The sequence below is a fragment of the Zophobas morio genome, unplaced genomic scaffold (assembly GCF_036711695.1).
Source record: "Zophobas morio isolate AGI-343-1 ecotype UQ-CSIRO unplaced genomic scaffold, CSIRO_AGI_Zmor_V1 ptg000012l, whole genome shotgun sequence".
In the NCBI taxonomy this organism is placed as follows: Eukaryota; Metazoa; Arthropoda; class Insecta; order Coleoptera; family Tenebrionidae; genus Zophobas; species Zophobas morio.
The window spans coordinates 24171270-24315448 of record NW_026972117.1 but is presented as its reverse complement, the minus strand read 5'-3'; the positions used below and the strand labels follow the sequence as shown (position 1 = coordinate 24315448).

General features: G+C 33.6%; 5 protein-coding genes across 6 annotated transcripts; 2 read left to right on the top strand and 3 right to left on the bottom strand.

The window, feature by feature from the left end:
* The first annotated feature begins 33337 nt into the window (after window positions 1-33337).
* Window positions 33338-88422, top strand: LOC135128056 (protein scabrous). The gene is given in 5 exon segments (XM_064054867.1): window positions 33338-33393; window positions 33395-33703; window positions 50034-50394; window positions 85346-86080; window positions 87155-88422. Coding segments are annotated over 5 exon segments (2163 nt in total). The 3' UTR covers window positions 87857-88422.
* LOC135128441 (ethanolamine-phosphate cytidylyltransferase-like) lies at window positions 59443-64852 on the top strand. Its single transcript, XM_064055349.1, has 2 exons — window positions 59443-60037; window positions 64214-64852. Exons 1-2 carry the CDS (start codon window positions 59474-59476, stop codon window positions 64718-64720), a joined length of 1071 nt encoding a protein of 356 aa, XP_063911419.1. The 5' UTR covers window positions 59443-59473; the 3' UTR covers window positions 64721-64852.
* Window positions 88423-88765: 343 nt separating the features above from the next.
* Window positions 88766-89905, bottom strand: LOC135128058 (RAB6-interacting golgin). The gene is made up of 3 exons (XM_064054869.1): window positions 89732-89905; window positions 89156-89672; window positions 88766-89103 (listed from the first exon to the last, which is right to left on the bottom strand). The coding sequence occupies exons 1-3, from the start codon at window positions 89802-89804 to the stop codon at window positions 88854-88856; spliced, it is 840 nt and encodes a 279-aa protein (XP_063910939.1). The 5' UTR covers window positions 89805-89905; the 3' UTR covers window positions 88766-88853.
* Window positions 89906-89931: 26 nt separating this feature from the next.
* LOC135128059 (ubiquinone biosynthesis protein COQ4 homolog, mitochondrial) lies at window positions 89932-101233 on the bottom strand. Of its 2 annotated transcripts, none has more exons than XM_064054871.1 (6): window positions 101114-101233; window positions 91170-91392; window positions 90950-91119; window positions 90748-90877; window positions 90301-90394; window positions 89932-90242 (listed from the first exon to the last, which is right to left on the bottom strand). In XM_064054871.1, the coding sequence occupies exons 2-6, from the start codon at window positions 91390-91392 to the stop codon at window positions 90080-90082; spliced, it is 780 nt and encodes a 259-aa protein (XP_063910941.1). In that variant the 5' UTR covers window positions 101114-101233; the 3' UTR covers window positions 89932-90079. The 2 variants fall into 2 exon arrangements, with proteins under 2 accessions (XP_063910941.1, XP_063910940.1); XM_064054870.1 differs by lacking the exon at window positions 101114-101233 and adding an exon at window positions 91469-91663.
* Window positions 97086-101026, bottom strand: LOC135128057 (UDP-sugar transporter UST74c). The gene has a single exon (XM_064054868.1). It carries the CDS (start codon window positions 100804-100806, stop codon window positions 99805-99807), a length of 1002 nt encoding a protein of 333 aa, XP_063910938.1. The 5' UTR covers window positions 100807-101026; the 3' UTR covers window positions 97086-99804.
* Window positions 101234-144179: the final 42946 nt, after the last annotated feature.

Below are 144179 nucleotides of genomic sequence, written 5' to 3'. Positions count from 1 at the left end.
CGCGCTAGGGTCTATCTGAGCCGTACTGCTCCCTTATATTGTAATAATAATAATAATATTTACTTGTCCCCTCCAAAAAATTGATGACGTCAGCTCAAAAGTTTGCCAATAAATCCTATCTAAAATGTACAAAATATGATGAATCTGTACTTGTAATTTATCATTCCATTCATATTTTTTGGATTTGCATATACAGGGTGACTCAAAAAAATTAATGAATGCGTGAATATATTTTATTTATTTAATCGGGAACTACAAAACCGAATGCTTTGAAATCTTGGAGATGATTTACATTATCATAGGCATGATACATTTTTAGTCAAAATATATTTCCTCGTCCCCCCCTAAAAAATTGATGACGTCATCTCAAAATTTTGCTGAATAAATCCCATCTTAAATGTGCAAAGTATGATGAGACAACACTTGTGATTTATCATTCCATTCACATTTTTTGGATTTGCATATACAGGGTGACTCAAAAAAATTAATGAATGCGTAAATTTATTTATTGATTTAATCAGGAACTACAAAACCAAATGCTTTGAAATCTTGGAGATGTTTTAAAGTTATCATAGCCATGGTGGATTTTTGATCAAAATATATTTATTCATCCCCCTCTAAAAAATAGATCACGCCACCCCAAAATTATTATTAATTATTAAATTAAGAATTGCAAAACTGAATACTTTGAAATTTTGACGTTTTGAAGTTATTGTAAGCATGGAAACTTTTTAATGAAAATGTATCTGTTTATCAACCCCAAAAAATTGACTACGGCATCTCAAAATTTTGCCGAATAAATTCTTTCGCAAATCTGCAAAATATGAACAGACTTTTAATCATTGCATTCATATTTTTTAGCTTTGCTTAAACCGGTGACTCAAAAAAATTAATGAATCAATCAATTTATTATTGATCAAATTAAGAATGAACTACCCCATTTTCTGGAAAATGTGATAATACGCCCATCTTTATAACAATAAAACAATGATAAGGTAAGAATTATAATAATAACATTCGGAATATTTTGTTCAATGGAGGCTTATGAATAATTTTAGTCATCTGTTTTGAGGCGATATTGAAATCAAACAAATGTCTACGTGATATTCTTCCGATGTAATGTACTCCCGTTTATAATGTGCTGTAAATAAATTTTTGGCACTCATAACCCTTTTTGATGACCTTGACGCATTCAACAACTAACAACATGCGGGACGTCGAAAATTCTTTATACCAGTTTTTTTAAATTTGTTTCTTTTTCATGCTTATTTTTGTCGCTTTAATGTAGCGTTTTTGGTGTCATTTTTTAACCTACTTTTAGTTTCATTTTTTTGGTCAATTTTTGTCGTGGCTTTTTTCCACATTTATTGATGAGCATTGATGAGTCCGTCCGTCCGTCCGTCTGTCTGTCTGGTCTTCTAATTTCTATAATATATCTAAAATCATAATAAAATCATTTATTTCTAGTATGTATTTCAAATTATTCGAATTGTCCAAACTGTCAGAAAAAACAATTTTCTGTGGAACTGTACCTACATACTAATGCAGGCCTGCAATTCAAATCTATCATCAAATTTATTTATATAAATATCATCAAAAATTATTATTACATTTACGATCCTGTCTAAGACCCCACAGCAGCAATATACTTGAACTTTTACACTGATTCTAAATACTATATTACGTAAAGTTAAATGAAATAACATTTGATATAATAAAAAGAGGGTTCGCTGGTATTACCTCGACTCAAGTAAAATGTTGCGCTTTCCTTATTCACCCTTGTTTCCACTATGCGGTTTCTGCGGCTACATTTTTCTAGATATATGTTTCTAATTTTCGTACATAATTTAGTACGTCATCTTGTACGTGCAAATAAAGCTATGTGATATAAATATACATTTTAATATTTACAAAATATAGTGCCGCAACTTTTACAACGATAACGAGAAAATATTTTAAACCGATGAAAAATTGTGTAGACTTTTACACCCTACGCTGCAGAGAAACGGAAGTATTGTAATATCATTATGATTTGTGTCTAATTTCACAGCTCGCGGACTGCGAAAATGTAAGTTTCCCGTTTCTGTCTGTCATTTATATCGAAAGTAAAAATGTATCTGAGATGGAGATCATCATGAATCTGATAGAAAAAACATCCATTAAAATTTGAAAATCGATGTCATTAAAAATTGAAACGGAATGTTAGATATACTGTTCATAAAATTTAAGGTACAAAAATAAAAAATAAAAAATATTTTTCAAAAGTAACTACATTGTTTGGGAACGGTTAATACAGTAAGTGTAAATTCAAGAAAAAATATATTACCCCTGTTTTCTCAGTAACATTATCTCTGCCTTAGAAAGTTGATACAATTTTTCGTTTTGCAAACAGGTGTACCACCAACACGTAATAATTGCAAATAACTCATTAGAAAGTTTTGTACGCAAAGTTTTGAACAAGTTACAAAACATACCTCAAGAGTTTCTCACAAGCATGAAAATTAACGACTCTTTCAACTCACAAAACCACATTAAAATAAGTCTGCAACTACGTGTAAGTGTTAAATTACGATAAATACCCCTTTTAATGCAACACGGTGGAATAAAAGGTTTAGTTAATTTTATGTAATTTTAAGTGACAATAACTTGTTTCACTATGTATTAAAACACATTATTCCAGAAATGTTTAAACAGGTAATTACTTGGAAATTGACTCATTTAACCAATGTTAGTGAATAAATCATCATTAACACAAATAATAAATCCATAATATTCATTGCACTTTTGGTGTTGTCAGGTAATAAGCGTTGTGAATATTCACTTTAATGAACGCAGTATGACACTTTTAGTGTAAATAAAAATTTTAATGAAATGCGAAGAGATAAAAGAAGTCTGGGGTTGTTTAGGGAGAACTGTCCTCGTAGAGACGTGGAAGAACAATCCTTTAAACAAATCCAGATTCTTAGGTAAAATATGAAATCTGTGAAATAGCACACTGTACGTATTAACAATTGCTTCAACTTTTGTATATGATAATAACAAGAAGACTGTGTCCCCAGAATTTTAACTACATTATTATTATTATTACGTAATAAAAACATATGTTATTATATTTAAAAAATATATCTTTGGTGTGTAACGTTTAGCTGGAATATTTTGTATAATATCTGAAAATAATTAAGCCGCTAGCGTGTTTTCTTGCGAATGTCTACTTCAGACAGTTACGTTTCGAAGCAATTTCTGCCTCTATTGTATATTATATGTTTTGCCATCTATTTTTTAGTAAGAACGCTTCATCCCATATACTCAGTAAGCACTTCGTTCTCCCAGACGGAGATTCGTTTTTTTTTGAGGGAAAAACTGGCACTACAAAGGAAAGGGATTTCGTTACGTGCGACAGAGAGATCGCGACTGTCACGTATATTAATTTTATTTTTCCAAGACTTTGTTTATATAACGCACAGATTTAGTCCAGAAATATCATTAAATGTAGCTGATACGAAAGCTGGTATCTGACTTTGACTTTACATCTCTGTAAAAAATAAATATGATGATGTAACGAAATACGAAATTAATTAGCAGCTAACTTTACTTATTAAAAAAAAAATCCTTGGACAGTATACATGTGCTTTCGAGCCGGAGGAAACTAACCCATATTTTCTGTATTTGTTTTACATAATACTGCATACACTGGGGGGGAGGGAGGTATTCGAATATATGTTGTCTAGAAAGAATCATTAAATATTAATTTGTTTAACTTTATTTGATTAAGTAAGAATTAAAATTAATTTGACTTAATTCCGAGTCTAACTGTAAAGTAAAACGAAACGTGACACAATTAATTATAATTAATGAACCATATCATAATTACTTCAGTGGTAACATGAAAGAAACAAATTTTGTAGATAGATATTTAAATTTTGTATGTTTTATGTTTAACTGAGCAGCTTTATGTAATACTAGCTGACCCCGTGAACTTTGTTTCACCTACAATTTAATTTTGAATCTGCAAAATCGAATGCTTTGAAATCTTGCAGATGTTTTAAACATATGATAAGCATAATAAATTTTTATTCAAAATATATTTACTTATCCCCTCCAAAAAATTGATGACGTCAGCCCAAAATTTTGCCAAATGAATCCTATCTAAAATGTCCAAAATAGGATGAGACTATACTTGTGATTTATCATTCCATTCATATTTTTTAGTTTTGCTTATAGGGGGTGTCTCAAAAAAATTAATCACTGAGTCAATTTATTTTATTGATTGAATCAAGAATTGCAAAACTGAATTTTGAAATATTGCAGACGTTTTGAAGTTACTGTTTGACATGGTAGGTTTTCAAATATATCTGTTTATCAAGCCCAAAAACTTGAATACATCATCTCAAGATTTTGCCGAATAAATCCTATCTAAAATGTGGAAAACATCATCAGTATATTTTCGTAATTTATCATTGCATTAATATTTTTTAGATTTGCTTTTACAGTGACTCAAAAAAATATATGGATCAGTCAATTTATTTTAGTGAATAACTCAAGAGTTGCAAAAATTAATACTTTGAGATCTTGCAGACGTTTTAAAGTTATTGTAAGCATGGTAAATTGTTAAGAATATTTATTTATTCCCCCCAAAAAATTGATGAAATGGCTCACTCGATTTTCGCAGATAATTTTGGGAATACAATACAGTTATTTTTAGTATTACAGTGTTGACAGTAAATGTTGATTAGGTCATCACAAAATTGTGTGAAGAACAGACTCAACTCGAAAATGCTGAATAGGTTTCATTATACTTTTGGTGCGAAGGAAGTTCTGTCGAAACAACGTTCGATCAATTTTTTGACAATGGTTGATATCAATAAAACTCAGTAGATGCTCATACTCGAAATACGAAGTATCTACTCGAATATCAAATCAAAATATTTCTAGTTTGTCTAGATGATACTAATACTTCAGTAAGTAACAGTTGATGCTCAAGTAGCATCTCGATACAACAAAAAAGGACAACAGTGACAGTGTTCAACCATCAAGGCAAAAATCGAGTCACCAAAATATAAGTTAGCATGGGGTAGACACCTTGAGATGGGAATCTCTATGGCCAGTGTTAGAAAAAACGCACTGAAAATTTATGCATAAATAAAAGTTAATTACATGAAAAGTTTTCGATATTCCTGCTCCTAATGTGTTTTTCAAACTGAATGCACCTTTTGACGACGTTCCACGTTCATGAAAGTCACTATGTTTAGTTAAAATTCACTCTTACAACGATCCTACTCGTTTTCTAAGCTGCTTTACAGACAGCTCATTATTTGCCAGGCCGATGCTCATTTTTAGATTAAACGCTCACAAAACGCGTAGATGTTCAGTTTTTGTCCGGACAATGTTTCCAAGTACATAGAGTAGATGCTCAGATATATAAGAGTAATAATGAAGTAGGTATTTCGTACTTCGAATATGAGTATCTGCTCAGTTTTATTCATACCATCCAATGTCTCGCTTCAATGTTTGATTATGTTGATTATGAGCACAACGCTGATCAACTTCCATATCCGAATTACCCATGAAATAAATCATTGCGGTTTGCACCTGAGGTAGTTCGTCGCACATTTGATTGACTTCGTGGACCTATATGAGCTTGTCGTCTTCTCGGCACTTTAATGAACTTCATAAAACGACACAGAATCATTTTCACAGTGAATCAAATCTGTAAATTTTGTCTTGAGAATTTTAAAATATTGAAAACTTCAAATTAAATCCTCGAATAACGGTAAAGTTTGAGGTTTTGTCAAAACCAACAAAGTGAATATACTTAAAAAGAATGGCAGATCAAAATGAATAAGAAACTTTCGCAATGTGTAATTAAATTCACTCTAACCAAGACTTTTCTTAAAATAAACGACGTTTTTTTTTACGAAAAAACAAAGAACGATTTGAAATGCAATATACTTTTCACAATCGCACGGAAGAATTAGTTTTGTATGACACGTCAGTTAGACGACAGGTCCGTCAGAAGCGCCAACTATTGAAATTAATTCGAAGTGGCGATTCCCATACAAAATTTTTAGAATTTTTTTATTTTTTAACTGTTCTTTTAAGTTATCCTTATTTTTTTTATTTATAAACCACCCCCGTAATATAAAAAAAAAAATTAAAATCGGTCAAGCCGTTTTTGAGTCTTAGCGAGACTATCAGGAACAGCAATTGATTTTTATTTTATAGACGATTAAAAAATGGGGGTTGGTGGTAGAAAGGTGAAAATTTAGGGTTATGTGTATTTTTTGATGCCAAATCTTAAAAAAATAAAAATAAAAAATTTTGTCCAAAAAATAGACAAACATTTTTTAGGGTGGGCCACCCTTATCACTTAGGGATTTAAAAAATAGTTTACAGCTTATTGTCAGACCTACCGAATATACATAAAAAATTTCATACAAATCGGTCAACCCATTTCGGAGAAGTTCGGTTACAAACACTGTGACGCGAGAATTTTATGCATAATGCATTATTATTTTAGAACAAATTTCATTACCACAAAGAAGGTTATACTGACTCGACCTTAAAAGATAGACATATGCTGTCGCGGACTTTTCTTTAGAACTTTTAGAGGGGAACAATTTCGTCATACATGATTTTTACGTAACTTTAACCGTTTAAGCAGCGTAAGCAACGGAAGCTGTCAAAGGAGGAATAATTTTCCCGTTTTTCCGAATTTTTCATTGCTACTTCGCTCCTAATGATCGTAGCGTGATGTTATACAGGGTGCCGCATCCAAGTCTGGATATAGGGAATTAACATGGGAATTGGTTTTTATTTTATAATATCTCCCCAGATCACTTTAAAGCTATTATTGAGTGATGCCTTTGTGGAGGTCGAAGAGGGCTATCGGCCAGTACTTTTTTCAAATCGTTGCATCGCGCTCATTCACTGTAAAAAGGTTTTAAAAATCGTATTTTGAAATTCGCGCCCGATCCGAATTGTCGCGAAGTGTTCCGTCGTACTGTCGAAGTTCGGCGATCGCGTCTTTCCGTTACCCATGCAAAATTCAAATGTCAAAGTGAAATTAGAAATTATTCTCATCAGAAATCAACGAACAAGTCAAACTGAATTATTTTATCCAGTGTGATGATTATTGTAGGACAAATTAAACGGAATAAATGCACAAATTGATCCATTCATTCGTCATAGTGCGCGACCCCGTCAAACGAGCCATCTCGAACTACAATCAGACCGTATCCAAAAAGCCCAAGATGAAGACTTCAAGACTTCGAGCAGCTGGTCTTCCTCAAAACCCCATCAAAGCCCATCGGCAGCATTGTGACATTTTCTGGGAGCCCTCAAGCTAGGAATGTACTCCAGCTGCCTCACTCAGTAATCACTGAACGACTCAAATTGAATTATTTTATCCAATATGACGATTATTGTAGGTCAATTTAAACGGAATAAATGCACAAACTGCACAAAATATTTTATTAGGTTATGCTATGTTCTACTGCGATTAGATGAAAAAGCGGGGGCCTGCATGTTCTTCAACGGTTAATTTAATTAGTAGGTAATTTGGATAAATTTCACCCTTTTTTTTTCACTAAAGATTGAAAGTCAATTGATTTTACATTCGTTAAGCAGGGATGGATTTTTTGCCTCCAGGAAGCATCTTCATTACAGGAAATTTTTGAGAGAGAAATGTAGAACATTGACTCATCAACATTTTAAAGTATTTTTCTCTATTACAAATGTGTTTTGGGATTCAGAAACTTTTGTATTACTGTTTTATTTGTTTATTGTGTTAACAACAAAAATAAAAATAATATTTCGCAAAATAAAGTTACATTTATTTTCAAAAGTGATAAAAAGTACATAAAATCAGGTGGGCACGACGTCTTCTAGGGATCTTAAACAGATGGGATAGAAGAGTTTCAAAAAGCATCATGACAAAAAATTAAAGCCTGAGGACTACTCACGTATGGAGTTTTACGAAGGAACGCTTGAGAAAATCTAGGCTGATGGAGAGTTTTTGAGGAACATTTGTTTTACTGACGAATGTTCATTTGGTCTTAAGGGAAGTTATAATCGTCAGAACGATCAAATTTGAGCAATACACAATCCTCACGTGGTCGATGACATTGACCATCGTTATCAGTGGCGTGCAACTGTCAGTGTGTGACTGGGGCTTCTAGGACATCATGTCATTGCACCTTTTTTCATCGAATCTGGATTGAATGCTCAGAAGTAGGACAATATGCTAGATCAGCAAATACTTCCTAGGACTCGAAGGATGCGGCATCTCCAGCAGATCTTTTACATGCAGGATCAAATCTCCAGCCATAGAACTCGCATAAATGTTGTTTATTTGAACCAGTATTTTCCCGCAATGTTGGAATGGAAAGTTTGCACCGCCCCATTGGCCTGTGCATTTGCCAGATCTAAACCCCTGTCAATTTGTTCTTTGGAGATTTCTTCACGAGCTTCTGTATTCGAACAATACGAGCTATACAAACAGAGACGCGCTGAAACAAGCAATCCAGCAATATTGTCTTCAGATTTCAACTCAAATGCTAGTCAACACGCGTAGGAGTTTTGAAGATTGGCGTACTTACTGTACGGCTGCTGAGAGCAGTCTTTTTGAGCAATTCTTGAAAATAGTGCAATACTTCTCCAGATTCGTACAATATTTCATTACTTCATTCATCAACAATTTTTAAATTTTGTTATTTGTAGTTATCTAAATGGTTCATTAAAAGGTTCTCTTCAAAAGCGCCAGCTCTTTTGATGGTAAATCTTATCATCACACAATAAGAAAAGCGGGCCCTCGCTTTTTCATCTAATCGCAGTAGAACATGGCATTTTAATGAGATTTTAGTAATAAAGACTCGATCAGCACCAGCAACATAACCTAATAAAATATTTTGTGCAGTTTGTGCATTTATTCCGTTTAAATTGACCTACAATAATAATCGTTATATTGTTTTTTATATTTGTTTACAGGAAGACCAGCTGCTCGAAGTCTTCATCTCGGGCTTTTTGGATACAGCCTGAGTGTAGTTCGAGATGAATCGTTTGACGGGGTCGCGCACTATGACGAATGAATGGATCAATTTGTGCATTTATTCCGTTTAATTTGTCCTACAATAATCATCACACCGGATAAAATAAATCAGTTTGAGTTGTTCGTTGATTTCTGAGAATAATTTCCAATTTCACTTTGACATTTGCATTTTGCATGGCTAATCTGAAGACGCGATCGCCGAACTTCGACAGTGCGACGGAACATTTCGCGACAACTCGGATCGGGCGCGAATTTCAAAATACGATTTTTAAAACCTTTTTACAGTAAATGAACGCGATGCAACGATTTGAAAAAAATACTGGCCGATAGCCCTCTTCGACCTCCACAAAGGCATCACTCAGTAATAGCTTGAAAGTGATCTGGGGAGATATTATAAAATAAAAACCAACTTGCCATGTTAATTCCCTATGTCCAGACTTGGATGCGGCACCCTGTATAGCCTATATGTAGATATGATACATGGACTATCCAACACAAAAAGATTTTTTGAATTTGAACCAGTAGTTTCTGAGATATGCTTGTTCAAATAAACAAAAGCTTCAGCTTTATTATATAAGTATAGATTAACGGATGATTTGTACTATAACAAAATATGTACATATTTGCATTTCTATTTGGTTCATTTTATAACAAAAATAGTTCTCTTGTTTCGGATTTAAAACAATTACATCGTATTAAAATCAATGAAAAACAATAATATAATTAAGGTATTTAATTTTGGTGAATATTGTTATTCAATGTATTATTTTCCTGATTTAATTATCTTTCCCTGTTAATTGGTTTTTTTTTACTGTTGGGAAAGATTTTAATAATTTTAATAATAATAATAATAATAATAATAATAATAAATTTCAATAACGTTTTTTTTTTTATAAAAATAAACTTATAATAATAATAATAAACAAATTCGCGAAATTGTATATTTTTTCGAAGAATCGGTATTTATTCGAATGTACCCAAGCTCTATGTGAATAAACTTGGGCTAATTTTTACAAAAAAAAAAAAAAAACGTTATTATATAGTTTTGATTTTTTTTAATCTGTATGCCTAGGGTAAAAACTCAAGGCTGATTTATGAAGCACAAGTACAGGAGTATGTCAAGCTGACAGATGATAAGTAGGCAGATGGAGGAAGGAACCTATTTTTTCGTATTCTAGAATTACGAAACTCGCCAAAACATGAAAGTAGCCATTCACCGAGTGGACTCCCGTTCTAATATTTCCTTAACCTACGCTTGCGAATTAAAAACAAAAAATAGTACATTATTTTATAAAGAGCAAAGCAGAAACTTTCTGCGGTGAGTATTTTTTCTTTTTTAAATTTAAAAAATTGGAATTATTAGTTTTTAAAAATTAATGAATGAAGTTATATCTGCAGCAGCTACAGAGAATCTTGGGCCAACAAAATCGGGAGCAGTTACGAAGTTGTTTATAAGCGATTTCGTACATGGTGTGAGAAGAATATAGTTCTCAAATAGTCTGAAAGTGCATTATTGGCATATTTTTCTGAATTAGAGAAGACAATGAGGAGTTTTACGTGTGTTTCTTTTAAAGTGATTAACTTCAATGTGTTTTGGATATTGTTGCTATGGTTTCACTTTTTCTGATGTCTGCAGCGGCTGTTGTTAAGGAGCGGCTGAAATGTCAAACTTTAAGGTCATTTGTTGAGTTTCAAAATGTCATGTTTTTTTAACGTTTAAAGAAAATAGTAGATTGTTTTATTAGGATTAAAAGTGCCATTTTTTGCGACGAGCAAATTTTGCATTTGCGAGGCGGAGCGAAGCGAAGCCGAGCGGATGCAAAATTGCGAGTCAAAAACTGACTTTTAATCCGAATGAAACATACTACTTTTTCGCCAGCCAAAAAGTAAATCTCAAAAATACAAAATATTGATAACAATAATATCGAGCAGAAATGAATCAATCTGCAAAGTAGTCTGGTATCCACGTCGTCAAGGCTTTTTTTGTTTGCTTACATACCATTGTTTTGTGAAAACGTTTGCAGTGTTAATAATGAATCCTGAAGAAGAGTTACCTCCCGATGTGCTAGAAGAAGCACAAAACGTGGTACTGAACTTGTTACCAACAAAATCGCGCGAAGTGTATGAGTGCGCGTATACCCGCTTCATCAAATGGTGCGAAGGGAAAAAGATTCAAACTTATTCTGAGAACGTCCTATTGGTATATTTTTCCGAATTGGCTACAAAAATGAAGTCATCCACACTGTGGTCGCAGTATTCCATGGTGAAAGCAACTTTAAATATAAAAAATGGCATAGAAATCGGAAAGTATTCAAAATTAAAAGCGTTTATAAAGAAACAAGGAGAAGGATACGTTCCAAAGAAATCAAGGGTTTTAACTAATGAACAAATAGAAGTTTTCTTAGACACGGCTCCGGATTTCAAATTCCTGATGATGAAAGTATGTTTATAACCTAATGAAGAGCTTATATTTGTTTTACGAATTTTTTTCAGATTGTTGTAATCTTTGGCCTTAGCGGAGCTTGTCGGTGTCACGAACTATTACAAATAAAAACTGAAGATATTGAAAATATTAAAGCAGGTTTATTGGTAAAAATTCCTGATACCAAAACGAAAAAACCCAGATCATTTACGGTTATGGGGGAAAAGTATTTGAAATTTTACGAAAAGTATGTTGCGCTTCGTCCAAAAATGTTTAATGAAGGTCGGTTTTTTATTAAATATGTCGACGGAATGTGCCATCGACAAGTAGTTGGCATTCATAAAATTAGTGGTGTACCCCAAGAAGTAGCCAAATATTTAAAGCTAGAAAACTTTAAAGAATACAGCAGACATTGCCTACGTCGGACTTCTGCCACGCTTTTTGTGGATTCTGGCGGTGATATTACGTCCCTCAAGAGGCACGGTGGGTGGAAATCTGACAGTGTAGCCGAAGGTTACATAGAAGAGTCTCTTAAACACAAAAAAGATGTAGCAAAAAAAATTTTTCGTTTGGAAGAACCAGGTACAAGTAGTGAAACCACAAGTAAAATACATGAAGACGCAACGAATAGGAATGTGAGCGAAGTAAACCTAGAAGAATCAGGTACAAGTAGTGGAACTACGAATAGAATGATCACACGTGAAGACGGAATAAGTAGGAATGTGGGAGCAGTAAACCTGAATTTTGACACTGTGACCAACCAGACAGCAGGAGCGGTAGAAGTGTTAGCGCAAAATATTATTACTGACCGCATGAAAAATGATAATAGTGACGGAAAATCTTTAATCCAAATCAATCGCAGTTGTTCTTATTGTACATTCAATATTAATTTTAAAATTTAAATAATTAATAACAATGTAAGTTAATAATAAAATTGGAAAATATTAATAGCATTTCATTCTCAAAATAAAACAATTGAAAACTTTTTAAGGCTAGGATTAAAAAAAAAAATTAATGCTAGGATTAAAAAGGCAAAAATGACGTTGTTACTTTAGTAACGCAACTTTTTTTTACTCTCACAAAAACGTCAAGTTTTCCGTCCAAAATTGACGTTAAAAGTGACATCTTTTAAGACGGCTGGCGAAAAAAATAATTTATAAATTCGCTGCTATTTATCATCGGTCTTCTCGTATCTTCCAGCAAATAATTTCATTTCAAAATTTTACTAAGTACATACTCAAATCCTGTTTAAAAAGTATACGTACCTCTAATTTTAAATATATACTTCTATTTGTATAAAAGTTCGTTTTAGAAACATGTTCTCTCAAAACTTTCATAATAATTGATTTCTTTAACAATTTAGAAAGACAGCAACACTGATTTAAGGATTACAAAATTTATTATTCATTCCCTTCTGAAAGTTGACGGTATCTCAAACTTGTTAAATAATAAATCGTATCCAAGGCCTTTATTAAGCCGCGTGGGTTGTTTCAATAATTTTATTTTTCTAAAATTGCTTACACATTGCTGTTAAAAAAATAGTGACTTAATTAACATCTTAACAAGGATACATATCTATCAATAAAATTTACCATACCAATAACAATAATATTGAATTTCTAAACTTTTTAGAAAATGGGGTAAGTTATCCTTGATTTGATTAACAAAAGAGATTGTCTCATTTTTACATATTTTGAGTCACCCTGGATGAGAAATTCTAAAAAATATAAATTCATTGATAAACCACAAATATAGATTCATAATTTAATAGGATTTATTCGGCAAAATTTCGAAATGAGGTTATCAATTTTTAGTAGGGATGAACGGATAAATTTTTATTAACGATTTAGTATGATTTCAGAAAATTTGGTTTAACAGTTTCAAAGTTAAATTGTAAAACATTATAAAATTTTGATTTTTTTTACAAAAATCTAGGTAAATGAAGTAAAATATCAATTCGGATTCATAAACCTCAAGTGTAGAAGAGCGCGATTTTATAATTTTAAATAACATTCACTATTTAACACCAGTAGTTTCGGAGATGATTAATATAATAAAAATGGACAGACACAGACGATACACAGATAGGCGGAAATGAGGGACCTATTTTTTCATACTCCAGGGGTTTTGAAACGTCGAGAAAATGTTACAGTAGCTGATGCTCAAGAAGTAAAAATTATTACTTGAGCTGGTTTTGACTATTGCTGAAATTCAAGAAACACAAGGTTATAATCGATGTCGGTGTTACATTGTACCTAATGAAAATAGTATACATCGGCGTTTGATTCAATTCAGGGTTTAGATCACGAAAATTGTGATGTTGAACAGACATTTTTAATTTTTAAAGCATTTTAACGTCTAGGAGAACTCGTACAATTGAGGAAAACTTAGAAAAAGTAGTAATTGTTATTAAGAATTCTCGAAGTTGTAGGCCACGACTGCAATAGCGCTGGTGATCGGACGGCTATGAGCATCACTTCCGCTTTGCCGAAGTCTGATAATAATACATGTGGACCTACATTACATTTAAAACAGTTTTACGTTATTGATTTTCTCTTAATTACAATAATTAATTTGTAATCTCCAATAGGTATGACGGTATTATTTCACAAATATATGTTTTAAAAACACAACATTCGCTACGCCACACTCACTTTGTGTTTGCATTTTACTTTGTTTACTTTTATTTAACACAGTTGTTTATCTAAATAAATTTTTAACACAGAAATTGCCTGCAGTTTTTTCAGTAACAGTATATAGAAAATTAAATAAAAATAATGGAAAAATTCATTCCATATTTTTAGATTGTGTTCCGTTGCGTAAATCCTAATACACCTGGCTAATGGCTTTTGATCACATTTCGTCAACAGTAACACTAGATTTGATATTGAATTTACCCTAGCGCCGTGTTTACACGTTGCTCCCGAAGTGTCCGTCTTCTTAATGAAAAATATTGATTGGCCATCTATCTACAGAGGTAAAGACACCCATATTTACTCTGTAAAGGAAGTAATTCGTAAGCTTGCCCAACATATTTTATCCGGAACGTTCAATTTTTGGGGAGGGTATAGTCAAACCTATGAATTATGTCAGTAATACAGCAAACATATAATCAGACCAAACCATTTGTCCAGTTCCAAGATATCATATAAATAATAAAGTTGATTAACAACTAATTGATTCAGCGTGGGTGTAAACGCAGTTACATTTAATTACAAATTACGAAAATTTTCTAGTGCATCCTGTTCATGATAATCATCAGTCGATAGTGCACCCTAATATCGTGATACTATGTATTATATGCTATGTACAATAAAGCAACAAAAATTCAGTGTCTGAAATTCTGTCACGCAACGTTCCTATTGTGATTTCCGACGTAACAATAACAACCCTTTCTGCATCCTGCTGATAGGTAAATAATTACAAGTTTCTGACAATAAAAACATTCATTTATTCTGAAAAATTATATCCATTGGACGGATGAGTTGCTCGGCTGCCAAATTTCAATGGTTTATTTTTACTCGAAAGACGACTTTTGATCATATCTTTTTTTTGTTTTTTTAGAGTGAATCTGAATTTTAAAACGCTATGAAAATCAACGTACCATCATTTGAACGACAAAAATAAACGTTCATTTAACAAATCGAACGAAGCAAAAATTTTGACTGTGAAATATTGAACGAAGTAAGTTGATATTTACATCGTTAATTAATGCTCATAATTTATTCCAGAATTCACTGTTAAAATGGATTTATACAACTTCTCAAGTTTAACAACTAAACTTGGGTAAATAAAAAGTTACAATAATTACGGTGTCCTAAACATACAATAAATTTCCCGTTGTCGGCTTAAATTTGAAATATAAATATTTTAGTAAGAAAAGTTGTTGGAACTCACGCTATTTGAAATTCGTTTAATATTTCGAAGCGTCTGAAAGGAGTGACCATCTCCTCCATCTAATTAACAGATGCCACCCTTTGTAAATGTATGATGGCTTGCTCTTAACTTCTACCCTAATGCCCATTACCACACCCTTCAATTTAATAAGTAAAACTGAAATTTATATGTATCTATTTAACCTCCAAACGTAGAAATGAGTTTTCCTTTCGTTTTATGATATGCGCGAGGTGAGTTAGTTGCCACATAGCTCTAGATTCGGTGTTAATGCACTAAAGGCAAGCTGATGCATTCAGATAAGATTTTCTCAAGTTCGTAATTGGGCTATAAGTTTTGGGTAATTTGAATTTCATAAGCTGGTTAACTCGAAGTTTGTTCTGTGCTGCGTTAAGTCTTTATTAAAGCAATAGATAACGCTGTCTGATAAACAATAACCCAAAAGTTTCCTGAATACGCTCAAGACTTTTATTTTGGGTTTATATTTTAGTTTTGCGCAACTCTCTTGTGGTAAAGAGCAACATTTATATGTAAATATTCGAGCATTCCATCCCGGGAGACATTTTCACCAGTGGAGTTAAAATAAATCATATTGATATCAGAAAGTAAAATAAAGTTTGATTAAAAAGGTGTTCCTAGGAGGATAAGTAAATGCAATATTAAAACGGAACTCGCCATACACCACTTGTAGAAATTTATATAACAGTGGCGTGTCATGAGGGAATGATCAGTATGTAGGTAATTCTGCTCGACGAATTCTTATGGGAATAAAAAATTTTTTTTAGATTTTACCACAGTTTGTTCGAAACTCACCGAAATACATCAAAAAGAAAAAATATAATAATTATATGATATTTACAAAATTTTCCATTCACATTTTCTGTTTGGTTTTTAATTTTAGATTAAAACATCTTTTTTCTGCTTTTCTAATTTGGTTAGTGTACAGACTAAATAAATTTACCTAAACCTTTTAATTTTTTATACATCACTTCGAAGAGAGATCCGCCCACTTCCCTTGAAACACTTTTTCGTGGAAAGAGTTGTTGTCGAATGTAATATGATACTACATAATATAATTTCAAATAATATAATTTATTTTGTGTGTTCTTGTGGGTTCCGCAAATTTACAAATAGTAATAAATTAACAGAATAAAAAAAAGCCGAGAACACATATCCGTTAATATTAAGCAGAAGTTGTGGTGATGTAAGCTTCCATAAAAACAAAGTTTTATTTTCTGATTTTCGTTCAGATTTACGTCTCCTAATACAGTAGCTGTGCCAGTGTACTTTTGCGGAATGGCCAAGCAGTGTAATATTGAGAAAGGTGCTAAAATATTTTATGGAGCTTTTACTTATCAAATAAATTTGATACAGAAGTGAACAGCTGCAGACTTTTTAAATTAACGGTTGATTGATTATTGCCCAGAGTGTTTATTTTTTTTCACCTCAAAGTTTTTACTGTCCATTATCTGATTGTGCCAAAATTAATGTTATTTTTCTGTTACACTACATTTGTTTAATTTAGGCATGCATTTTTGTTTTTTAAAGAGAAAATTTTATCTGATCTCAATATGTACGATAAAAGAGCGTAAAAATGGTATCTGTTGACAATTATTATTGTGTTATAGCTTACAGAATATGTTCGATAATTCTAAAAGAACACATTTGCATCCAGAGGAGCAAATGGAAACTGTAAATTTTTCTTTACGTATCTTATAGTCTGTAACATATTAATAATATAAAAGTTATAAATTCTACCATGATAGATGTAGGTAGCAGATATGTGGAAGGCAAATAAGCAAAAGTTTTTGGTTTCCATATGGCAGTGTGAAGATGAAGGTGATATTTCCACTATCATCTTTCCAAGCATAATAAAACGTTAGAACTGTATTTGTACCTCCTACCAGCATCACTAATCTTATATACTATTACTAGATGCGTCTCTATACCCAATCCTTATTATAATGTTCTGGAGTTTCTGACACTCTCCTTTTGATTACACTTTTTTGTTTCTTTTTTTCTTTAATATTCGAACTCGAAATAATGAAAACCTATTTAAAAGCTGTTTTTTTTTAATTTTATTGTGTATATTTAACCAGAGATTCGTAAGATCGCGATTTTTCTCTGGTGGTTAAATACCTAAATAACTTGATAAATTTATAAAAAGAATTTCTAGAATAACAAATAGCTGGAAAATATAAATTGTAAGAAAAACTAAGCTGTTTCATTCAAAGTTTTTCAGGCAAATAAATTTTGTATATAATTTTATTTTTACTCCTTATCTGAGATGGATTTGACAACATTTTTAGAAGTTGAAAAGTGTAGGCAATTATTATTACCAACTGCAGAAATTACTTAATGAAGTGTCAGAATTCAAGGTAGAATTGCTTTTTGTTCCAAAAACTTAGTTCGAGATTCTTCTCACTTCATTTTCTGTAGTAACTCTTACATGTTATCAGCCGTTATTCGACAAGGTTAATCTCTTCGACATGCGTCAAATAAGCCCATAATCGCAACCTAAAATTAGGAAACATAAATAGCAACCTAGAAAGTTTTATTTTGTGTCAAATATGAATCTGAAAGATAAAAATATTGATTAAATTGATCATCAGATGCTTTTCTTCCGGAACTTCAAGGATAAAAGTTCCTTGTTTAAAGTTTTGAACTTTTTGGGATTATAACCCTTCCCCTTTCTTTCCAGAAACGCCTATAATTTATGAAATTTACTTATATCTTGATCATTGTTAATATTTAGTGTATGAAATAGTCGTCCAAAGAGTTGAAGATTTCCAAATTTTGGACTTTTTTTTCAAAAACGGAAAACAGGACATTTTCTGAACAGTTTCCTTTGGCTTTCTTGGTTTTACACTACTCCATGAAACGACCATAGGCTGAGCTGTAATGCTGTTTAGATTAACTAGACACCAAGCCAAATTTGCTCTGACGGCACATCCTCAGCTTAACTGCACATTTTTAGTAAACCAAAACTCACAAGTTTTTTGCTAAAATTTTTACAAACTGTTTTTCCCATTTACGGATAATCACATTTTAATAAATTTTAAAACTGTCACTAAAACATAGAAATGAATTTAAATTTTTGTTCCAATTATTGGCTCTTAGAAAAGTTAGTAATACAGGGTTGCTAAAAAGTATGGAAGCAGTTGAAAATTTCGGGAATGGTTTGTTGAATCTTTTTGAAATTTAGGCTGTCCTTAGAAATACTCAAAATAAATTGTTTGCAATTTTTTTAAATTTTATGCTTCATTTGTTTTTGAGGTCCAGGGTTAACTTGATTTTTTTTTTAATAGGACTAGTAGTCAAACGTTCCGTTTTTAAATAATGCATTTTTTCTGAATTAAGAAATGTAACGCATGCATTATTTTATTTTCTCCCAACATAGTAAAATAAATGATCAAAAATAAAAATACTGAAAATCAGAGTCGTCAGATGTATCTTCAAATCCACATTGCATCTGTCACATTTATCAGTCCTTCTGTTCTGACACTTTAATACAGGGTGACTGCGAAATAAGTGCAAATATTTTAACCACGGCATCCCCCACCCTAGTAGAGCCGAAATATAGAAAAAATAAATTAAAAATCTAATGGGGCAAAACCCCCATGAACCACCCTCGATACGAAGGCACTGAGCCACCTTGTAAACAGAGTTGGAAAAACGTTCGAATAAAAACGACCTAAACACTTTCAGTTTCAATTAAAAGTAAAACCGACTTTTTGCTGCTTATCATTCGTTCATTCATTTACTCATTCATCGTTAAAGGTCAGTGTGAAAGTTTTTTAGTAATTTTGATTCTGACGGATGTTTGGTCCTTGTCACAACGATTTTACATTGTTTATTGGAACAGAAATAAGAGCAACTTAGAATGCTACTACCTTTTTACAAGAAATGTTGAAAATGTTGTCCTTGACTAGCAATACAGGCGTCAGAGCGTCGCAAGAGGTTTGTTGATAGGTAAAAAAACACCGGAGTAGCGGCTGCCACTTTCACTTGTTGAAGCTCTTCGATAATTTCTGGACACTGTTGATTTCCACAAACGAATCGTTTCATCCAACCAATACACGTTTCTCGAAAATCGTCTCTTGAAATCGTACTTGTTGACGACTATGTGGAGTTCCATCGGACAAAAAGTGAGTTACAAAACGTGGACAATCAGCGGGCTCCAAACCGTGCACTTTGTCAACATGGTATGGTTGTGACCGTGTACTTTTAATGTAGGATGCACTACAAGCTGCGAAAATCCAATTTCTTCTTTCTGTCCCATCACGACCACGATCGTGAGTTTGAGGTTGAAGGTACCATGATCTCGGAGATGATGTACCACTGATGCAAATTACCATATCGACACACTCTGCATTGGAAAACTGGACCATACACCGATTTCGACGACCGCTCGATAATGACTGGCCCTTTTCGTGTTTTTCACGTTGCGATTAAAAAAGTGCCTGATAAAGTTACTTTTTTGGTTCTTACTCCGAGTCCCCTACCCATTCATCGCAGTAATTATGTAGGTCACGAAACATTACCAGCGGCGCGTATAACAATTTACATTTAATTTCAAATAATTTTTTCTAGACACTGCTACCACTTAGGACCGTGAATTTTTGCCAGTGACATAATCATATTGTGAGCTATTCCCCATTTTTTTTTTGCATGTATTTCGCAGTCAACCTGTATAGTGGTTAAAGCTTCAAAATTTTGATAAATCGAATGTAGGCAAATTTATACTTGTAAACCGTTTTAAGAGTGCAAAAATTAAGCCCCACCCACCCACCCTAATTTCAGTCGAGCCGAGGGCGGAGCTTAAGTGCAAAGTTCATATTTCTGTAGAAGAAATTACTAAAACAAATTTTAACTATTATTATCATATTGTGAGAAAATACATCATTCTAGGAAAAAAAGACTATGTAACTCTTCCTATTTATGACAGCAACACGACATTTAAACATATGTTTCAAATGATAATTTCTTGTACGAAAATCAGGATTTTGCAATTAAGCTCCGCCCCCGCGCTCATGGCAAATGAAAAAAAAAACACAATTAAAATGAAGGCGGGCGGGCGGGCGGAGCTTTTTTCTAATTAATATTTGGCTTTCTTTTTTACTTAATACATACATATAGTTTTCTTTTAACACCACGATTTACTTAAGAACATCTTTCACATAGTAATTTCTTGTAAAAAAATAAAGATTTTGCTATTAAGCTTCTCCCCTCGGCTCACGATGAATAACAAAAAATTATAACAAATGAGATGAGGACGGGTGGGCCGGGTTTATATTTTGCCTTTTTTCCTGAAGGGCTGAAAACATGTTTAAAATAGTACATTTTATCCCCCACACTTCTCTATAAATTTACGAATGACATGTTTTCAGTTTTTTTTTTGTGAAAAGAAAAGTACGTATATTAAGAAAAATAGGCAAATTATCAACCCCGCCCACCCGCCCTCATTTCAATTGTGACGAGTTTTTTATTCGTCGTGGGCCGTGGTCCGGAGCTTAATAGCAAAATCCTTATTTTTCTATAAAAAAATCACCATGGGCAACATCTCTCACGTATCGTGTTGTTGAAAAAAAACTATGTATATTAAGAAAAAGATGGGACACATTTTCACAACTACTAAACAAGCTAAAGTCCAAATTAATGTTTTCAACTGCCAACGTGGGGGAGTTGCTGAGTCTTCGAACCCAAAATTTGGTTAAAAAATGATAATATTTGGGTGTATGACTGTTATGAGGCACTCCAAGAAAAATGTAGATGCAGAATTTCCTCACCACTTAACATACGCATACATGCACAAACGAAAAACGTCTTTTAACATTTTTCTCTGTGTAACATTGACTGAAACTTTATAAACGTCAACATTACTGCTGCCAACCAGACAACCAGCAAACAATCGTCTATGAACTGGCCATGTGTTTAATATAATGCATTTTTTGTTTTAAGAGCCAAAATATGCAAAATAGAAAAAAGATGTTTAAAAAAAAACTCGTTTTGGCAGACTTATCGTACCTGTCTTTTAGAAAATGTGCAGCTGGACAGCTGGTTTTCTAAACATGGACGCGTGCGATAAAATGTTGTATTTTGATATTATGAAACTTGTTTTTTAATATCTTATCGTACACAATACAGGGCATGGTTTTAGAAAAATTACGTTTCTAAATTGATTCAAGTAAGATGTGCACAAAAAATCCTAGCATTTTCAATTCGACGAAAAATTTCCTATTGGCATTTTTTCAGAGCATTTGCTCATAAACAGTTATCTACTGTTTACTTTGCCTTATAATTTGTCAACGTTGTCAAGGGAGGTAAACTTTATGGATCGTGTGCTTTAGAACTCTGCACTTGGAAAATGCCGTGCCGAAGAAAAACTGTGTGATGGAAATGTTTAAAAGTTCTTTTATAATTCTTAAAGGAAATTTCGAAACCATATTAATCTTCTAGTAGTCCAAAAATATTAAACGAAATAGATAAATTTGTTTTGTATAAAGTCCAGTTTCATTAAATTTTCCAGGTTAATATTCACAATATACCTAAGATTAAATCAAACGTAGTCAAAGCAAAGCAAATTCAAATTTTCTAGAACTTCTGAGAAACGTAAAACAAATATCAAAGCAGCATTAAGTGCAACCGAACACATCTTTCGCCGAAAAACAAAGCATATCTTGCTTTTGATGTGTGTGCTTTGTTCGCTTTTACGCAGTTAACCATAATTCGCCCATTAGCCGTCTTACTTCTTGTCCTATTTCCATTTCCCATAAATCTTTCCATTTCCCCGTTACCTAATTGAATTTTAATTAATTTAATGCATTCCGTTTTTTCTGAACAATCGTTTCACCCTTCCAGACCGATTTACAGCATAAATGTGGAATCCTGTAATAAATCCGTCTGCTTTTTATTGGATTTAAAATACCTGCATTATCTCGCCTCACAGTTTTTCGTCGCGTAGTTTTTCAGTTTTTCTGCTCATAACTTTATTATTATTAATGTTACGCGAAAAAGTCATTAATAAAATGTGTAGGTATTGTTTACAAGAAACGTTGCTTATACATATTTGTCAGACTCACGGTTCCACAGATAAAAACAAAAATTGCACCCTTATTTTCAAAATGACGACCGAATCATAACATTCTTAGTCTGTTCCCAAAATTCAATTTTATGTTTACAGCCAACCCCTCTGCGAAACCCAAAAAACTTGCTAAACTTGCTGCATACTCATAATGTCCGAGTCGCAAGCCAGATTGGTAAGGTTGCTCTAATTACTTTGTCCACGAGTGTATAAAGCGGCAAAAATCAAGTTTCTGAGATAAATAACAAAACAAGATGACAGACAAAATTTGCTATGAAGTCGCTGAAAAAACTGAAAAAGAGAAACTCCGTCTTAATCAATCTGTTATATTACATATAACTTTTATTGTTTTTGTCCAGCTAGGTTACTTTTGTGCAAATCTCTCTCACACGTTGTTTCAAGAAATCGGTGTCTCTCCATTCATCAAAATAAACATTATCTTTTATGAAACCCCAAAGGAAATAATCAATGGGGTTCACATCAGACGATCTTTGAGATCATCTTAATGGGTCCATGTTCTCCATTCAACGGTTTTGAAACATTTCTGTTCAAAAAATATCCACGTTTCTCACGCTGTGAGTCGGTGCCCCATCCTGTTGTAAATACAAGCTCTGGACTTGATTTAACCGTAAGTTATATAAATAATCTTCTTCCATTTGCCGCATTGCTCTCTATTCAGGATGATATCAAAAAAATATGGTCCAATTATGGTTTTATTTACTATGTCAACACATGCGTTAAATTTACAAACTCTTCGGTTTCACTTGGTTTGAAGAAATGCAAATTTTTAGTAGACCACTAGTGACTATTGTGTCTATTGAAAATGCCTTTATTGGTGAACGCAGTAAATAAAATAATTATACTTTTTGGCTATTTGCAAAAATAGCCTGTATACACACGTCTGTATACAAAAATTATCTGCTTCAAAATGCTGATGCTTTCCATGTTTAAACGAATGTCGTCCATTGTTCTTCAAAATACGATTACTACTGCACCAAGAAATACCAAAATTTAATTCAAGCTGTCAAATATCTCCGATACAATTTTTTCTTGTTCGAATATAATTCGTTGAAGCTTTGGCAAGTGCGGTTCAAGCTTTCGTCACTTTTCCCATACAACACGATCATACGAAAATAATAGTTTTCGTTAATGAAATTTTCAGAACAACGATACAAAACGCAAAAAACTAACTGCGCCATCAAACTTTCTGCTAGAGATTTCAATAATTTCTTTATAAAAGCATTCGAAACATTAAAATCGAAAATTCCAAAATGTAATGGTATGATACAAAATAGCAGCCAAATCAATAATCTTAGGACAAAATCCTTTAATTTCAGAGAGATTAGTCACATTGAGGTGAGCGATGTCTCAAATAAAAAAAATACTAAAAACATACAAGAACTAAACGTCATGTTAATTTATGTAGGAGACATAATATCACCATTAACAAAATTATTAAACTTAAATATAGAATTAAAGTTATTCCCTGATTAAAATCTCAAAAGTCACGTCTGTATACAAAAAGGGATGCAACAATTAAACAACTATCGGCCTATTTCTATAATTCCAGTTCTTGGTAAAATTTTTGAATATATTTTAAACAAGCAGCTATAGGTATAATAATCTGGAAAATAATACTCCTAATTTTTGTTATACACGCCACTGGTAGTATTTCTTGACTTACCATAACTACTATTCAATGAATGGCACATAACGACTAGGATTAAGAACCAAAAAAGCAGCGCACTGATAAGCAACGTGCAAAAACATGATAAGGGCCACTCGTGTATCAGTTGGTTGCCGTCGTGTGTTCAGTTAATGTCTTTGACAATGGTGAATTTTTCCATCTCAGAGCATGTCGATATAGTAATGCTTTAGGGTGTGGCTGATGGAAACGCCAGATTGGCCCGCGCTTTCCAAATCGCGCGATTCCGTGTGCGCGAACATTTACATCAGTTGAATAGCTTCTCCGAGATCATGATACTTTCAACGCTCAAACTCACGATCGTGAGCATGATAGGGCTGAAAGAATACTGCAACCTGAAGAACAAATTTTGGAACGCGTCGAAGAAAAGCCCGACATCAGCACTGGTCGAGTTGCAGCTGAAGTTGGAATTTTACAGTTTGTAGTGCATTGTACATTAAAAGAACAAGGCCTACATCCATACCACGTTTAAAAAATGCAAGCTTTGGAACCCGTTGATTTACCACAGCGTGTAATTTATTGCAAATGGTTGTTACAGCAATGTCGTGAACGCCTTAACTTTTTTAAATTGCATTCTATTTACGGATGAAGCAGGATTCATTAGCAATGCTGTTTTCAACAGCCACAACACTCTCATTTGGTCCGAGGAAAATCCACACGCTCGTCAAGAAGTACGATTTCAACGACGGATGTGTTGGAACAGCAGCTAGATGTGGAAGTGCCTCTAGGTGCACGTGATACTTGCATGATGGAGCACCACCACAATGGTTATTTAACCATTTTCCTAACCAGTGGGTCGGTAGCAACGGCCAATAGCTTGGCCTCCGCGTTCACCAGTTCTCAATCCGTGTGATTTTTGTTTGTGAGGTTGGACGAAACAATTAGTTTCTGAAAATCAATAGTGCCCAGAAACTATCGAAGAGCATCAACAACGAGTGGCAATGACAGCCGCCGCAGTTCGTGGAGCTCTCCGATTTTTTTTACGTATCCGTTCAAACATGTTGCGACGTGCTGAATTCCAAATTTCGCATGAAACTCGTGATGACATAGTGAACAGTTTTGCCTCATATTTTAGGAGCGTGTGTATATGCCGTGGTAGTACTTGTTAAGATAAAACTGATTTTGACACCCTCTAAGAAAATAGAGGGCGGGCGGGCGGGGCTAGTACTTGCTAAGAAAAAACGAAACAGTATTAAGAGTAGTGACCAGAACGAAGTGAGGGTGGGTGGGCGGGGCTTCTGGTTGCTTAATTTCCTTTCTCTCTCTCTCTCCCTTTTCGTTTAATCTCTTTCACTATCACTTTCGCTCTCTCTCTCTCTCTCTCTCTCTCTCGTTGCCTTTCTTTCTCTCGTTTTTGCTTCTTTTCTCTCTCCCTTCAAAAAAAATCAGCTAAAAAATTACACCTCTTTTTTTTATCCATTTCACTTACCTTCACTCTTTTTCCCCTGTTCCTTTACCATTTCTTTTTCGTTCTCTCTTTCGTTGTTTATCTTGCCCTCTATCTCCCTGGTGTTCTAGCAAGGGCCGTTTACTCTCCTTGACCTTTTTTTCTACTTTCCTCTTTTACTCTTTTTTCTCTTTTTTCTCCCACCCTTTTTCTTACTTAGTTAACCGTCTTATTTAACCTCCGCCTCTATTTTTATTATTATCTCTCATTTTCATCCCTTTGACTTTTATTCTCCCTCTCCCTCTCCCTCTCCCTCTCCCTCTCCCTCTCCCTCTCCCTCTCCCTCTCCCTCTCCCTCTCCCTCTCCCTCTCCCTCTCCCTCTCCCTCTCCCTCTCCCTCTCCCTCTCCCTCTCCCTCTCCCTCTCCCTCTCCCTCTCCCTCTCCCTCTCCCTCTCCCTCTCCCTCTCCCTCTCCCTCTCCCTCTCCCTCTCCCTCTCCCTCTCCCTCTCCCTCTCCCTCTCCCTCTCCCTCTCCCTCTCCCTCTCCCTCTCCCTCTCCCTCTCCCTCTCCCTCTCCCTCTCCCTCTCCCTCTCCCTCTCCCTCTCCCTCTCCCTCTCCCTCTCCCTCTCCCTCTCCCTCTCCCTCTCCCTCTCCCTCTCCCTCTCCCTCTCCCTCTCCCTCTCCCTCTCCCTCTCCCTCTCCCTCTCCCTCTCCCTCTCCCTCTCCCTCTCCCTCTCCCTCTCCCTCTCCCTCTCCCTCTCCCTCTCCCTCTCCCTCTCCCTCTCCCTCTCCCTCTCCCTCTCCCTCTCCCTCTCCCTCTCCCTCTCCCTCTCCCTCTCCCTCTCCCTCTCCCTCTCCCTCTCCCTCTCCCTCTCCCTCTCCCTCTCCCTCTCCCTCTCCCTCTCCCTCTCCCTCTCCCTCTCATCCAGAGTTGCATTGAATTTGTAATTTATGGTTTTGTGGGTCCAACCTTCATGGTTAACTTTGAAATACCAATAAAATTTTATTAGATACTGTTCAAATGATGGAACTGTACAACGGTTACACTTTCTTTAGGCGTACCCCAAGGCTCTAATCTAGCGAAGATAGTAATCTGGTGCGTCAAAAATAAGTTGTCACTCAACATTAAAAAATGTCATATGGTTAGTTACACCCGCAAAACGGCTCAAACAACTTGCAAAATCTAAAAAGCTCTCTTCTGACTATGACATTCGTGATATCAAAACGTTGCGGCCCCGAATTCGAATTGCCGGCATATCTGATTGGGTTGATGAGAGCTGTATTATTCCATATTTAGTTAAACAAAACGAGTACATCTTCAATAATGTGGACGAATACAAGCTTATAAAATTTTCTCCCTTGAAAAAGAAAGATAAGACAGACAGTTTCTTTGCTTTACTTGAAGTTGATATTAAGAAGGCTTTGAACATTGGACACTGCTTAATTGGCTTGGATGCCTGTTCAATTTACTGCGGAATAGACGTCCTCAGATGTTACAAATGTAACGGATACAATCACTCGTCGAAAAACTGTAACAGTGAGTTGTCGTGCCCTCGCTGTGCTGGAAAGCATGTTGTAAAGGAGTGCACTGCCGTGAATCTGTGTTGTACTAATTGCTCAAACTTAAAATCCAATGAGAAATTTGAAAACATCGCTATTGATCATGCTGCATGGGAATGTCAAAATTGTCAGGCATATCAACTGACGATCAATAAACTCAAATTCGACGTTTTCGGTATCTCTATATAGCAGTTAAAAGTTTTGTCCATCGATTCTAGTTCTGTCTCTGATCATTTTGCCTTCACTCTATTTCAGTCTTTTAATAAATGTCAAATTTCTGTCTATTATCAAAATACTCGTGGAATCAACTCAAAGTTATCCGATCTTCATAATTCTATTCTCTGTTGTAATTACGATTTTATATGTCTGTCAGAAACATGGCTTAATAGTTCAGTTACGGATTCTGAATTCTGTCCCCAGAATTTCCATATTGTCAGATCAGATCGTGATTTTCATAAAATGAATGTTAGTAAAGGGGGAGGGGTATTACTAGCCGCGCAGCATCGATTCACTGTTTTTAAAATTGATTTGTCATGTAGAGGATTTGATTCGTTACAGTGTACAGATGTAGTCTGTGCTAAATGTTCATTAGGTCATTTCACTATTTATATATTTGTTGTTTATATTCAACCTATTGCAACTGTTGATGAATATGAATTGCTATTTAATTTACTACGTAATTTTACCAACTTATATAATCAACAGGTTATTATCATCGGTGATTTTAATATTTCAGATTACCAACCTACCTTGTCATCTTCTTCTCTAAGTAGCGGAAAATTATCTTACCTTTTCAACTTCCTTGATTTCTGTGACTGTCAACAGTTTAACAATGTGAGAAATGCTAATGATCGTTTCCTAGATCTGGTTATCTCCAATCGTCACTGCTCTGTTCTGAGATCGATAGATATCTTACTGGATGAGGACATTCACCATCCATCTCTTCTCATCACTGTGGTTTCTCGGGAATCTCAACCAAAAGTGATCAATAGGAACAGTTCGGAAGATAAACTTTGGAATTTTAGGAGGGCTGATTATCCTGGCTTATACAGTTATATATCTCGTATTGATTGGTCATGTATTCTTGATATTACAGATGTTAATCTGGCTTGTACTCTTTTGTATAGTCAGTTGAAGATTGGTTTTGACTTGTACGTTCCTAAAACGGGTCTCGTCCGTAAGTCTGTTTTTCCCCCATGGTTTACATGGCTAAGTGTAAATGGCGCCTACTACGAAAATTAAGGTCCTCTAATTACATTAATGACTCTGAGATGATCAATGACTTCAGAAGACTACGATCTGAATTGAAATGTGACATTAAGCGGGCACAGCGCCACTATTTGCTTGATATGGAATCTAATATAAAATCCGATCCAAAAAAATTTTGGGCATATGTTAACAGTTTGAGGAAGTGTACTGGTATCCCTGCGCAAATGACTTATTCAGGTGAATTGCTTAATAGTCCAGAACAGATTGTCAATGCGTTTAGTGCGTATTTTACCAACAATTACAGTGATTGTGCTGTCACCAACATTGATGATTTTTTTGATACTACACCTAATGTGTCTATTAGCCTGTCAATTATATCTGAGTCTGAAGTGCTAGGTGCTCTAAAGAAGTTGAAATCCAATCTTACTGCTGGTCATGATGGGATTCCTGCGTTCTTGTTATCAGACTGTGCTTCAGTTTTGTGTTATCCTTTGACCATAATATTTAATCTAATTTTAAAAACAAAAACTTTCCCTGACATCTGGAAATTATCTACTATAACACCTGTTTTCAAGAGCGGTGCTAGAAATGATGTGGTTAATTATAGACCAATATCGTTAATATGTAATTTCAGTAAGATCTTTGAGATGGTATTACATAAATTTTTATTATTTAATGTTAGCAGTAGTATTACTGATTCCCAGCGTGGTTTTATCAGTGGTCGATCTACTACTTCGAACTTATGTTCATTTACTCAGTTTGTTTCGGATAGCTTTGATGCCAAGTTTCAGGTTGATGCGGTATATACCGACTTTACTAAAGCATTCGACAAACTAAATCACCACATCTTACTTGCTAAATTGCATAATTTTGGCTTCTCCGATTCCTTGTTGTCTTTAATATCGTCTTATCTATCTAATCGATCCCAATGTGTTAAATATTATGGTCATGTTTCTAATAAGATTTTAGTTCCATCGGGTGTACCGCAAGGTACAGTTCTTGGACCTCTCTTTTTCACTATTTATATCAACGACATTGTGAAAAAAATTAATTCTAGCACACTTATGTACGCAGATGACTTAAAAATTTTCAGAAGGATTTCTTCTTTGGATGACTGTCGTTTATTACAGAATGATCTGGACCGTTTTTGTAAGTGGAGTAATACTAATTTACTTTCTGTGAATTTAAGGAAATGTTTTGTAATGTCATTTACCAATAAGAATTTAGAAATACTGTACAGCTATACCATTGATGACACTATTTCATCCAGGGTTAATTCATTCCGGGACTTGGGAGTCACCTTTGATTCAAGATTAACCTTTGTTAATCATATTAACAACATTTGTGCACGTGCATATAAATCTCTCGGTTTTATTTTGAGATGTGGCGGTAGCTTCCATGATGTTACTTGCTTGCGCATTCTATATTTTTGTTATGTGCGCTCCGTGCTTGAGTATGCGAGCGTGGTTTGGGCTCCGTTCTCTCAAATACATATTAACTCTTTGGAAAAGATTCAGCGGCGATTCCTGAAATTCTTGGTTTTTGAAATTGATGGCGTGTATCCCGCAAGGGGCTCTTCCCATTCCACACTGTTGGCACGTTTTGGTTTTGACGACTTACAGACAAGACGCATTAGGACTTCTTTGAATTTTCTCCATAAACTAATACACTTTCAAATTGATTGTCCTCATCTTCTTAGTAAATTGTCATTTTCTGTTCCGAGACCTGCGTCCCGGTACCATTACTCATTTTACTTACCAACTCCTCGTATTGACATTGAAAAGCACTCTCCAATATTTGAAATGTGTACCCTGTACAATCAATATCAAAATACTTTCGATGTTTTCATGTGATACACTGATAACTACTTTCTCTGGCGTTTCTTCCAACGGTCTAATTGTCCTATTGTCATAATTTAACCTTCCTGGGTCAGGCGGTAATTTATAGCTGTGTGATGAATTTGACAGTAGTTTTTATACATCTATACCTTCTGTATGTATCTGTTGGTCTGTAATTGGGACTAGTGCCTGTTGACCAACTTACTCTAATAATAATAATAATAATAATAAAAAGGATTACTGTTTATATGATTACAGTATCTGCGACACATCTTTAAATAGAAGTAACGTCGTGAGAGACCTAGGGGTTATATACATTTTTGAAATTTCTCCACTTTAAGGCTTTCAGTGTGTGTCCTCTAACAGGCTTTGATCACTCTACTCTTCTGTCGCAATTTGATTTTAAGACTTTGGAGTTTAGACGTAAGATTGCTTGTTTGCAGTAATATTTCTTGTTCCATGGAAAAATCGATTTTGTATATCTCATTTCACAGTTGATTTTCACATAATTGGAGTAACTACTAGATCCAATTTAACGTTCAGTAGTAACAAATAGCTAAAACAAGTTTGTTAATTAAGTCAGCAATCTATGCAATGTCGTACCTATTTATTTAATCAGATTTCTTTGGTATTTGATCTTCACTTTTCATTACTGTCTGACATACTGCATGCAGCTAGTTTATTCTCATTAATCACGAATAATATAACTTGAGTTAAACTCAGTGGCGGCTCGTGAGCTTTTGAAATGGGGGGACACAATTTGGTTGATAAGTTAAATATGAAAATATAAAATAGGCTGTTATTACCAATTAACAGACGAAATTGTGTGTCTATTAAAATATCTATGAAAGTCTCTTGTTTTGTAGCTCTCTCTAAATTTTTCACTCATTTTTTTCCGTCGTAAGACAAAGGACGATTTTTTATTAAATATTCAACTGAATTCATTATTTTTATTTAAAATCAAACAATTTCACTCGCGCAGAATGAAAATATAATCCCTCAACTGAGTTACTGGTGTGGTCACTGTTCGAGCAGGACCCGACTCCAGCTGAATACAGCGACTAGACGCACGATTTCCATCGCAACGGTGTTAACAAAACGTCTAAATAAGGCATGATATGGTCTCCGCTTTTATCAGCACTTCAGCAACGTGTCGTATATCCAAGACACAACATCTTTAGATGTAAGTTTTGATAAATTTAATACAAATGGAGCGTGATAAAAAAATTACTTTTGATAATTATGACACAAATTTCCGGATAATTTTTTAAAAATTGAAAAATAGTTTGCTATGTCCAGTGTGTTTGTAGATCTTGTAGTTTTGGGGTGGGGGGGTGGGGGCACGTGCCCTTAGCCCCCTGGCACCAGCCGCTCCTGGTTAATCTTATCATTATTATTAGTAGTAGCAGTGGTATTATCATTAATTTATTTTAACTTTAATCTTTTTTTTTCTAAATTTGTATGTTTGTATCATTCATTAGGCATATTACAGCCATAGTGACAATTTGCAATACCAGTGGCGGCTCGTCAGATGAGGCAAGTGAGGCGACGCCTCACAGCATATATCTTAAGAACAGATTGACTTAATTTATAATTAAAAAAGAGTTTTCAATACATTTTTAGTTACAAAAATATGTTGAAATGGGAAATCTGTACATGATTTTTTATTTTTTATGCTTTCTGCTGACATTTTCCGTTGAATACCGTACGATTTATGCCCCTAGTTCTTTAACTGAAGCGGCCAGAACGTCGGTTCACTTGAACCAGCGCAGCCCAATCACAGACACGGATTTCCATCGCTCAGCTCCTATACTCCTATACATGCGTTCGCTCGGAACTGAGGCGATATCTTCGGTGCTTCTCGGCCAATTTCGGCGTACTCATTAAACCATTTTTCCACTTATTTTACAGAACGGTAGGGTTGCGGGGTGCGTGGGTAATTAGCATGAACGTGAATAAAAACCCACGTGTTGGTGTTTTGTGTTATTGTCTCTTTCATAGGTACAGGTGAGTGAAAAATAAATCCCGAGCACGATATCGTCATGTTGCTTCTTGAAACGCCGTTTTCACGCCGAACCGAGCTAGAACGTCGACAAATTTTGCTAAATGTCGAGCAGTCAAAACAGTTAATTCATTTAACTTCCATTAATGAGCGACAGAATCGTCAGTACTCCAAGTCTTTTAAATCAACTTGGTACCTACGAAACATATAAATGGCTCTGCCGTAATATTTACACATCCCGGGATATAACGATTTAAAGAATTTCATCCGTGCAAAGTTACATGAAAGTTCCAAAGTACACATTAAAAATTCCATGGGCTTAAAACATTTAGAAAAGAACACAACAACTATTTCCGAATCCCTCCAAGAAAGTGCTACTTTCAACAAAATTTTGACTTGTAAAAACATTGTTGATTCAATGTGTTATGGGTGTTATTACTATTATTATTATTATTATTATTATTATTAGGACCTACCACTGACCCGGGAATGACCGGTATTCAGGCAAGACTTCTATCATTACTAACTAGTAAGACCAAGTAATATTACTATTATTGTCAAACTTCTATCATCGCCTCACCACATCAGACAGTCACGAGCCGCCACTGTGCAATACTAATAATAATAGTAAAACGAGAAAAGACTAAATATAACCACATTCGTAAAAATACCTAAAGAAAAAAACGTCTTAATAAAATCTTTCCTTTTTGTCTTACCGAGTTAGTTTTGACTCATTTTGAAAATTAACAAAATTGGGATTTTGTTGAAAGAAAGACCAAAATATTAATTAAATCAATTAGAATGTCAATTTGTTTCAAAATTTTTCTGACACATGAAAAATGGGTACCTTTAGAAAGACAATGTGTACCATCTGGGTCACGCATACATCTGTTCCCTCTACTGACGGGCGAGAAATAAAACACGAAGTTGCAATGAGCTAAATGTACTTTTACAAAAATACCATAAATTTCTTCTAGGAACCGAGCTCATTTATTGGCGCAACTGGCGAGTGCCCAGGCATAAACACTTTTTAAAAAGTGACCCGTCGCCCCGGCTTGACGGGTTGTTATTTTCTAATGGGCGACTGCATTGCACCATCTGCCAAGCAGGTGAAAAGTGGCTCTCAATATCGAGCTCCTTGCGGCCACCCTCCGTACTCCACAGGTAGGTAACCAAAATAAAAAACTCCATGTATCAAAAGCATACTTACGCTGAAAACGAGCAACAATCGCGTAACACCTGGCGGCCGGCGCTTGCGCCCTCATCCCGCCACCCGTATAAAACCGTTTTCGGTTCTCCGCAACTCAGTTCGTATCCTGGCAAACTGCAAGAAGATGCGACTGTGGGCGGTGGCAGCGTTGGTGGCGGTCGGCGTGTGCTCGGCATGTGGTGAATCTAGTGCCCTGGAGGAACAGTTGCGCGTGCTCAGCAAACAAGTGACTACGCTCTTGGACAGACGGAGAGAGGACCTGGCGAGCATCGCGGACGACCTGCGGAGGAAGGTCCTGTCCAGCGCGGAGCTGGGTGACGTCCGCGACGAGATGCAGAAGCTCAGGTAACGCTTTACGATTCTTCCGGGAATTGGCCGGGAATGCGGACCAGATTCCGGATAAATCGAAGCGACTTCGGCGGTCGACGAAAAATTGTCAGATGCTTGAGCGCCTCCACCAATTTAGCCGAAGGAGACTTGGCAAATTCAATTTGCGGAAGTTTGCGCTATGTTTTACGGCGCCGCAACTTTTCGGCCCTAAACACCAACTTTGGAAAATTTCGTGGACGTGACAGTAATCGCTAGGGTTTTTATCAGGTGTTACATGTCAAATTAACAGGATTTTTAAGATTCGCAGAATTTCAGTTTTTTGTTCATTAAATTTTTATATGCACTTGGTTTATAGTGGATGTATGCAAACTAGTGTTTTATATATGCCACAGTCGTATAATATTTGTTTAAAGCTTCATTTTACACTAATTAGAATATCTATGTCAGTGGCCATTACGCCGATATGACAACGTCAAACTACTGTTTCTTTCCTGAATTTTGCAATATAACGTTTAAAAAGTACCACTTTACGATTTAGTCATAAAAAAGTTTCTTGAGAAAATTACGATTTTTCAAAACTTTTCAAACATCGTATTATAGACGATTTTCCAGATTTTATACTGGTGTCACCTGAAGCGAATAATAGTTCAGTTAAAGACGGGACCAAATTTAACATTTATGGTCCTTGATGCAAAAGACTTTCTAAAGTTATAATTTTACTACAAAACTTTAATTGTGCATATAATGCATGCTTAACGAAAAATGTGCTTTAGTTATCAATATTTTAATAATATAATTTTATCACCACCAATCATTTGCAAAAAAAGAATAGAAAAAGACAAGTTCAATGCCATGAAAACTTATCTATATAATGAAACTTATTTAGTGAGATGCACAAACACTTTATGTTCTAAACATGACCGAACTAAAGACTTAAATAATATAATTATTGCAGTTATTATTATTTTTTTAAATATGAGTTTTATCTCAAAGTGTACGACCAGTGAATGACAGATTTTCCTGCTGAAACGTACTGCAAAATTCTGAATTAAGATTAAATTTGAAATTTGATTGAATAACAGAATCGAAAGCTTTTATAAAGTATGTATATATGGATGCAATAATTTCATAACCAGAAGCAAAAGCTTCGATAATACCATCAGTTGTTATTAACAGATTTGTAAGCGTAGACCGTTCAAAATAGAAACTACGTAGCGATGGACTTACGATATTTTAAGTTTCAATGTTGAAGTTTTTGAAATATTTTAGAAAGCGTTGGGATTATACTAATCGGTCGATAATTATTATCAACATTTTTAAATATTATTCAATCCAGATGTTTGAAAAGTTAGATTTATGTAAAATGGTACAACTGTATACTACGTGTTAGAAGCTTCATTTTCCACTAATTAGAATATCTGCATGGGTAGCATATCTATACGCATTACAAATAATAAACGTTTATTACACAAGCCTTAGATGTGTAAAGAATACATTCTAATCAAAAATTCTCAATAAAAAGTTTTAGTCATTAACACTTAAAACTCAGTGACGTCATTAAAGAAAATGTAAAAAATGGGTGGAAGACAGCGGCACAACTGAAGTACGATCCAACAAATTCCACTTCTTTGAAAAATTATAAAATTTGATTTTGCTAAATTTTGTTTGTGATACATGAAAAAAAATTGGTCGAAGACAGCTTTCGGTTTTGCACTTTCAAAGTTAAATTGCGAAATGTTCTTATACAATTTTCATCGTTTTTCCAAAAGTCTGAAGGTCTAGGATAATAACTCAAGATGGATTCATTATTTTTATTTAAAATCAAACAATTTCACTCGCGCACTGTTTCAAATGTGACTCGATTCCAGCCGATTATAGCGACTAGAGGCGCGGTTTCCATGGCAACGGTGTAAATAAAAAATCTAAATGATGCGATATAACCAAGACACATTATCTTTGAATGTAAGTTTTGATACATTTGATACAAATAGAGCGAGATAAAAAAATTGTTTTGATAATTATAACACTAAATTTCGAATAATTTTTTAAATATTAAAAATTACTTTTTTGCTATATCCAGTGTGTATTTGATAACGTCCTGTCGTCGCAGTGACACCGATATTAGTTAGTAGAGCAAGAAATGTTTACTTCATATAAATTCTTTACTCAGTACGTTGTAAAAATAAGTGAATTACAGAAATTAAAAAAAACTTATTCTTATGAAAAATTCTTACAGACAAAAAATTGACTGAATTGAAAAATTTGAATTTGAATACTTCACAGTTCGCTTATCGTAAGGCCATGGTTATTATTACTTATCACAGGTTTTATTAATGCGGGATCACACGGTGTGTTGAGACGCGCGACCACACAGACGAGATCGCACGTTGTCATTTACGACTTTATGTTCGACCTCTGGAACTCTAATTTCATGAATTTAATAGTATTTTCCTTACTGTGTGAATGCCTAAATAGAGACGTAAAATATGTCAAAAGTAAACAAATTAGAACATTTCAAGAACATAACATTTAATATTAACTCAAAGGTAAACAGCGGATGAATGTACATAATTTGTACATTAAAGTACATACTGTGAAAATATTCATACTGTAAATAAAAACTTCTTTATTTACCTTTCTTATTTTTCGATTTGAAACAGAAAATGGATGTCATAAAATTTCAGCTCAAGCGGGAGAGCACATAATTTCGTTTTTAGACTGCTTTTTTGGTTATGAGATTCCAGATTGTAAACACTTTGCACGAGTCGCGCTGAATAAATTTGACATAAATTGTCAAGTTTGTAACTAATCAAGTCCATCATCAAACGAAGCGCAAAATACAGTCAACATCTGTGAGAAGCAAGTATCAAATATCATCGAAGATATGCGGAGCGGTAGATTGAACATGAAGTGAATAGTTGGAGCTGGCACGTCAAAGTTTACAACTTTTCCGCAATCCCTTGTAAATAATGTCACAACCAGGAAATAATAAAATTTGCTGCCTATTTGTAACCCCAAAAATTATCTAATCTTTCCATTTTTAAAACGTCTAAATTAGAAATGACTGCTCGATTTTGTATGGAATCACCCTTACGTATGCACGTTGCGTGTGCGCTGCCTATTACTTGCTTTTAATAAAATAAAATTAATCTCGTAATTCAGATCTAAATGAAGGCGGTTGGTGGTATGCGTGTAAAGAATGTTATTTCAGTAAACACAAATAGTTTCCATTATCGAATATCACCCAGACGTGGATCATTACTGTCACCTTTATTCTCCCCGTTCGTGCTTTGCCAAAGGTGTTCAAGGTGGGGCTAAAATAAATAAAAGTTTCCGCAGTTTTTGCTGAAATTACAATTTTTCTTTGAAATAAAACCTCAAACTGATTGATGGTGCCATTCTCCGTTTACATCTCTTTTCTTCATTCAAATACTTTTAAACATATCCGAACGTTTCACTCCGTTGCCGCTTCAACCAATACTTTTTTAAATTTTCCCCAGTCCGCCTGGCAGATATAATTTTTCATCAACTCGGTCTGCAGTGGGTTTGAATTTATCTGACGTGTGATTTGTTTTGTTTTAGTCGGTTTTAACAGGTTCTTGAACAGTTTTGCAAACTAAAAGCCAGTGCTGTTGTGTTTACCGACGCCAGTGTTAGTCCATCAATCATTTTTAGTATTTAATGATTATTTTTTTCAAATGTGAATTACTAAATATAAAAGACCACTTGTCAGAGTTTAATTGAACGCGACGTGGACGGTTAGCTCTTTTCCGTAATGAACAGCTTTATGATGTGGGTTGCATGACCGAAGTATAGAAAACGTTAGTCGAGAGAATGGTTATAACTTATGGTTGTGGTTGGTTGTCAATAAAATAATGACGAAAGAACTTGAGTTAAGAACATTTAATTGATTTCAAATAGAGCACTAATCAGTAACCATCATTACTGTAGCAATTTGACAACTTATACAAATAACCACTCCCTTCTTCGTGTCTATATTTAGTCACATACCTTCAATAAAGAAGGATAACACTATTAATTTGTAATCAATACTCCAATTCTCTATAAAAACGCGAATATACACCCAGTTGGTCTGTAATTAAGTACGCGCGATTCCGTGTGCGCGTATATTTACATCAGTGGTACATCATCTCTGAGACCATGGTACCTTCAAACCTCAAACTCAAAATCGTGGCGGTGATAGAACCGAAAGAATACTGCAAACTGAAGAACAAATTTTGGAACGCGGTGAACAAGGCTTAGATCCATACCACGTTCAAAACGTGCAAGCTTTGAAGCCCGATGATTCTTCACGTTGTGTAATTTACCGCGAAAATGTACATTCGACTTTTAATTTGTTTTTTCTATATTTCCAGATTACTACGGTACGGGTTGCCGTGGTGACAATTATTGCATATATTTCGAAATCACCCTGTATAGTTATTTACTATCCTTTAAAAATAAAGTAAAACTTGATTTAATATAACTATGGCATCTAGTTGATCTAATAAGAATAAACACAGATATCTGGTAGGACAAAAGTTAATCAATAAAGTGGGTTATTATTCATCCACAAGTAGGTATACATAAATGAGAATATTAGGCTGCATATTCAACGTAACAAGAGGTGGCGTCATCAATTCTCTGGAGGGAAGGACAAGTTTTAATTAGATTAGTTGTTCAATAAATTTCAAACACAGAGAAAATACAAAGAAAGCAGAAATCAGATCTCATTACACAGCTATTGCTTTTGAAATAGAAATCCTAGATATTTCGACGTAAATAATTAAAAGAAAAATTCTCTGATCCTTGCAGTGTTTTATAGCGAACGTAAGGAAGAAAGAAAAGAATATCTGCATTTGTTATTTCCGTGAGTAACAAACGACTTTGTATCATGAAAACATTCTTTAAAAATATAATAAATACTCCTGAGATCTGACATCTCTAAGATTAAATTGCTACAACCTTTCGTTCAGAGACAGTAGCGTCGAGATTTCCTCTAAACCAATTGAAACAGAAAACACAGCGTCTGTTTGTGACGATTTAGTTATTTAGAGGGTTTTAAGAGTAGCGTTACAAAGCTTTATTGTGGTGTATATTGAAGTCGATTATTTCCGTTATGAACTAGAAAGATCAATAGAAAGCTCTCTAAGCTTCACATTATATTTAGTTTATGAAACTGCTGAAGCAGCACAGCCCCAAAAAACACAACATGAGATAGGGCATTTCACCCGGAAAATGCCTTTATAATAACGTCTTCATATCGCAGGCGAAACAAGTTAAGTATCCGTAAGAACACAGTAGCAGACAGACTTTCCCTGCCAAATACGGTAGTTTGAAGACTTTAAATTCGTATTATTTCTCTACAATTGAACAGAATCCATCCAATTCTGAAGGATTGTTTGAGCATGAAATTATTTCCACGTTCGAGCTTATGAATCAATTATCATAAGATTAAGTGAATTAACAGAAGCAGATTTTAAAAGGGATCAAAGTGTAATAAGGAGCTACCCAGAAACTTTGTCTATATTTACTCGTTATGTACGCCAAAAGTTTATTCACTGAGTGCTTAGGCTCGAAATAGTTAAGTGGGGAAACACTCCGGCTGATTTAACGTTAATTTGATTTCGGTGTGGTGTAGGTATTTATTATTTCGACTGTTGGTATTATTCTCACTCAAGTTGGCCCAAATTCATTGTTCCGTTTCGTGTTTGTTTTAAGGGAAATTGAAACGGAGTGGGAGAAGGGTTCCACTTAATTTTACAATATAGTAATCGATAACGGGGGCAGTTTTGACGGTTCCTTACCAAAATTATTTCGGGGTTGAAGGATTATTACTATTTAATTAAAAATTTGAAGTTGTGCCTTTAAAACTACATGAGAAATATGTTTCATTTATAATCTATTTGCAAAAAAGTGGTTTTACTGAGGGAGGTAATTCTGTTAGAAAATTATGTTTGTTAACCCTCAGTCGGTCAATCGTAATTCTGTTATTTACTCTCTTTAAACTGTGTACGGCACGGATTGGAAACTAGATTATTAACGTTCGATATTGGTTGCATTGAATTGATATTTTTTACACTATTGAAGCGGTCCAGTTTTCAACGACAACTGTACTTTCATATTTTATTTAGTCTTGGGAAAAATGAGTTTACAGTGTCGCAGTGGCTGCATTAATGTTTCAAAAGCAGTTAAAAAATATTCAGATCTCCCTTAAGAATTATTTCAGAGTCAGTTATGACGTCATTTATCCTTCTGTGGTTATATTATATATACTGACCTGCATCATGTCAAGAATATTAGGAATACTATTTCCGACTTAATCAAGATTAATAATGCAGTATATATATTTTAGTTATTGTCGTGGATAGATCATTTAGTAGTAGATAAATGATATCTGCATGTATTGGTGGAAACGTTCATCTCATCAACTTTCTACCTTCTAAATAATGCATTGTTAAAAACAGGGATATGAAGAGAACACCGACAACTTAGTCAAATGTGGACTATGAATTTATAACAGTATTATAATCAATTTTCGGGATTATTTTTTTAAATTTAGATACGTTTTATATCTTGGAAAATTGTTTAAAAACACGAAATGTCTATTCAATTATGGATAAGAAACATTAGAATAAATTTGTACCGTTTCATAGGTTTTATATTCGCTTCTCGTATCGAAAATATAAAACTTTTTACTTACCAAGCGTAAGTTAAGGAAGTATTGTAATCGACCTTCATATTTTCGTGACACGTTTCATGACTTCTAGAGTACGGAAAAATAGGTCTCCCGTTCTCGTCTGTCTGTCTGTCTATCTGTATGTCTGTCTGCCGTCTATCTGGATTTTTATTTGTCAAATTTTGTATGTATGTAACGAATATCACATATTTTACAATAGTAAATATTATTTAAATTTTATAATGAATACTCATATATACATATAATGGACTCCTCCATTTGTGGTTTATGAATCCGTGTTGAGTTTTTACCTCAGCATTCGGAAAACAAATCAAAATTGTATAACATTTTATAATTTATCTTAAAATTGCAACATCGATTCTTCTGAAATCTTGCATACCTTTCAAGGTTATTAGAAGCTTGGTAAATCGAATCAAAATTTATCCGTTAAGCAGGAATTGATGATGTCGAACAAATTTGTTTTAAATGTTAAAAAGTAACATCGTCTTGATCTTGTGGTTTAGGAATCCGTGTTGAATTTTTATTCTAGACATTGTAGATATATAAGGTATTTAACAATTTTTCCAATTTTCGATTTCTCGATTTTTTAACTTTTGTTTTCTCAATTTTCGTATTTCAGTTTAGGCATTTTTCAGATTTTCAATTTCTAAGTTTTCAATTTTTCAATTCTTCCAATTTTCAAATTCTCGAGTTATTCTTTTTTTTATTTCTGTTTTCCGATGTTTGACTTTTACAAATTTTAAGTTTTTCGATTATTCAATTTTTCGATTTTGCAAGTTTTTGATATTGGAATTTTTTTTTTTAATTTTCGATTTGTGGGCTTCGATTTTTCGATGTTTCAGTTTTGGATTTTTCAATATGTAGTTCGATTCTTCAATTTTTCGATGTTCCGATTTCTCGATTTTTCCATTTTCCCGTTCTTCAATCTTTGTCCGATTGTTCAATTTTTCGGTATTTCAGTTTTGGAATTTTTCAATATTATCTTTTCTTCAATTTTTCGATTTTTCAATTTTTAGATTTTTTGATGTTTCGATTTGTCGAGTTTAAAATTTTTCAGGTTTTTAATTTTTCAACTTTTCGATTTTTTAAATTTCTCGATTTAGGGTTGCGATTTTTCGACTTCGATTTCTCGATTTTTCAGGTTCTCAATTTTTCGATATTTCAATTTTGGAATTTTTCAATAGTTCTATTCTTCAATTCTTCGATGCTTTGATTTCTCGATTTTTTAATGTTTTCATTCTTCAATATTTTTCTTATTTTTCGATTTTTCGATATTTCAGTTTTGGAATTTTTCAATATTTTGTTTTGTTCAGTTTTTCGATTTTTCAATTTCTAGACTTTTCAATTTTTTTGATTTTTAAATTTTAGATTTATCAATTTTTCGATTTTTAAATGTTTCAATTTCTTGATTTTTTAGTCTTCCATATTTCACTTTTGGAATTTTCCAATATTTTCATTCTTCAATCTTCGACTTTTCGATTTTTCTATTTTTCGACTTTTCGATTTTTTGATGTTTCGAATTCTCGAATTTTCGATTTTTCAAGTTTTTGATTTTTCAACTTTTCGATATTTTAAATTTCTCGATTTACGGGCTGCAATTTCTCGATTTCCCGATTTTTCGGTTTCTCAAGTTTTTGATATTTCAATTTTGGAATTTTTCAATAGTTTTATTCTTGGATTCTTCGATGTTTTGCTTTCTCGATTTTTCAATGTTCTCATTCTTCAATCTTCAATTTTTCGATTTTTAGTGTTTCGATATTTCAGTTTTGGTTTTTTTCTTTTCGATTTTTCAATTTATCGATTTTTTTAATTTTGAATTTTTCAATTTTTTCAATTTTTAATTTTTAGATTTTGGTTTACATATTTCAGTTTCCCAATTTTTCGATTTTTCGACTTCTTGATGTTAGGTTTTCCTCATTTTTTCTATTTTTCGACTTTACGGCTTTTCGATTTCTCGATCTTTTGATGTTTCGTTTCTCGATGTTTGAGCTTTTTCAATTTTTCGATTTCTCGGTTTTGCAGTTTTCGATTTCCCAATTTTTCCTCATTTGAATTTTGGAATTTTTAAAGTTCTTGATTTTTCAGTTTTTCGATTCTTAAATTTTCCAATTTTTCTATTAAATTTTGGATTTTTAGATTTATCGGATTTTCGATTTTTCGACTTATCGGCTTTTCGATTTTTCAATTTTTCGATGTTTAAATTTTAGATTTTTCAATTTTTAAATTCTTAGATTTTTGGATGTTTCGATTTCTCGATTTCTCAGTTTTTCGATATTTCGATTTTTTGATCTTTCGATTGCTCAGTCTTTAGATTTTTAAAATGTTTGATTTTCCGAATATTTAAATTTTTAAAGTTTTCGAATTTCAGTTTTTCAGTTTTTCAATTTTTTGATGTTTTAAATTTTTTCATTTCACAATTTCTCGATTTATCGATGTTTCAATATGCTGATTGTTCGATTTCTCGATATTTCGATATTTTGTTGGGCTACACTTCAGAAGCAGGGAAAGTTCTGTCGAAACATCCTTCGACCAATTTTTTTCTATCCATAGTTCCATACAAATTTGGTAGTAAAGTCATTGGCTTATGTGTATTGCTTACTAAATCGTCGTACAAGAGCACTATAAACTGAACATCGCAAAGCTCTTCTGAGCTTTCCGGAGAACACATGTACTGTGATTGGAATGAACAATTGGATACGTATACGATGCTTTTATATTTATCAAATCAACACAGTCGTATGTTTTGCCGTCCAAAAAACATTATAGTCACTACAATATAGGTACTATAAAAGTTCGACCGTAGGTCATTAATTGTATGGAATAGTATATATTTAATGATACCTTCGGACTTCTATGTGTTTTTAACGGGCCCTTAAAACGGTATATTATGACTTCGTATACATTTCCCAACGTAAAGCAGATCAATAGTGTCTGGTTTATCGTTTATTTTAGTTTTACACCTTTATTACATATGTATTTTTTGTAGATCAATAAATTTGGAATAAACCGAACGTAACCCGAATACTTCTAATTTTAACTGCACGATTCTAAAAATTCTGCATTTAGAGACGTAAACAGGATTAAGAGTTCTTCTATTGATTAATAATTTAAAAATACAACCAGACCGAGAAAACTCGAGCTCCGCCGCTACTTCCTATTTCCTGCTTCAACATGTTATACGTTTCCCCTTAACTGCATAACTTTTCCGTTTCAACAGTAATCCATTGATAACATATACCAGATCTTGAGGCAGCACCCCTCCTTAATTAAGCCTTCAATTCGACCTTCTAAACTCGTTTATAGACGGTTTCCAGATGAGATAAATTCTGTTGAAGACGCCGGGTGCACCCGGCGGCCTAACCTGTTCCCTTGTTATTCATTTTCGACAGAATTCATCGGTGTCCACGAGAAAAATGCCGCAATAGTAAACCCCAACTAATTTCGGATGGCGTACGTACGGAATTTCAAAGCACAGAGCTCCAAAGCTAAACGCAATTTATTTTGACATCGATTCGAAGCTAATCCTGTCAATATCTGCACAGTGGATAATATTCTTAATTGGATCGAAAAATTCCAGCCTTTCTCCAATTCGCATCAAAATTCAAACGACCCGATCGCTTCTGGCGCTCTGAATAAAAAAATGCTCAAGTGTCGTTTGTTTGGGTCGGTTCTATTTGCGCCGGACTTCGCTGCGGAGGCAAAATGTACAAACAAGATAGCATGAATGTAGGTATTTGGCAGATCGGTGGTTTTTGAAGTAGGTGTGTAGTAGTGAAAATAATTCGACGACTAGGAAAGAGAAACAGCTTTACAAACTGACATAAAGTGCGAATAAATCCGTACACAACAAAAATCGTTAAAATCCAGCCCGTACAAAACCATCCCGATAAACTGAAATTGAAAAACTTGACACATAATACAGTGTACATGATATATTACTGCTAAAACATTTTTGATTTGTTGTTTTGAAAGATCATTTGAGTTTCTGCTTATTTTGTTTGATCACAGGTACAAAAAGCTCTCGAAATTTTATATTTCAAGTATTTGTTACAGCTAACCGAGCTTTTTCACAGTTGCAATATTTAATTCATGTTTTCTGGGCGTTTCATGACCCCTAGAATATGAAAAATTAGGTCCCCTTTTCGTCTTTCGTCTGTTGTATGTGTCGATGTTTGCTAAACAGATTCGACATTTTGCATAGTAAGCACCATTTAAATTTTGTAAAATAACATCCTGTACTTGTAGTTTATGAATCCGCCTTGAGTTTTTACCGTAGGCATCTAGGTTTGAAAAAACTGGAATGTCGATATTTGAAAATTGTAATAATTATTTTTTTAAACTTCCGGTATATGAAAATTTAATTTATACTACAACAAAACGCGTACCTTTATTTATCTCTCCACAAAATATTGTAACAGATTTTAAAAATAACCCTTCTGCAATTTTTTTGTGAATCCTACTGTTTCTAAAAAAATTCAAAAAAATTGGAGCAACGTGGCAACGTCGCATCGGAATTTTGAAAATAAACTGTGAGACTTTACATGACCAGTGGTCGATCGAATTTGTAAAAATATAGAGGGTGTTTAATTAAAAAAAAATCAATTTGTGTATTAATCTTTAAAAACTCTGTAGAGTTAAAAAAACATTAGTAATTAATGAGGTATTGTGGAACGCGCGCTTAGTAATTCACCCTGTATATATTTTATAATTTTTCAAAGACGCCGAATTTGAAATTGTGCCTAAATAACCTTAGACCAATTTTTTTCTCAGTGATTTTTTACGTTTTCATTTCACATCATTTCACAATTAATCGTATACGAAAACGTAGTTTTGCGCTTTGGTCGGTCAGTTGTTTATCGAGTTTTTTTTATTTAAAACTCTTCAGTTTTTATTTTTCGATTTTGAACTATTTGGATTTCTCAATTTTTCGATTTTTCGACTTCTCGACTTTTCAATTTCCCGATTTTTCGATTTTTCGGTTTTTCAATTTTTCGATTTTCCAATTTTTCAGTGTTGCGATTTTTTAATTTTTCGATTTCCCAATTTTCCTCTTCATTTTTCAGTTTTTTGATTCTTCAGTTTTCCTAGTTTTTCAATTTTTTAAATTTTAGATTTTTCGATTTCCTGGTTTTTCGATTTTTCAACTTTTCGGCCTTTTGTTGTTTAAATTTTAGATCTTTTCATTTTTTAATTCATGGATGTTTTTAATGTTTCTTTCTTTTTCAATATTTTAATTTTTCGATTTTTTGAACTTTTAATTGTATGATCTTCCGATTTTTCGGTTTTATAATTTTTCAAAGGTTCTGGATTTGAACTTTTGCTTAAATAAACCTTAGACCAATTTTTTTCAGATGATTTTTTTATGTTATTTTCCCATAGCATTTCACAATTGATCGTGTACGAAAATGCAGTTTTCCGCTTCGGTCGGCCTTGGATCTTCGACTTTTTGATTTTTCGGTTTTCTTTCATTCAATTTTTCGATTTCAGTTGCCAGATTTTTCAATTTCTAGATTTTTCAATTTTAGAATTATTAATTTTTCGATTTTTAAATGTTTCGATATATCGATTTTCGATTTTTCAATTTTTCGATATTTCAGTTTTGTTTTTTTTTTCAATATTTCGATTCTTTAATTGTTGATTTTTTGATTTCTTAGTTTTTTACTTTTTTAGCTTTTTAAATTTTTCGATTTTTTGATGTTTCGATTTCTCGATTTTTGAATGTTCGATTCTTCAATTTATCGATTTTTTTTAATTTAAATTTTTTCACTTCTAATTTTTCGATTTTTCGACGTCTCAACTTTTTGAGTTTTCGATTTTTAAATTTTTCTATGTTGCGATCTTTCGATGTCCCAATTTTTCTTCATTTATGTTTTGAAACTTTTAAATTTCTTGACTTTTCAGAGTCTTCAATTTTTCAATTTTTTTAATTTTGTATTTTTCGATTTCTCGGTTTTTCGATTTTTCAACTTTTCGGCCTTTTGTTGTTTAATCTTTTAATTTCTAAATTCTTCGATTTTTTAATACTTATATTTCCTTTTCGATATTTTAATTTTTCCATTTTTTTAGCTTTCGATTATTCGATCTGCTGATTTTTTTGAATTATGGGAGTTCAATTTTTCACTTTTATAATTTTTGGAAGGCTCTGGATTTGAAGTTCTGCCTAAATAACTTTAGACCAATTTTTTTCAGAGTGATTTTTTTCTATGTTATCTTTCCATAGCATTTCACAAGTAATCGTATACGAAAATGCAGTTTCGTGCTTCGAATTTTTTTTATTTAAAATTTTTCAGTTTTTAATTCTTCTCGACTCTTCGGTTTTTCAATTTTCAAATTTTTCTTCATTTCTGTTTTGAAATTTTTAAATTCCTTGATTTTTCAGTTTTTCGATTCTCACAATTTTCCAATTTTTCAATTTTTAAAATTTTTCGATTTTTCGACTTTTCAGCTTTTCTATTTTTAAATTTTAGATTTTTTAATTTTTCAATTCTTCGATTTTCTAATATTTCTATTTCTTTTTCAACATTTAAAATTTTTCGATTTTTTGATATTTTGATTGTTCGATATGTCGATTTTTCGACTTTTGGGAGTTCGATTTTTCGGTTTTATAATATTTCGAAGACTCTGGATTTGAAGTTCTGTCCAAATAACCTTTTAGACCAATGTTTTGCTGAGTAATGCGATTTTTCGGTTTTGATTTTCCAATTTTTCTATGTTGCGATTTGTCAATTTTTCAATTTTTAAAATTTTTCGATTTCTTGCTTTTTCGATTTTTCGACTTTTCGATTTCAGATTTTTAAATTTTCCAATTCTTCGATTTTTGGTACTTCTATTTCTTTTTCTTTTTCGATATTTTAATTCTTCAATTTTTTTACTTTTGGGACTTCGATTTTTCGGTTTTATAATTTTTTGAAGACTCTCGATTTGAAGTTCTGCCTAAATAACCTTGGATCAATTTTTTTATGAATGATTTTTTTATGTTTTCATTTCATAGCATTTAACAATTAATCGTATACGAAAATGCAGTTTTGCCCTTCGATCGGTCAGTTTATCTGTCTGTCTGAAAGTTTTGAGCATTTTTCAAAAACCCCATCAATTAACTTGACATTTCAAGTTAATTTAGGATTTTTTTTAATTTTCCAAATTTTGTCAGATACCAAACCAAATTAGTGCTTATAGAACACTAATTCAAAATTACTTACTTCTTTATTCCCTCAAAAAAGTCGATATAAACTCATTAATGATATTTTCTATTCAAAGCGAAATATTTAAATTTAAATTTGAATTTTGTTGGAATAACATTAGCAGCTAGCGGAATTCCTTGTAATGAATGAATGAAATGATAGTTCGATTGTAAACCTAACTTTCACGTAAACACAGTCGTGGCTCGTGAATTCCTCACACCAAATTATGAACTTATTACCACTTTTACCCTTTGCCGAGGGCCAAGAGAGTTGCCACAGTAAGCTTTGTCAATTACGCTCTCCAGACGTGCTTAAAGAGCTACTTACAATCTTATCGTGCTGCATAAAAGAGCATACTTCGTTGCGGAAGTGCCTCGTAAGTATAAATTAAAAAAGAGCAGATAATTAAAAATGGATTACAAAACTTGTATTTATAGCGTTTTAAAATCAACACCAGTGGCGGCTCGTCAGGGGAGGCAGGGGAGGCAGTGCCTCCCCTGGAAAAATTGACTATTAGTTTTTGTTTTAATACCTCTCAACTTCAAATATATTTTAAAGATATAGCAAATAACTTTTATAGAACACTGTGATTTATTAAAACGCGTCTTGGTAACATATTTTGAAGTACGCGCTTTCGACAGGAATAAGCGCTGATCATCACCGTGTAGGCCAACTTCAGACGGAGGCATGCCTCAGATAGACGGATATCTTCAGTATGATTAGTCAGTGGTGCTAATATGTTTTTGAGAAAGACAATAGTCAGCAGTGGTTTATCAAAGCGCCAGCGGAGGCACCAACGCCTACCGTCCTTAAGCCAATCGGATCGAATTTTTTAATCTCACAGTGAAACTGCACAATGCTGAACAGGGATGCTGAATGCATTTAGCGTGCATTTAGTTGTGCATTAATTAGACGCGAGAAAAGGTGTTCACTGCATGTGCATTGCCAAGGTTATGTATTAAAACTTTTAAGTTAAGTTGAAAACATTAGGACCATGAAAATGCCAGTTTTGCAATGCTGATAGGAACTAAGAATCTCTCACGATATTGTAGAATTTCTTATAAAGTTTAAATATTTAAGCACGGTTTTCTTACGACGAACAGTTGTATGTCAAAGATTTAGGAACCTCTCATCCCAGATTTGAGCAGAACTTTATTAATTAATTGATTAATATATTTAAATCAGCCCTAGATCATATGAATTAAAATTTATGCTAATAAAGCAAATTCTGTAGTCTTTACACATTCTCGTTGGTTTGTGAGAAGCAATTAAATGTTTTTTATTCGAAAAGGGTGGAAATATGTTACTGACTCAGAGTTATTTGTATTGTTTTCATAAAAACGGATAAAGAATCTGTCTTTTTACAAAAGTAATTGCGAACATGTTAATTAATACCTGCTGATTTTGAAACGAAAATGTTGCCTCCCCTAACGGAAAGACCACGAGCCGCTACTGATCAACACCTTACTTAAACTGGAAATTTTCATGAAAGCAAATACTTCTCATAATTTAATTTAGCATTTATGTAATCATTATGATAAATATTAATAATTGCAAAGTACAGGAGTATGTTATTCTATAAAATTTAAATACCATTTGCTATGCAAAATTTTAGGGTGACGTCATCAAATTGTTGGTGGGAATGAACAAGCAAATTCTAGTTAGCGTTTTTTTTTAGTGCAGAACTCCTGACGTACATATAAAATTTGACGACAATCGGTCCAGTAGTTTCGGAGATTATATGTGTAATCACAGAGTGCCTTCTCACCTAAGTAGATTACTGATAATTACTAAATGGTAATTTGTAATAAAGGCATGACAGAAACAGAGAGAACGAAAAATTTCATGTACTCTTATATGCTCTACTGTTTTTAGTAAAAATGAAAAATAGTGATGTGTAATTAGTTGAGTCGTGGTTGTGTGTGTGAGTGTTAATTAATTTGATGGTGGTAATTTGTTTAATTAATTTCAAACAAGCACCAACAGGTGACGGTTAAGACTCGTTGATAAGGGTCACGTTCGGTCAAATGAGGTCCACGTCACATCTTGGCAATCTCTGGTTTTAATTTTTGTTAGACACCTATCCAGTACAAGTATTTCACATGCAAAAACTTTAAACAATGCCGATTTTTTACAATAAATCATTTTTATCAAATAAATTAATTTAAAAAGATAATTTAAATTTTTCATAATTCTTTGGAAAAAGTTTAGATTATTATATCTCATAAAAATCACGTGGCCCAAGGGCAAATTTTTCGCCCGGCCCTCGTATTCCGTTCGTCTCTTCTACAAGCCTTTGCAATCTCTTTATTTTACAAACACGCTTTCGTTAATTCCCCTTTTTGGAAGCGCGTAATTTCTTTGTTTGTCCATTTTGTAAAAATAGGATTTTGTTTTTCCACATTTTGCCTCCGCCCTCCCTTTGTGCCTCGTATTTGTGTGTTGACCGCTTTCCTCTTTCCAGGCTCGAAATGGAGCAAATTCGGTCTGGAAGCTTTCAGCGTCAAGAGCCCCACACCCGCCAGGAAAAAAACGATCACTTGACAGTGAAATGGCTGTCCAATGCGGTGGCGGAATTAAAAACTGAGCTGTCTGAAGTTCAGAACACCCTGAATTCCACCGTAATCCTGCAAAATCACGAACAAGTAGACACCGAGCTCAGTTTATTAAAAAGCGATGTGTCCAATCTCAACAAAGAATTGGAAGTCGCGCGGAAGAAGAACGCCAAGTACGAGGCAGATCTTCTCTCGATCCGCGAAGAATTAGCATCGCTTAAGGATCATTCCAGGGCGACGGCTGTCATGTGCGGAAAGACCAAGAATCAGGTGAGTTTTTGGGAATTTCGCCCCGTGGGAGCAGACTAACAATGAGCTTGTTAGTGGTTGAATCGAAGTTTTGACGCTTGTTGTTTTAGCCTCTTATAACTTGTTACGTTGTAATATCAACTATGGTACAAGGGTCGTGTTAAGTTTATTAACGTTATTCACTGCAGAGTGAAGATGTATGAACGCCTAAATATCCTGCAGCGAGCGTTGGCTCAACCTTAATAATCAATACGTTAATAATACATTTACAGACGAAAATTAATTTATTATTCATTAGGTGTCTGTGCATGTCAATATCTTGGTTGATTGAGAAATTTGATTGCATCTAGTACACCGAAATTTCGGATAAATATACTATTTCGGTTGTTATGAAATGTCCAATCTGGTATTAAATTACTGCAATTACGTGAACCAGGACTGAATAATTCATTTGTTTGACTTCGTTTTTTCAATTTGTGTTATAAATATGGAAAATATTTTGTATTCTCCATAAATGAATAGTTTATACATTGATTTTTTCAATGTTTAAATATTTTTTTAACAATCATGTCAAAATAATAAAACTTATAAATATCACTAATTTGTTGTGTAACGGTCAGCTCATTTTTGTACTCATTGGATTCGAAAATTCCTAAAATTTAGAAAATTATTTAAGGCTTAAGGGGGGCGTCTGCGCGCCAATTTTAGCTCTTTAGGAAAGTCTATTTTAAAGATTCGAGAGGCGCTGTCCCCTGATGGTGAGTTACTGAAAATATCGGTAAACTACAGATCTCTATTATTGATTATTATTTATGAGTGAGGGGGAGAAGCTTTTTTTCTCTCAATACCTTAATATGATATTACACTGTGTATTACCTGAACTAAATAGCTTTATATTAATTTGGAAAATACAGGAATCTATTAGTCGTGCAACAGTTAGGGCTACAACTTTTTTTGTTCGACCTTTTCAGTATTGAAACCGGAAGCAGATTACTACGTCCTTCTGAATTTTAAGGCGACATCCCTACAATAGAATTATTTTTTGGCAAGATGTTGCAAAACTGTACCAATTGCGATAAATGGCATGTTTCTGTTTGTCTTTGTCTGATACACTGTAGGCAGGTAAAGACTGCCCGCACTTCTTAGCATTTTAGGGGTGGAAACGTACTATAGCACTCAAAAGTATTGTCGGTACCCCTCGCTCTGCGGGTTGTCATAATTCCTTAAACACTCAGATAGAATAAAATGGAGAAGTACTTAAGTTTTCTTGCTTCTTTACGTAGAAACTTTGTTGCAGTATCACACAATAAAATATTTTCAACTTAGAAAGTACTTTTCTTAAGATAAAAGTGGATGAATGGAGTTTAAACAAACCATTATTTTTTAACAAAAATGAATATTTAAATTTATCAAGGGTAGATTTTAAATGGGAAATGGTGTTTTTATCAACCTGAGTTAGTGAGAAATCAAATAAACTAACGAATATTGACAATTCGATAATAAAACAAGACGAAACCTCGGAATGAAATATATAAAAATTATCTTGTATTTTTATCTTTCATCTGTTTCAATTTTGGGACTTTTAAATACTTCGACTTTTAAATTTTTCGGTTTTCCGACTTTTAGTGTTTTTGATTTTTTAGTTATTCGATTTTTAAAATTTTTCAATTTTTCGAATTTTTAAATTTTAGATTTTTCACTTTTTTGTTGTTTCGATTTCTCAGTCTTTCGATTTTTTGCCTTCTCGTTTTGAGATTTTTCCATTTTTCAATTTTTCGGAACTAATTTTTCAGTTTTTCGACATTTCGATTTTTCAATTTTTAATTTAACGCTTTTCTTTCGATTTTTCACCTTCTCGTTTTTAGATTATCACATTTTATATCAATATACGAGCACTGGAGGACGCCGGGGCTCGAAAATTTTAGAATATAGTAATGTTGCGTCCGCGTATATTTAATAAATGATAAAATAAAAACCGTCATAATAACACCGACTTGATGTATTGTAGCTTAATTAATAATTTTAATCGGTTCCTCTGTTTTGAGGAGACAATTGGCTGCGTGCTTAATTGCATCGCATTCTTTCGATGTATAAACATAAACAATTAAAGTTAAGCATGTACTAATAATATATTTTTATTTCAAAGCCGAGGGAAGATTTGCCTAAATAACTTTAGACTAATTTTTTGTGTTTAAAACAAAAAGTCTTGCAGGCGCCTCGTGTTTTTTTTAATATAAAAAAATCTTCGGACCCTCTTGTGTTTTGTTTTTAAAATAAAAAATCTCGAGGATCCATGGAGTTCTTTATTTGGAAAGAATTTTACAGAATCTAATGGGCTCGGGCTCCTAGTGTAATTTTTTTTTTAATATGTGATGTCTCATTTTTGAAGGAATATTGTCAAAACCTAAAACCTGAAAAATCAGGAATTTTAAAAATCTAAAAAATCAAAATCCAAAAATCCAAAAATTAAAATATCGAATAGATGGAAATGTTAAAAAACGTAAGATTTAAAAACTCGCAAAATTTTGAAAAACTGAGTAAGTAAAAAATCAAAAAAACAAAGTCGAAAATTTCTGAAAATTTAAAAATCGAAATCTTGAAAAATCCGGCAGTTGAAAAATCCCAAAACAGAGAAATCGAAAAATTCATGAATCGGAAAATTAAAAAATCGATTAATCGAGAAATTGAGAAAACGAAAAATCCAAAAATTTAGAAATGTCAAAAATTGAAAAACTGAAAAATCGAAAAGACGAATAATCGAAAAACTGAGTGATCGAGAAATGGAAATCAAAAAATTGAAAAAAAGCGAAATCGAAACATCAAAAGACCGGTAAGTCGAAAAATCGAAAAATTGAGATATCGAAATAGCTAAAGATTAAAAAATGGGAAAATTCAAAATTGAAAAATTTGAACTTAAAAAACCCGGTAAATCGAAAATTGAAAAATCGAAATATCGAAAAACTGAAAAATTAATTTCGAAAAATTGGAAAATCGAAAATTCTAAAAACGAGAAGGCAAAAAATCGTAAGATTGAGAAATCGAAACAACAAAAAGTGAAAAATCTAAAAAAAAGTTTTTTGCGCCACTTCATTCCGAAAAAATTACACCATTCTTTAAAATTCTCGGGCTTGTTAATTATCTATTTCAGTCATTGTAATTTCATAAATGTTTTGTAATATACATGTACGTAGCTTGTAAAAAACCCTGAAGATGACGTTAATATGTAATCAAGTCGAAACATGTCGTAATCAATCAGTTTCTTAATGAAAAACATCCCCAATTGAAAAAATTGAGTGAGCAATCGAAAAAACAGGCGAATACTGACAATTTGAAAATGATACAAAGCCAAGTCTCTGAATGAAATGTATAAAAATTAATACAAAAATAAATTCCATTTAACAAATCCGTAGTCTGAAATTCAATTTACAATTGTGCAAAATGTTGATAATTTTTTTTCTATTTTTTCTCCCAAAATTTTATGACGTTATATCCAATTTTGCTAAGGAAATTGACGCTTACGCTTACGCTTTTTACCTGTTGCGGATTCTTTTCTTCTTTTTAATAATACCTGGGCTTCGTTTGAACACAAAATATTGACATATTTAATTTTTTTTGATTTCTTTGATCTCCACCAAAAACTCGGTAACAACCTTGCAAAAAATTATTATTACTTCAAAAAACAAGGTTTCATACTAATTTTGTTTTTTTTCCAGATAATTAAAAATAATTAGTTTTAAACAAATTTATTTGTGGTTAAAATTTTATTCCATATTTATTATATTATATATATTTTATTTTTTTTAATGCTAAAACTTTCGGTCGTGTTTAAAGTGGTCCAAAAATAGGTGAAGTTTATAATTTTTTTAATTATAAACTATACACTAGACATAAATAAGTATAAATTAGGAGCCCCTCGGGATTCGAGTTTGTTCATTCGAAATATATACCTCTTTAAACCGATATATCTCATATTTTTAAAATTCTCAATTCCCGAAACGGCGTTGATGTCCCCCATGTATCTAAGATAGGATGAAACCAGATCAGACGCAAGCCTTAAGGCTCACAAGCAATGCACTTATCATTACAAATTTTAGACTGTATTGCGAATTCATTTAAAGCACCCCAAATTTCTGAAAAAGTTTGTTCAGAGATCTTGTGCAATATGCTAGAGTATCTGTGATATCTGCGGAAGTAATTTCCTTGTTGCGTGTTTTCTACTTAGTTTTAATTATATAACAGTTTAAATATTTTTTAAGGCTTTCGTTTTGTAGAAGAAGTATTAGTATGAATTACTGAGCTTATTTTGATTCTGGGATGCCGGAAATTGCGTCTAAATAGCTGCTTAATATGCAAAATTTATCAAGTTTGCTCAGTATGTAATTAGTACAGGATTTATTTATTCATTAGTTAATCATAGGCGATTGCATTTTGTACCTTCCGCAAAGTTCTTACCTTTTAGCCAAAATTAAATTAAAATTATGTGCAAATAAATGCGGATTTTTTCTGGCCGCCACATAATTACTTACATTTTGTTCCTATAATTATAAGCTTAATTTTTCTTTATGATTGGTAGAGTCATTAGTATTAAAAATAATAACTACTCCTAGTAATTAGAATGGATTAGAATAGAACCGCAGTAATGGATTAAAAGTTTCTGAGTCGTTCAAACATAATTAACAGTAAAACGATACTGACTTTGGCCATTCAATAATACTCTGTTGTACAGACATGCGTACAAATTTAAACTATAAAAAGTTAATAGTCAGATTCCATTGGATGTGTAATAATATAATTAAGCATATTCCAATAAAAAAAGGCAGAATCCCTTCGTTTACTTTAATCCGAGCTCCAAAGTTTGAAGATTAAAAGTTGAAGGCGCGTCGCACAGCGGGCGTCGCTTAAATAATCTTAAAATCAGAAATTTCCTGATAGATTGCAAACTTTTCATTCTTATTAGGTCAGTTTAAAGCATAATCCGAGAAAATAGCGTCGTCAGATCCACCTAATCCCCAATAAAAGCACGAGATAATAACGAGAATTTAATAAAGGTGGATTTTATCGCGAGTGTCGCTTGTAAAATTTTATTTTAAATGATGTTGCGTAATAGTTGTTTTGTGTGTGGAATAAAAATTGCGTGCCGAAGGGGCGTTCGCTGAAATTGAACACAGTAAATTATAGGGCCGGAAGGAGGAAGGAAAAAATTTGTTCCGCAAATTGAATTGAAAAATAATAATAAAACGGATACTTGTTGGATGTGCAGCGGGCGAAAAACCTAAAAGGCAATTGCAAAATTTACGCGTAATGGACGCAACAAATGTGTAATTGTTGTCGGATGTTTGAAGCATGTTATTATTCCAATTTAGTGGCTGCATAAAAAATCCAATTAATTTTTTAATGAAATCTGATATGGACAAAGGAGCAGGGTGTGCTTGGAGGTCTATAATAACCCACCGAATTAATAAGCAGGCATCCCTTTGTTGACTTAAAATTATGTCGAACAATTTCGGAATTGAAGCAATTAAGTGGACGATAGAGGATAGGCGACAAGAAAACCGATCCAAGTTCCTCTCAATGGGAATTTTTGCGGTGACTCTTCTCCAGTTAATGGAATTCTTATGTTCCAGATATTATTACGACAACATAATTCAGGACTTTCGTATTAAAAAGTAATGCCGCTGTATTACAGAGCGAACTTCCGTCAGACCTAATCATCGTCGATGTCAAGCGGAAAAGTTAATTAAATTTTCATTGAGACGCAAAATTTAGCAAAGTGTACAGTAAAATTATAAAGAGGCTTATCCCACACATTCCTCAACTTTTTGTTGAGTGATTTCTGACTGTAACTTTAATTAGAAAGGACACTCAACCAGAACACTATAAATGCATTGTAATTAAGAAACCTTGTTTTAATTGATAATAATAGTTACACGAGTTGCTTTATTTGCATCCGAAAGCCCCCATTTTTAATAAAAATAAATGAGCACAAAGTTCTAGAGAGAAGCTATTTACCCAAACTATGCGGTTGAAGTTTTAGATACATGAATGTAGCCAACAAAAGCCCGTAAGGCTTTCACAAGTCTGTAGTTTAATATACCGAATCTAGCCGTTCTTACGAGCCACGATTTAATATTAAATGAATTTATTTCCAAAACTCTTGGGAAAATATGGCTACGTTCATGTTCAATAACTCATAGTTATTCATATTGAATTGAAAAATATTTAACGCTGGGTATGTTTTATGGGTCTATACATGAATCTTATGTACAAAACAAAATGAAAGGTAAAATAAAGTTTGTCCTCTACTTATTTACGAAAAGTATAACCTTTCAACGTTTTCTGAGTTCACCTCGTATTTACAGTAGTGAGAAATTTGACATCAGGATTCCCTCTGGCACTTTTTTCCTCTACAGTTTTAATGTTCAAGTTTTGCAAATTTCCACCTCTCACAGTGGATTATGTCTACCTACTGTTTACCGTATAAATATTTTGTGCTCTATTTTTTAAGTCTGAATGAAACATTCTCTCCACCCCTGTTACACAATCTTTTCTCGACTGAACCCTGGAATATGAAAGGTTTCCTTTTTCCGTCCGTTAGCAGTTTTATTAGATACATAATTTTTGTAACTACTGGACTGATTGTTGTGAAATGTATTTTAGGAATGATAAACCGTCAACCAAGTGTTTCTGATCATATAAGTTTTTCATTACTGCACCTTGAAATTTTTATACTTCTATACGCGTGATTTATGAATCCGCCTTTGTTTTTACTTTCGAGATCTAGATTGTTGTCATTAGTATTACACTGTAGCTATCCAAGTTTGTCCCTACTAAAAGTTGATGACATCATCATAAAAAAATAAAATTTGGAAAATCTATTTAATTTTAAAATTTTTCGAAGAACTGCTTCACTGCACTTCAGGAGCGAGGGAAGTTCTTTCTAAATACGATATACAAATTTATTGAGTTTTGTTCCCGTCACTTATATACTTCGTACATTCTATATGCTGTTATAATTTTTGTTTTTTCTATTAATTCTGTTTTTAAGGCATAGTACAAAACTTATTTTTTTTTAAATGGAACACCCTGTACCGGGTGTCTGGGAAATGGCGGATTAATTCTCCGCTACGTTCTTAACAATCCGTCGGGTGAGTCTGGGAAAAATATAAAAAAAATTCTTCTCACATTTTGGTGGTTATAAAAATTTTAAAATTGGTTCTTTTGCTGCGTTTAGCAACTAAACAACACATTCATTATCACAATAACTAGTAATACAATTTTTAGTTAATATTTCTCTAGTTCATTACCATGTTTAATTATGTCATTTGCCAAAATCGGTGGTATTTTAGCAGATACTAGCCCCGCCCACCCACCCTCTCTTTTTTTAGAGGGTGCCATTTGCCAAAATCAGTCTTATCTTGCCAGCTACTAGCGCCGCCCACCCACCCTCTCTTTTCTTAGAGGGTACATCATTTGCCAAAATCGCTCTTATTTTAGCAGGTACTATCCCCGCCCACACGCCCTCTCTTTTCTTAGAAGGTATCTCATTTGCCAAAATCAGTCGTATCTGAGCAGGTACTGGCCCCGCCCACCCGCCCTCTCTTCTCTTAAGGAGTATCTCATTTTCCAAAATCAGTCTTATCTTGGCAGCTACCGGCCCCGCCCACCCACCCTCTCTTTTGTTAGAGGGTATGTCACTGCCAAAATCATTTTTATCTTAGTAAGTACTGATGGTTCACTTTTACAAAAAATGATCAAAATTTGAAAACATTACCAGCTTACTTATATGCACAAGGCTGAAGATTTAATCCGCCTTTTTCCAGACACCCGGTATAGCTTTGTATATTTTGAATGACTTCCTCTTAGGCTTTACAACCACAGTTTATTTTTGAAAATAAAAAAAAAAATTAACAATAGAAGGCTTCACAAAAAGCCACAAAAGGGTTATTTTTAACATCTGTGTTGCAACGTTTTGTTGAGAGATAAAGAAAAGTACGTTCTGTGTTGTGGTGTAAATGAGGTTAAATTTCATATACAGAGTGTTTATAAAAATAGTTTAATTGTTACAATTTTCAAATATCGATATTTCAGTTTTTTCAAATAGAACAGCTTATATTTTACTACTGCATCTTATTTTTTATTCTCTTTCTTTTTGTTGAGTATTTTCTATATTTATTTAACGTTGATAGTCCCTGCGATTTTTTACTTTTTTAAGGGACACATCCCCATATTAGAAGAATGAGGACAAAAAAATAGAGTAAAATACAATAATAAAATACAGGATGTTCCATTTGAAACAAGATTTTTTTATTAACACTCTGTATATTAAAATTTAATTTAGTTGTTACTACGACAGCAGGGCGTATCTTTATTTATCCTTCGACAAAATATTCTAAAAGAGACTTTAAAGAGAAACCTGTTGCATTTTTTTTGTGAACCCTTAATTTGCCAAAAAATTTCAAGAAAATTAGAATAACGTGGCAACGTCGCATCGAATTGTCAATCGTAAACTATGGTTGTGAAACCTAAGAAAAAGTCAACCAAAGTATGTAAATATGTGTAGATGGTATAGTTAAAAATAATTTTAGAGTCTAACTTTAGTCTTTGTCTTTTTTTCTGTCTCTGATGTGATAAAAGAAATATCGAGGATCACGCGCTTAATGACTCATCCTGTATATATTCCCCTACGATTGTTGTCTTATCATATTTTTGTCTTACTCTGTCGAATTTTTAATTTTTAAAGTGCCATATTGAAGTACTTATAGTTTTGTATCTTTATTTTCGAGTCGTGTTACTTTCATCATCATTTATCATTTCATTTGGTCTTTCTTCTATACATTGCTTTGCCTTCACCTTTTCGTTTGTCTTGAAGTGACATTTTTACACTTCTTGTTATCCATAATCCATAATACAGCGTCCATTTTTATCAAAACGGTTCACTTATTTACTGACAACATTTACTTTACACTAAAATCTAAATAATATCATCACCAATAATAATCTTAAAACTTATATTACAAAAAGTAAACTGAATTGTTTTAAATGACATTAAGAAAAAGCAGGCTGTGTCAGACAAGTCAAACATTAATCGAAAACATCCGTCATGCTCGAAAAACCCAACTTCCAAAATGGCGCCAAATCCACCAGGGTTTGGTGCGACGGCTGCTACGACCTGGTGCACTTTGGTCACGCGAATTCCCTACGACAGGCCAAAGCTCTCGGGGATCACCTCGTCGTCGGAATTCACAGCGACGAAGAGGTCACCAAACACAAAGGACCTCCGGTTTTCACTTTCGAGGAGCGCTGTAAGATGATTTCGGCCATTAAGTGGGTAGATGAAGTGGTGGAAGGCTCTCCTTACGTTACGGATTTGGAGATCCTCAACGAGCACGCTTGCGATTTCTGCTGTCATGGAGACGATATCACGTTAACAGACGCCGGAGAAGACACCTACCACAAGATCAAGGAAGCTGGGCGGTACAGGGAGGTCCAGCGAACCCCTGGAATATCGACCACGGGTTTAGTTGACAGGATTTTAGCCGTGGCGGAAAAAACGAATCGGAAGGAGCTGGCGAAGTCCCCGTGGACCGGTTCCAGCAAGTTCCTCCTCACTGCGGGAAAAATCGTCCAATTCTCACAGGGAAGGCCGCCGAAGGAAGGAGATGTGGTTAGTAGAGTCCAGTTCGGGAAAAAATGGGGTGGCGTCTTGAATGTCTCCAAATCGTGTGTGTCATACTCAAGTTATAATTTTTTACTATTTTGAATTATCTCGGATTTGAGAAAGGTTCCGATTAAACACTTTGTATCGGTTTATTTGCTTCACAGCCAGATGTGATTCCACTACGACTAAAACACAGAGCAATTCTGCGATATGTTCTGTTTTCCTGAACAGTTTTTAATTAAGTTTTTTATTGTTCTGTTTGAATCCTCATTCTAATGTGATGTGTAAAGATAACGTAAGGAGCGTGAAGAGGATTCGCTGCTCATATCTGTTTAACGTAAAACGCTAGTTTAATTAAATTTTAGAATTGCTTTACCTGATTAAATATAATTTGAATTGGAGACAATCTAATAACGACAAAATTGAGGGTTTTATTGGCAGACCCTTTCGTAACGACAAATAATTAATCCTAATTAGCATTTTTAATGAATATTTGGAATATATACCGGTTGGTGATTCATTATAATACACAGGACACAAATTTAAATAAACAGCAATATTTTCTGTTGCCTTTTCATTATCTTCATTTAGTTCTTAAATAACGCAAGAATAAAATTCAAAAAACGAACTATTAACAGCTATCGAGTAGTCACACAAATTGATTTAATTGCCTACAATAGGGACTATTTTACCAAAGAAGAAACAATGTTAATACAGCAAGAATTCAAGCTATAATTTCTGTCTTTCAATACTTGGTAACAAATTATGTAAATACAAAAGAATTTGATGATAAAAGGAAAATAAAATTGTTGATAATGTTATGTTACAGAATGCGCAGAATAAAAATATTTCGCTGAAACAATTTCGGAATACATTTACTTTTAAGAGTAAAAAACAACAACCAGAAATGAATTCTTATAAATACAAAAAACATCGGCAAATATTTGTGGAGAATCAAGAACAAGGCTGAATCTTGTAAAATCGTGATGGAACGTGCAAATAATGATTTTATGACACTTATTTCTCGTATTTTATTAAGAAACGAATGTAAATTTTCGTCAACAAAATTATCGATGCTGAAGTACCAATAATAAATTTTTGTTTTATAAAAACTTATCCAGTTCAAAGCAGTTCACTTAACCGATACCCTTTATTTAAAATTATGGGAGGAAATAATTAAGACATCAAATCAAAGTTGGCACCAACATTGGCCTCCAAGGTCCCCAGATTTGGGTCCAAAGGATTAATTCTATTAGAGTTGTTTGGACGACTTTCTGGATTTGGGTAAAACTTACACAGATTTGGAAGAGTTGAAAGCTGCTATAACTCAAAGATCAAATCAACTAGCCTGCGAAGATTTAGACAGAATAAGTAGAAATTTCGGTTATTTCATATTGTTTTTTTTTGTATTTTTTTCTAAATCGGTGTTTTTATAGTCACATTAAGTTATAATCGACTATCTTACTGTTTTATGAGTTGGTATTCCTGACTAGCATAATTCAAAAATTCGACAGAAATTATTTATCACAGCGGAACGATTTTCATATTATTTGTAAAATTTCAGCTGTTGAAAGCATCCAGAACGATATGGAAAGAACAACACAATTTTGTTTCTTTTTAATTTAAACTTTAAACTTGAAATTTGTCAGAGCTTGGTGTGCGAATATTGGACAGTAGCTTGCACGTTTACCAACTACAGCTGTCAGAATAAGTATAAATTTTTGTTTGGACGATTTGTTTTACGTAAGGACGCTACATTTTCTCACTAGAATAAAATAGCATAAAAAATGTTTTATAAGATCATTGTCAGTGTTCTTTGTAAAAATTCGCCGCAAGCTGTTTGTTTTACAATCCTGAACTCATATGATAATAATGAACCTTATAAAACATGTTTTTTAATATACTTTTGCGCTTCAAAAGATTTATTTCTGAAACTCTCTATGATTTATTTATCTTGTATACTCAAATTTCATCCTAATCAAATTTTAATTGAATAAATTTGTTGCGTAATGATAGATAATAAGTCTAAAATAATTTAATGAAGCTAAATTGACAATTATTTGATTAAATGGTACTTCACATGACTAATTATTATTATTATTTATTAATGATGATTTTTTAAGAACGGATGTCAATAAGTTTTTGAATTCTCTACAACTTTTCCCTCATCGAATTTGCTATAAAATCATCAAGGGAAAAAATATTACCGATTATTATTACTATAGGTGTAAATGTTCTTAATCCATGGGCACCCTTAAATTTTTGTAATATGTATACTCTCTGTGTGTATACATATGGGTGTTAATAAATTATTTACAACTAGTGAGCTATGAATTCAGTTATTAAACTTAAATTAATGCTAAACTAATTAATTTGTCAATTACTTGTCAAATTTTTAATCAAATTTTAACGTTTATTTTTTTAAATACAAAGGATACGTAAAAATGTGGACTACAGAAGAACATAAATTTATTATCGAAGCCCAAGAAGGCCAAGAGGTTGGTAAAGAATAATGATACTGAATTTTTGCCGTCAAAAAACTGTATTTTTCGGAAGCTAATTTTTTTTTATCCAATCGTATTCACGATCCTCGAGATGTAAATCATTTATTTTATTTATGGAAATTTCGGAATGCAGTTTTGGCCACTATTTTCGGCTTTTTGAACTCTAGGCACTACCCAAGAAATATTATCGACTTTTTTTGGTTGGAAATGAGGTACAGTAAAAGCATTTTTTTCGAAAAAATATTCTACTGTACCTTATTTCCTATAAAAAAAGTTTCGGGTATCTACAGTTCTGTAAGCTGAAAACAGTGGCGAAAACCGCGTTCCGAAATTTCCACAAGTAAATGGGATATCAATTTTTAAATATACGTAGTGAAACATGTCACCAAAATGCAAAAATAAGATGATAAACTGTTTAAAAAATATATACCGGGTGAAGGGGCTAGTAGCTGCTAAGATAAGACTGATTTTGGCAAATGACATACCCTCTAAGAAAAGAGGGTGGGTGGGCGGGGCTAGTGGTGTCATTAATGATGTGTACGCATTGATTCGTTGCTTCGATTTTATTAGGAAATTGATACAAAAATCTCAGGAGGGGCGTCGTCCCCCTGCCCCCCTCTCCTGGGCTCCCATGTATGTATCAAAACCAAATCACCAGCCTGTATATTTTCAAAGCTGCATAATAAATCTTTTGACAACAACAAAAAAGGAGTACTGTCACAAGTGAAAAACAAAAAGAAACAGAAATATGTGTTTAATGTATGCATTATGAAAAGATGAAAAGAACTAAAACGCTTTGTGCAAACTGAAACATCGCATATTCAGTAAGATATAATCACGTTTTATGGGGACATTAAAACATTAAAGGTGTCATTAACAGCATCATTATCTTTATCAACATCTCTGTTGAAACATATACATCAGTGTTTACTTACCCCTTTATCATGTTCACTTGTTCTATCGTCTTCAGCTGGAAAGAGTGTTTGTTTACCTGAATATAATAAATTAAGATTTTCCTAACAAGTGAAATATGTAATGTTTTTGGAACTTTTAGTGTAGAAATAGGAGGAATTTATTAACTTCTCCACAAGCTTTTTCCTCAAAATTGATTAAAAGGTAATAAATCTGAACAAGTTAATAAATGCCAAGAACTTCCACTCACTTTCATTTACATGACGCGAGTCAAGATTGTGTACGAAATATAGGCCCGCTGTATCTATTTTTTTAACGCATTCAGATGTATCGATCGTATTCCGTAACGTGAAAGAAATTGATGACGTCATTCCATTTTTTCATAAATCACCCCACAAACTTCTCCATTCCCGCACAGTCGTAGAGAAATTAGTTTCGTTTGCATGAAAAAGTGGAAATGTACGACCACAAAAGATCATTCCAAATCATATAGAGACACAAAATCCCACTGGTCGCATAAAAACTGCCTCGAAAAATAGTAGATTTTACGTCGCACGTACTTTTATCAATAAATCAACTGCACCAAATAATTTTGTCATTAAAAACTATGTGTAATTCGTGAAACCTTTTTCGCTCATTCCAGTGAGTCAAAAAAAAATTCGTTCCCATGAGTCAAACTACTCGCACTAGTTATATAAATAACTAGTTTGTGCTCGTACATTTTACTTCGTGTGGTCGCAGAGAAAATTAAAGTGAAGTCCACTAGGTGGTGTACGTGGTCGGCGCGTTCGATCTGTTCCACGTGGGGCACCTCCACTTCTTGGAGAAGGCCCGGGAGCTGGGGAATTACCTGATCGTGGGGCTGTACTCGGACCAGGTGATTAATCGGTATAAGGGCGATAATCATCCGATTATGACGCTACATGAGCGATTATTGAGTCTATTGGCGTGTAAATATGTCTCGGAGGTGGTGATAGATGCGCCGATGGCCGTTACCAAAGACTTAATGGAGTGGTTTAAAATTGATGTCGTCGCAGGTGGACGTTTTGGAGTGGAAGACGGAGCAGACTCGGACGATCCTTATAAATATCCTAAGGAAGTGAGGAAATTTGTTGAGATTAATTCCGGGAGTGATGTCACGACGGAAAAAATTATCGAGCGAATCGTTAAGAATAAATTAGAATACATGGAAAGGAACGAAAAGAAGGAAAAAAAGGAGCTTGACTTGATTAACGAGATGGAGAAGAAACAAGAATGGAAACAGACGAGCTGAACAATTCTATTATACAAATTATATTCGAATTTACATTTTTTAACTGTAATTTACTTATAAGGGATGGGCTGTTGCTGTTACTTTATATTGTACCGCTTTATTATTTTTATCTAACCGTTGACTTATTTTAACTTACTTGCTTCAATATATGAACGCATAGGATGTTAAACGTGTTTTACCTCAGGATTTTCAAATTTACCACTGGAAATTTTCTGCTAAATATCTCATTTATTTAATAAAAGGTTTTCCACTATCCACAAATCAAATTTGGGTCGACTTTAATAATAGAGCAGCTGAATCGTTGCTTTGCAGCAGTTTATCGACAGAAAAGTTCGATAGTTTTGAACAAAACCTTTTAGTCAACATTTTATAATCCGCTAGTCAGCAACTAAGTACTTAATCGTATCTCCTTAAGCTTTCTATGGATAAGAGGCGCATCTTATGTGTGGCATTTTCTTGAATCATTACTCGCGAAACATTTGCGGTTTCCCCACAATTGAAACGAATGAGAGAGCATAGTCTTGATTATCGTATAATCATAGACGTTTGCGTGTGCTTTGAAATAGATGTGTATAGACTGTTTTTTTTTTATCGAAATTGTAAATTTCATCAACGTTCGAGTATTTGGGAAATATTTCAGACAAGTTAAATATGCAATGGATCGTTAACATATGCAAAAATATGCAATAATTAATCTACGTCAATCAATTTTTAAAAAAGATAACTCGGATATATACCTAGTAAAGCATTTAATTTGTCATATCAAAAGTACAGGATATGCAAATTGCATATAATCCTCTTTCTAGTGATGACATTTCCTCACTATCAAGATATAAAATTGTACAATACTGGCGTCCATATACACATACAAAGTTGTAATAAAATAGGGCTGAAAGTTTTTTTTTATGTTTTCAATTCATTGAGTGACTGGTGCAATTTTCAAAATTACAGTAACATAATGAGAAAAGAGCATACGTAAGCCACCTTGTGCAATCCTTTGTTCATATTCTGCAGACGCGCTAAAAACACCGGCTCCAAAAGTGCCGCATGTGGGGAAGCAAATTAGTAACTAAGCCGTGACAGAGGAACTCAACTCTTTTTTATCCTTTGAGAGGTAGTTGGCTAAAATGATGAAAGGCACAGCTTCCATCTATGTAGGCTCATGACTAGTAGTTCGTAAACTGTTACGACCGGTTAAGATCAAAGAAATGGTTCGGAAGTTTTGATAAACCCTGTCCACACCGGATTCACAAACAGGTCGCGGAATAGAATGATGGTCTACAAAAAAAATCGAAGGATCGTTTCTACAAAACATCTTGCCCCAAGTACTCAACAACGTCTAAGAAAAAACTAAAAGCTATGAGTTTTTTTATCAAGAGATTGGTGCTTAGAGAGCTTACATTTTATAGCACGGTAGGTCCGGGTTCCGGGAATGTCTTGTTAAACAAGCCCTGCTTTCAGCCGACGATACAACACGTTACTTAATTAGATCTTATTCTTGTTCGCTTAAATCTGAATTGTCAGAAGAATGGTCCTGCGAAAAATAATGACAAGTACTTCTACATTTTCCGGGTTGAGTTTCGTGCAATTAAAAGGAGCTTGTCTTTTCTACGGCATCGCTGAATCGCCAACAATTAAAAGTATTTTTAAAATTATAAAACTATTTTGGCTATCAGCTTGTGGTTATCTCAATAATAAATTGATTATAAAAAAAAAACTCGATATATCAGCATCCATAATTAGGTGGGACGAAAAAAATATTTAAACTTTGTTTGTTTGAATAGAAACCTGTTTAAACTCGTTTCGAAGCACAATTATTTACGACAATTTTTTGTATAATGGTTGGAATGCTACGAAGCTTTGTGGTGGATTTAAACCGAAATTTCGTCGAGTCCGTTACTTTTAACGAACTGTTCGAAATTATTGTAAAACCTCTGAAATATTCATAAGATTTTCACAAGTTAATGTCGCAACAGCGCCGTAAATAATTTATCGTGTTTAAAACAGTCGAGACGTTAGTCAGCACAAGGCTGTTGCATTTTCAGCGTAAAGCCAACCCATGAAACTGAAATAAAAGAAGCTGACGCGCCCCATATTTGTATGCACACGAGCCATGTTTCGAATAAATTTTAATGTTTCCGCGTTTTGTTGAAAAGCGCCGAACGCGTCGGCAAATAATTTTACACACAAAGAGGGCCCACTACCTTACGTTTTTACGAAATATTCACATGAAAGCCTTCACTCGAAAATACACAACGACTATTAGGTCGTGCATAAACACATCCGCTTGATTCTGAACCGAGATTTCCATACGTGAGATCCGTCAAGAAATGTGACGTTTTTTGGAGGAAAACTCAATTATAATTCGGAATTTGCATGGAATTTTTATGTTAATGCGCCCGTGACGAATTCATATGATAACATCTTCAATGCTTACACACGGGAACTTACAGGCGGCCTCTGACGAATTAAACATTTTTGATACAGGCTGGTCGCAGGTGCAAAGCAAGTACCCGCACAAGCTAATTAAAGAAATTAAAAATGCGATGGAAATATTACCCGCATTGGACGGCGCTTTTTCTGAAAAAAACTGGATGCGTGGCGCACATCTGCCTCTTTACTCGTGAATAAGAAATTATTTATAGTTCAGTTGTTGCATAGCAAAGGGTACGTGGAGCACCTTGCTTATTACACTTTGCTTAACCCGACAGTGTGCTGCATTAATGGGTCGTTAACATTTTTTGAATAAGTCAGGAGCTGTACGACAATTTAATTCGTTTAGCAAAGCGGTTTTTAAGTGGTAGTTGAACTACTCTTTTACGTTTAAATTTGTACGCTATTACTTTGGTAATTTCAATTTCTCAACGATTTCTGTGAAAAATGGGCAACATATGAATGATTTTTGATTTTCTACAGTGAGTAATAAATTATTATTATTATTATTAGGACTCACCACTGACCCGAAAATGACCGGCATTGAGGCAAGGCTTCTATCATCACGGGTATTATTATCTAATCGCGTCACTTGAAATATGACCTACACTACTCTGACCTACTAGTGCTAACCTATTCTGACTGACATGATCAGACTGTTCGAGAAACTTACGAATAATATGACATGTTCCTAACAAAACAGCTGTTTGATTTTGACAATTATTGAATCATTTAAGTGTAATTATTTCAATTTCTCAACAAAACTATTTGGTACTACACCTACTTGGACATCATTAAAAGTAGAATTCAAATTTTCTCAAGATTTAGCATTGCTTTGATTTTTATTCATAATTGTCGATATTTTGAAATTTTGGTGTCTAAGTTTAGATTTGTTACTAAAAACCAAAGCGGACTGAGGGAATCCCCTTGAAAGATTCCTCTTCTGATCATTGTTGGATCTGATTGAATTGTTTGGTCATTTAAAGTTATTTGAAGGATGGTTTTCCCAAATTCCATTGAATATTTGAAATGAGCACATATTTTAGGTTCAACTTTATTATTACTATTTGCTGCCGATATTCCACTGCAGTTGCAGTCAGTCTACATACCTTATTGATTAGTGCCTAGCCACTAAAGTGTGTGTACCTATGTCAGCAACTAAAATGTTTTCTTTTATTTTTGGAACATTAGGTTCTACGAAACGTTTGTAAAGCTTTTACAGACAATTAGTGATGCAACGAATAGTATATTCGACGTTAAACCGAATAACGAGTATACGGCATAGGTATCCTTTTGCGGATTAACCGTATATTTGGTGAATTTTAACCATTAGGCACAGTTCTGGCACCTTTTAGATTCCAAGTGTAAGCTAGTTCATCAAATGAACGACTACTATCATGTTTTCTCAACGTTTCGTGATCCATAGAGTAGGTCCGCGTTTCCGTCTGTAAGTATAGTATGACCAGAAATATTGTGCGGATTCTGCCTCAAGCGTCCACTGACTTTCTTTAATTTTTATGACAGCTTAATCTGACACCCTTACAAACTTGCCGCAGCCCAGATGGTTGGAAAAGGGATTTTTTTTTTATAATACAATAACTGATCATCCCCACCACGAATTTGATGACGTCACCTCAAAAGATTCTATATTAAAATGATTTAAATGATATACCATAATACACTGCTTTACTTGTAGTGTACAAATCCGCTTTGAGTTTTTCCCCTAAACGTGCAAATTTTCTAAAAAAAATCCAAATTGCATTATCACTTCTTTGTTTTATCTTAAACTGTAGCTCTTATTTATTATCTACATTTTTTTTATTGATCAAATCTCTACAGTACACTCCAGGGGTTTATTATTAGTATTACACTGCACGTATCGGAATTGACATACGTGTCCTACCTGAAATAATGTTCATCGGAACGTTTTCAAATGGGAAAACTCGCTAGAAATGCAGGCATAACCCTGGCCTTGATCAATGTATTCATATTTCTGAAGCAATTGTTAATCCGTTTCGCCGTTTTTTTTTGACATCCAAATTTTTGGAAAAAGCCAAAATTGTATAACAACATTTTACAATTTAACTTAGACTCTGTTCTGAAATTTTGGAAACGTTTTAATATAACATTTATTTACGAATATACCAGTATATCTAAAAGGAAGAAAATCTGAACAAAAAATTGGTGGAAGATTATTTCGACAGAAATTTCCTCGCCCCTGAAGGACAACCCAACAAATCCTGCTTCTTCGAGAAATTAAAAACATTGATTTAGCTAACTTTTATTTATGATAACCTCTATACACTAAAACAAATATGATAGATAAGTAATACCAGGAACAGTGCCAAAAGCTAAATCGTAAAAATGTGCCTTGATATTCGATAATTTTTGTTTGTTTGTCTACGACATCCAACTTTTTTTAATGACACTTTATATTTTTTTTAGATTCTTGTTTTCCTATATTCATTAATGTATTATATTTTAATCAGTCATACGCCGCCACTGTTTAATTCGAGTGCATTATGTGACGAAAACACACTTGTCTGTATTTGGTCTGGAACTGTAAAATTTCGACTTTTTTGCCAAAATTTGGGTGTTTCGGGGAAAATCTGAAAACGAATTCATAAACAACAAATACAGCTATTTTATAAAATTTAAATCCTACTTGCTATGAAAAATTTTGAGGGAATGTCATCACATTGGCGGTAGAAACGCGGACAGACAGACATAAACCAAAGTAGGCACAAAAGTTTATGCTGATCACGAACAAAAAAAATGCTGTTCTTAAAGCAAATAAATTTAATGAATTTTCACAGAATGTTTTCGATTTGTTTCTTAGGGACCAAATAACAGTCCCATATTTCAGTAGGATTATACTATATATATATTATACTTGGGGTATATTTGATTTATTTATAACACATTTATATTTATCTAAACAAAAATCTAAATCCTTCAACGAACACAATTAAACGTTTGTAAACAACGTCAAAACATCAGCAAACATAAGCAGTTTGCAATATTTAATGGCTGATATAACCTCATTTACATAAATGAGAATAGGACTGACCCAATGTGTGCGCCCTGAGGTATCCCGAAGTTACAAAGGCCGATTTGGAGCAATACACAGCAAGAACTTCACAGCCAATTTCAGACGATTTATTTATATAGTTGGAATATAAAAATAGATTTGTTGTGTAGATCGTCTACTACAAAAAACGGTGTTGGTAGTAATTTTATCACGTAGTGTCAGAATACCGAATAGTCGTTGCATCTCTACAAATAATCAAATAATCTACCTATCTGAACTAAAATTCGTAACATGTGACATTGATAGAACTTTTACATAAAAACCAGCGTTGTAATTAGTATTAATTTTCTTGTTCGTTGTTAAACAAACAATGCTATTCACATCCTATGACGACTGTAACAATGTTTAATACAACGCAAAAAAATCTCACAATATTGGTTAAACATGCAGGGTTTCAATTTTGCCGATAGTGTTCACAGCTTTCGGCAAATTCCGGTTGCCAAAATGCCTTCGCATGCAAATATCCATAGTTTGCAAGCAATTTGTACGCGTAATGTTGTAAATAATAATCGATAACGAAACAGCTTCATGTGAGTTTAAATTAAATTTCTACGTAACTTTTTTTACTTGAAACGTGTTTATATTTTGGTCTGCAGTCTGTCGTTGGAAACTTTTACCATCTAGAGCATATAGTGTTTCTCTGCATGCACTGCTGCACTGAATATTTTCAACCTCTTTCCTATTCATCCGCTTCCGTTATGCAAATAAAAATAATGAACCAATGCACAGTGTATTAACTAATTTAACAACTTTTGTGTTACGGGCTCAGGCAAACTAATTAACATTTCAATGGTTGCGTATTTATTTTTGAAGCAAAAACAGTCGGGAAATATGTGTCGTGTTTGTTTTACAAGACCAAACTAAAATTAGGTGGCAAATCCACAAATTAAAAGCATTTATCGGAATTTTTATACGTTAAATTTACGTTGTAATGTACGTGTATGAATACCACAGTGTAGATTTCCCATATTTGATTTAATTATTTAAATATACGGATGGTTAGACAAAAGTACAGAGTTGGTTAAATAACTCCTACGCAGTTTATTGCGGCCATACGAAACTTTGCGTGGGTTCTGAATAATTTTAGATCTATAGGACGTAACTTTTTAGAATTTTTACCCGTGTTAGTTTTCGGCAAAGTTTTTTTTAATAGCAATCAATAAATCATTTATTGAAAAAGTTTCCATTTTACAGAAAGTTTTTGTTCTTTGTTTACTTTTTAGCAATATTAATCGAACCAAGCAAAGTTTAAGCTATGTTTGCCACTTCATCGAAATCGCAGTAGCCAAAAATATCAGCAGTGGAAAATGAAGTTTCCAATCGTTCTTTTTAATTGGGTCATGTCGTTTCTTTTCTAATAACGCTGTGGTAAAAATACTAGACAAATCTGTTTCAAAAAGTGTGTTCAAAGGCATTGCACGATTGTAGTCTGCACGTGCAACACCTTATTTTATTATAATCCGCGGTAACCCAAATAACAAGCATCGAACTTAATGAAAACGAGGCCTGTAGGGGTGGAATTTAACCAGCTTATTGTTCAATTTTATGCAGAGTGACTGCTTGTAATATTCACCTCATCACTGTGGGTGTGGAAATTACACGGCTAAAACGGGGAGTAAGACGATTATTCATGTTATCAAATTAAACCTTAAACGCGAAAAATATTTCATCGTGCAATTCACCCTGTCAAGAATATTATTATTATTTTGTAATAAAATATGTTGCGTTGATGAATTAGCAATACTTAATTTTAATTTATAATAGATTTGTACACATTGTCCAGATTTTCTGGGATTATAGCTTTATTTATTGGTGTACTATCCTCTATAGCGTAAATTGATGCCAAATTTATAGCATTGATCAATACTGATACATTACAAATTCCGTTAGTAATTGTTCTGTTGTTTCATCAATGTAGGGCAATTTTGAGTTTACACAAATAAGTGTCTAAAATGGACAACACTGTGTCGAGCGCCGGAATATTATTAACCTGTTCTGGTAATTTGCCTAAAGTCACGCAAAACGGGCGAGTTAAGTACTTAACGCATTTTATTGATTTCTTGTAGATATACATAACAGTGCGGCATTAGGATACTGATTATGATTACAAAGTCGATAAAACTCACCGCTGTAGATGTATTCGATAACATAGAGAAACGTTTGACAGGATAGATTGTGTCTTATTAAAAAAAAAAATGAACTGTGGGAATAAAGTGGTAACACGATGATATACAATCAAGCTTTCACCGGTTGTTGTGAAGGGCTAAGAAAAATTAAACAGTTGCAAAGTAAATTCTCGGATAGACTACAATAATTCTTTCCGTTTCGAGGAAGGTGAAAATGAAATAAGAGAGCAAGTGAGGCTGAATTTTAAATTGCTGAAAACACATTTACTTTCTCTTGAGTTTAAAACAATTCTTTTGCAGGTAACGCACAGCTGATGAATAACAGTAAAAAAAGACTAAAACAACTTTTCAATTTCATTAAAGTAAACGAAACGGAATTGTTTCTCGTTCTCGGCTTAACTGAATTTTTTTCAACATACTTCCATAAACAACCACGTATACATCTTATAATAATTAAGCACAGTTTAAAAATGTTCGTTTCTCGAGGAATTTTTGTGACGCTTAATTTTAAAATCCCCGAACAGCGGTAAAAAATAGCGTCATTTCCTCGTGGAAAATCATACCCCGATCGATATTTTGTGTAAAGCACGACGTTCAACACAGTTTTATTTTCGTCTGGAAACCTCCGCCAAAGTCAACATTATTGCGTTATTTCGACTGTCGACCTGCCATAAAAATCTGATAAAACCCTTTTACTGACAACACGTTTATTGAATTCCTGTTTCGTTCAAGTCAGACCTACTGCATAATTGCATGACAATGTAAAAGTTGAATTTAAACAAGCAACGATAGTATCGTTTAACCATGACCTCCTTTTTCAGTTTAAATAAAACCCATGAGGGACTTATTAAAGAGAGCTAAGGGCTCCACCACCATTGTCCCCGAATGCCGCCGTCCTGGGTTCTTTCACAGGCCTTTCACGCAACGAACGATGAATACGATATCATTTTGAATTAATTTGGCAGGTTTGAAAAGGGGCCGCATTCCTGTTTACAATTTTGAATAGAGTTCATGAAAGTTGCATTCCGTGACAAAATACCGCATTCATCAGGTGCACCGCTTGATGAAGGCAAGCATACGGAAAAGTGGATGCAGTAGATGCATCTTTGATCATTGTGAGTAAAGGGTTACGTATGTGAATACTGGGGAGTAATGGTAATTGCCACTTTCGTGTGGTAGGTGCAGGTGTGAATACTGAATAACCTGTCCAATAACACATAGCAGGAGTGCAAAATTTAAATTGGTGATTAAAAAGTTATGGTTTAATATAACTTTTCATGTTATTTGTCAGACGCACACAACCCATTTGTTTTATTTGCATAAGAGGGATTATGGACAGACTGGTGGTTAGTCTTGTTTTTATTACGGATGCGTGTCTTTTCGTTATTTGTTTAGGGTTAAAGTCAAAATTTCCGGGTTATTTCTAGACGGAGGACTTGAGAAATTATATAACATGTAAGTTTATGTTCACATCGGGAAACTACTTTAGAATTTCTTATAGTGAAAATGTGAACATGCTCCAACAGAACTCAATACCACGAATTAAATTACGTTTCGTAAAGGTTGCCTCAGAGCAACCTTTTGATGTCAACTACTTATTCAATAAATCAAACATTACCTGTTTTACACATAACTACTTACGTGTTTCAGAATGAATTATGTCAGGTCATTAAAGCTCGTCTAAAATTTTGACATAAAGACCGGTGTTTAATAAATGACGAACTCGCCTTAATACGCTTACATCATTTAGTAGTACTATATTCACGTATAATTACTGAGTTGTTCTGTTAATTCTGCATAAAATATGAATCTACACCGTTTTTTTAACACTTGAAATCACTTGACTGGATTAACCGAAACTGAACAAAAATTGAGTGAGGCAAGAAATTTCGGATTACCAAACTGGATCAAATTAAAATAATAGACTTTGCTAAAAAATGCTTTTGACGTGTGTTTTTCAGAAAATAATTTAGGACAAAGGCAGCTGGTCTCAGGAAAAAAATTGCCTAGTACCACTTAGTAAATAAAATCCCTTTTGTTCCATTTGGTTTACAAACTTGGGAAAAAACAATTTATTCATTCAGACTCGCTTTGTAACTAATATCATACAAAACCTGACCTGATGTATAGAGCGAAATACGACTTAACCGTTGTAGAGCAAGCAGCTATAATTTTTCGCCTATCATCCTATCAAGCTGATTCAACAGGCCATCCAATGCTGGTTTTATATCACTGCAGTAATCCAAGTGTCGTGGGAAATGAAACAAAGAATACAGAGGGGCGCAAATTAAAGCACATCCTTTTTGGTTAAGCCGAGCCAGCATCAAAGCCCTAATTTATCGAGTTATATATTTTTATCACACTTTGTTGCAGTACGAAACGTGTGAAAAATACTTGATCGGTGTCCTTGTGTCTTCACCCAGACGTGATGGGTTTTCACGTTCTCAACCGCGAATCCCATACCATCAGATTTTCCCATGAGTTTAGGACCCGAGAATGGTTCCTGTGAGAAAGCGAAACAAATTACCCCCGGTCCGGATTAATTTGATCGTTTCTTTGGACCATGGATTTCTGAGAAGTTACGTAACATGAGGGGCAGAGGTCGTGATTCGCGCAAAACTGTATAAAATACTTAAGCGACCACAAGTGAATTTATGTCAGGTTATTGAATAAAGCGCGGTCTCGAGTTCGTAAATATTTTATGGTAATTGCAAGCGAAATGCAGGGTTCATAAAAAAGTAGTTAAACTTAAATTACGATATTCGCAACGGCCCGTTTTCTTTTATGCTCCATGTGATTACCCGCGAAATAAACAAACCCTATTTTGATTTAATTTTCTAGAGCATTCAAAGGACCCCTAAAAATTTCCACGATTTCTACCTGAGCTTTTTTGTACAAATCGCCAGACTTAAGTGCATGTTTTCAACCGCTGCCAAGGCGAAGAACAAGGATAATGCGTAGCATAAAGGGCATCAAATATGTATGGTAGGACAAAAGCTTACGACGTGTTGTCTACGTTTTTCAATAGAGGATGAAATTCCTGAAAGGTGAGATGCTTTCCGGGAGCTATAATGAGACGTCTCGAAGCTTGAAAGCCTCGAAGAAAATTTCTGTCTATGCAACACAAGTATTTTCGCCGATAGATTTGTCAAGTTTGCATAAAAATGTTCGTCCGTCGCGCCCTTGTTCCATCGAAAAAAAGTTGGCTTGTTCACTTCAAAAATTACTCTCATTGGAGCGTCGCTGGCTTGTATTAGGATTTATGGAGTTTCATAAAAGTAATTTGTATCATACGTTTTAAAAATTTACATTGTTCACATCAGAGAGACGCTCTCTCCCATTTTGTTTCAGCTTTGGATCCGACCAGTTTTCGACAAAAGCGTGTGCTTTCCGCTTATAATTGACGCTATTTAAAAATTTATTCTTCAGAACCAGACGCTGGAAGGGAACTAATTTGCGTAATTCGAGGAACGGGAGGGCGATAAGGTAAAATATGGGAAAGGGGGAAGTTCCTATTGTATTTATTAAGTCATTTGGTGTTTTACTAAAATAATGACTCACTCACCAAATCATAACAACCCACTTTTAATTGTCATCGGCTTGTTTTCGAGAGCTTTTCATCATACAGCTAGGAATACACGAATGTAGAAGAGTTTCATTGTGTTGTGACTGTGATTAATATTCCTATTTATTTAGCCCGCAAACAGAATTTCGATGAGGAGCGTAATTGCTATAATTGGTCTCTGGTTAACTCTTGATCTATGAATTCGCTCTTTGAGCGCGGTTAGTTCTATTACAACAATCATTACGGAACCACATGACGCAAATAATCTATTTGTCCCAACTTCCAAATCGATATATAAGAACTTTGACAATTAATTTCGCACTTTTGTCGGTGGCATTCGCCCTCAATTCTGACAAAATGGACTCAACAATCCGCATAAGAGTCATTAGCGCGCATTCTTTCAACCTGAAATGAGCTCAAAAGGGAACAATTAAGCTTCCCCACAAAATTTTCACCTTTAATGCTTCTGTAATTCAGATGCTTAATGTAGTAATCGTCGAGAACTTGAACTATTTTTGTTACATTTTGCCACAAGAGCCTTGACCTTTTATATGTTATTCGTTCCTTCGGAAGCTGAAGTTTCTCCAGTAATTAACTCACCCTGTTTCTCTCCAGATCCGGCCCTGTGCCCCAGGGCCGTGTGATATAATCAAAACAGATGGGTACGCGGTGAAAGTGCACATAAAAGTGGCGTAGAGAAATTATACTTTTAAATCCAACCCAAAACCGCCAAAACTTATTAAAATTTAGCAATTTAACCCTTGTTGAACACGTCTGCCCTCATGAAGGCCCATAATGACGCAACTAAATCGAGATTCCCACAAAAAAGCTTTTCTAAAAAAAGCAGTAACGATCCCATAATAAAAGTGTCCTCTTACGTTGCGAAACGATTTGTTTTATTGGCCCATGCGGGTGGTTCTCATTTCAAAACTTGCTCGGAAAACTTGAAAATGTTACTGACATATGAGGATGATTAAATGGGGTCGTTTCCGTATGAAGTGCCGTGAATTCGGGGTTAGACGGCGATTATGGGGTGTCGTCATAAAAATAAGAATTTCAGTAAGAGACTGCGGTAACCATCTGGGTCGTTATTTCTGCTTAACGCAGTACGAATCGAAATTCCAACAGGTGCCGTAAATATGGCGCTGCAGCCGTTAGCATCAGAAAGAATGGATATTGCGAGTACTTGAACACGAAATAAAAATCTGATTCTGTACAGAATTGCTCGAAATTATCGAAGCGGGGGCGATCTTCCTTTCCCTTTGTTAAATTTTACGAATATTCGCTTTCCGTTACACGTTCACAATTTATAATAAAGGAGAGATCACATGAGAACATGGGTGCATTTGACTTATCAAATAAATATCACCGCCGGAGCGAGCTTTATTAAAGGACATATAAAATTCATGTTATATGGAAAAATTCAAAACAGATTCAGATATTACAATTTGTTTTGCAATTACTTAATTTGGTTAGTTCCATTTTTGCTTTCCTATTTCCGTGTGTATGTCTGTCTGTCTGCTAGAGATTTGTTAAGCAGATAAGAATAGATGATCTGTATTAAAATTTTTTATTCGTTGTCTCAGGAAAATTGGTGACGTCTTTACAGAAAGTAATTAAATGTCATTTCAGCAAAAGAACAAAATACAGTTTTTCTAAGACCCACATTGTAACTTAAATTCCAATACTTTTAGCAGCCTCTGGCAACTTGTTTCGTCGTTTGTTGTACTTGGATTGAATCCTGGTACAACAACGAAGTTACGTGTTATTTAATCTGATTTTTAACATTTAATTCGGAGACCCCTGACCTTTGTGCCGTTTGTTCTCAGTGAACTAAAAAAGAAACGTAATTTTCTGCAATAAAAGCAACTTTTTGCTAAACATTCAAATAAATTAGCCACTCGAGTGTGGTATCCCTGGAAAATTTTAGCTCTCGTCACACGAGCTTTTGTTATTATTAATTACGCTGATGTTTGTTTATTTAGTTAATACATTCAGTATAATTTATATGAATAAAATTTGCAAAACGGGATTATTAATTTGTGTCGGGTATTATGTAAATAAATTAATTTAATTAAATTAAATGTCAAAGTTAAACGAATTAATTAATTATTGCATTTTCTGACATGTTAATCTGGCGTTAGTTTTGATTGTTTATAATTTACAACTACCAATAGTATAATTATTTTCACAAAATCAGGCTGTTGAAATCTATACAGCTTCAATAAATCGTAAAGTCTTTAAGCTGTGGTGGAAACTGTTGCTGTAAATTATTAAACGCACAAAGTATAGATTTTTGAGTTAAACGTAGAGTATCAAGCAATAATAAAAATTGATTTTATCATTAAGATAATTTTAAAGGCAACGATCCCTCGAATAAATTTAATCCGGAAGGTAAAAGTTTCCTCAGCAAACTTCTGACAATTATTACCTATAAAAAAATAATTTATAAAAGATAATTACGTTAGGAGCGTTTTTCAGCATGCAGCTCAAACAATTCGTCACCCCTTTATTGTTTCGAATGTTCATTAAAATTTAAAGGGTTTCATTAATAAACTCCCAAACTTTTTTTATGGGAATGCTAATCACTAATTTATGAATTCCTAATTTAAAAACAGCCCCGCGTGGAAAATCGTGCGTAATCGTAAATACTCCCCGTGTCATAGTAACAAGATCTGTCTCCGCCCAGGTTTTGTCAACGTAGTTTTCATTTTCATGTGAATGAACTAATATTTCCATCGATTTCAGGTATTTCTTGTCTACCGTTTCACCAACGGTGAATGAACACAGTTTGGAATGCGACAAAATCATACAATTTATTAACAGGTCCCGTATGCTTTGCAATTCAAATTCTCTGAACAATTTTCTCTCAGATGAAGAATTTTTACGTCATGTAAAAACATGAACTTTAGTCTTCCGTTTCGTCGTTAATTCATAATTTAAAAAACCAAGTCTGTGGGTTATACTTACTCTGAAAGAAAATTTAAATGAAAATTCTATCGAGTTGCGGGCTCCGGACCGTAATTTAAATCGAGAAGGGACTATCGAGTGAAGATCCGGTTGAAAAGTATCTAAATCATTAAGGAAATTTAAATCGAAAGTAAATGTTTTTTTTATTTTTAAATTTAGATGGCCTGTCTTCTTTGAAATTTTTAGTTTTTTCAAATATAATATAACAAGTGGTCTGATTTTTTCCGACAAAATTTGTGACACAAATTACCGAGTAGCTGTTGCGACGAAAATCACACGAGTCGACGAAGGAGACGAGTGTGATTTTCCAAAAGCAACAGCTACGAGTTAATTTTCACACAAATTTTGCAGAAAAAATCAGATCACGAGTTATATTCGGCTTGACAATCCAAAGAGAAAATTTTTATTTACTTTTTACGGACAATAATTCACATAATTTATAGTTAGCGTAGTAGTTGAGTAACCATACCTACTTAGTCTAAATAGTAACAAAACAACAAGGCAAAACGTAAATAAATTTATAAACATCAAATTTTGTGTGTGCTGCTGGTTGATTTTCTTAATTCTGGGAGCAAGATTTGGTAACAAGACTGTGTATGAAATTCGAAATGCAGTGAAAGAAAGTCAGTGCCGAAAGACCGCAAATACGCAAGATTCAATTTGGAAGCAGTTTACAGAATTTTGTGATATACGCAAGTTTCCTCTGAATAAAACAGTCGAAATGAACCAGGTGTCCAGTATTTTGGAAGATTATGCCTTTAACGCCAACAGAAAAGTAATTTGTATGTTACATTATCATTTTTTTATTAAAGTTCATTTGACAAGTTTGACAAATTAATTTGACATATTTTTTTTCGCTGAAAAACAGTGTTGTTGCCTGACAGAAGAATGTTTTTTCACTGAAAAAATTTTTCGGTGAATGCCATTGGACAAATTTCAAACAATTCTGCCATTTTATTGGTTAAGAATTTTCGAGTTGGATTGTCAGGATAAAAATCCTGAAATGAAATAATTTCGGTTTCATTGTTGGAATTTAACTGTAAGTTTCCATTGTTCATTTATTGATCAGGGGAAACATCGATTAAATTGTTCACATATCAACTCAAATGAGTAAACAATGTATCATGTTTATAAAATCTTCCTGAAGACCTCCGGGCTTTACAATATTTTGTTACCGAAAGGCCTAATTCAGCAATGATAAAACAGCATATTTTTTATGCCAACTTTAACAAAAAAAATATATATACGATAAATGAAAATGTGTCGTTAATTCAACAATTGTAGATCCCATATAACTTTATTTCCCGAGGGTAGATAGCGAAGCATTGTAATTCCTACAGTATGAAAACGTAAGTTTCAAGATTTTATTAAACCGATAATAGATATACGAAATTATGTAGTGATTGAAATGTTGAGCGGTTTACACAAGCGCAATTAAATATTTAATTGCAATTATTAAACTTTTAATATGGCATTAAACTACCACGTGGCCGACTTTACGCCAATTGGACGTCGCTAAACGCCTCACTAAATGCGTGATTAACCTCTTGCTGAAAAGTTGATGACGTCATAATTTTATATTAATCTGCAGGATTATCAATAATCATCAAAAAATAAAAATCGCAAAATCAAATGTTATAATTAGCTAAGAAACTAGAATTATGTATTTGATTATATTTTAAAACCGTGGTTAACATAATCGTGTAATTAGATAATCATGTAATTAAATTCAAAATTAGATTCTCCAGATTAAATTAGTATGATGTGTAGTCATTTATTTTAAATTGATTTTTACGAATATCAAATTGGCTCAAGTGTGCTACTTATTTCAAAGAATTTTAGCAATATCTCATTATTTTTGTTATTAAGCAAATACATTGACTATTTGGTATATTATATACAAGGTGAGTCACTAACCGCGGCCCTCGATATTTCATTAATTGTTACAGATAGAAAAAAGTCACAGACTAAAATTATACCGTTTTTCAGCGTAACGTATAGCATACATTAAGATTATTTTCGGCTGTACAGACGTGATTTGTTTTTCACGCATAGCACACAACTTAGCCTTTTTAAATAGAACACCGTATATATTTTTAAATACTCTCAATAGTTTTTTCGTAGGCATTGTAACCATAGTTGATTTTTGAAATTCCATTGTAGGTTGCCACGTTGTTCCAGTTTTCTTGATTTTTTTTATCAATACAAAGGTTCACAAAAAATCGCAATAATGACATTTTTAAAATCTGGGTTGCAATATTTTGTGTTGGAGAGATAGACAAAATTAGTTTTTTTTTTGTTTTTTGGTGTTTTTTTGTTGTTATAAACATTTAACAATTTTAATTAAATAAATGGTTAAAATATTTTAATTCCGTAAATTTTTAAAATATGCGGTAGTGCCAACTTTTTAATTTAAATTTGAATTACCAAGACGACAACGAACACTTCAACAACATGCCATTATCACCTCAAAATTTTGAACACAAATTACAACAAATAATTTTGTTGATATGTTTTATGGGACGGATTTATATTTATAAATTTATTTGATTAATTTGCATAATGTTCTAAAATTTCAACATTTCTGCCCTTTCTAAGAAAAACTAACATCAGTTGCACACACATTAAACATCTGGAAAAAGTAATTAAAAAAAAAATCTCAATAACAATCAACTTTAAGAAAGAAAAAAAAAACTGAGAAATCAATATTTGAAAATAGTAATAATTAATTTTTTTGTAAACACTATATTAAGACCCAATTTTATTTTTGTCACAACAAAGCGCATACCTCTATTGTATCTCTCCATAAAATATTGTAACACAGATTTTAAAAATAACCCTACTGCGATTTTTTACTGAACCTTTCCATTACTTAAAAATTTAAAGAAAATTGGAATATCGTAACAAGGTCGCATGGAATTTCAAAAATAAACTCTGCTGATAAAGCCTAAGTTGCGTACTACACGTTAAAAACAGAACACATAAAATCATCAAACTTTAGTCTTTAACTTTTTTTTCTAGTTCTAATAATAAAATTATAATGAGCTATCGACGAGTCCGTGTTTGGTGACTTACCCTCTATTTATTCCACTACAAAAAGTTGGTGATGTTATTTCTAAATGTTATATAATTTAAATATGGCAAAAATTGTGTATTTGATTTCATTAATACGGGGTGACTATCTATTAATGATTGAAGCAAATTATTAGGGTGACAATTCTGAATTATCAGACGTCAGATATGCCATCATAAAATTTTAAATATGTTGCCAACCTTACAAAAAAATCACAAACATTAATAATCACTCGGTTTTTTAGAAAAGTGCTGAAAATCTGTTCATACGTAAAGGAGATTAAAATATATTTCATTCCTAAAAAAGTGATGACCTCAGTTGATTGAAAAACGTATGAAATAAATTATCTCTGTACTACATAATATTAAATTATTATCTATAAATTACCTAGTAGATGCAAAACCACGCGTTCCGTTGTATCGTGAGAGCAACGAAAAACACGGTTAAAGACACCCATGGATTTTTAAAGATTTATCTTTTAATCTTTGCATTTCGGGTCAAACTTTCAAAGTGACCGTAATCTGACAAGTCCTCTCAAAGACAAATCAAAATCCGTGGTTGTTTTGATCGCGTTTTTTATTGCTCCCATGGTATTTTGGATGGAAAAATACTCAAAAAGACATAGACCATGGTCTAGCAGATTTAATATGCTGATCCTTGTCAAGCCATATCCGGAAATATTTCACACAAATTTTATATTAATTAAAAACCACAGATATCCAACTGTGCACCACTGATGACTTAACATTAATTACTAGGAGTGTAAATGTCTTGAATAATAAGGTGATCACGAGTTAGAGGCACGAGAAGTAAATCTGCTGAAGAAACTAAAAATCCTCATGTAACTTTTACATTCAAATAAGTTTTCTGACTAAATCAAGACTAACTACCTAGAGAAATCATGTATTGATTCTACGGATGACGAGCTGCTGCGGTGAGGAAAAAGTAAAAACTCCAAAAGAAAAATACAGTACAATATTGGGTTTCTTCGTAATTCCACACAGCATTTAGGAGAGATTTAAATGCCGCTCCAAAAATAAAACTCAATTATGAGGTGACATTGCATTCCGTCGAACATTGTTTTCACGACCGACAAAAACGATTCATTCATTTCAATGAAAATGAAACGCTGTAACGTTATTTTCAAAAATTTCGCTGTTAATATCAACAGGAATGTCTACGCTTTTGAAGGCAACGAGGAATTTAAATTTCTAGAGACGTTCAAGAGCCGCTGATGTTACATAACGCCGGCGAAAATTAGCATTTTCTTTGACCGTCGTATTATTCATGCAGCGCGCCTTAATAGCCCCACAACAGGTGATGTCTACTGATAGTCGAAAAACACGCAAATTTCCTTGAATTTTAGGCATCGATTTCGAACTGAGCCCAAATAGGCCATTTATTATTCGTTATTTACTTGGCGAAACAGAAGGCGACAGTTCCACTCGATTCGGGCTATAAATTGCGTCACCTCAGACTTGTTCTTTGGAAAAAATCGAAGCAATTTCGTCGGCGGAATGTAAAGTTCATTTGATATAAGATATAATAACAATAAAATGACCCGCTTGGTGGGTCGGTATTTTCGACTGGCGGTCGTCATTGGCCAGAAATGGCAGGTGGAACATGTTGAATATCGGACACACGCTGGAGCGCGTCCGAAAAACACCTGCCGCTGGCCACGGGATAATCCGACGAAAACGACTACCGTCGCCTTTCTCCACCATGAAATATTTATTCCTACTACGCTAGAATTAACATAACCACCTAAAATGTCCGTTTACGTACGCAAATAAGGTCTTTATTGATCTTTCGAAATTTGGTGGCTTGGGGGCGTTGCGGAGGAAACAATAACAAACCGACCATTTAGGCAATTAACTTTGTCCGTCTTATAAACTGGTCATTTTAATCCACATAAATTATAATTCTTGTTTTTTGGGCATTCGTTGCATAATCGGAACGGAACGAATACCAACCTTGTGCTCTTTGTTGGCGCAGCTTACCGTACTGATGCACCAATAATGAAACCAGTGATAATTTTATGGCTGATAATCCTATTTAAAGAGCTAAATTATATTTATGAACAATGTTACTATTAAGCGCTATATACAATTAATCAGCAATCGCCAACAATTAATGAGTCATATAGGTCCAGCAATTAGCGTTGAAGCTTGTAATTACGCCATTATTCACCTATTATTAGCTTTCAAATATTAATTAAGCCGTTGCTTTAATAATAATCTCTCGTGGTTTGTTTTACTCCACGGTCCATTTTATCATCATTTCCCCTACTAAATTCACATGAGCCAATTAACGCCGCGCCAAGACTAACGCTGTGCATCCGTATTTGGGTTATACTCAAAGTTAAGACGGATTTTAATTAATTATTATTAAAAGCATTAAATATGTCCAAATTTATGTTAGTAACAAGAATATGGTGCTTCCTGACAAGAACAGGGTCGAACGTCTACATTTATTTTATTTGCGTCTTCTTTTGGCACAAGACTTGAAAATAAATGTATTTTTATGGATATCCTACCTGTCAAAGGTGGAAAGAAAAATGATGCGCAGGTTTTGAATAAAATCGCAGGAAATGATACATCACCTTGACAAAAGTACCAGATATATATTTTTTTGTTTAATGACAGTGGCTGCGTTTAGAGAATTTATAACCTGGTTATTATACTGTAAATCCAAAAAATCATTGTATGCTTTTCATTAAAACGAGCGAACTGGAGAAATGTAAACATTATGTAAATGTCTAATAGAATTGTGCATAACTTCGTCAGATAAGCCGTTTTTGACATATCTTACGTTTTGTATTGTAGGTGCATTGCAGTATGGAATGTGTGTTCAATTAACGCCGCTCGCTGCGCTCGCTGAAGCAGCAACGAACAGCTAACATAGTTGTCATATTAATACAATTATAAGCCATAAAATAGACCTTCAGGGGCGATGCAAATGATGTTTGTATAAGTTTAAAGAAATTTATAAGTATTTTGAAACCATTACTAATTAATATAACATAAGAAAATCTAATACGTTGTGGGAAAACTCTTAAAAACGATTGCAGCTTGACAGAGGAGAGGCTTTCTCTGAAGTAGTTCGTCAATCAAAGACTGCGATATTTTTTGTCGTTCCTTCTCAAGTTGTAGAAACTTCTAGTCAATATTTTTCGCTCGTTTAGTTTTTAAACGATGCTCCAACCCCTCTCACAAGTGCTAAATGTTTATAGTAGCTTCAATGCTCGGATTTACTATAACTAACAAGCAATAAAGACGTATTTTGCCCACGCCTGACCCCGAACTGCACCTATTGTCAGTGTCGCGTTTCTGGAATGTGTCCTCATGATGTATGTCTTTTGTTGCAGTTAAAGGCCGCCCAGCTAGAGTGGAATCACAACTGGCAAATTCTGAGCGAAAAGAAAATGACAATAGAGTCGCCCTCCGAGCAACCGCTGGCCCACCCTTCACGACATCAAAGACTGCTCAAGAAGCACGTCGTCGATTTAGAAAAAGCATCAAAAGCGTTGCACCGCGAAAACGAGCGAATCAAAACCCGATTCTTGAAAGTGGAAGAGGAACTAGAACTGCTTCAAAAATACGTCCAGAACAAGGAAATCGCCGGTTCTGATCAAGTGTACGATCGAATCAACGGCAACGAAATCCAAGACTACATTAGAATGGAGAAAGTTAAGGAAATGGGGAGGGATGATTTCGCGCGCCAGCAGCAATCTAACACCGAATCCATTGCCAATTTGACTAAGCAAATGTCCAATTTTGATAAATTACACATGTCGATGTTGGAACTGTTGGAGAACGTAGAGAGCATCGAGAATAAGGTGGATGTGAGTTTCCCGGAGTTCCGTAAAGAAATCTCCAAATTGGAAATTCAAATTGCTGATGCCGTTTCGCAAATATCTTTGTTAAGAGAAGATCAAACAAATACCAGGAAATCGGTGAAAGCCATCGGGGTTAGTGTGTCCAATTTGCAAGATAAAACAGACACGGATAGGGGGCGGCTGAAGAAAGTCGAGGAACAAGTTGGTGGGTTAACCAAGTCGGCCAACGTGCAGACATCGAAGCTACATGACCATATTCTTAAGGTTGGTATTTCCATTTACAACTTCCTACAAAGTTTTAAGTGTCTTTGAAACTGCAAAGAAACTTGTCGCTTCTCGTATTTCCTCAAGTTTTAAAATGTATAATTATAATATCACGTTGCAGAAGATACATGAAACGGGTGAACTCCGGTATTCTGTTTATATCGGATGTCCGTGGAACGAGCACCGGAGTTAAATAAATATAGACTCCATACATTTTTAATGGAAATTTCCGTCTGTTATTGAGAAAAATGTATACTTGTACACACATTACTAAAATTGTTTGAGGTACAATAGCTTGAAAAAAATAATGACGTGTTATTATATAAATGTGCCGCGTCTACTAAATCGGGGTATCGTAAATTACAAATGAAAGTTATTTCTAGGTGAAGGATAGATATTGACGTAAATGTCTCAGTTATTCTAAAGTAACTTGCCGCAATCAGCTGGTTTTGGATAGGTACTATTTTTATCGAACTCTGTCCAGTTACCCAGAAGTTAGAAAATAAGACATAATTTCATTAAAACAACTGTGATTCCCGTAGTCTCTATAAAAGGCATCATTCACACGCTCTTTTACGACAGAAACAGTTTTAGCAGAAATTGAAAAATAAATTGCTTTTGAAAAATGTCTGCTCTGCACTCTAACTTGTTCCTACAAAGCTTAGTATCAGAAAGCGCCATTAAAAGTGGTTTTAAAACGATATTGCTTCCCATTTTATTCTGCCTTTATTAACCAACGATTTCACTTTGAATGTTTTATCATTCCATTTTAGTTGACATTTCATTAAAATTTCAATTAAACTCTATCCTTTGTGTATTGTCATACATGTAGCACTTCTCCATATGCTCATACGAGACATGAGTTATTGTGAACAATCAATGGAACTCGCTATCAGACGGAGACATAACGAAAACGCTTTGTTCAAGCCGAGATTGTCAAACATCTTTTGCAAATATTTAATTATGCGAGCTTCAGTGATCCCATATGAGCGAGATTCCATTTTGTGAAACGCTATTCAGTTGTCTTGATGATGTTCCGTTGTGTCTTTTCTACAATATTTGCATTTGTTTCAGACTGAGTCAGCCACACTGGATTCTAACACCACAAAATCTACAATTCATCTAGTTCAAGAACTGAAATCGTTCGAAAAAGAATACAAGAGTATCGTGAACAAGTTGCCTCATGATTGCGGTGCTGTGTCAGGTCCTAGCGGTATTTATCTAATCTCTCCTGGGGATGGTGAACCCATTTTAGCGTATTGCAAAGACGGATGGACCACCATCCAAAAAAGATACGACGGATCTGTCAACTTTAATCGCAACTGGAACGAGTATTCCAACGGATTTGGATCAGCGACGGGCGAACACTGGTTAGGCAACCGGAATTTGCATTATTTGACAAAGAAAAACTGTACTAAGCTACAAATCAACATGAAAGACATCTACGGAAAGTATTGGCAGGCGACTTACGATGAATTCAGCGTCGCAGACTACAGCATGGGTTTCAAATTAGTTGTCAATAACTACAGCGGGAATGCCAGCGACGCCCTAGACTACCAAAACCACATGGAGTTTTCAACTGTCGATAACGACAGGGATATTTCAAATACCCATTGTGCTAGCAACTACGAAGGCGGTTGGTGGTTTTCACACTGCCAACATGCAAATCTCAATGGAAGGTATAACCTAGGCCTCACATGGTTTGACAGTTCCAGAAACGAGTGGATTGCGGTTTCCCAAAGCGAGATGAAGGTGAAACAAAGAGAAAACTGTTGAAAGTTGGTGTTTTAATATTTAAAAATTTATCCTTCTATCGTGAATCACCATGTTAACCACTATAATGCCATGTTATTCGAGTAATTGTATTTAGTTCACGTTGGAAGTTGTTTTGATTGGAAGACTGAAATTTAAGAATTTCACGTTAAGAATTGTACTTACTTTTTTAAATTTGCCAGTATGAACCAAAGAAAAGACTAGTTCATTTAAAATGTTAGATTAGTAGTGTTATGTAAACTCAACTTGTAAATTTTAAGCGCACACTCTCAATAATGTCATGTATATATAATTTATTGTCTCATGCTTTTTACTGCCATATAGTGTAAACTTTAAGTTGGTTTTAAAACTTGTATATAGTAGTTATATTTATTGTATTTATAATATTTGACAAAGATAGTTAAATTTTTCCACATGGATGTTTTATGTAAATAGGTCATACCTTTGTACCAATGATTAGTTTTTTAATAAAAAAATATAAACTCGATACATTATTCATTATAATTATGCACACGTATTTTAAACACATTGTAAAAATATAGAACAGAAGAGTTGTCCCAGAAAATAACACCAAGTTATAAGCGAAAAAAATATACGTATCCAAGTATTAACTACACATAATACATTTTTAAAAACAATAATGCATTAACTTGTCAATAATTTAGGTTACCTTTTGTTATAGCTTGGTGAAGCTATAGTGTATACATTCATTATTTGCCACCTTTTTTAAAATGTAATTGATCTTTTATGAGCATATTTAATTCAAACATCCTGAGTGACTTTGACTTTACAAATTTAATGTTCATTTTCAGTGTCTGCTCTTTTACTAACAACATATAGCAACAACATCTACATAAATTTTACAATAATAAAAAACATCAGCCATTAGTTTTTGGGACAACCCTTAGATACTTTCTACAGGAATTTTTTTATTAAAACGCGTTACAAAACTTCGGCGGTTACAATAAAAAACACAATAAAATTCCTAAAATTGCACTTATTATGGATTACCTACATCATTTTCTTTGTTCGTATTGCTTTGCACTGTTACATTTTCTTCATTCTGATTAGCTTCTGCTGGTGATAGCTGCAACCGTTGCATCAATTCATTCAATTTTTCAGCCTTTCGTTCTTCATTCTTCTCTATGATCGCGCACAAATGTTCAGTTAACATTTCTTTCCTTTCTTGTTTCTGGTGTAGCAAACATTTTGCCTCCAGAAATTCTTTCTCTACTTTGTGATACTTTTTTCTGAAAACGTAACATTAAATTGCAACACTTAAAATAAGCTCAGTGCACTTACTGACATTCCATGTACTCTATACTGGCAAGTTCAATTTGCTTTCTCAAAATTTTAACATCACAAGAAAGCATAGCATCTAATTTTTGAAATTCTTGTTGGATTTCGTTCAGCTTTTGCGCTTCCTCTTGTGTTCTTTTGGTCCTGTCTGCCAACGCTTTAGCTAATAGTTCTTTGCGTTTCCTATTTTGTTCTTCGATTAATTTTTGCCTTGCTTCAAATTCATCTAGGTCTCTGAATTTCTTTTCATCTTTTACAGGCTCAGTTTTCGTTTCATCGGTTTCAGTTATCAGTTTGTCTGATTTTTCTTCTATGGCTGGTTGATTTGGTTGCGTTTTCTTAATATCATCAGCTACATCATTAGGTTTATCTTGAATACTTAGTTTGGCGTTCTCAGATATTTCTTGGGCGGTATTATTTCTAGCAGTATTAGTGTTATGTAAAGATTTAGATCTTGAAGATGTGCTCACATTATGGCTCGCTTTGAAACTAACCTTCTTCAGGGAAGTTTTCTGGTATCCTAAATAAACAAATTAACAATAAGCAAAGACGTTTTCAAATTGTGAGTAAAATGTTTACCTTTTTGTTTATTAACGTCATGACCTTTTGCTATTTTACGAATATCATCTTCACTAAATCCAGAAAAAGACATAATACGGTTCTGTTATTAATTTGATTAAATAAGCGTTCATAATATGAGGTTAATTACAATGACAACATGGCAAACTGTCAAAATTTGACTGGAATAAGGTTGTGGGAGGAGAATGAAATAACTTAAGTAACGTGCGCGTGCGCTTTAATTACTGAACATAATTCAAATAATGAAGGTCAAACTTAAAATAAACAGTAATTATTTTGTATTTACAATTATTACAAAAAATTTAAGTTAACTAAAAAACAAGCCATTAAAAATCCACTGTTTACGAATTATGTATTCGGTAGAACTAATGGCTTAATATTAAGTTCCTTGTGTAATTCATTAAGAGGTTGCTCCCATCGTTTTTCGAAAAATGTATTTAATAAAAATTTACTGTTGTGTGCTGTTTCAAGAGCCCAAGGTAGATAATAGTTTTTATATAAATTTCGATGTCTGCAAAAACACAAAATAAGTATCCTCGCAATATTAGCTTAGGTGATAAATAATTTACTTCAGTTTTAATCGAACAGGGCCAAAAATCGCTGCACCGATACACATTGGAAGCTTAGTTTGAATGGCTTCGATCCATTTGACGGTTACTTCACCTAGAAAAGTGTGTTCCTTCTATTAAAATGTAAAATCAACCACAGAAAAACATAATCTTTTTATAACTTGCAACCCTGACGTCATTGTAGATAACGTACATACAGTATTTATTTACCTTTACCGGTAAGTGTGTATTAACAAAACGATTCAACGACAAAATTCCCATTTTTTAGTGACTACTTGCTGTTTTTATTTATCTGCCTCTGTTTAATTTTATTTATATAAAACAAACGACCTTTGGATGCCTACTTCACGCTACTCAATACAAATAAAGCCACAAATTAATGTAAACCTTGATCGGCCAATGATGACCTAATCATAAATAATCAGCAGATTTAGCAATTTTGCTCACCTAACATATTTGTCGGCATTCCTAAAATTGCGTGAAATAAATCATGAGCTTCTCTGTACCTCTGTAATACGTAAGCCGCATTTACATCATCAATAAATTGGACAGGGAGCCGAGAATCCGGTGTTACATTCTGAAATAATAAGCATAATATTATAAAGTGTTTGTGTACAAAAGACTAAGTAGTGTTTAACAACTTACTTACGTTATCTTCCAAAAAACGTGTATAAGTTCTTCCTAAAGTACCTTCCGGGTATTTTTTAAGCTTATCTAAGTCGACAGTTTGCGAGTTGATTCTTGGTTTTTGACGTAATATTTCTGCTCCTTCTTCAGAACTCTCCATTTTCCTCATCATGTACATAATAGCAGACGTTCCTTTAATTCCGTTTTTACTTTAAGTTCTTTAAATTTTTGGCTTATCGTACCTGCCGTTTCTCCTAGACAAGCAATCATATCGGCTCTGTACGGATCTACTATTGACATAAATGCAGATCCTACGGTAAGAAGTCCTCTTTGAAAGTTATTAATTTGAATGTGGTTTTTATGAAAATCATTTTCAAACGTGTTACTAGTAGTAGTGGTACTCATCTGAACAAGGTTTTGTAACGGCGGAAACCAAAGCTTCTTGTAAGTAGGGAATTTTAACATCTAAAAAGTGATAATAAATGTTGTTAATGTTTACAGCATACCGCCAATCTTGTTCTTAAGCATGTTTCACACATACAGTTTTATTTGATGTGTACATTTTCGCAAAAACAAATACCGGAAAACAATGATATTCAGTCCACCACTGCAGATCTTTATTCACTGGTTTTAAGCAAGACTATGAAACGTGAAGAGAGATAAATTTTCCGAGGTCATCAGAAAAACAATGTTCTGATAAACTAACAAAATTAATAACTAGAAATGATGCCGACAGAGTAAATGGAATAAATGGAACGGTAGCTGAGAGCTTTTTGAACTAAACAAAAGGAGTGAGGCCAGTGGATCTAACCAGCATTTTTTTTACGCTTATAGAAACAAAAAGTAAAATACATATTAAATAAATTAAGTTTCCCAGTTCAAGCTAAAAACAATGCCGTTTACAAAGTTTCAATATTTCTATCCGTTGGCATAACATAATTTTTTTAGACACGTTATTTTGAAAAATTTGGATCAGAAACGATCAACTTTAGGCTAAGAAAACACCGAGGAAGAAAAAACGTGAATAAAGACAGAGTGAAACTTGATTAATACAATTCCGGTTGTTCTATTTTGAAAAAACTAAGGTCGGGATACTGGAAAATTAATCTTAATTTTTATTTATAAACACTGTTTATTACAACTCTATTTTATTGACACTGTCAACAAAGTGCATCCCTTTATCCACATTGTAAAATTAAAAAAATAAAAAAATATTTGTAACATATCTTACAAATATTTAATCTTATCCTATAAACGGAACAAATTTTGATCGATTTTATTTACCGTGCTTACGAAAACCTTAACACGTTCGCTAGATTTCAGAGCATTCGGTTTTGCTGTTCGAAAGTTAAATTGGAAACTGTGGTTACAGAATTCTGATTGAAATCTGAATGTGTAGGGCACAGACTCAACACGGATTAATAAACAACAAGTGCAGGAATATTTTATTATATAAAATCTAAATAATATTTACTAATGTAAATTTTGGAGATGACATCATCCTTTTGTTTGTGGGGATGATTTGCCAAATTTTGGTTGGCGTTGTACCATATACATACGTGATAGTTCTAATTAATAACCGTGTAAAGTTTAACAACAATCGGTCCAACAGTTTTGGAGATCATCTGTCAAATAAAAATCCAGACAGACGAAGGACAGGCAGACAGATGGACCCGGGAGACCTATTATTTCGCACTCTAGGGCCCATGAAACGTCGAGAAAACATGAAAATAGCCAGTCGTCAGATGGATTTAGTGTTGTCTTTTGACCTACGTGCGGGAAATAAAAAAAAATGGTCAAAAGTTGGTTCGACAGAACTTCGCTCGCTCCTGAAGTACAGTGGAACATATTCAGCATTTTCGAGTTGAGTTTTTTCTTTACACAATTTAGTGATAACGTCATCAACATTTTTGCAAGGACACGTATATCAACTTGGATTGTTGCAGTGCAATACTAAAAATAACAGTATTGCATTCCTAAAATTTTCTGGGAAAATGGAGTGAGTCGTTCCTGATTTCATTAATTTTATTCGACAAAATTATGAGATGACGTCATCAATTTTTTGGGGGGAATAAACAGATATATTTTGATTAACAATTAACCATGCTTATAATAATTTTAAAACGTCTGCAATATTTCAAAGTATTCAGTTTTGCAATTCTTGATTTACTCAATAAAATAAATTGACTGATTCTTTATTTTTTTGAGTCACCTTGTATAAGCAAATCTAAAAAATATGCATGAAATGATAAATTACAAGTCTAGACTGATCATACTTTGCACATTTTAGATAGGATTTGTCCGGTAAAATTTTGAGATGACGTCATCAACTTTTTGGGGTTGATAAACAGATACATTTTGATTAAAAGGTTACCATGCTGTTGTAAGTCAGCCTACAACAACTTTAAAACGCCTGCAATATTTCAAAGTATTCAGTTTTGCAATTTGTGATTTAATCAATAAAATAAATTGACTCAGTCATTAATTTTTTTGAGGCATCCTGTATAACCAAATCTAAAAAATATTAATGCAGTGATAAATCACACGTATAAATTTATCATATCTTGCACATTTAAAATAGGATTTATGCAGCAATATTTTGAGGTGACGTCATCAATTTTTAGGGGGGATGAGTAAAAATATTTTGATGAAAAATTTACCTTGCTTATGATAACTTTAGAAAATCGCCAAGACTTCAAAGCATTCGGTTTTGCAGTTCCTGATTAAATCAATTAAATAAATTCATGCATTCATTAATTTTTTTGAGCCACTTTGTATAAGTAAATCCAAAAAATATTGGAATGATAAATCACACGTAAAAACTCATCATATTTTGCACATTTTAGATTGAACTTGTACGGCAAAATTTGCAGCTGACGTCATGAATTTTTTGGAGGAGATAAGATATTTTGACTAAAAATTTATTATGCTTTTCAGAACTTTAAAACATCTGCAAAATTTCAAAGCATTTGGTTTGGCAGATTCAAAATTAAACTGCAAAATGTTGTTTTATAATTTTGATTTTTTTTCAAAAATCTGGACGTTTCGGGTAAAAACTCAACACGGGCTCATAAAATACATGTGTAGGACTACGTTATTTTATACAATTTAAGATCCACTTACTATGTATAATTTGGAAGTGACGTCATCACATTATTAGTGGGGACGGCAGACAGACAGACAGACGGAAACGGGTGACCTATTTCTTCGTACTCTAGGGGTCATGAAAGGTCGAGAAAACTTAAAATTAGAAATCGGCCGACGGACTCGATTACAATACTTCCTGAGCGTAAGCTCAAAAAGTATGTTTATTGAGCCTACGAAAAGATCAATTTCGACATGAAAAAACAAATGAGGGTTCCATTAAAACAGCCTCCACAATTGAAAGTAATTTTATTTTCTGTTACTCAAAATGAATCTTATAAAATTTATATTCTACGTGACTTACATTAGGAGTAAGTCCAAAATTATTGAATAATAGATTGACTTTATGTTTTTTATTACAATATATTTTGTTCTTTGCGGTAAAAAAATTGTCGAAAAAAAAAACTATGTATACAAAGAACAAAGATTAAGCCCCACCCAACCGCCCCGATCTCAATTGTGATGAGCTTTTCATTCCTAATTAGACCGAAGGGGGGAGTTTAATTGTAACGTCAATATTTCTCCAAAAAATTCTACCCTTTTAAAAACATATTTCATACGGTAATTTCTTGCAGAGAAATGAGGAATTTGCAACTAAACTTCGCCCTTCAGCTCACGACGAATAAAATATTCATCACAACTGAGAAAGGGTGGGTGGGCGGGGCTCATATTTTGTTCATGTTTTCTTAATATACGAAGGCTTCTTTTCCCAACAAGAAACTGAAAACATGTTTAACTAACCTGTTGTTGAAAAAGAATTCTATATATTAAAAAAAAAAAAGAAATAATTCCATGAGCAAAAACAGTCTATAATTAAATTTAACAAACATATGTCACTTCGTATAATAAAATTGTTATCCCTTTAAGCTGCAGTCTAATTTCGTAACAATAATTAGCTGTATGGCAGTACAAAGCAAACTTTAATTTAAAATTTAAACCACAAATTACAGTTTTTAATTCACCTTTTATTTTGATGAATTACATTTTTATTTCCGGAGCGAAGGAAGTATTGTAATAGGGTCCATCCGACTGATGGTTACTTGTAACTTTCAAGTTTTGTCGACGTTTTATGGTCCCTGAGTACGAAAAATAAGTCTTCTTTTTCCAATTTGCCTGTCTGTGTGGATTTTAATTAGACATATATCTCCGAAACTACTGCACCGATTGTTGTTAAATTTTATATGAATGTTAGTAATATGGTGCAGATGGTAAAACGTTAACCACAATTTTTCTAATCATTCTGACCAATACATTGATGACATCACCTCTAAATTGTCTATAATAACTGTTACTGAAATTTTATACAACAGTATATTCTTCTACTTGTGGTTTATAAATCTACCTTAAGTTTTTGCCTCAGGCATCAAGATTTTCGCAAAAACAAATCCAAATTGAATAACAACTTTTTGTATTAATTAAAATAAGCGGAACGCTTACAATTGCCTGCGCCGTATCGGTTGGCGTGTCCTGTTCGTAACGCGAAGGTCGTGGGTGCGATTATTTTATGTGGCATTTTTTTACACTGTGACTAATATTATCTATATTTTTTATTTTATAAGGTTTATCATAAAAAAACAAACTTCAAGAGTGAGGGAAGTTCTGTGTAAGCACCCTTAAACAAGATATATATCGAGTTTAGTAAAAAATATGAACTTGTAAATCTGTAGACAACTTTTGTAAACTAACTACTGTCTTAATTTTGCTTTCTTTTTACGTTTTGGAAATAATTCGGCATTTTTTTCGAAAGTGGCAGTCTTCTCTTTATGTGGACTTTGTACAATTAGTAATAATGTAATAAAAAACTGGCCTCAACACATCATTTGAAGTACGATAATTCTTTTATCAAGTAAAATAGAACATAGTTATTTTTGATTATGTTTGCTCAGATTATATGCTAATAAAAAAATCAGCACATAAATATGGTACACTCTGTATATATCACCAACTGTATTATGCATTGTCAAATAAAATTTTACTAATAATGTAAATCAGAATTAGGTAAAAGGCTAAATTGTAACTTTTAAGACATGCAGAGAAAGAAAAAAAATGAGGGTCGGAAATAGCTCATGTTGTTAGATCGTACACAGACTCTGCGTGTTTAAATTGTACGAATGAGTATTTTTCTGAATGGACTATGTTAATGTGTTGGCTTGTAAAGATTTCACACAAAATTTATTGCTTTTGATTACACCATTTATAGCAAATAATTTGCAAAGTCGTGAATCTGATTTTAAAAACTAGTTTTGTGTTTTATTTTATTAATTTTAAATTAGCAGAAAATTCCTTTGGAGAAAAAAACGTGAACTTGGCTTCTCAATAAGCGCGCTCCTCGATATCTCATTAATTAATAAAACTAGAAATAAAAAGCAAAAACCAAAGTCGTACGCTCTTGGAGTGGCGTAAAATAAAATCATTTGTAGCGTAACACGAATTTTTTAATTTTTATATAACTTACCAAATTGCAGTCAGTTTTTTTTTAATTGAAAAACTGAGTCTAGTTATTTGAAGATTATATTTCAGAATTTCTGTGTATACTATTAAATACCGAGGATCATTTTTTTCATACCGCAACAAAAATTATAATTCTGTATAGGATATATAAATTAGCCACGTATACGTTAAAATGAACTCTTACTACATTTTGTGAATATTTACAATGTCAAAAAATTTCAAGAAAACTGAAATAACTATTTTAGTATGTATTTAAAATAAAAAAAATGCTTATAAGTATATTTAACACTTTTAGGGCCGGTTGCATAAACGCAAATCAAATTTAATCTCTGATTACCTCCACAGTTACGATTGTTATTATCATAGTTACAATTGTTCTTAATCAGAGATTAAATTTGATTTGCGTTTATGCAACCGGCCCTTAATTAGTTAGTAACGCATTTGTCAGTACATTTGTGCGTTATTTTTGTTTTCTTTACAAGAGGAGTGGAGTGAAATAACAAAACATAACTGTACGTGAAAGAATTAGAACCAATTTCAGTGTTAACAAAAAAACAAACAAAAAAATTATATCTATTTATTATCAACATTAAAATCACAGGATTATTGATATTGTAAAGACATTTATTCCCAACAGGTATTATTACCTGTTGGGAATAAAGTATTATTATTATAATGATTTGGTATATACAATTTTGGTACAGCTTATTCCGGTGACCACACACTTTGGTAGTAATAATGAAAATAATCAAGTCTTGTGTAACAAACATGTTTACTTCTAGAATGGAGACTAGCAACTCACACTTAGCTCAGATTAAAACTAATGGATACATCATTAAATATTCCTTTACATATTCACAACATTAAATGATCTCGACGCAGTTATCTTGATGACGCGAACCTTGTTAGCGAAACGCATGACCTTTGTCAAGATTTAGTCGTTTGTTTAATTTAAATTAAAAGTTGCGAGTTTGTAAATTTCACCAAAAAATTAAACAGAACAATTCGAGGTTTGATTTTTAGAAAAATGACATTCGAACAGTGGAGTGTCATTTGACCATTTTCAGATTCCGAGAGAACATGGCAAGAAAATTATAAACAAAAATATCCACACAGTATGCATCTCAAAACAATCACCGACATTGACGTGAAGGGGAAAGAGGTCACAGATGTTCAAGAATATCTGCACGTAAATAATCAGCTGCATCCCAGTTTTCGTTTCTTACAAAATTCAATATTACTTTCAAAAACAGATAAATCAAAGGTTACTTATTATGTTTCTCTTTCAGTATAATTCTCTTCCGTATAATTTCTATCACTACTTTTTCTAAGATCAGCAATCTATTGTGGTATACGGGTAAAAAAAGGAGTATCTTTCAAAATGTAAAAATGTAGTATAATTTTTTGACCATTAAGAATCTTATTATATAAAAATTTATAATAGTTAATGATGGTTTTTTTTGAAAAATCCTCTACCCTTTAATTGAAAGATACATAGCTAGTGAAAAAAATAATACTTTAGTGAACCAAAATGAATGTTTCTTTGATTACAGCTGATTGCAATGATTTTAGCTGCTATATTACACTTTTTTGTCTTATCTATAATATTTAACCAGACATCTACATCTTTACATAGACTAACTAAATACTTTAGACTGCGAGAAAATAAGAGTAGTTATTTTTAAATCAAGCTCCTAACGTTTCTGGAATTTATTCATAAATGTAAGATTAGAAGGAAACATTCCTTGTGTTCATAGAAATATAGGGTGCACTGAACCACTGGGAAAACAATGAAAGTTTTTCTGACAGTTATTTAAAAAAATACACAGTATATACAAAGCTGCCTTATTGAAACAGGGATTTAATGAAACTGTCAAACTGACGTTACATATGGTGGTTTATGATAACATGTTACTGTCAGAATGAGCGGCAAATTCGTGTAATTTTAAGTTTACAATGCTAAATTGATGAGAAATTATTTGTATACAATTGCACATGCCCGAAGGATTATTAAATTAATTAAATTAAATAATTACAATTTGTTCTTTTTGAGGTTATAAACAAGCACCGCCATTAAAGAATAAATAGGAAATAATTCCGACATCTTTGTAAAATATCGTCGATTACACTGGTCTACAAAATGCAACTTTTGTAATCATCTGAAGTGAAAATGCACGTTTCTAATCTTTATTATCAGAAAATCATACGAAACCACATTTATTGCACACGATAGATTATTATCTTCACAGGGACATAAAATTCAGTTAGTCAGTCATTAGTTAACCATAAACATTAATACGCTAACCGGAAATTTCATGTAATTCGTTGTCACATTTGTGAAAAGTGTATATTACAATAGTCACGTGTCACAAACAAAGTGACAGCAAGTCCAACTTAGTAAACTCCTTCTTCTTGATGAATTTTGGTTGAATTTTAGTGTTATCGAATCTATTCCTTAAGTCCGTTTTTACTTTGTATAACAGCACAAAATAAAACATGTGAGTTGCCAGCCTTCATTGTATGACATAAAAAATGACAAACATTATGCAACAAATGTCAAAATTCTATTTGAATGTTAAACTCGAATCTGAGACAGAAAGCAATAAAATATATACGTAAAAATGCACAAATTAATTTGATAGTAACACATACGTGTTAAAGTCGACGCCTAGATTAACGAAAATATTTAAGTTCTTTTGACTAATCAGTACTTAATGTAAATGGCACTATATAAACAGATGAGTATAATTTCATGTATATTGAGCAGAAAAAAAAATATATAAAGTAATTAATAATAAATTAAATAATAATCATTTATTTACCTAGTTTCTGTGTTAATGCATGTATAGTCTGCAATAAATAATGCATAAAATTAACTAGTGAAATAGAACTATGAAGATTTTAGATCTTGGCGGTTAAACTAACTAATGTCCACTATTTAAATTATGCAGACAGGCACTCAAAAAACTCCTAATTTTCCTATCAATAGTTTGCTAATGGCGCTGACAGTATTTATCGAAAAGTTCGTGAAAATAATAAATATTTGACAAAGTCAAATGCATTGCACTAGTCTTCAAATTCTTTAGAAATCTCAAATAAATAAATATTTGCAATAAAACAAAATCACTGACTTAATCCTCTAAAATTATGTCTACATAAGTGGCCAAAATCAAAATAGATTTCAACGCTTACATGGATTAAATTTTTGAACTTTGACCACCTAGCCAGATAAACCCTGCAATTGAAAAAATATTCTTCTAACATTAGCTAATAAATCTTGTACTATACAACATTCTCAAGTTTAGACGATTTCTCAGTGGCAAGTGGCACATAAGCAGGGGTGGAATCTTTTCTTTTAAAGGTAACATAAGTGTAAATTAAACTTCCTATTACACTAATATTAATACCAATAAAATTAACCCATGAAAAGATATAATCACCTCCTATGACCATCCCTAAATAAGTAACACAAATATTTTTCAAACACCCTATGATGGTCGTGGTCAATGCTGAATTGTAAAATGTACACAACACAACACTGTATGATAACACAAATCCCATAACACACGATAGAAGGAACTGAGCAAGGAAGATCATGTCATCCCAATATTTGTAATTATATGCCATGTCTAAGTCACCTGTGTAGAAAGCGAAGAAAGTTGCTGGTACGATCATAAACAGTGAATTGTAGAACATGAGTCCATATTTTCCTAATTCTTTGGAATCTAACTTCTTCTTCATATAAACACCATTTGTGGCAGTGAAGAGATCATTCAATAATACAAAAATGTAGCCTTGTAAATTAAAGGCTATATCATTACTGGCGGCAACAACGGCGCCTATTATCATAGTGTATACACTAAACTGTACACTAAAACTTGGTTTAACACCTAGAATATACAATTCTAGTATCATTGTCATCAAAATTGAAAATCTTCTTAACGCCGTGAACATAGGAAGACTGAGTTCTTTAGTCCCTCCAAGTCCGAAGAGCATATTTCCAATGTAGATCAATGGTAGTGGAAATATCTTCCCGAAAGTGTTCAATTCGAAACTTGGAAAATTCACAAACCTTAGCTTTTTAGCCACAAACAACACAACAATTGTGGCAACCATTTGTCCAAGACCTAGTACTTGAAACGACGGAAACTGATAAGTCGTGAGCACCGTTTTGTTGATCACAGTAATCATGAAAGAAGCCACGCCATAAAACACTGCTGAAAGAATCTGCTTCCATAGCAAAGATTGACTATTTGCCTCGTCCAAACACTGGGTCAGATGCATCTTGCGGTTTTTTTTATTTGTTACTTTAGACGATCCACGTGTTTACAAGTACACTTCGGACTGCGGATGCCGATGTCATGATGACCGCACTTTGCGTATCACACACTTAAACTGACTCTACTTTAAAAGAAACAAATTTGCATTCGTTTCAAGAACTATTCTTATTTAAACTGTCAAACTCGCACTACTCATGCTGTCATTGGCAAAAATTTAAGGTCAGATGTCATCCCCTCTATACAAATTTTGAGGTTAGGTTGTCATGAAAACGAAAGTAAAGCGCATCAGACACAAAAAATGTGATACATACCTTTAGTTTTTCAGGTTTTCTGGTTTAATTGTTCACACTGAAAATGAATGAAATGTTGAAAGTAGAGTAGGTTAAGAGTTAAAAGAAACCTAATATATCGACTTCCAGTAGCACTATGATAGGAATCCTACTTTCATTTTACAATTTTATCGCGGCTAGCGACATCTGCCGACAGATTTGGTAAATAGCTACATGTTATTAACAGGATTCTGCTCAACGCACTGGGTAGTGTCACAAAGCGCGCGAAGAGAGCGATCAGAGTCAAATTTTACAATTTTAAGCAAGAATGCTGCTTTCAAAATACTAGAAAAGTGGAACTGTTGGACCACAACTACTTATTTTACTTTTTGAATCGCATCACATCATTAACACACTAGAACTTACAGCAGTAAAAAATTAAAACTTACAAATCTTACTTTATTAAAATAAAACAAATATACGCTAAAAGTTTTCTAATACGGACAGGATTTAACATGCCATAATAATCATTAGAAATGGCTCAGAAAAAAACGAATTGATTACCTGTTGCAGTCCCAACAAAAATCGTAAAAAAAAATGTTTTTAAATCGAAATTGTATTTGTTTTAAAAAATTATATACTTTGTTGCTGTCTTTTAGTAGTCCATTTTGTATTACTTTCGCTTAAAAGCCTCAAACAAGTTTCTGCACAGGGAACATTCCTGTCCCAACCTTTTGTGGTCCAAAAACATTCACTCAGCTCTGGACTCACCTGAATTGTCTGAGTTTAAACTCGCACTTCTAAATAAAATCTTGATTGTCACACATGCAGAATGTGCAAGAAAACCCACTGAATTTCAAAAATACGAATACACAATAATAACATAAACGCCTGTTAATGATGAAATTATGTTCAAATTTTCTACTTAGAATCGGATGACAGGATTTTAATCTGCGAAAAAGATTCTCTAGTTTCATCATTGTTGTTGCTTATTTTTACAATATTATGTGGTTCATTGATTAGACTGATAAATAATATTTACTAGATAACATATAATAATGTAACTAGCACAAAATACAGAATTTTGGGAAAATTAGGTAAACAATTTTTGATTTAATTAATAACATTAATTGACATCATGTGTAAATAATTCTAAATAATGGGCTATATATTACTAAAGAACAACCAACGAAGTATCATAAAAAAATGTGAACGTACTATTAAACCAGAAATAAATGAACATGTCACACTATAAATTTCAATTAGATTTATTTTTACAAAATTGTTAGATTTGATGTCGTCATCAAGTTTATCTGGGGAATGAACGATTAATTCTGTGTATAGTTAAAAACAGGGGTGGATTCATAAATCACAAGGGTAGTATTTTGATTAGCGTTTTACTATTTACACAATATTTGCAAAATATGCTTAAAATTTCACAACACTCAATGCTAGTTTCGAAGACGATTTATCTAATAAAACTGACAATAAATCACCTGCACTTTCATATTCTAGCTTCCGTTCGGAAATAAAAAAGAGCAAATTTACATCCATCCACAGTTGGTTTTCAAAATCGTTAAAATATAGCACATTTTTGCACTTCCCACACTCCTGTAGCCCCCTTCGATTCTCCGATGAATATGACTTGATAAAAATTGTATTGCTGCCATAAACATTAAAGAAAATGGATCATTATATAGGTAATTGTATTTATAGTTCATGATTTTTTTTTTAAATTGAAAGTAAAAATCTGTTATTCATACTGTATTCACACAATAATATTGTTTTTTTTCTGATGTTAACTTTTGAAAATCTGGTTGGAGCCATACTTTATGAAATTGAACTGATTCGAGTTATACATTTAATCTAATAAAACGCGCTATATGTAAGTAGCTGGTAATACCATTTTTATATTTTTAAATTTAATTTTTCTTAATTAATTTATCTTTAGACATTTATCCTGAAATTTATAATGAAAATTAAAACGCCATTTTGATTTTCAAACACCTTGAACTGAATATGAACCTGCCCTAATTTAATATACTGAGAGATCAATAAAAAACACGATCAAAGATAGCCATGAATTTTTGAAGACTTTCTCTTTGATCGTGTTTTTTATTGCTTTCTCGGTACAAAGGTCATCAAAATTGATTGAGAAAGTTGGTAAACCCGAACTAGATAATTTGGTTTTGGTTTCAATATTAGTTGCTAGATTTGAAGTTTCAGATTTCAAACTTCAAAATGCAGTCGCGCCTTTTTTTAAATTTTTTGTTTGGCAAAAAGTATTAGTTGCCAGATTTGAAAATTCAAATTTTAGATGTCATTTCCCCACATTTGATTGCGTTACATAACATGCGCCTGTATGTAGACCAGAACCACCTAAATTCAAAAGTGGGTACAAATTGTTGAAGAAATTCTCTTAATTTTTAATTGGACTAATTGGGACATAACTTTAGACAAATCTGTCACAAGGTTGACAAACTTGACGGCAAAAACAGACAGTACCAACTTTATCAATCCATTTTGATGACTCGATACTCCAAAAGAATACACTGAAACATATCAAGTACATATTTTACATTGTCTGTAGTTCTGTACGTAATTTTTGGAATTGGCATTAAAAATGGAATAACTTAGGTATATCAGTTTAATGGTAATTAGGTAAATTTTGTTATATAGTCTTCGCCAGGGAAATTAAAACAACTGGAGGTGTACACCTAGCACAAATAATTAATCGAGGTTAAATTTTTATTGATTCGGGAAGTTACGGTGTCGAAATACTGCAAATATCACATTTCGGTAGGTAATTTATGGAGATAATTACAACAGAAAAAAATATAACATATAATTAATAACAGATGCATTTAGTTGAAATGATTCATACACTTTTAGAAGATTAGAAGTTCACAAGTCGAAGTTCGAGAAAAATCTTTAAAAAATTCGTTAACAAAAAACAAAATATGGATTTAGATAGAGAGATGACAAAAAAGTTTGTGTTGCGTTGTTTTTGTGAACAATTTTAAATATTCATTTTTTGGTGATATCATAAAATGAACAAATGATGGATAAACACAAGATATTTTAAGTAATGAAAGAAGTAGTGAATTAAAAATATGGTGAAATATCGAAAAGCAAAATTAAACTTTGAAGGGTTATGCTTCTACATTTGGGCTCCAGCAATATTTAAATTATTTTTCTCATTCCTTCACAACACGTCAAAGAGTTAGTGCGCCATTTTTTGAAGAACACCATTGCTCTTAGTTTCAAAGGGAAAATCTCATTTTATGTGCAATATATTTAAACGCAATTTTGTGTTAGGTACCTTAATTTCAGTTGTGATTAGTGATAATGACTACTAAAGAAAGGCGTCATAGGTTTAAGGACTGTGCGGATCAGAACATGTGTGCACATGAACAGAGTGGTACAGTATCGATCAATTAGTTGGCTGACTGTATTGCATTGAGTCAAGTTGTTATCGTCCGTTTTTCAGGTGAAATAAACACCTATATACATAGGCGTCGAGTCAAAAGATGCATGTTTTATACAGAATATGAAGTATTTGATTAATAATATTACTTAGAAGAATATTCAAAAATTACAGCCAAATGTCTAAGTACCATATGCGACAAAATAAGTTTTTACACCATTTAACTAAAGATCAGATATCTTTCTGTAAACTTTCACAATCTGTGATCGAAACAAAGGCGGGGATAAATTTGAATCTTGCGGAAGCTCCGGCGTTAGAATAAAGGATTCGGACATGAAATTTCGGTATCTTAAGAAATGTTACAAATTGATCTGGTATGATTTTAATAAGCTGGATATAAATTGCGAAAAACCAAAATTTGACAATTGTTTTCATAGAAAATGGCCTATGTGGTCAAATGTCTTGACAAAATCCGTATAGATCACATCACCTTATCCTCTATCATTGAGAGTTTTCGAAACAAACTGCGTTATGTCCAACTTGTGATTGTAGATCTCTGGTTCATAAAACCATATTGGAACGGAGAAATGAATCTGCTTATATTTAAGTATGATTTAAAATTTGTCTAAAGGTGAAAAGTACAGAGGTAGGTCAATAGTTATTTTTGCAGCTGGATCTTTTTTTTATTACTTAACTCCCGAGTCCCGACGTAAAAATACTTTAATTCATACTTGTACAATAAGATTTACAAAGAACATATTATCTGAAGGTGTAGGATAAAAGGGCTTTACTTCTACGCTTATTAGTTTTTTATTTTTGTTGAATGGAATTTGTACGATAGTGCAAAAATGGTATTATTATCTCTATTACAGACTTAATATCTAAGTGCCAATTTAGTTGAATCTGATTTACGTCAGTATTCAGCACTCAATAATTCAGATGTTAGTCCACAGTTGTGCTCCTTTTTTGTCTATAGGTAGGATTTATCGAAAACTATTTATAAGCGGAATGACGAATGAGAATTATAAATAAGTTTTAAATAAAATTTAGTTGGAACTAGACCGATAATTACATTTGTTTGACACCGAGAAATAGTAACATAGGGAGTAGTAACAATTTTTTTCTAATATAAATTATTACCTTTAACTGAGATACAGCTGAAATACCCTGGGTAACTAGAAATGAACACCAAAATTGAAACATTTTTTAATAGTTTGTGCAGTCATAGTCAGATTTGTTCGTTTCTGTTTTATAAACGAAGGTTTTGCCGATTTACGTGAAAATGACCATTTTAACTTCATATATATTTAAGAAATTGAAGACCCCTAAACTCCATGTTATGCAATTTTGAAAATGTGTCATAATAATAAAGCTAATTAAGTATTTGCAATAAATTATGGTTATTATTTCGTATATTCAATGATGCTTGACGTAAAAAATTAAATAGATCACTTTTAAATGTATATATATTGAGGAAATAGATTGATACATTTTTGTACTGATATCAATTTTTTTTACGTTCTTCTTGTCGGTTAATTAAAAAAATGAAGAAAAACAATCTTTTCAGAATTATCACAAAAGTAAATTGCCTTTTGTTTCAAGTATAAAGATTGTAGATTTTTCGATGTCAACGAAGAGTTTTCTGCAAATACCGTACCATTTTGGAAGATCAAACTCTATTTTGTATCTGGTGTGTTGGCTGAACATACCCAGCCATCTCTAACGTCGATGTAATCTTTACTAAAATTGTTTGAAATCACATTTGTACCTTTGTTAAGTTAAAAGTGATACACCATTAATTTAGCAGTTGAACGATTATACATCTTGAGACAAACAAGTTTTTTCAACACATATTGTTAGAATATTTAAACATATCTTAATGGGATTGATAAAAAAATCTGCTGTTCTATCAACTATTGTTTACGAAATTTGCTCCATCTCGGCGAATCATTAATCCACACATTACCAGACAAGTGGCACACACTACTCTAATCTAACATGTCTGGAGTTACGCTCTTCTGATTAAAACGACCAGATTGTTCTAGAAGCTTATGAATATAATGACATGTTCTTAACATAAGTGTGTTAGTTTCAATTTAAAAGTTTTGAAGATCAAAATTAGTGACCATTCCACTCGAGTTACAGTTATTCACCAGCTGGTAAAATCGGGGATTGGTGAACAAAGAGCTCTGAAGATAATGGGTAGACTTCGGATCTTAGGTTTTTTGCCTTTTTATATCTACTTCAGGCACTGCAGCGAAATTTATATATTTATCAGAATTTAAAAAATTCTGTTTATTTAACGCCCATTTATTACAACCTAAAATGCCTAATTTACCGTTAGAGACTTAAGTGTTAACTAAACGACCTAATTGTAAATTTTAAAGGACTTAAAATAGGATTCCACGACCAACGAAGCGGACGTGATTGCACAATAGAGATTTTCCGTCAATTCATTGTTTTGGCTGGCAGATTATTTATGAATGGGTTGTAAATATTTTATTTTAGAAGTTTATTGTTAGTGATACTGAGTGTCTTTGCGTGTTAGTGAGTGTGCTGGGGCCGGTTTTGATTTTTGTGCATAGAGTAAAGAATCCTCAAAATGCCTACGGTAAAATCATCCATGAAAGATAAAATCAAATTATGCTTAGGGAATAATTTGGACACTAATTTTCAATTTCCTTCTTCAACCAAAGACAATGAGTTATTCTGCAAAGTGTGTGGAAAAGTTGTAAGTAAACATTTAAAATACTGAAGCTTGAATTATGTGCACATTTTTGTTTCCTAGTTTAAGTGCGAAAAAAAATCACACTTTGAACAACACTACAGTGGCGATGTACATAAAAAGAACGAGAATAAATCCAGTAAACAGACTTTATTAAACATTTGTTCCGACAATGATTTTACGCAATTTTGCACCGATTTATGTAGGGTATTTAACGCAGCAAATATTCCATGGAATAAAGTTAGTTGTCCTGAGTTTAAAAATTTAATGCGAAATATACAGGAAGGCATTTACCCTCAGAAAGCACTCTAAAAAAAATATTTACCAAAAGATTATGATATGGTGAGCACTAGAATTTTATTTAAAAACTTTTTAACATAAATTTTATAATTTACAGGTAATTAAACAAATTAGAAATTCTATTGGCAATAATAATATATGGATTAGCGTCGATGAGACGACGGACAGATTAGGAAGATACATAGTCCATTTAGTAATTGGAAAGTTATCTTCTGAAGAAGCTGGCCGTCCATTTCTACTAGCTTTCAAGCAGCTTGATAAAACTAATAGCAACACAATCTCGAGATTTATAAACGAATCATTGGGTATGCTATTGATAATTTTAAGCATTGAAATTATTATAATTTATTTAATTGTGAATTTGCAGCTTTGTTGTGGCCAAAAGGAACTGAACAGAAAAAATTTAAATGGTTTGTATCAGATGGTGCTTCATACATGATCAAAGCTGGTACTAATTTGAAGGTGTTTTATGAAAATATAACACACTTAACATGTATGACACATGGGTTACATTTAGTGTCTGAAACAATTAGACTGAATTATCCAGATGTCAATGGGATAATTAGCAATGTTAAGAAAATCTTTTTAAAAGCACCAATAAGAGCAGAGTTTTATAAAAATAGTTTACCAAATACATCTTTCCCACCTGAACCTGTATTAACCAGGTTTGGGCACTTGGATTCAATCAGCATTGTTTTATGCAGAACACTTTGATGTTTTAAAACAAGTCAGTAAATATATAATGGTTTTTTACTATCATTCCTATATTGAATATTTTTAGGTTGTAATGTCATTTGAAGCCACAGATGCACAAAGCATTAAAATAGCTCAAGAATTCCTGAGTAAAGCAAACGTTAAAATTGAACTCTTGTACATTAAAACTCACATTAAAATTATTACTGATGCAATAGAACAATTAGAAACTGTAGGTTTAAAATTAAACCAAAGTATGGAAATTGTGGAAAACTTAGAATTAGTGGATGTAACGATAGATCGTTTGTTTATTTAATCACCTTTTTGTTTGTTACACAAAATATTTGTTTGTATAATGTTTTTTTTTTAAATAAGTATATATTTTTTTGATGTATGCTTTTTCGTTGAGCAAATATTTTTTCCTCCAGGTGTTTAACCTAAACTAAGATTTTTATAACCTAATTCGTCAATTTTGGGACCAAAAAATGTCTCCTTTTATTAATTTTTTAACAACCTACAATCCGAAGCCTAGTAATGGGGCATCAAAGTTCGAGTTCCATAAAGCCCTATCTACAAATAAACAAAATTTTTCTTAAGAAATAATAATTATGTTACAGCTACTTTAACCGTGAATTTTTAAAATTCCCAAAGTACCCATTGTATACGATAATTGTGATATTTACAACTCTGCCAAACAATAGTGTGTGTAACACCTGCATAATTCATTCTGTTCATGTTTAAAATTCCAATAAAGTGACATAATTTCTTGTTTGTGTGTTTTGGCATTTTATGGATGTAATATTTTCGCGAAGTACAATTAGTGGAATGAACAATTTTATTATTCAGAGTGTTATTAGCACAAAACTATTCATCCTACTTTTGATAAGTACCGACATATAAGTAAAAATTTTTGAAATATGTTCGTGTTGAAATATTTGTTGTATTTGTAATAAAGTGTTTCTTTATCAGGATGGCGTCTAATCTGATGGCTGCAGTGACGTAACACCGTAAATATTGTTTAGTACCATGAAAATTTGTGTAGGTGTAATATAGGATGCTGTCTTAAATTCCAAATTTCCTGACGTGATTGCAGAAAATTTTGAATTCAAAACGAGATAATATTTTAAACCAAACACTAGACTGATTTTTTGACAAAAATGAAACTGTGTTTAATAAATTTATTACCGGTAGATTTTAGATGGGAAGTAGTACTTTTGTAGATTACCTTAATCCAATAGGTATTCGAATAAACTTACGGATATTGAAGTTTTAAATATGGTACAAGACGAATGAAATGACTTAAAATTAACAAAGTTTTATCTGTTTAAATGACGAACTTGGTAGTTATTTAAATGTTTTTTTTTATGGTATATTACGTACCGAGCGTAAGCTAAGGAAGCATTGTAATTGAGTCCCTCGGGCGACTGACTACTTGTATGTTTTCTTGTCGTTTAATGACCCCTAGATTGCGAAAAATAGGTTATCCGTTTCTAACTGTCTACCGGCTGTCTGTGTCGATCTTTATTAGACAAGAATATCCGAAACTACCAAACTGATTGTTGTCAAATTTTACATGTATGTTAGGAATATCGTGTAGATGGTGCTAGTTCCAAGAACAGAAGTTGTATCCCCTCATACCCCAGATAGAGGCAGTTTCTAATTAGCCACCACTTAAACACTCTGTACCATTTCTGTACTAATATACACATCAGTCAAAGAAGACTAACAAAATTTGAGCAAGAAGCGACACTTATGTCGGGTAAATTGGTCGCACGTAAATGTATCGCATAGTCAACTGACCGCAAGTTAAAATTCATTCGAAAATATTTTGTTTTCATAAAATTAAATTTTTTATACATATTTTGATTCTTAAGTTTCAATATATTTTAAAAATACTTAATACTATCAATTTAAAAAACAGGAGAAGCACATTTTCTTCATTTGTTCTTTTTGTTTAAACCACTTGCACTACACCGGACAAAAAATTTCAAAAGACGTCAAATTATATTGACTTTTAAAATGTAAATTTGGTTATTATTTATTTTCAAACGTCAGCCAGAATGACAATAAAGGGTCATTTACAACGGTTTTTAAAATGAGAGAAAGTTGTCGTTTAAAATAATTTTTTGTCCGGCATGATTTGAACGGTTAGAACGGTGAAAACGTGTGTATGAAACAAGTGACAACAAACGTCTGTTTTAAGAAATGCGATGTACGCCTACAATAAACTAATATGGAACAGTGCGATACAGCTTTACTAAACACACGGTCTGTATATACTTTGGTGAACCTTCGCACTAGAGATCGTTTTCTCCATTTGGTGACAGTCTTGTTCAAATTTTGTTAATCCGCTTTGCATCAGTAGCAATTACATTACATTACTTAGCAATACGGTGTGTTACTCCGGTTAGTCGATCCAGTAAATTATCATGCCTAGCTATACAAAACAGATGGTAAAACGCCAACCAAAATTTGACTAATTGCTTCCACTATTTTTAGAATTGTTTATACAAGGTGACTCAAGAAAATTAATGAATGAGGCGATATATTTTATTACCTATTACACTGCACCTATACAAATTGATATATGTGTTCTTGCTAAATGATGTCGCCAAAAAAAATAAATATGTGAAAAAACTCACTAGAAACATATAACACATATTATGTTTCTTTTCCTGCACTTTAACAATCCACATATGTACAGTTGCGGCCTTCCAAAAGTACATGATAATTTTCTCTATCGTAAATGTATGCTCAAATCATGGGCGTTCGAATAACAAAGTTTGTCAGATCTGACATTTTGTTTATTTAAAAATGCTACGCCACTGGTAATAGCCAGACTTACTTAATATAAAAATTCAAAAAATTCCACGACAACGAAAAATCGTGAACTTCTGGGGGGCCGCAACTGTATATTAATTTTAAGTCAAAGGGATCATCATAAAAAAATAAAATTCTCAAAGTTAGCTTTTATAATTTTTCGAAGCTGTATTTTTTTCGACCAATTTTTTTAGCGTTTATTTTCTTCTTCGTAAACTTCATATTAATAATTTGTTACACATTACTTCTTTTCTAAATATTTGATAATATTTCGCGGTAGCTTCGGCAACACACTGTATAATATGTCCATAATAGAACAGAAGCTAATACTCCTCGTTTCTCGATACTGACAATCGACAATACTTTTTTGTGCGACAGTGCGTTTGAAAAAAAATCTAGATAGATTTTTATATTTTTTAAATTGGTTTTGTTTTTTGTTTGAAAAAAAAAAAACAAGCCTGTAGCTGTCGTATTTTTCAGAGTACACCATTGTGATATCAATTAAATCCTTTTAAATATGCTACGATCTAATTAATAAATTAATATTTAATGTTCATTTGTTTTTGTCTACCACATTCAACTTTTATTTTAATGACACCCTTTTAATGTCATCAGCTTTTATTGAAAAGTTGTGCTAAAAATGAATTTAATTTTTATGTTAAAACGGCTGTTGGTGAAATTATCGCGTCGTATACAAATCTAGTTACTTCATGCTAAAATCTTTGTCAGCAAGTTTAAGATTTTTTTTAGTTTTTGTTAGTGTAATACCATGGAGCTTATCTGGCATTTTTTGATCAGCCTGTATAATAAGTGTCTTAATTATTCTCAGTTTTGGAGTTCATTCTGAATTTAAAACGATACACATATTTATATGCTGAGAATGTCAGACAACTGATTATGATATTATGAAGTACATATATCTAAAGAAATAAAAATGAAGAAATTCTCTTGGAAAATGCTCGTAACAATATTGTATCATCAGTTCTGAAGGTGCTTTTTCATGGATATGCCTGATGGCAAAGGATGGCGCAAGAGAAATAAAGTTCATTAAAGACGAGATAATGCCTGCATACGTTCCTGAGATGAGTATTATGTGAAATCGTTCACTTTTTAAGTAAGCATTTATATTAGTGTTCACATTTCTTCAAAGAGTTCAAAGGGGTTTTTTTTAATTAGAAGTGAAAACAGTGTAAAGCGAGAAGTTCAGCGTACTTAACAGAAACAAAGTGAACAGATTCTTATTGTCAATAGCAGATTATGTTTACTTGTTAATAAAGGTTACATTTAACGATTTTTTTTTAATTATGGTATTACAAAGTACGATTAACAAAAAACGTCCTCAAGTTGGCACTGGACAAGCGAACGATCTTCTTCATCCTGCGCAAAGAAAGATGGTTTGCTTGTCGAAAGCAAATTTGAGAATGTTTTTATTGATCCAGGTTTATTGTGCCGAGTTCGTAAAAGTTATTGCAAGTTGAGTACCAGTTAAGCCATATCTATCGTCGAACTTTATCTTATAGTGAGATTATTAATAATTGGTTCTGTTGGAGCGTGGGAAACAGATCAACAAACTGAAATCAGTGAGTGAACACAGTGCAATAAGCCACAATATTTATTGGTATCTCAAACTGTAAAACGTGTTAAAGACAAGTTTAAACTTAGTTTACTTTAAAAGTGGAAAATGAACTGTTCAACTCAACACTTTTGAGCAATTCTAACCAAAAGTGCCACCTTTAAAGTACTGTTATCAATTTTATGAAGACAATGTTTTAATCATTTTAACACTACGTACTTATAATTATTGTTAACGTAAATAAGTATATAACGTGTTAGTGCCAAAAATTAAGCGAAATTTTGTAAATCTATTTTGTCCTGGCAGATATTTTTTCTTATGGATATTTGGAAACTTTCTCTGTTTAACAGTTTTTCTGTTAGGGTATGAACCCGAACTAATTCTTTGCAATCGTGCAAAGGTTAGTTTGTGTATCTCTGTTTTAAAGTATTTTGTACCAACCCTAAAACTCTGTCGAGAACTTTCTTTCATACGCAACTTTTCGCGTAAAACTAGGTAAATTTTGCTTTGCAATAGTTGAAGCTGTGTGAAAGTCATATAATTTTAATTTTTATGTTCGTTTGAAGGCGGATTTCGATTCTTGTCACATGTGTTCGTGTTCCGACACATAGGCCCAGTTGCGAGTTATTTAAGGGGTGTTTTGACATTCCTGCTGCGATCGTTCCACCGCAGTCCTGCGGGGTGTGGACAGGCTCTACTCTGCCGGGAGCATACATATACATAGCCGTGCATATTTGATGGCGATCTTTGGCAAGTCGTCGCCGCGGCCGCGAGAGGGCCATAACTCATATTGGAAAGTCGTATATCAGACGCTATCAGCCGTTACTACACCGTACAACATTTATCACCCATTCAAAGTCGATTTACATAAGATGCGACACCGAATTTGTCACAAAATAAATTCCGCTTAAACTGTTACACTTTAAAAGACGTTACTTTAGCTGAATTGAACGGATAGAGTCTCCCTCGTGAGTGCTGCAAATTTTTAATCTTGTTGCTGTCTTGACTGAATTTCGAACTTTCGTTATTCATTGTTGAAGTTCTTAGAAGGGTTTTTACGGGATTTAGGATTTTTATCCTGGTTAATAAGTGAAGAGTAATTAGGTATGTTGAAAATAGCGTAAGGATCAAATGGATCCTGTTCTATTTCGGTTATACCCATTTTCTGCATGGATTTTTTTCCATAAACAATGCAGAAACATTTGCTAACACTGCTGACTACTCTCTCGTGCAGAATTTGATTCCCTTTTCTTAAATAAATAAAATACTAGATATATTTTTAACACAAAATGTGATTAGTATGGTCTACGATGGTTTGCTAAATATTTAAGGGTATTTATTTTGTTCATAGTGCTAAGCGGCAATAAAACTTTTAATTTATATCTAGTTATGTAAATTTAAAATTCCAGGAAAAAACTGATCTACACTTAAATATAACTACCTGCGGTCATATAGTCCGAAAAGAAAGTTTTGACTGAGTTTTACTAAGTCATTTTACAAGACTATATAATGTAAGAATATTGGTTAAGTCATCAGATCGATAGGGTTTGACTTGCTCAGACCTCAATGGTTAAGGTCTTAAAGACGGTTCGATAATTCTCTTGATAATTTAATTAAATTTATTGTGTTTGTGATAAACCTTTTATATTTGACTGCAAGGTATGCCAATTTAAACCACAAATAAGTTCTGTTGTTTTCGTTTGAATAATCAAGTTGTGTGATGCTCCCTTAATTATGACATTCTGATTGTCATAGTGATTATTTATTTTAAGCCAGACTATTAATAACAACACTGGCTTCACTAAAAGAACTTGAAAAAATAAAGTTAATAAAAATAATCTACGAAAGACACTCAAAAATTATTCCACATGTGGCGGTCAAGGAATTAAAAAGCTACAGAATTGGAAGAACCATCACGTAGAAGTTTGAGACACGATGGTTGGAGGTATAGTCTTTGCCATTTCTATTGAAACATCACTTGTTGATCGTAAATTTGGCAACGTTCATATTCAGACAATTTTCTAATTAAAAGCCGTTGTCAATCAACCGAAAGCTGTTACCAATTGCTAAATTTTGAGCAAAATCAACAGGTGGTGTTTCAATAGAAAAGGCAGACAATATAGTGTGATAGAAAGAAAAGTGGGATCTGGAAAAACACGAAACTAATTAATAGAAGTTAGCATGTCAGGTCAGGCCAGGTTAGGTCAGGTTAGGTCAGGTTAGGTCAGGTCAGGTCAGGTCAGGTCAGGTGCAAAGTCCAAGAAGGAGTCATGGTTAACTCTCTGCGATCAAGTAGAAAACGACGTGTGGGGGGACAGGTATAGAATAGCCACCAAGCAATTAAACATCACTACAGAACGCCATGGGCTCTCGAAGGAAATGGCTATAAAAACAATCGAAGAACTGTTTCCAAACAGAGATACTAGAAAAGAGAAAGAACATCACCCGGTGGAAGCACCCCCCTTCACCGAGGAGGAACTACTGGCGGCTAGCCGAAAACTTAAACCGAAGAAAGCACCTGGCCCAGATGGCCTCCCACCGGAGGTGGTAAAGATTGTAGCAACAAGTGTCCCACAGTTACTGTTAAACTTAATGAATGCATTACTCAAAGTTCAAAAGTTTCCAGACGAATGGAAAATTAGCGACGTAATCTTAATTACAAAACCTGGAAAGCTTCTTGGTGGTCTTTCATCGTATAGACCGATCTGCCTACTAAACACCACAAGTAAATTACTGGAACAACTGATAGTAGCAAGGCTCATTCGGGAAATAGAGGAAAAAGAAGTATTATCAACAAAATCAGTACGGTTCTCGGGCCAAAAGGTCTACTATGGATGCCGCAAATAAAATTCTGGAGCTAGTGGCTAAAGCTAAGAGTAACTCTACTAGTAAAAAGAAAAAATGGTGCGCACTTATTACCCTTGATGTCAAAAATGCTTTTAATACGGCTACCTGGGAAAACATCATTACATGCTTAAAAGTAAAAAAGTTCTCAAACTACTTAATTAACTTTATTTCAAGCTATCTACAGAACAGAAGTATCAACGCATACCACATGACGTTTAAAATGTCGGCCGGAGTCCCTCAGGGATCTGTGCTGGGACCTCACCTATGGAACATCTTCTACGATGACGTGCTTAGAATAAAAATCCCCGGCGTCACTCTCATTGGATTTGCTGATGACTTGTCACTCGTGATTACAGCTGACAATCTTTGCGAACTAGAACGACTCGCAAACAGGGTCCTCAAAGAAGTGGATAAATGGATGGGCGAAAATAAATTAGAATTGGCATTGCAGAAAACGGAAGCTATTATTCTCCACGGCCCCAGGAAGAGGGAAGGAATTAAAATCAGGATTAGGGATTCCATAATTAAACCGGCTAAGGAGCTCAAATATTTATTTAGGCATTATTTTTGACCAAAACACCACCTTTACGCCACACGTTAAATACGCAGCAAACAAGGCTGGCAATACCATAGCAAAATTGAGTCGAATAATGCCAAATACGAGAGGCCCCTGCAGCAACATTAGAAGAATTTTATTAAATGGGGTAACAAACTCAATAATGCTCTACGCAGCACCAGTGTGGAAAAAAAGCGATTGACACAGCAAGAAACAAGGCCATACTAGAAAGGACTCAACGGAAATCGTTACTGAGAGTTAGCAGTGCGTATCGGACAGTCTCAGGGCCTGCACTACAGGTCCTGACAGCAGAACCCCCAATGGATCTTCTAGTAGTCGAGAAAGCAGCCATACATAAATAGAAATCATCACAGAAGAAATTAGAGCCGAAGAGAGAAGGAAAATAACGGGCATATAGCAGAATAGATGGACTGCAGGAACAAAAGGATCCTGGACTCGAGAATTAATACCTGACTTGACAACATGGTGCAACTGTTCCCACCGCACATTAAATTTCCATCTTACACAGTTCCTATCGGGCCATGGATGTTTCAAGACCTATGTTAAAAAATAGGCAAGATTGGAAACGACAACTGCGAAGTATGCAAAGTTAAAAGATAGCCCAGAGCACATATTTGAATGCAAGGAGTGGGAGATGGAAACAAACAATCTAGAGGTTAGCATCAAAAGAAAAATAAACAAGAACAACCTGGTCGAACTTATGATGGAAAATAAAGAGAATTGGAAAGAAATTAGCGACTATATCGTACACATAGAGCAAAAGAAAGAAAGGAGCTAGAGAATGAAAAACAAAAAAGAAAGTGAAAAGGAAATAGAAGAATTATGCGACCAACCACCCCCCTGAAGTAATGCTAACGCGATCCCGGTCGGGGGTGGAGAACAGCTGGTCGAGGAAGGGGTTTTAGCCGGTAGAAGTCCTTGGCACTACCAAGAACGATCGAACCTAAGTCCCTGGTGCCCTATGAGGGTTTCCCCTTCCACAAAAAAAAGGTCAGGTCAGATCAGGTCAGGTCAGTCCTCACTCAATAAACATTCAGACGAAACCAATTAGGCGAAAGTTTTTAACTAATTCTCCAGTATTTCGACCAAATCAAGTATAGTCTTCCAGATTCTCCAATGTTACATGACCCCATTAAACTTAATAATGAGAAATAATAACGCCGTTTGTGCGGCTGACTACAGGCACAAGCCTGACGTCATGAATCAAGAATTTGTCTCCAATAACAATGAAATGGATGTTGGATAGGTGCAGATAAAATTTAAAAGATTTTCAATTGTGTGTTTGTCTTATTACTAGAGAGCGGATTTCTGTCGGGCTAGACAAGGCCAAACTCGGTACGGCTCGTACGGGATGAGAATTCATTGCAGTTACCGGTTGCACTTCGTTTATTTGAGATTAGAATAACGCTGCTTCGTTGCACTCTGCTGTTAATTCCAGTTCTCATTTAGTTAGCCGTTTGATTAATAAATCGTTAATTGTATTTATGGAATCAAGTGACAATTAAATTCGGTGATTACCCATGACCCGCTACTGAGTCCCGGCGATGCAGCGCGTCCCCACTAAAATCGTGACGTAGCCCGACAGAAATCCGCTGTCTACTTATTACCGCTCCCATTGCCGATTTGACAAAACCCTAATTTTACAACAGTCATATAACATTAGAAAATCTGGAAGACTTAGACTGCTCCTCCCCTTCCCTGCTGGTTTCCATACTCCTTAAACACTTTAGATAGATTAAGCGGACAAGATTTTTTGAGACAATTGAAACCAAAGAGAGTGTTTTTTTAATAATAATGAAGCTTTATTTAATAAATTTAATACGGGTAGATTTTAGATGGAAAGTAGCATTTTTTTGTTAATAGATCAACCTGATCCACTGAGCAATCGAAAAGACTAACGAATATTGACAATTTGAAAATGACGTCCCTGGTTATTTTATTGTTTTTATGGGGTTTTTAATTCTCGTGTTTTTCTTCATTGACACATATGAATCTGACTTCAAAACCAAATGCACTGAATTTTTGAAAATATTTTAAAGTTATCGTAACCATGGTAAAAAAAATATGTGCGTTTATCCCCTCGCAAAAAAATTAATGACCACATCACAGAATTTTGAGGAATAAATGTTGTTTAAATTTTATGGTTGTAACCCTCTTACAAAAAAAGATTCCGGTCTTACTCCAGAATTTTCCAAGGATAAAACAATAAAAGAATTATGAGAGCCATTTTCGTGAAAAAGGAAAAGTCTCTCTGAATAGGAATTCGAATCCAAGGATTTACAGAATCAGGGAGTCACGAACAAAAACATCCTCCATCAGGAGAACGTGAAACCTCTGACTGCTAATCATCGTAGGTTTAGAGTTAAATGTTAAAATCGAGAATAAAGTGTCAAAATCTGGAAGTGAACGTCAGAATCAAGAAGAAATTGTGTCAGAATCGAGAAACAATTGTCAAAATCAGGGTTTATTGTGTGCACACATCGTAATTGGGAAAAAATTCGACTTGTCCAGAGTCGGAAAAAAAAAGTCGTACTCATCCACTCCTCACATTCATACCACAAATACGAGACCACTCATACGTCATATTCTCTCTCTCAAGCACACAGACTAAAAAAATCATTTGTCGGGACTACTGTCTCCACGGTCATCACCCCGAAACGGCTTAAGATCTTTAACGTGCCATTTTCTAGGTCTTGATAACTCTCAGCCTCCGCTAATCTATATACGAGACGAGAGATAACCTTGGTGACGACACATGGAACATATTTTGGAGCCAGTTTACTGGAAAAGTGCTTTGATGCATCTGAAAGTACATAATTGCTTTTCCACACTCGGTATAGGAATCAGCAGGAAGGGGTCGTAAATTATACGTGTGAGAATTTCTTTTATACTCGGTCGTTAGCTTTTGACGCACTGCCTTGTAGATTTCAGACAAGCCCTCCAAATTTTGAAAATATTGGCTCCGGTCGAGGTTCGTTAAATCAACTTTCGATGGGTCGCTGTTCTTGTCATAAAAATCTCCTGAAATTGGTACATACCGACCAAAATTTATATACCTACGAGATAATCCGGTGGCTTCATGAATGGCCGGTCGAAGCGCAAACCCAATTTTTGGTAAATGGACGTCCCAACACCTATGATTATTGTCCTTAATGTCGGAAAAAATTGCAGCCCCGGCTTCTCTGTACACTCGTTCTAGGCTGTTTGTTTGGGGATGGTATTTTGCGTTATACCAAATCTTACATTTGTACAAATCCGCTAGCTTCTGAAAATCACGCGAAACAAATTGGGTGCCATTGTAGCAGATGATGAGTTGCGAGACACGAAACATCTAAAAGACGTTTTCTTCTACAAATTTGATAATTGACTTGGAATTTGCCTTGCGCAAAGGATGTAATAAAATGAACTTGCTGAACCAATCACAAACCATTAAAATATAACGATGTCCCTGCATTCCTAGCATGGTGGATAACCAGACGGTCTTTTTAATGAGAAACCCCTGGGTCAAGGACAACCCCCTGCCCGACGAATAGCAGCCACCGCTACTCTGTTCACTCGTTCTACGTTGTTTGTTTGGGGTTGGTATTTTACGTTATGCCAAATCTTACATTTGTACAAACCAGCTAGCTTCTGAAAATCACGCGAAACAAATTGGGTACCATTGTCGCAGATGATGAGTTGCAATACACCAAACATCAAAACGACACGTTCTTCTACAAATTTGAAAATTGACTTGGAATTTGCCTTCCGCAAAGGATGTAATAAAATGAACTTGCTGAACCAATCGCAAACCATTAAAATATAACAATGTCCGTGCATTCCTAGCAGGGTGGATAACCAGACGGTCTTTTTAATGAGAAACTTCTGGGTTAAGGACAACCCCTTGCCCGACGAATAGCAGCCCCGGCTACTCTGTTGACTCGTTCTACGCTCTTTGTTTGGGGATGGTATTTTGCGTTATACCAAATCTTACATTTGTACAAATCCGCTAGCTTCTGAAAATCACGCGAAACAATTGGGTACCACTATCGCAGATGATGAGTTGCGAGACACCAAACATCAAAAAGACGTTTTCTTCCACAAATTAGGTAATTGACTTGGAATTTGTCTTGGGCAAAGGAAGTAATAAAATGAACTTGCTGAACCAATCACAAACCATTAAAATATAAGAATGTCCCTGCATTCCTAGCATGGTGGATAACCAGACGGTCTTTTTAATGAAAAACCCCTGGGTCAAGGACAACCCCTTGCCCGACGAATAGCAGCCCCGCTTACTCTGTTCACTCGTTCTACGCACTTTGTTTGGGGATGGTATTTTGCGTTATACCAAATTTTACATTTGTACAACTCCGCTAGCTTCTGAAAATCACGCGAAACAAATTGGGTACCATTGTCGCAGATGATGAGTTGCGAGACACCAAACATCAAAAAGACGTTTTCTTCTACAAATTTGATAACTGACTTGGAATTTGTCTTGGGTAAAGGAAGTAATAACATGAATTTGCTGAACCAATCACAAACCATTAAAATAAAAGAATGTCCCTGCATTCCTAGCGTGGTGGAAAACCAGACGGTCTTTTTAATGAAAAACCCCTGGGTCAAGGACAACCCCTTGCCCGACGAATAGCAGCCCCGGTTACTCTATTGACTCGTTCTACGCACTTTGTTTGGGGATGGTATTTTGCGTTATACCAAATTTTACATTTGTACAAATCCGCTAGCTTCTGAAAATCACGCGAAACAAATTGGGTACCATTGTCGTAGATGATGAGTTGCGAGACACCAAACATCAAAAAGACGTTTTCTTCTACAAATTTGATAATTGACTTGGAATTTGTCTTGGGTAAAGGAAGAAATAAAATGAATTTGCTGAACCAATCACAAACCATTAAAATATAAGTATGTCCCTGCATTCCTAGCATGGTGGATAACCAAACGGTCTTTTTAATGAAAAACCCCTGGGTCAAGGACAACCCCTTGCCCGACGAATAGCAGCCCCGGTTACTCTGTTGACTCGTTCTGCGCTCTTTGTTTGGGGATGGTATTTTGCGTCATACCAAATTTTACATTTGTACAAGTCCGCTAGGTTCTGAAAATCACGCGAAACAAATTGGGTACCATTGTTGCAGATGATGACTTGCGAGACACCAAACATCAAAAAGACGTTTTCTTCTACAAATTTGATAATTGACTTATAATTTGTCTTGGGTAAAAGAAGTAATAAAATGAACTTGCTGAACCAATCACAAACCATTAAAATATAAGAATGTCCCTGCATTCCTAGCATGGTAGATAACCAGACGGTCTTTCTAATGAAAAACCCTTGGGTCAAGGACAACCCCTTGCCCGACGAATAGCAGCCCCGGTTACTCTGTTGACTCGTTCTGCGCTCTTTGTTTGGGGATGGTATTTTGCGTTATACCAAATCTTACATTTGTACAAATCCGCTAGCTACTGAAAATCACGCGAAATAAATTGGATAACATTGTCGCAGATGATGAGTTGCGCGACACCAAACATCAAAAAGATGTATTCTTCTACAAATTTGATAATTGACTTGGAATTTGTCTTGGGCAAAGGAAGTAATAAAATGAACTTGCTGAACCAATCACAAACCATTAAAATATAAGAATGTCCCTGCATTCCTAGCATGGTGGATAACCAGACGGTCTTTTTAATGAAAAACCCCTGGGTCAAGGACAACCCCTTGCCCGACGAACAGCAGCCCCGCTTACTCTGTTCACTCGTTCTACGCACTTTGTTTGGGGATGGTATTTTGCGTTATACCAAATTTTACATTTGTACAACTCCGCTAGCTTCTGAAAATCACGCGAAACAAATTGGGTACCATTGTCGCAGATGATGAGTTGCGAGACACCAAACATCAAAAAGACGTTTTCTTCTACAAATTTGATAACTGACTTGGAATTTGTCTTGGGTAAAGGAAGTAATAAAATGAATTTGCTGAACCAATCACAAACCATTAAAATAAAAGAATGTCCCTGCATTCCTAGCGTGGTGGAAAACCAGACGGTCTTTTTAATGAAAAACCCCTGGGTCAAGGACAACCCCTTGCCCGACGAATAGCAGCCCCGGTTACTCTATTGACTCGTTCTACGCACTTTGTTTGGGGATGGTATTTTGCGTTATACCAAATTTTACATTTGTACAAATCCGCTAGCTTCTGAAAATCACGCGAAACAAATTGGGTACCATTGTCGCAGATGATGAGTTGCGAGACACCAAACATCAAAAAGACGTTTTCTTCTACAAATTTGATAATTGACTTGGAATTTGTCTTGGGTAAAGGAAAAAATAAAATGAATTTGCTGAACCAATCACAAACCATTAAAATATAAGTATGTCCCTGCATTCCTAGCATGGTGGATAACCAAACGGTCTTTTTAATGAAAAACCCCTGGGTCGAGGACAACCCCTTGCCCGACGAATACAGCACCGGTTACTCTGTTGACTGGTTCTGCGCTCTTTGTTTGGGGATGGTATTTTGCGTCATACCAAATTTTACATTTGTACAAATCCGCTAGCTTCTGAAAATCACGCGAAACAAATTGGGTACCATTGTTGCAGATGATGACTTGCGAGACACCAAACATCAAAAAGACGTTTTCTTCTACAAATTTGATAATTGACTTATAATTTGTCTTGGGTAAAAGAAGTAATAAAATGAACTTGCTGAACCAATCACAAACCATTAAAATATAAGAATGTCCCTGCATTCCTAGCATGGTGGATAACCAGACGGTCTTTCTAATGAAAAACCCTTGGGTCAAGGACAACCCCTTGCCCGACGAATAGCAGCCCCGGTTACTCTGTTGACTCGTTCTACGCTCTTTGTTTGGGGATGGTATTTTGCGTTATACCAAATCTTACATTTGTACAAATCCGCTAGCTTCTGAAAATCACGCGAAATAAATTGGATAACATTGTCGCAGATGATGAGTTGCGCGACACCAAACATCAAAAAGATGTTTTCTTCTACAAATTTGATAATTGACTTGGAATTTGTCTTGGGCAAAGGAAGTAATAAAATGAACTTGCTGAACCAATCACAAACCGTTAAAATATAAGAATGTCCCTGCATTCCTAGCATGGTGGATAACCAGACGGTCTTTTTAATGAAAAACCCCTGGGTCAAGGACAACCCCTTGCCCGACGAATAGCAGCCCCGCTTACTCTGTTCACTCGTTCTACGCACTTTGTTTGGGGATGGTATTTTGCGTTATACCAAATTTTACATTTGTACAACTCCGCTAGCTTCTGAATATCACGCGAAACAAATTGGGTACCATTGTCGCAGATGATGAGTTGCGAGACACCAAACATCAAAAAGACGTTTTCTTCTACAAATTTGATAATTCATTTGGAATTTGTCTTGGGTAAAGGAAGTAATAAAATGAATTTGCTGAACCAACCACAAACCATTAAAATATAAGAATGTCCCTGCATTCCTAGCATGGTGGATAACCAGACGGTCTTTTTAATGAAAAACCCCTGGGTCAAGGACAACCCCTTGCCCGACGAATAGCAGCCCCGCTTACTCTGTTGACTCGTTCTGCGCTCTTTGTTTGGGGATGGTATTTTGCGTTATACCAAATCTTACATTTGTACTAATCCGCTAGCTTCTGAAAACCACGCGAAACAAATTGGGTACCATTGTCGCAGATGATGAGTTGCGAGACACCAAACATCAAAAAGACGTTTTCTTCTACAAATTTGATAATTCATTTGGAATTTGTCTTGGGTAAAGGAAGTAATAAAATGAATTTGCTGAACCAATCACAAACCATTAAAATATAAGAATGTCCCTGCATTCCTAGCATGGTGGATAACCAAACGGTCTTTTTAATGAAAAACCCCTGGGTCAAGGACAACCCCTTGCCCGACGAATAGCAGCCCCGCTTACTCTGTTGACTCGTTCTACGCACTTTGTTTGGGGATGGTATTTTGCGTTATACCAAATCTTACATTTCTACAAATCCGCTAGCTTCTGAAAATCACGCGAAACAAACTGGGTACCACTATCGCAGATGATGAGTTGCGAGACACCAAACATCAAAAAGACGTTTTTTTCCACAAATTAGGTAATTGACTTGGAATTTGTCTTGCGCAAAGGATGTAATAAAATAAACTTGCTGGACCAATCGCAAACCAATAAAATATAACAATGTCCCTGCATTCCTAGCATGGTAGATAACCAGACGGTCTTCAAAAATTACTACCAAAAATAACTGAATGTTTGAGAGATGAAGCTACCCAAAACTTAATCGTACGCGAGATACCATCGACAGTGACCGGAAAATATACATACCCCACTACCTGCTGTTGTACACCATCAGCAGTCCCTACAGTGGATGCCTCCGATTCATAAATGGATAGATTTGGATGATCTAACAAACCAAGTCCTTCCCCACCAATGATAGAATGAGTCGCGCCGCTGTCAAGTAGTTCTGTAATTGAATTTCCTAAAACTTGTACTTCCAAATAAGATCGATTATCATGCAATGTTTCTAAGAATTAATTTTTTCCTTCCCTGAAACTAATCGCTGTGAACACGTAGTTTGGCTAGGGGCCTTAGGGAAGTAACGAAAGCGATGGCCCGATGGTAAGCTAGTATCTAGATCTATGCGATCGGGTGTAACCCCCCGAACTTTTAACTCGTGATTAACTTCGCTAGATTTCAAAAAATTTGGTTCCATATTAAAATAGGATCCTGCTATCATAATCGCAGTTTAAAATGTGGAGGAATTTAAAATGAAATAAAAACCTGTTACATCGTTTAGAAATTGGTGCCGAGTTCTTATCTTATACATCCAGATTTTTTGAAAAAAAAATACAACATAGTATAACAATATTTATACTCCTGCACATTCAGATTTTTGAAAAAAAAGGTATAGCAACAATTTACGAATTAACTTTGAGATTGCAAAACCGAATGTTCTGGAATCTTACAAACGTTTTAAAGTAATCAGATACACTACAAAATGACGCAGTTCAAGACAGTATGGTGAGTGTTGAGACTGAGAATAATTCAAAATTTGTACAAGTGGACAAAGTTATACAAAAAGAAGTTGACGATCTTAGATACGCCATGTTCGAGTCTATGTATCGCCAGGTCCAAAACTAACCGATTTTCGTCTCAGACGTGCAGCGGGACTCCGTCGCCACCATCTGCAGAAAAGGTCTCGACGCCGGTTCGCGAGGTGGTATTCAACCGCCTACGGATGGAAAATCTAGAGGAAACGTGCGTGATAATCGCAGACATGGTGTCGAGAAAATTAGAAGAAACAGGAAGTGGTTGAAGAGAACCGAGGAAATTTTAAAGTGATGAAAATGATTTTGATAATACACTACAAAATCACGCAGTTCAAAGCAGTATGGCTAGTGTAGAGACTGAGAATTATTTAAAATTTGTACAAATGGACAAAGTTATATAAATGTAGAATGTATGTAGATACTGTAAAGTTCTAAATCTGAAGTTGGAGGGAATACGAGAGGCAAGTTTGAATTAGGCGCCATTAGTTGCAGCAATTCTCCCTAAAATCTACTTGAGTTGAAATGGGTAGAAGGAACACGCATCATAAAACCATCGTAAGTAGATATTGAAGAGTATTGATAATTTATGACAGGCCGCCGACAATTGACTTTCAATGCAGAATAATCCTTTTCCGTATTTTGAAATATTATAATTAAACTTAAGTTAATATAAATTTATTAATTATATTATGCCAGTCCAGCTACTCAATTTATATATTTTTTATTATTTATTATTTAATATCTTCCTTCTTATTGGTTAAGAGGTGACCTGAGCTGGCCTGACCTAACCTGTAAGTGGAATAGCTCTGTTGCACAAATAAAATTTATATATTTATAATTATTTAAAAATTAACTTAAGAAAAGAGAGGGCGGGCGGGCGGGGTTAGTACTTGCTAAGATAAGACTGATTTTGGCAAATGAGAATCCTCTAAGAAAATAGTGGGCGCGGTTAGTACCTGCTAAAATAAAACGCATTTAGCAAATGACATACCCGCTATGAAAAGAGAGGGAGGGTGGGTGCAGCCAGTATAGTTCCGGAAATTTTATTCTACCCTATAAAATTTTATTGACAATAACGAGAGGGACAGTGGACAATGGTAAGAAATATTTATGGCTCACACCAGTGCATCTGCGTTTGTCGGATAAGATTTAGCAGGCAGTTGTACTCATAACATAATGGTCATTTTCGTTCGTGAGTAACGATGGTCCCTGTCCGGACTTGGATTATTTTGCTTTTTAACATTTGGGGATTACCGACACGCGACAACTTTAAGTTGTAAATATCTCTTGCTATTGTACTACTGTCAGTCTCGTTATTGACAATAAAATTTTATATGATAGAAAGAAATTTCCCAAACTATACCTATTAAAACTAATTTTGGCAAATGATCTAAAAAAATTAACTAAATTATTATAAGAAAAGACACTAGAGGGTCCAAAGTACTTGCAATTTTTTTTCCAAACAGGAATACATAGAACCTCAAAATTGTTTTAAATTAAAAAAGCAGAGTCCCAAAATTAAATTGAAAAGACGTGAGGTCAGAATTTTTCAAAAATAGAACACCAAAGTCGCTTAAAATTGTTTTAAATAATTTACAAAAAAAAATCTCCATGGGTTCCCAAAATAATACACCATGCGTACCCAAGAATTTCCCGAATAAAAAAAAAACACTAGTTAAATTGTTGCCCTGTGTACCGAATTATTTAAAAACGGACACATCAAAGAAGTAGTTTTCTGTATTGAATAAGAAATGACAAGTTTTACGAAATGGAGTAGATATACACAATATTATTGATTATTATTAAATTTTTATCAAACAAAAAAAATTGGTTGAAAGTTATTTCGACAGAGCTTCCCTCGCCCCTAAAATGTAATACAACAGATCCGGCTTTTTCGAAAAATTATAAAATTTGTTTTTGTGAATTTTTTTTTTTTAGTTTTTAATTTTTCCAAAAATTTATTAGAAATTTTGGAGATGACGTCATACCATTGGTGGCGAAGTAATAAATAGATATATTAAATAATAGATAGTAAATTGTGTTTGTGTTGGTTTAATGTACCAAAAATGTTTAAGCGGATTACCTAGGAGTAGATATTGAGGTGGCATGATATTGAGACAAATCGTTGATTGATGACGCTAGAATTGAGCCGGTAACCAGCCGCACAAAAAGAATTATAAAATCCCATGCTTAAGTTTAGTCAGGCCATATAACTTTGTATCTCACAAACTATACTTCACAAAATTTTAATAGAAATGTGTTTAAGCCAAACCTCATTTTAAACCTTCACCAGGAAAACAAGTATCTCCCAGAATAACTTTTACTAAGCTGATAAATCTTTTGCATAGTTCTGTTCGTAAATTTATTTCCGTTATTTTGTAACAGCGAAATTCAAATTCGCCACTTAACTTACAAGGTGATTTGAAGTAATGGATATCTAATTTCCAATTTACCTGAAGAATATTTCCCTACTTTTACGACTTCTCATACAAATTGTCGCTGTTCGTTTGAAATATACACTAAGAAGATTTCAGACAAATGTAGAGAACTGTAAAAACTAGATAAGTATTGCCGTATTATATTTTATTTAACCAAACGGCCTCTGGTAGTCCAATCATGGAAATTGTGTCACTTCTTCACCGGTTACAAAAAATTCATAATATCGAGCTGGTGTGCTCCCTACTTTGAACATTTCTCCACCAAAATGGCGTAAGCGAGTCCTGGGCATAACAAGTCGTAAGTGAAATAAAGAAAATACGAGAACTGCGCAATTTTAAACACGACTTTGAATTCTTCCCTTGAGAGACATACACCTGCACTACACGGAACCAGTGGCGTCCATAATTTTTTAGCTTTAATGATTGTAATATGGCTTTGCTACTTTGCAGTAAAAGAATTTTGGTTAAAAATTTATCAAAGTTGTTTTACCTGACAGGATTGTATACCTACTATTCTCAGATCGTGTTTTAAAAAATAAAACATCAAAATGATTGTTAAAACACAGATTACGCGCGATAATATACGCAAAAAAATAGGATTGAATTTCTTTTAATTATTACTTTCCGCAGAAACACCTATGGGGTAGCAATCGTTTTCAGCGAACACGCAAATACACAGTAGATTAATAAATTGAAGTAATTATGTTGCTCTCTCAATAGACAACAATGCTTACAAAAAAACAAACTTTTCGCTTTTAAAAATATCTACATTTCACCCTCGTTCAATTTTAATTTAGGTTTGCCTTTTTTTTAATTGAACTACTATCGCGAACGTCGGTAGTTACATCAACTTTAAACCTATCCATTTTTTACAGAATTTATACCAACAATATCTATATTTTCTCGGACGCGTTCCTATAATAATCGATATCTCTTGTCGGCATTCTAAAAAATACATGTTGTATGAGGTGCGTGAAGCGGCATGGGAATCTTACTTACACTCAGTAAAAAAGTTATTGATGCTTTATATTAAAATTTAATACAGTATTTTCTATTTTTTTTACTTTACTTAATAATAGCTTGTGCTACCTGCAGTTTCCGCCTCTTGAAAATTTAAACGAGAATTTCTTTAATACGACGGCAGCAACAAATAAAATTGTTAAAGTTTCATAATAGTAAAAAAAATCATATTGTAAAGACATGTAGTAATATCAGGTTAAAAATAGACTCACGAGCTATAACAATGAAAATTTTAAATGACATACAACTTTTTTTTGTTGATCGTTATGGAACGATAAAAGGATTAAAAGGTCAAGGGAGAGGAAGTTGATTATATTTTTTTTTCGTTAGTTGCAGTTAGAGGAATTATTCTAGTAGCATTATGTTCATGAATTCCTGATTCCATGTTATTGGTGATTCACAGTTAGCTGAATACGAAAATGTAAGTTTCCCGTTTTCATCTATGCTGGCGAAATATGAATACACACTTGTCCTTTTTACTGTTAATTTCATGTGCTTTCTGTCTAATTATTATTAAGTGATAAAAATATCAGGAATGCCACTATAATTCTGTTTGAATACCGTGCCACTGGTTACCATATGATAATAACGTTTCGATTGAAATTATTTAAAATATTTTCGCATTAAACCAACTGTTGCTTTATACAAGGTTTTATAAATGATCCTAAGGGCGTAGTTGGGCATGGATTTCAAAAATCCCACTTCGCTGAAATTATACCTCGTTATGACAGTTCTGACTTGTCATTAATGTCATTTGTAACCTGTCAGTTAAAGTCATCACTTTTATTGTTCTAACGTTTTTCAAGTGTGAATTACACTAATTCTCGTTGATCCAAGCTAAAAACAACAAAATAGTCGTTTGCAAATTACTTAGTTTTATTTTTTAATAAGATATGAAGGATTTAGGCAACCCGTTATATGTACATATGTGCCTGGTATGTGTCGTTAGTCCTTGGGCATTTAGTAATATCCTCATAAAGTCGTAGGCGGCACACGTCCATGACCTACTTCGACCCTATAATCATTTATAGAAACCCTGTATTATTTAGATTTTTATCCTCATCTCGGAATCCGATAAGAAGTGAAAAAGATACATGAGAATTTGTCTTCCACGATTATTCTTTATGAGAAGCACTTTGGATCATACTATATGTTATATCATTATTATTATTATTAATGCCCAATTTAAGTCAACGTCAGCGGCGGAAACAAGACTTGTAGTTCGCAAAGGAAAAAAAAACAGCTATAATTACTGTTAGTGCCATACAGCTGGAGCTACAAATCATTTTAATCATCGCAGGATAATTATAAGTCAGTGTTAGCGACAGAAGCAAGACTTGCAGTTCGCAAAAGAAGAAAACAGCTATAATTACTGTTAAAGCCATAAAGCTAGAACTACAAATCATTTTAGTCAGCATAGGATAATATTTACCGTAAGTCCCGATAGTGGGCCTTAAAGATTTCAACTGTATCTTTCTCATGCAAATAAATGTAGAGGAGATATTTGCAGTACATTCGTCCTCGCCCGCTAGATATACATAAAACGAATTAAATGTTCTATATTTGGTCTGAGGTACCCTGCGCTTAAACTGAGATAATAGTAGCGGGCAATCAATGCCATAATTTAATGTAATAATATTAATAATGTTAATATCCAACAGCAAAATTCTGCTACTTACAGGATAATTGTTAAAACAAGTTGTTTAAGAATGTACAACTTAAGGGGATGTTTGCTAAAAGAAAACTGTCGGATTTTTAATTTTGCCGTGTTATTGTCTTCACAAGAAGTTTGCGTGTAGAAAAATAAAGACGAGAAGTAGTGGTAAGCTGGTTGAAACTTAGGAAAGCTGGGGTGTAATTTATGACACCCATAATCTCTGGTAACAGTTCGGCACCCGCTTGTCGTGTATTATTGTTCGATTTTCGTTCGTCAACAGTTCAATTTTCATATACGAATTTATAAAAATGACCACAAGAAATTAATAAGAAATAAAAATCTGAATGTGTACAAAAATGAACTTCGAAAAATTAAGACAACAAATAGTAAGTCCAAGCAATTATAATCTAACTGGAAAACTGATTGATTTACAACAAAAAAGCACTCAGCCGAATAATTATAAATGCAGTTATTTTTCGGACACAAAATAATCACTTTCGCAACACTTAAAAAGATTTGTGGCAAGTAAAACAAAATGAATTTTAAATGTCCAAATGGTTCTACTGAGTGTGTCCCTATACTGAAATGCAACGAGAAAATCACCAATTTCTGCATCAGTACGTATAGTGAACCAAGAGCTATAAGGTTATATGGCCATCATAAAATTAGTTGACCGCAAATAAATACTCCGAAATATACTACTACACTAAATATCTTAATAGTAACTACTACCCCATATTTCTTATTTAATAGCCCTAGCAGTCCTACTTAATTATAATACTATACAAATAATAATTATTCTACCTAAAAAATTAAGTAAAAGTAAAGACATGCAAAATTTATGAATGTAAAGATTGTTCACAAAGTTTATCTTTAAGTGCTCTAAAACTAATATGAAAAAGATCTAAATTTTTATAATAGCAGTTTACATTGCTGCTCATAGATAAAATAGGTAAGTATAAATAATGTTTCGTACGACAACCTGGATTATAAAGAAAAGTAGTACTCCTAGAGTTAAACCATGGAATATAAAAATTAAGTAAAGAAAGCAATCTTGGATCTTTTATCTAAAAATGTATTAGTTCATAGATGAATAATATTTCTGCGGATACTCTTCTTTTTTCTAGTGGGGCTAAGTTAAATTCAGTAATCAAGTCTTTATATATATATACTGGATTTGTTCTACCTGTCGCGCAAACGCCTTGGACTTGCATTTATCTTTATTTGTTAGCAAGTGATTTAACTGAGACCTATAGAGGGTATCAATAACTTCTTGTAAGCTTAGACAGTCATCAAGTGTAACGATTCTACTAAATATTTTCAGATCATCTGCATAGAGTAAACATTGTGAAGAGAATTTATCGACCACATCATTAAGAAATATTAAGAATAGGAAGGGGCCCAAAAGTGACCCCTGGGACATCCCACCTACAGAGGTCAAATGAAATAATTTAAAACCTTGATATTCAACGAAATTGTCTCTACCACTTAGATATGATTCAAATAGATAATTTAGATCGTTGAATAAACCAAAACTATTTACTATTTGTAAAATTTGATGGCACTACACTTGATCAAAAGCTTTAGAAACATTTGTGAGAATCTGAAAATAATTTGAAAATTTGAAATAATAGATTTGCCTTTTCTGAATCCGTGTTGTTCGAGTGCTAAATAATTGACAACATGGTTGTAGATAATTCCATACAGCATGTGTTCGAATATTTTTGACACATTGGAAATGATAAAAATACCTCTGTAATTTGGGACTTTGTATTTAGCACCTGACTTATACACGGGAGTTATACGTGAGATTTTCCAACATAGTAGGAACACTAACTTAATAATAATTAGATTGAAGATGTGAAGAAGAGGAGTTTTGAGGAAATACGCACAATCTTTTAATAGGAAGGCTGGAACCATATCTGTTCCCATTGTGAGTTTAGGTTGTAAACGACGGATAGTATACAAGTAATCTCTTGATGAAAACTCTTTGATGACTAAAGAATTGAGCTCAGTTGATGTAAATACCGGTAAAGAAAAGTTTGTTTCGCTAGGTTTGACAAATACAAGATTTAAAGTGTGTTGCAATTGCAAAATCATTTGTGATGTCAATTGGTGATTCAAGTTCTATTTCATCATTCTTCCAGAAATTCTTGTCTCTTTCTTACGTGCGTTTATAAACGACCATAGGTTTTATGGATCTTAACTACTTCATTTTCAATGGATTGTAAATCGTTATTTATACTAGATCTAAGCATTTTTCTGGGAGACTTAAATCGATTCAAATAATATCGTAATTTCCTTGATTTGTCTAAGTTTAAATAATGTTTCTTACTCTTTATCAATTGCTTAGTAGTGTCAGAAAACCAAAAAGGAAAGGAAGAATTTTTTTGTATGTATTTTGGAACTGTGATCTGATAACAATTAAGGAGCCTTGTAGAAATTACTACATGCTTGGTTTATGTCTTGGGAATTAATTACACTATCTCAATTTGTTTCAGAGATGAAATCGGCTTTTTAAAAATTAAAGTTGCAAGAATCAGCTTTTTTAAATTTTTTGGCTGAAAAATATTGCATACAAAATCAAATGAAAACGCGGGATGATAAGCATCTTCTAATAGAAGTGATAGATATGTATGGGAAACATTTTTATATCCAACTTCGGGGCTACAGTATATGAGATCTAAGCATCTATCTTTACAGTTTTTTACAAAATTTATTTGGATTACATTGACTGCAGGAACAAAATTACTAAGACAAATAGTATGTGGATTATTCATAAAATATAAACGAGGAACGTTAAAATCACCAGCGTAAACATAAAAGCTATCAAATAAATTGGTAGATTCTAAAAAGTGGAACATATTAGCATAAGTAAAAACTGGACTTGAGAAAGTAATGTACCTAAGTTACAATTAAATTAATTTTCATGTTGCTTAATTTCAATTGAACACACAGTATATCATTATAATAAATGGATAATTCTGGAATTTCTTCTAAATTTATTTTATAAAAAACTTATTCATTTTTTTTCAACAGCAATGATAACACTTCCATCATTGCTGTCCTTCCTAAAAACATTACATTTTTGGTTGAAAAGTTCCAAATTAAATAAACTGTCAGTTGTTTTCATGTTTAGGTAAAAACAAAATACCTATCAATTTCGTTACTCTCAAGAAGGTTGTTATACTTAAAATATTTCTGTTTTAGTATTGAGGCCTCTGACATTAGTAATAGCAATTAAGAGTTATTTCTAACGGTTGGAAGTTAAAGTGTTTTTTCTTGGGCTAGTTTCTGTTACAATTTGCGGCATGCCACATACAAAACATGTTACAGAAAAGAACACATTAATTTTAATTAGTAATAGAACTAATCCAAAGCAATTAAATATGTAAATAACATTTTGTCGTAAACCCTTTCGTGATTGAGTTAAAATTAGTCAAAGATTTAATACAAATTCACCTACCCGCCCATGGCTAACAAAGCAGTTTTTTGCGGAGAGGGATAAGAAACACGGAACAAAAAATGTAAACATTTGAATGCAGGGCTGTAATAGGTTATGGGGACCCACCTTGAAATCGCCAAAAACTTCATAATAAATGTTCAAAGTGGCCACCATTATTGACTAGACAACACTGAAGACGGCGATGAAATGAGTCTTTGACTCCTTGTAACATAATTTCATTGTTTCGAATTGTTTCAGCAGCACGTATCACTCATTTTCGCAAAATTTCAAGAGTATCAAAATTCTTTATGCTTACATTGCATTTCCCTGGGCTTCTCCATACACTAGCACCATGTCCGTGTATTCAGTGTTCGAATAGCGGGGCATAACTTCACACAACGAACAGTGAAAACACCGCAAAGGAAAGTCGAAAAGTAACAACTGTTTGGAAGCTGATAAAACGTTATCGCTAGCCAACTCGTTAAAAAATTGGGTAAAAATACTTTCCACCTGATGCATCGAACGTGAAATTCACTGTTAACAATTGAAGAAATGCATGACCGGCTCGTTAAATAATGGGGGAGGGGGTAAAACTGTGATAAAAAAATTCGTTTTTGAAAAAATACCAAATAGAATTTTTTTTTCTGTTAACGAGTTCTGTTCGTGGTTAAATTTAATGTACTTTTTCCTGTAACACGTTGTATATATTTTGAATAAATAGTCTCACCTGCATCTTTCCGAGCTCGAAATTGTGCTGTAGTTTTTCTTTTACAGTGTAGCTGCAGCAGAGTCAGGTCTTTAGCAATAAAAATCTTCGAATCTAACATTGAATACTGTTTTAATTTTCCACATTTGTTTAAAACCACAGTCACGTCTTCTGTCCTATTTAATGAAACCTTAATTGGTCGGCAAGCATTCTCGGTCTTTTTCCCCAGTCGAATAATGTTGATTTGCTCAGCTTCATTACTTGGGAAACATATAGAAAAGCAGTGATATCCGCTACAACCTTAGCATCAGATTTCGCGGTATTTTCGATGTCGTTTTCTTCTGGAACGTAAATGATTGTTTTTCTCTTTTTTCTTGCTCTCTTCAATTTCTTGAATAACTTCATCCATACTGAAGGAACTAGACGCTGGCTCAGTTATTTGACTTTTGGGATAGATTTAAGAGAAAACAGGGACATACGCCTCACGCTGAGGTGCTCTTCACAGCGACTTTAAAGGTATAATTTAGATTGCAGAGGTGAAATTCACAAAGATAAGCGTAGACGATAAGCGTAGGCAAAAAGTGTAAAGCGCAAAAAAGTCACCTTGGCCCTGCTGTCACTTTATTGCTTTCGTATATCAAGTTGTATAAAACAGATGAGCCCACAAATTATGTATGGTTGTAATTACCAAAATGCGCTCTTTCGACTGATACTAACCTCATCAAATTCGGTAACTTAGAAAACACCAGAAAATTACTAAACACAGACAGGCTAATCTCACACGTGTGTACATTACTAACAATCAATTACCTGTAAATATAAAATATCTGAAACAAGAATTTTAACATAGAGTATCGACGTCTACTTAACACTGTCGGTAGATTAAGCTGACTCTGATGCAACAACTCAGAGTGGGAATATTCCCTAGCAGGATACACTTTATCAGAAAAAAACTGCAAATATTTGGCAAGACGCCTTTGAACCGTCTCAAGATGTGATACATGAAACTTATAAAGTGGTGACCACACAACACAGGCATATTCTAACCGGGATCTTACAAACGTTTTATATCAAGTGGTTAAGGTATGACAGAAACTTAAGCATGTTTTCAAGTAAAACTGTGAAAAAAAATTTGACCACTGGAAGCTCCTTAAGTGCTGTACAAAAAATAAAAACTTTGAAACATGTCAACAGTGATGCTTCAGTTTTTAAAAATAAAAAACCGTCAATGCCTGCCCCAATTCACTCTAACTCACAACAGATAAGAAATGACCAAAAAGAACTAAAGACTCATCACAACACAAAAACAAAGTTGTCGAATACTGGTATTCCTCACTCAACAAATACTCCTGGAAGAAATAGGGTTGGCGTTACTCCAAACAAGCCTCAATTGTTAAAGATCACTTGTACTGACAAAGACACTCAAAAGAGTTCAATGGTAACACCAGATATTCGAAGCACTTTGACTCCGGTATTTTCTGCTAGGAAAAATTCTCTGTTTAACACACCAAGCAATAACAGAAAATCAATTTTTGTGTCAAAGCAAATTTCCAATGAAGTGACACAGAAATTAAGTGAATGGCTAGAAATCAAAGGAAAAAGTTTTAAAGAGTATCACCATTTGAAGTGTTTTGGTGTCCATGCTGAAAATGCCATAAAAGCACTACACTGTGACGGAGAAAAAGAAAATATTGAAAATTCTGTCATAATTGAAAATAACAATTTCATTAAAGAACCACCTGCAACACCTCAAAAAATTAATCTACCTGCTGTTGCACAAACAGCTTTAGTAGATCTGCATAAATTAATTCTGGATGTATGTATAGCACTTTATGTAGTTATGAAATTTACCTGTTAATATTTTTTGTTTGTAGGGGTATCCACCAGAACAGTGTGATATTTGGTTGAAATTAATAAAACAAAAATGTGGCCAAGTTGAAGAGGAACCCCAGTACTGGGAATGTCGTGCAGCTCTAGAACAGACAAAAGGAAATATAAATCTAGCAGTTGAATGTTACAAAACTGCGATTATTCAAGGGGCTGAAGTAATATTCTGCTTAAAATTTATTAATAACTCAATGTGACATCATTTATAATTTCAGGTTCAAAATGTAGATAAATGTCTGGACCAACTTTTGCAGAAATTCAGTTTGTTGAATATTTGTAACGAAAGCGGTCCTCACGTGAACAAAAACGACCGAAATAAAATTGTCCAAGATGCTAGAAATATTTTTAAATCTAGTATTATTCAGTTTGCTGTGCAAGAAAAAGTTCTGAAGAAGTAAGTCAAACAAAAAAATGTTTAGCGCACTTAATTTTTTATTTTTTTAGAAAAACAAGTGAAGGTACCACAGTTGAAAAAAGAGTTTTTGCAACTCCAGTCAGAAGAAGCACAAGATTGTCAAGGTCTGCGTTTACTTCCACTCCAGGGATTCACATTTATTCATCTTTACAGGAGCTTGACGCATCTGTAAGAGACAATCTAAACTTCCAGTGTAACAGTGCACTGAAAGATTGATGAAAATATGATCATGTGGGACCTGTGTAATTCATTTTATTTCAAGTTGTATATTTTTATCTATTTATGCTTTTTTATAATTTAGATATGTAGAAGTGCTGGCTTTATTTAACGAGAAATTAATAAAGATATGATTCAAATAGATAATTTAGATCGTTGAATAAACCAAAACTATTTACTATTTGTAAAATTAGATGGCACTACACTTGATCAAAAGCTTTAGAAACATTTGTGAGAATCTGAAAATAATTTGAAAATTTGAAATAATAGATTTGCCTTTTCTGAATCCGTGTTGTTCGAGTGCTAAATAATTGACAACATGGTTGTAGATAATTCCATACAGCATGTGTTCGAATATTTTTGACACATTGGAAATGATAAAAATACCTCTGTAATTTGGGACTTTGTATTTAGCACCTGACTTATACACGGGAGTTATACGTGAGATTTTCCAACATAGTAGGAACACTAACTTAATAATAATTAGATTGAAGATGTGAAGAAGAGGAGTTTTGAGGAAATACGCACAATCTTTTAATAGGAAGGCTGGAACCATATCTGTTCCCATTGTGAGTTTAGGTTGTAAACGACGGATAGTATACAAGTAATCTCTTGATGAAAACTCTTTGATGACTAAAGAATTGAGCTCAGTTGATGTAAATACCGGTAAAGAAAAGTTTGTTTCGCTAGGTTTGACAAATACAAGATTTAAAGTGTGTTGCAATTGCAAAAGCATTTGTGATGTCAATTGGTGATTCAAGTTCTATTTCATCATTCTTCCAGGAATTCTTGTCTCTTTCTTACGTGCGTTTATAAACGACCATAGTTTTTATGGATCTTTAACTATTTCATTTTCAATGGATTGTAAATCGTTATTTATACTAGATCTAAGCATTTTTCTGTGAGACTTAAATCGATTCAAATAATATCGTAATTTCCTTGATTTGTCTAAGTTTAAATAATGTTTCTTACTCTTTATCAATTGCTTAGTAGTGTCCGAAAACCAAAAAAGAAAGGAAGAATTTTTTTGTATGTAGCTTGGAACTGTGATCTGATAACAATTAAGTAGCGCCTCGTAGAACTTACTACACGCTTGGTTTATGTCTTGGGAATTAATTACACTATCTCAATTTGTTTCAGAGAATAAATCGGCTTTTTAAAAATTAAAGTTGCAAGAATCAGCTTTTTTAAATTTTTTTGGTTGAAAAATATTGCATACAAAATCAAATGAAAACGCGGGATGATAAGCATCTTCTAATAGAAGTGATAGATATGTATGGGAAACATTTTTATATCCAACTTCGGGGCTACGGTATATGAGATCTAAGCATCTATCTTTACAGTTTTTTACAAAATTTATTTGGATTACATTGACTGCAGGAACAAAATTGCTAAGACAAATAGTATGTGGATTATTTATAACATATATATAAACGAGGAACGTTAAAATCACCAGCGTAAACATAAAAGTTATCAAATAAATTGGTAGATTCTAAAAAGTGGAACATATTAGCATAATAAGTAAAAACTGGACTTGAGAAAATAATGTACCTAAGTTACAATTAAATTAATTTTCATGTTGCTTAATTTCAACTGAACACACAGTATGTCATTATAATAAATGGATAATTCTGGAATTTCTTCTAAATTTATTTTATAAAAAATTTATTCATTTTTTTTTCAACAGCAATGATAACACTTCCATCATTCCTGTCCTTCCTAAAAACATTACATTTTTGGTTGAAAAGTTCCAAATTAAATAAACTGTCAGTTGTCCATGTTTCAGGTAAAAACAAAATACCTATCAATTTCGTTACTCTCAAGAAGGTTGTTATAAAATATTTCTGTTTTAGTATTGAGGCCTCTGACATTGGTAATAGCAATTAAGAGTTATTTCTAACGGTTTGAAAGCGTTTTTTCTTGGGCTAGTTTCTGTTACAATTTGCGGCATGCCACATACAACGTGTTACAGAAAAGAATACATTAATTTTAATTAGTAAAATAACTAATCCAAAGCAATTAAATATGTAAATAACATTTTGTCGGAAACCCTTTCGTGATTGAGTTAAAATTAGTCAAAGATTTAATACAAATTCACCTACCCGCCCATGGTTAACAAAGTAGTTTCTTGCGTAGAAGGATAAGAAACACGGAACAAAAAATGTAAACATTTGAATGCAGGACTGTAATAGGTAATGAAGACCTACCTTGAAATCGCCAAAAACTTCATAATAAATGTTCAAAGTGGCCACCATTATTGTTTAGACAACACTGAAGACGGCGTAGAAATGAGTTTTTGACTCTTTGTAACATAATTTCATTGTTTCGAATTGTAATTTCAAGAGTATCAAAATTCTTTACGCTTGCATTGCATTTCCCTGGACTTTTCCATACACTAGCACCATGTCCGTGTATTCACTGTTCGAATAGCGGGGCATAGCTTCACACAACGAAATGTGAAAACACCGCAAAGGAAAGTCGAAAAGTAACTAACTGTTTGGAAGCTGATGAAACGTTATCGCTAGCCAAGTCGCCAAAAAAAATGGGTAAAAACAAACACTTGGGGGCTAAAACTGTGATAAAAAAAAAATCGTTTTTTCTGTAACACGTTGTATATACTTTAAATAAATAGTCTCATCTGGATCTTTCCGAGCTCGAAATTGTGCTATAGAGCAGCAAAAGGCAACGGTTTAGGTATAATTTAGATTACAGAGGTGAAATTCACAAAGATAACCGTAGACGATAAGCGTAGGCAAAAAGTGTGAAGCGCAAAAAAATCACCTTGGCCCTGCTGTCACTTTACTGCTTTCGTATATCAAGTTGTATAAAACAGATGAGCCCACAAATTATGTATGGTTGTAATTACCAAAATGCGCTCTTTCGACTGATACTAACCTCATCAAATTCGGTAACTTAGAACACCAGAAAATTACTAAACACAGACAGGCTACTCTCACACGTGTGTACATTACTAACAATCAACTACCTGTAAATATAAAATATCTGAAACAAGAATTTTAACATAAAGTTTCGACGTCTACTTAACACTGTCGGTAGATTAAGCTGACCCTGATGCAACAACTCAGAGTGGGAATATTCCCTAGCAGGATATACTTTATCAGAAAAAAACGGCAAATATTTGGCAAGACGCCTTTGAACCGTCTCAAGAGGTGATACATGAAAGTTATAAAGTGGTGACCACACAACACAGGTATATTCTAACCGGGATCTTACAAACGTTTTATATCAAGTGGTTAAGGTATCGAAATTAGTAAAATCCTTGACTTGGCGTAGTATGAACCCGAGACTTTTGTAACCAGAAGAAACCACACTCTCAGTATGGTGTAAGTCTAAAATCAAACACAACACCAAGTTCTTTAAACGTATCAGCTCTTGCAACTCTGATACCATCTATTAAATAATCAAATTTAATAACGTCAACTTTTCTAGAGAACGAAACAAAGCAACACTTTTTTGATTCAGATAAAAACTATTTTCCAGGCACCATTGCTGTATTATGTTCATGTTATATTTTAACTTGCGACAGTCACTAAACAAATAATTTGTCGAAATACCTTCATACCTATCTATTATCAAAAACACGGAATATGGCAAAAATATTTTCAAACATCCGTCTGAAGTTTCTTTATTTCGATGTTATCGTGTAAGCTGGACGCTCACTTTGTAGGAGTGTGATCACTCCATCTGTTCGGTAAACAGATTATGACAGCCTTGTTCTTCTAACGAGAAATCCCCTGTTCAGATAGTAAGAGATGTGTAAAAATGAAGTGACGGTCTGAGTTTATGAAAGCTCATCTAGTTCAATACTTCAAGGTAGCTTTAACGGTCAAGAAAAATATTGTTATTGAGTTACTGTCACACAATATATGCTATCATATGAAGGAATCTTACAACAGATGGCATCAAGTTTGTTGTTTCATTTGTGAATGCAACAGCCGCGTAAGAAATTATGGTTTCATTGTCAAACGACCACAAAGAGAACGACATATTTTCGAACAAAAGAAAATAAACACCCGGCACTATCATAATATAGTTTTCTTGCATCTTAATGAAGAGGGAGGGTTTAGAATGATTCGAAATTAATTTGTTAATGCGAGATACATAATTTGTAGCGAGTTATAATTTACTGCTTGGAATACCCCCAGAGTGGTGTAACAAAAACTTTTTCGGAAACACATAACTTGGAAACTATAAAAAAATATCTGTGAATTTCTGTAGAGCTACGTAGTATTAGCATCATGAATAATTCCGAAATATTGCAGAAGTATACGATTTAACTTAATTAATACTATTAGTAGGCGCACTGTAGCCAACAACACATTCTACATGCCAGTAATTGTATTTAAATTTAAACACTTTTGTTAATTAAAGAGTTTTGTTAAATTGGACCCAGTTAATAGAAAACAAATTAAAAATTAATGCTTGATTAAATATTTAATGGCGCATTAAGGCCTGATCTTGAGGATTTGATTTGTTGAATTCGATTACATGACCAATTAATTCCATAATTGACTAAGTTAACAGCGCCTTTATAAATTGGGCCTTAAAGTATTAGAGTAGTCTTTAGGCACTCGAAGAAATAATTGTAGCTCTCTGTATTGTGTTCTTTTCTTTGCTTGTAGTCTTTTTTTGAATAATATAACAACAAAAAAAAAAAAAAATACAGGGACTGTGATAATATGAACCAAATTTATTAATCACCATAAAGTTAAGTTTCAAATTTAATGTTTGCATGATTTACAACATGTCATTGCGTGTGCCACTTTTAAAAATGGTCCCAAGTTATTTAGACAGAACTGCCCTCACCCCTGAAGCACAATCTGACAAATGACATGTTTCAAATAAGTATAAAATTTGATCATGTTGCCCGTTTCCAACCGTCTGTATGTCTGTCTGTCTGTCCGGATTAAACTCCTAAACTACCGAACTAATTGTTGTCAAAATTTATATGTATGTTAGGAATATTGTGTAAATGGTAGAACTCTAACCAAAATTTATCTAATGAATCATTATTAATGATTCATACGATCAATGTGATGACAAGTTTTTATAATAATAATCTTAATCTTAATAAAAAGTTAAAATAATAAGCCTTTGGCAGGTAACACTAGCAAAAATTATAAACGCCCACAGACACAGATGTGATAGACCGATAGATGACAATGAATCTGTGCACATTTGGTTGTTTTTTTGGTGGTTTTATGCGACCTATGTTCCCGAAAAAAAAAGACGAGCCACTAGTAACACCATCTATTTATGAAAAAGAAACATTGTAATTAATTATTATTAATAATAATGCCACTGGAGAATAAATAAACTCAAAAAATAATAATTTATAATATTAGTACATTCAATTTTTGCTTCCTGCGTAATCCATCGGGCGAATTGCCAGTTTCATGTTTTCTCGTTGTTTCATGATCCCGAGAGTACGAAAAAGGAATCTTCCGTTTCCGTCCGTCTGTCTGTCTGGGGTTTGTGTCGATTTTTAATAGAATTTTTTTTTATGTATATTAGGAATATCATGTAGATGGTAAAACTCTACGAAAATTTGGTTAATAATCCCCAAATTCCCCACCAACGATTTGATGACGTCCGCGCATTATATTGCACAATTAACATGACCAAAATTGTATGAAATAATATATTCCTGTACTTGTAGTTTCACTTCGTTTTGTTTATTGTTTAATCCACCTTGGCCTTTATTTGAGTTACAGCAGGTGTGACGCTGTGGCAATGTGTCTGGGAGGTAGATTTTTGTTTAATTAGATAAAGTCAGTTTAATAAAATTAATTACTCTCTAATTTTTTTTTTTGGTGAAATTAAGAACAAGTTACCTTATTTTCTCAAAAATCTGACAATACGCACGCACGGCTTTATGTAATAATGATAAAATAAGTTTTATAATAATAGTATTAAGAACATTTTGATTGTGGCTTAATGAATAATTTTAGTCCTGTGTTTTGGTGAAATTAAGAACAAGTTACCTTATTTTCTCAAAAATCTGACAATACGCACGCACGGCTTTATGTAATAATGATAAAATAAGTTTTATAATAATAGTATTAAGAACATTTTGATTGTGGCTTAATGAATAATTTTAGTCCTGTGTTTTGAGGCGACACACTCAATCAAATCAAACAAATTTTTACGTGACATTCTTCCGATGGATAAACATAAACACTTGACGCTAATAAGCGTGTTATTATTGTTGAGAGGAAATTTTTTTCAGTTGGTTATATGCTTTAAATATGTTTTCCATTGTCCGTACTTGTGCGGCGTCTCCTTGGATTTTAGTGAGAATTTAGAGGTTATCGCAAATCAAAAATCGCCAAAACTAATTTTATAATTTTTTAAAGACGCGGGTTTTCCTAGACTTCTACTTTAGGCGCGAAGGAAGTTCTGTCGAAATAAATTTCGACAAATTTTTTTTGCATGATGTTTCATATAAAACTCAGCGACTGTTCTTATTTAAAGATTGAATTGAAATATATGCGAAAAATTGTGAAGCGCCTTCCTTACATGGAAATACTTCATTTCAACATAAAGTCAAAAGTTTTAAAGTTAAGAAGTGCAAAAAAATTATTATCGGTCCCCAAAATAAATCCTTCAGGTTTGTTCCCATTAGGAAATCTCTAGTTTATACAACTCCTATTGAAAAATTGGTCGAAGGTTATTTCGACAGAACTTCCTCAGCTCCTGAATTACAGTACAACAAAACCAGTTTTTTCAAAAAATCATAAGATTTGATTTTATTTTTAATAATAATCCTTATAAGTTAAATAAAGACATGTATGAAATGTTGAAGGAAAGGTAAAGAAGTGTTCTACGCATTTGGTTCGAGTGAGTTTTTCCAACCCAAAATTTTGTAATGACGTCATCAACTTTTTTGCAAGGACACGTACATCAATTTAGATAGGTGCAGTGTAATACTAATAACAACAGTATTTTACTTCTAAATTTTCGGGAAAATGGAGTGAGTAACTCTTGACTTAATTAATGAAACATACGACCTCATCTATTAATTTTTTGGGTCACCCTGTATAAGCAATTCTAAATATTACCACAGCATTGATAAACCACAAGTATAGAGTTAGGCAAAATTTTGAGATGACATCTTTAGTTTTTTGGGAGGGGATAAATGATTACATTTTGATTAACAATTTATCATGGTTACGATAATTTTAAAAGGTTTGCGAGATTTCAGAGCATTCAGTTTTGCGTTTCAAAGTTAAATTGCAACAAGTTATACAAGTTCGATGTTTTTTTCAAAAAAAAAAAAAAATATAT

What these genes read in the sequence shown, in the direction of transcription:
- LOC135128059 (XM_064054870.1), bottom strand. Translation starts at nt 91,489, where the DNA reads ATGTACACATCAAATAAAACT. An exon ending in TGTACACATCAAATAAAACT is followed by an intron (nt 91,393 to 91,468) that starts GTATGTGTGAAA and finishes ATCACTTTTTAG; the next exon opens with ATGTTAAAATTCCCTACTTA. An exon ending in AATGCCGACAAATATGTTAG is followed by an intron (nt 90,395 to 90,747) that starts GTGAGCAAAATT and finishes ACACTTTTCTAG; the next exon opens with GTGAAGTAACCGTCAAATGG.
- LOC135128058 (XM_064054869.1), bottom strand. Translation starts at nt 89,804, where the DNA reads ATGTCTTTTTCTGGATTTAGTGAAGATGATATTCGTAAAATAGCAAAA. An exon ending in TGACGTTAATAAACAAAAAG is followed by an intron (nt 89,673 to 89,731) that starts GTAAACATTTTA and finishes TTGTTTATTTAG; the next exon opens with GATACCAGAAAACTTCCCTG. An exon ending in ATAGAGTACATGGAATGTCA is followed by an intron (nt 89,104 to 89,155) that starts GTAAGTGCACTG and finishes TTACGTTTTCAG; the next exon opens with AAAAAAGTATCACAAAGTAG.
- LOC135128057 (XM_064054868.1), bottom strand. Translation starts at nt 100,806, where the DNA reads ATGCATCTGACCCAGTGTTTGGACGAGGCAAATAGTCAATCTTTGCTA.
- LOC135128441 (XM_064055349.1), top strand. Translation starts at nt 59,474, where the DNA reads ATGCTCGAAAAACCCAACTTCCAAAATGGCGCCAAATCCACCAGGGTT. An exon ending in CGCCGAAGGAAGGAGATGTG is followed by an intron (nt 60,038 to 64,213) that starts GTTAGTAGAGTC and finishes GAAGTCCACTAG; the next exon opens with GTGGTGTACGTGGTCGGCGC.